At 33.4% G+C, this 121,896-nt stretch overlaps 3 protein-coding genes across 14 annotated transcripts; 1 reads left to right on the top strand and 2 right to left on the bottom strand.

The window, feature by feature from the left end:
- Window positions 1-789: 789 nt before the first annotated feature.
- On the bottom strand, window positions 790-44,778 carry LOC127875938 (BSD domain-containing protein 1-A-like). Of its 2 annotated transcripts, none has more exons than XM_052420696.1 (9): window positions 44,696-44,778; window positions 19,490-19,556; window positions 17,011-17,115; window positions 12,990-13,166; window positions 11,903-12,073; window positions 9,075-9,222; window positions 7,573-8,430; window positions 5,981-6,117; window positions 790-1,418 (listed from the first exon to the last, which is right to left on the bottom strand). In XM_052420696.1, the coding sequence occupies exons 1-9, from the start codon at window positions 44,755-44,757 to the stop codon at window positions 1,392-1,394; spliced, it is 1,752 nt and encodes a 583-aa protein (XP_052276656.1). In that variant the 5' UTR covers window positions 44,758-44,778; the 3' UTR covers window positions 790-1,391. The 2 variants fall into 2 exon arrangements, with proteins under 2 accessions (XP_052276656.1, XP_052276657.1); XM_052420697.1 differs by lacking the exon at window positions 44,696-44,778 and adding an exon at window positions 19,926-19,996.
- LOC127875942 (glutathione peroxidase 7-like) lies at window positions 22,298-25,551 on the bottom strand. Of its 2 annotated transcripts, none has more exons than XM_052420710.1 (4): window positions 25,316-25,551; window positions 24,387-24,536; window positions 23,661-23,775; window positions 22,298-23,008 (listed from the first exon to the last, which is right to left on the bottom strand). In XM_052420710.1, the coding sequence occupies exons 1-4, from the start codon at window positions 25,502-25,504 to the stop codon at window positions 22,827-22,829; spliced, it is 636 nt and encodes a 211-aa protein (XP_052276670.1). In that variant the 5' UTR covers window positions 25,505-25,551; the 3' UTR covers window positions 22,298-22,826. The 2 variants fall into 2 exon arrangements, with proteins under 2 accessions (XP_052276670.1, XP_052276671.1); XM_052420711.1 differs by lacking the exon at window positions 25,316-25,551 and adding an exon at window positions 25,279-25,311.
- Window positions 25,169-52,385, top strand: LOC127875940 (uncharacterized). 10 transcript variants are annotated; one of them, XM_052420700.1, is made up of 9 exons: window positions 28,989-29,058; window positions 32,063-32,133; window positions 32,238-32,351; window positions 32,811-32,882; window positions 33,150-33,359; window positions 33,586-33,819; window positions 34,564-34,807; window positions 35,086-35,277; window positions 35,938-36,640. In XM_052420700.1, the coding sequence occupies exons 3-9, from the start codon at window positions 32,286-32,288 to the stop codon at window positions 36,168-36,170; spliced, it is 1,251 nt and encodes a 416-aa protein (XP_052276660.1). In that variant the 5' UTR covers window positions 28,989-29,058; window positions 32,063-32,133; window positions 32,238-32,285; the 3' UTR covers window positions 36,171-36,640. The 10 variants fall into 10 exon arrangements, with proteins under 10 accessions (XP_052276661.1, XP_052276658.1, XP_052276660.1 ...); XM_052420699.1 differs by having other exon boundaries at window positions 28,999-29,058; window positions 32,077-32,133; XM_052420701.1 differs by lacking the exons at window positions 28,989-29,058; window positions 32,063-32,133 and adding an exon at window positions 25,169-25,193.
- The last annotated feature ends 69,511 nt before the right edge of the window (window positions 52,386-121,896 follow it).

The raw sequence follows: 121,896 nt of genomic DNA, 5'->3' as shown, positions 1-121,896 counted from the left end.
ACCGCGCGGTCACAAAATTGAACATTATATACGCTTATATCTTGCTTATTTTGTGAAAACTTATAAAATATTCTTGTCCTTAACTCTATGACCTAGGGCTACCATATTTTGTATGTACATGTAGTCAGATATAGTAGTCCTCTACAAAGTTTGCTCAAATTATGCCCCTGGAGTTAAATTTGACCCAGCCTAGGGGGTCACAAAAGTGTACATGTGCTTAAATAGGGCCTATATTTAAGTATTTGCACATGCAGAGAATATTTGTTTCAGCCTTTTTTCAGCAGTGGAGCGATACAGGGCCATTATGGCCCTCTTGTTATTACAATTTGGACAATAAACCTTACAAATCATGCAGACCTACCTTTGGATTTTATTTTGGGGTAAGTCAGGTTTAGGTGACCGATACAAAGTATGGAAAACACGATAAAACACAAAATTTGCTTAATCACTTCAGTTTGAAGGTCAAGGTCACTGTTACTTAAAATAGAACAATTGTTTCTACTATTAAAATCAATTGCGCTTGAATGGAAGTATTGTGCTGACATTTGGCGTGTAGAAAGCAGACACGCATACCCAGCTAGATTGTTCAACTACCGGTATGTGTGTATTAAAATTAAATTTATAATAGTTAAACAATAAAAACCAGTTGTGAGGAGTTCTTATATTTCTTGTTATTTGTAATTCAGACGTTATTTGTGATTTGGGTTTTTAATGCAAGACTTTGAGGTTGATTAGCAGATTAGATAATACATAATCATAAGTGAGGCTAACAAATAAAATTTCATCACAAAATAAAAGTACAGTTTATTAATATAATAGCTCATAAATATTTACGCATATAAACAACACATTGTAATAAACAACAACAAATCTTACTGATTGCTTTATAAGCCATCACCAAAATAAGCACAATGTATGAAATAAAAATAAAAAGTCCATTCCAACTATATTAATAAGCAATTACATATTTAATATAAGAAACAAGGCAATATGTTTTTAGAAAACAGTCACTTTGCTTCTGTCTATGGTATCAGTTATTTCTAAATGATGTTTTAGATTGGAAATGTGAAAACAGCCTCATAGTTGTAATCACGAAAATGCTAAACAATACATTCATTTTAAATACTATGAACTTAAAAATCAATGGTAACACCAGAACCTAACACAACATACATATTAAACTGTTGTCACATGTATAAAAGTTCAAGGACATAACATTGGAATAAGACCCTCACTACATTTTGTAAGTTATAGGGAATGTCTGTCACAGATGAAATCAAATTGTGCAGGATGAAGCTCAACAAATATCTGCATTCGAGTGAAGTTGAACAAAAGCGGCAAGCATTCTAAACTGTGTTAGGTAGTTGGGTCCAGTCAGAGTGGTTGATTTTTTAATCCCAATTTTCCCAGTCCCCATCCTGCAAAACAAAAAAGGAAATATAAGAAGAGAATCAACAATATTAAAGCAAGATTACATGATTTTTATGTGTGTTGAATTAAAATAAATTGATAAAAATATGTTACAATAACACAATATAGGCAAAAAAAAAATAAACTGAATACGAATTTCATAAAATGCAGCAAAGTAAAATTAGCGCCCCGAGCTGATTGAGACAAAGATATTTAGTAAATATTTTCCTACAACAACCAAAGCATTCGTCTTTTAGTAGCTCACCTGATTGCTCAGGTGAGCTTTTGTGACCGGTCTTTTTCCGTCGTCTGTCCGTCCGTATGTTCACATTTGTTCGTAAACACAATAGAACCCAGATTTCTTGCCCTATCTTCATAAAACTTGGTCAGAACTTTGTCCCAATGAAATCTCGGTCGAGTTTGAAACTGGGTTGTGTCGGGTTAAAAACTAGGTCAAAAACAACAAAAAACCCTGTAAATGCTGTAGAAGTCACATTTCATGTCCAATCTTTATGTAACTTTGTCAAAATGTTTGTCTTAATGATATCTTGATTGAGTTCAAAAGTGGTTTAGGTCCGTTGAAAAACATGGCCGCCAGTGGGCGGGGTATTTTTCCTTATTTGGCTATTGAGAAACTTTGTAAACACTCTAGAGGCAACATTTCTTGTCCGGTCTTCATGAAACTTGGTCAGATGATTTGTCCCAATAATATCTTGGTCGAGTTCGAAACTGGGTCATGCTGGGTCACAAACTCGGTCACTAGGTAAAAAAACAACAAAAAACCTTGTAAACACTGTAGAAGTCACATTTCATGCCTAATTTTCATGTAACTTTTTCAAAATGTTTGTCTTAATGATATCTTGGTTGAGTTCAAAAGTGGTTCTGGTCCGTTGAAAAACAATGCTGCCAGTGGGTGGGGCATTTTTCCTTATTTTGCTATATGTATTGAGAAACCTTGTAAACACTCTAGAGGCCTCATTTTTTGTCCGATCTTCATGAAACTTGGTCAGATACTTTGTCTCAATGATATCTTGGTTGAGTTCGAAACTGGGTCATGCCGGGTAAAAAACTAGGTCACTAGGTCAAAAAAAGAAAAACCTTATAAACACTGTAGAAGTCACATTTTATGCCCAATATTCATGTAACTTTGTCAAAATGTTAGTCTTAATGATATCTTGGTTGAGTTCAAAAGTGGTTCCGGTCTGTTGAAAAACATGGCCGCCAGTGGGCGGGCAGTTTTGCTTATTTGGCTTTTGAGAAACCTTGTAAACCCTCTAGAGGCCACATTTCTTTTCCGAAGTTCCTGAAACTTAGTAAGAAGATTTGTCCCAATGATACCTCGATCGAGTTCGAAACTGGGTCATGCTGGGTCGAAAACTAGGTCACTAGGTCAAAAAAAAAGAAAAACCTTGTAAACACTGTAGAAGTCGCATTTCATGCCCAATCTTCATGTAACTTTGTCAACATGGTTGTCTTGGTTGAGTTCAAAAGTGGTTCCGCTCGGTTGAAAAACATGGTCGCCAGTGGGCGGGGTAGTTTTTCTTATTTGGCTATAGAGAAACCTTGTAAACGCTCTAGAGGGCACATTTCTTGTCCAATCTTCATGAAACTTGGTCAGAATATTTGTCCCAATGAAACCTTGTCAATACACTAGAGGCCATAGTTTTGGTCCCAAAATGATGATACTTGACCAGGATGTTTTTCTTGGTGATATCTATGCAAAGTTTGACATTGGATCATGTGGGGTCAAAATCTTGGTCAGGAGGTCCAAATCCTAAAAAAAACCTTGTAAACATATGTAGAATTAACTTTACTTGCAATTGTTTGCATGCAAAAAACCCATGCAAATATATAGACAGTACTCAATCATATGCTCACACTGCAAAAGTAAACAGAAGAGAAGCAATCTAATTATTTCTAATATGCTCTAGAGTACTTAATTTTCAACTAAGCAATGAACAAGGCCTTGTAAAAAAAGGTGAGCGATCTAGGGACATCTTGGCCCTCTTGTTAGGATCAGAGTATGTGTTCATGTGTCGTATGAATAGATATTGATGCAGGAATTTAAAATGAACTGTTAACCTAAATTTAGATTTGCATCGTACAATCATGATATACATGCTGGTCAATTAGACTACAGTCATTTTTGATTTCAGAATTAAATATCTGGCTTATTTCGCATTTTTTTGACACATGTTCTTCTTAATTTTTATTTTCATGTATATTGAAATATATGTATAATAAGTTTTTTTAAAACATTTTATATAAATTCATAAATATTTGACAAACTCGTATAATCTCGCTTTAAAGTAGTACTGTTGTATCAGATGAACATTTTTTAAATAAAAACAGTAGTTTTGTTCTTTAAATGTGATCATTTTGAGTTGTCACACATCACACTTTCTTCAATAATTGTGGGTATTTCTTAACCATAATGCAAAATTAGCCTACTAACATTCCAGCCATTAGCACAAAGGTTCAGAATACAAATGTTTCAATACATAAAGAGATAATATTGTTGATTACCATTTTATGTATTTTACTTCGAGCTTAATGTTCAATACTTACACATGCATTTAACTAAATATATTTTGATAAAATGTTATGAAGTTTAAACAGCAGTGTATTGCATCCTAATAAACATGTAGCACCTGTCTTCTCAACCTTACAATCATTGATAGATGTTGGGGCTGAGCATTTATTCTTTGTGGAAAATTGTACTGTAAGATAAATTTGCTCTAAGATGTGAGGGTGGTATGTTTTTTTCCTTCTATTCCTCAAAGTACAACTCTGAAACCCTCCTTCAAATAACAACTTTGAAAACAATAGATGTGTTTGTCAGAAACATAATGCCCCTTCTGCGCTGCTTTGATTAATTTTTTTATCATTTGGCAGGTACAGATAATTATCTCCCTTTACAGCTTATTACTTCCCTTGGATTTGTTTTTTTTACCTTTGACCTTGAAGGATGACATTGACAATGACCTTTCACCACTCAAAATGTGCAGCTCTATGAGATACACATGCATGCCAAATATCAAGTTGCTATCTGCAATATTGCAAAAGTTATGACCAAGGTAAAAGTGTAGTGACAGACACACACACTTACACACACATACAATGACAGACAGACTGGCCAAAAACAATATACCCCCAATCATTCGATTCGGGGGGGGGGGGGGGGGGCCCAAGTTGCTAACCGGTGATACAAAGGAAATGACCTGTTCCAGCTGACATGCTTTTCAACAGACCGGAATCATTTTTGAACTAAGCCAAGATATCACAAAAAATGTTCTGAGCAAGTTCAATAAAGACTGGACTATAAATGTGACTTCAGTGGAAACAAGATTTTACTTAGATATATAAGGAAAAACGCCCCCTCCTTAGCAGCCATGTTTTTCTACAAACTGGAACCATTTCCAAACTCATCCAAAGTATGATTAGAACAAATGTTCTTACCAAGTTTCATGAAGATTGGATGTGATTTCTAGAGTGTTTACAAGGTTTTACAATAGCCATATAAGTAAAAATACCACACCCTTTGATGGCCATGTTTTTAGAACAACCAGAACAATTTTTGAACTCATCCAAAATATCATAGAGACAAATATTTTGACTAAGTTTCCTGAAGATTGGACAATAAATGTGGCTTTTTTAGTTTTAACAAGGTTTTACCATAACCATATAAGGAAAAATATTCTGCTATGTGACGTCAATTTTTTCAACCAACTGGAATCATTTTCAAAGTCGTCTAAGATATAATTCGGACACATCTTCTGACCAAGTTTCATGAAGATCCGACAATAAATGTTGCCTCTGGAGTGTTAACAAGGTTTTACTATAGCCATATAAGAAAAATGTCCTGCCCCCTGGGGGCCATGCTTTTCAACAGACCGGAACCATTTTCATAGTGGTCCAAGATATCATTTGGACAAATGTTCTTACCAAGTTTAATTAAGATCGGACAATAGATGTGGCCTCTAGAATGTTAACAAGGTTTTACTATAGCCATATAAAAAAACAAGACGATTGCCAAGCAATAAATGTCCCCTTCCGGCTTACCATTGTTAGAAATTTCACCATGGTCAGATTTTTTTATATATATTTGTTGCCATAGCAACCAGAATTTTTGAAGTAGGAACAAAATGAAATGAAGTGCATAATCTCCTTATTTCCATCTATCCATGTTTTAAGTTTCATGAAAAAATATGAAGAAATTTTAAAGTTATCACAGGATCCAGAAAAGTCTGACTGACTGACAGACAGACAGAGCGAAAACCAGAAGTCCCCTGCGGTGAAACCGGTAGGGGACAAAAAATGCCATGTCCCCTGGCGGCCATCTTTTTCAACCAACTGGAACCATTTTCATACTTGTAAGATATCATTGGGACAAATCTTCTGACCAAGTTTCATGATGATCGAACAATACATGTGGCCTCTAGAGTGTTAACAAGGCAAATGTTGACGCCGCACGATGGACAATAGGTGATCACAAAAACTCACCATTGAGCACTATGCTCAGGTGACCTAAACAGCAAGTGTGCAAGTGCTTCTGTCCCCACAATCTTACCACATTCCCTCCAGTGAGCGTGTTATACTCAGCGGCAGACATGTTGAGTTTGCTTGCCAATTCTTGGGCTGCCTTCAAGTCCTCGGCAGTGACCTCGACATCATCAAAGTCCTTCTCCCAGTCATCAGAGCTCGACCCTGCAAGATGTGAAAGACAGAATAGACAAATAGAATATGAGTTGTGAAGTTATATACAGTAAAAACCCTTTAAACCAGACCATAATACATTTCTGGTTTGAGGGAACGTAATTTATCAGAGTGCCCAATCAGTGTAGTATAGTGAACAATTGCAACATACGTAAGCGCAAGTTCAAGTAACAGTTTTTTTGACATAGCAATGTTAAATAATATAGTCTGCAAGCCTAAGGCACAACAGCAACCCAAAAAGGGATGGGTGATGTGGGCGTCCCCTTTTGTATGTTGATTAAAAAACCCATCTTTACACTTAATCAAAATCAACACTTCTTTAATTTTGTGCTACAAAACACATGTAGACCAAATGATGTGTCTGACCAAAGTATGATAAAAATAGATCGGACTATAAGGCTTTATGTTGCTTTGCAATGTGATCATTTTCAACACAACACAGACTTTTGACACTATGAAAAAAAAAACATACAGATTTTGATAAACATGTAAGAATTGGAGGGTATTCAGAATGCAGGGGATTGGTTGTAGGGAGATTTAAATGATAATAAAGCGAAATAAAAAAGTTTCAAGATATTTTTTTAGATTGCATTCACTTTACAGGTTTTCCACTGTATATTTGTATTACGCTCAATCCTTCATGATGGCAATGTATGTATTTCAGAATAATTTAAAAGTTGTTTTTTTAATTGTCAAGCTCTATTATCAGCAATGTTATTAATATGCTGCCAAAGGGAGGCACATAGTAATTACATTATAAGGGCAGTTTTAACCCCATGGTTATAACTGGAACAAATTTGTACAGGACAACAATACGATGTTACATACCAACTATTACATCTCTGGGTATTGTGGTTTCAGAGCAATTTTCAAAATAATTTATTGAACTATATTAACCTTGTTGCCCCCAGGTATTGGTCGGTTTTTACCACAGAGGAATAATTAAAGAAAACGTTTGTAGAGCACAACTACAGAACACTGTTACTTTGTATTTCAAATTATAACATTCGCGAACCTTGTGTTTTAAGAAGTTTTCAGAAGTCTGTTAATAGTGATTATTAATAGCATGATAAGCATGATAATGTTATACATGTAGCATGTCTAGCTAAAAAAGGGAAATAACTTTTAAATTTGTAACATAGGATAATATAATAAAATTTCTTTTTGTTAGAAATCTATAGATTATAATAAATTTATTAATAATTATTTCATTGATTTTTTTCTATATTAAAGAATTGCACATTCAATGACCGATTATGTGGACCTTGCATTGATTTAGAATTTAAGGTACAATACTTGTGCAAAACACCAGAATGTTACAATATCGTACAAAAGCTTAATTTTTATTATATCACAATATTTTATTGTAGAAAATAATACCACAATAAATTAATATACTGATATATAGTGACAAACACATTTAAATGAAAGCTTTGAAGTGTATACCTTTAGTGCCGCTGGAGTCAGATGTAGGGGAAATCCTGTCTCCAACTACAACAATATCTTCTTTCACTTTCATTGGCAACCCTCCACTTGATTCCATGGTTTTCTCAGATTCTACATTCACATCACAAAGAGTTTCTTTCATTTCACCTAAAGCTTGATTTATGGTGGAAGAAACATCTGCATATATTTTTTCCATCTCAATTTTATCTGGTTCGGTCGCCTGTGTTACTGCTGGCACTTTATTTGCACTAAAATGTTCTTCACATACAATGACAGATTTATCACAACCAGTTGTTTCAATTACAGTTTTACGATCATTGCCACCCTGTGTTTCTTCCATCAATGTATGCTGTGCAACCATAGGGGTTTCTTCTGAGATTGCTTTGTCTGCAATATTTGCAACCTCAACAACATCTGCAGTATCCACATTCTGTTGTTTAGCAGATTCATATTCAATGTTATCACAAGACACATCTGCAGGGTTTTTCTCCAGTGCATTGTCAGTATTTACCCCATTTTCAACTGATAATGTCGACAGGGGTGTGGAATTTACATATGAATGTTCATGCTTCTTCTCACATGTCTTCTCATTCTGTTTCACTACTCCATCAGTAGTCTCTGTCACTGCTCCATCAGTAGTCTCTGTCACTGCTCCATCAGTGGTCTCTGTCACTGCTCCATCAGTATTCTCTGTCACTGCTCCATCAGTAGTCTCTGTCACTGCTCCATCAGAAGTCTCTGTCACTGCTCCAACAGTAGCCTCTGTTTGCTGTTTCAGACACGTGTTCAGGTCTTCAGTGTTCACTTTAGTCTCCCTGTGCTTATTGCCTGCATTTTCCTCGTCTCCACTCCACTCCTCTATGTAACACAAGAAATACATACAATAATACCATGACTTTTGAATATTGACACAATTTGTAGGGTTTTAAACCATACTTTTGATTATGGGACCACATTGAAAACAGTTTAAATAAATAACTGAATAATACATTTAAAGCAGTTTTAATAGTGTTCAGACAACAGAAAGTCCTTGTGTATTAAATGATATACATTTTCACGTTAAATTTGCATGCTTAATGCTTAAAAAACGTAAGAAAATGATTTTGGTATTTTAAATACCTTAGAACACAACATTATCAAATGAAGTACCATTTTAAATATATATTGTGATAATCCATATCATTATGGTCGATAAAACAGAAACCTCAATGATCCATGTACAATACATAAAGAATCACATTAGTTGAAATTTTGACCCTGATAATATTGCTGTCTAGATAAAAGTTAGTACCACACAAAGCACATATAATATAGATCTATAATCATTCCCCATATAAGCTACACTTTTGGAAAATAGGGCTTAATGCTAGTGCATAAAGTGTTCTCCCAGATTAGCCAGTGCAATCCACACAGGCGTATCAGGCAGGGCAATCTTCTGCCTAAAGATGCATTAAGCCCTATTTTCCCAGAGCAAGGCTCATATATATTCCATATGTACAAACCCTCGTCCCAGTTGATGGAGTCCTCTTTCACCTGAGCCTGCTCAGCTCTCTTCATGAGGGCCTGCTTCCTGGCCTCATCCAACTTCAGTTGGTGAACCCTATAGAAGTACCTCCACCAGAAATCCTGATGAGACACCTCAGATGGTACCTGAAACACAGAGCCATCAATTACCAGTAGAAGTACCTCCGCCAGAAATCCTGATGGGACTTCTCAGATGGTACCTAAAACACAGAGCCATCAATTACCAGTAGAAGTACCTCCGCCAGAAATCCTGATGGAACTTCTCAGATGGTACCTAAAACACAGAGCCATCAATTACCAGAAGAAGTACCTCCGACAGAAATCCTGATAGGACACCTCAGATGGTACATGAAACACAGAGCCATCAAATACCAGTAGAAGTACCTCCAACAGAAATCCTGATGGGACTATACAGATGGTACCTTAAACACACAGGCATCAATTACCAGCAGAAGAACTAGTAACTCTGCCAGAAGTCCTGGTGTATTGAGCTGCCAGAAGTCCTGGTGTATTGAGAACATTTATAAGCTTACAAACAATATAGAGTCTGATTTATAAGATTTTTGCATAGATTCCTCTTCAGGGTGGAGTCAGAGTCAAAATTCAAAACGAAATGTGAACACCAAGTTGAACACAATGGTCCACCTCATGTCAAAGTTGAGTCGGATTAAGGACTAAGATATTATTATTACACTAGGCCCTGGTGAGATAAGTACCTTGGACACAGACCCTGGCATAATTAACCACGCTTTCGAGTATTAGACATTGGCAAGGCAATTTTGTCATGTCCATACTATTTACAAGTCTAGAGGTATTTGATAAAACGTTTTGCAAACATTTATAAATAATATAAAGTTATTGACAAGTGGGCCATTAAATATGATAAGATATTCTACTGATGAATCAAATTATATTCTTTGAAAACAAGTCAAAAGGTAACATGTGGTCTTTCTGATGTGGCTCTTTCTTTTTGCGGGCAATAAGTAAATAATTGTTAAACAATCTTAATGAAAAAGATGAACAACTTGCAGTTTCACACACAATTAACACCACAAAAATAACATAAATGGCAATAAAAGTAATACTTTTCGTTAATAAAACATCACATACACTTGCTATTGTTTCATAAATGTTTCTCTCCACACATCAAATTCACTGCTCATATAACATGTAGAACCAGCTTATTTTAAGAGCAAACATATAATGCAGGGAAAACTGGCTTTTAGTGATTATTAAATATATTGTTCATTGTCATACAATGCCTCCACCAATTAAATTGTGCTTATTTTTACATCTCTAAATAATACAAAATAAATTATATATTATTTTATAACTTAAAGTTGTAATTTTCTTTTTTCGTGAAAAACACATACTTTCACTGCCTTCAAGAAAAAGTAATTAATTAAACTTTTCTAAGATCTGAAATCTTACTAATGGGGATAATACATTATTTTTTTAAAGTCATTTATATAATGGTTTAAACCAGTGTACATTTTTACATATATACCCTCATTCTTTTATACAGAAAATCAATTACCAACATTTTCTACCATACAAGTAACATTTCAAACACATTCCTTCACATTTGCAAAACTTTTTTGTGTCTTTTTATCTGTTCTAACATTTTAGATCCTATTTGCATAGTTTTGACAGCTGATTAATTTTCTTATTTACTTCGGCTTTATTGTAGGATGAAGTGAATATTTAATTTATGAACGCAACATAAAATGATACACCTCATTACACATTATGGTTCAATATGACATTGTTGAATAGACAGTTTTCCTGGTTAATTAGCATGTTTCTCCATCACTATGCAAAGATTGCATTAATTGGTTAAACTTGTAAAGAGAGAAGTTATTCGATATTTGATCAAAGTATATCAGGTAAATGAGGACACACTTATTCAAATATACTTAATTGCCTCAAAGGCTTTTCTAAACACTTTGCTATTCAATATCTTGTTTATCATACATGTCTGTTCATCTCCATAGCCAGCTTTATTCATGTTAAAACTTGAAAATGTAAAAAAACACTCATATTGGAGATTGTATAGTAATTTTTGCACCCCCATCTAGATTTCAACATTTTAGCTAAAACAACGAGTTTTCCAAACTCAAAGACCCTGGGCCCATTCCCAAAATGGTGAAAACCCCCACTGCATTAATTAATTGATATTAATTGATATATTTGCTATTTATCACAGGGTTTAAAAAAAACAAATGTGGACCAACTCCCATGTATCCGTGGTAATTACAGGTATTTTCATCACAAATTAAATGCATTTAAAACCAATTGATTTTGAACTCTGATTATACTTAATACTCCGCACACAGTGATTAATTAATGTTTTTGCAACAGTTGCCTACTATTGTCCTTAAAATGCTTCTTAAATGGCTGACATAGCAACTGTGAATTGTAGGGATTATGGATTCAAAGCCTCCTGCTGTTTTATATTCCTGCATTTTACAAATATTAATGACAAGAGTATTACGTGATCCACAGTAAGCATATGCTGAGATAATACAGGAATTTTTCATAACAAGTGATGTATACATAGATCTGTAATTACCATATATATACAAATGGATTTGTAATTACCAGACACATATAAAGGGATCTGTTATAACCAGAGATTTATCGAGGGATCTTATATTACCAGAGATATATGCAGTGATCTGTCATGACCATAGATCTGTAATTACCAGATACCTATATAAGTTCTATAGTTAATAGAGGCCTATAAAGGTTGCTGTCATAACCAGAAATATGTCATTACCCCACATATACAGAAATGTGTAATTACCAGGGATGTATACAGGGATCTGACTTCTACCATGGACACCAGCAGGTCTGATATTTCCCCCTTGTGTGCCTCGATGTCGAAGGTTTTCAACCAATCAGCATACAGCTCTGCTGACCCTGCTGGCTCATTCAAATATGTGCCTGTGTCTACCTGCACTGCCCTCAGTCGTATCTGAAAACAGCCATAAATATTAAAACTTACTGAATATATACTGTATTATTTACAAAAGCTAACAATTGGGAGATGGATTAAACCCCCACAGACAGAGACAAAAACTTTGAGCAATCAAAACTTCAATCCAAACTTTTCCTACTTTGTTTACACTGCTTATTGTACTTATTCATATTGTACTGTTCATATATAATCAATTAACATTTGTACAAGCCAACCACACTAAATATGTATGAAAACTGGCACCTTAAGTGGAAAAACCAGTTCAAGTCATCATAAAATTTTATCCTTGCAAAAGCCAGTCAAATAACCGTTTTAATGAATATCTACCAAAACAATATTGTTCTCTAGCTAACTAGAAATGCCAGATAGACAAGTCCAAACCATTATTGAATTGACTGTAATTAAAAAATTTAAGAAATATAATTGCCATAGAATCACATTTAATTGATCAAAGTTACGCAATTGGCATGTCTCTTTTATGGTTTCAAGTAATTACTAGTAACAGACAAGTACAATATTAATGCATTAAAACATTATTTTCAAAATCAAAAGTATTTTTAAAGTTCCAAAGACATGAATTCAGTAAGTACAATGTATTTTAAAGTTAAACCAAGAGACCAACTACCTATAGAATACAGGGCATACATCAGCAACTTTTTAAATATAAATAGCCAGCAGTCTATAAAAATTTTATGTACAGACAACTCTTGTTATTTACTAATATTGTAACCCAGTAAGAAAAATGTGCAGCCTAAATGAAGATAGAATCCGTGACCTCCACATTTACGGCAAACATTCAGCTGCTCATATAGCAAGGCAGTAGAAGTGTCCCTAATAAAGTACCCTATTACAGTGATAGAGTATTTTGAATGCAAGTAATTATACTCAATTGACACATTTCAACCTGCCCCACCTTGGAGCGGTCAAAGATCCCGTGTGCAGGTTGCTGTGGGTTACCCCTGGCTGGGGGCGATGTGTCCTCAGGGTCAATAGTGAGGGCCTTTGTGATCCCGTCCATCAGTGAGAAGAACCCCTTCTTGACCCTTTCGCCTGTGGACGGTTGTGTCTCCTGGTCAGACTGAGTGTTCTTCTGAATATGTTCAGAAAATGTATTTGCAGCTGTGATTATCCCTTGCCGGGTAGATACGCAATATGATTTGTTTGTAGACCAATAGAAAACCAAATTAAATTTAAGACCTTTTTTACCAGATTCTAGTTTCATATGCTTTATTTCCAACAAAGGTACTGATGAGCAGCAAACAGCATAAAACCTGAACAGATTCAAATTATTTGCAGGCTGTTCTGGTTTTATGCTGGTTGCTGGTTACAATAAGCCATTTTCACTTTGTTTTTTAGTGGATAAGGGTTTACGGGATAATGTCATTGTTTTTTCAAGTTGAAAAATATCTCAAATGGAATTAAGTGATAGAATCACATCAAAACATTTTTAAACTGGCACTCTGTTTTGGTTTCCATGCTGCTATAGAGATGACTGAAATTTATTAAACAAAGTTTAGTGTAAAAAAACTTATTTTTTTGGCTGCCACATAATTGTATCGATTATTGCGTTTATTATGCAAATTTGACCCTGAGCTTGTCATATGTTTTAATTTTGCTCAAACACTAATTGTTTCAAACCGATTCATACCCATGCAAATGCAATCATTAATGTTCAAACATGTTCAAAAATCTTCAAACATAATAAATTTAGATACTAGAGATATGCTGTTTGTCAAGATAATAATAAAAATAATTATTATTAATTCTATCAAACCAGTTTCATTATTTCCTAAGTAAACCAGGATTACAGATTCTCAAAGTATTGTTCAATAAAATTCGGACAAAAAGCATCATTTTCATCCAATTTGAGAATGTAATATCTTTTATAAAAATATTTCAAAATGATGTTTAACAATAACAAAGCTTGAAGCTGAACATGAACAGAACTTTAATTGTTTATTATTTAGATTACTTTTCAGTTTTGCAAATTGAAAAAGCTTAAAAAGAAGCGCCAGGACTGTCAAGCTTTTCTGGTTGTAACTGTGTGTGTGTTTACAGAATATTTCGTTTAGGGATTTGAAAATTGCCAATACAATAAAAAACAAGAGGGCCATGATGGCCCTGAATCGTTCACCTGACTCATTAAGATCAGATGAAAACTATGACCTCTATTGTCTACACAATGTTTTTCTATGATTTGACCTAGTGACCTAGTTCCTGACTCTAGATAACCCAAATACAATCCCAATCCAGATTTCATCAAGATAAACATTCTGACCAAAGTTCATAAATATTGGATGAAAACTGTGACCTCTATTGTCAACACAAGGTTTTTCTATTTATTTGACCTAGATTTTTACCCCAGATGACCCAAATACAATCCCACCCAGATTTCATCAAGAATTCTGACCAAATTTCATAAAGGTTGGATGAAAACTGTGATCTCTAATGTCTACACAAGGTTTTTCTATTATTTGACCTAGTGACCTAGTTTTTGACCCCAGATGACCCAAATAAAATCCCAACCAAGATTTCATCAAGATAAACATTCTGACCAAATTTCATAAAGATTAGATGAAAACTGTGACCTCTATTGTCTACAGAAGGTTGTTCTATTATTTGACCTAGTGACCTTGTTTTTGACCCCAGATGACCCAAATACAATCCCAAACCGGATTTCATCAAGATAAACATTTTGACCAAATTTCATCAAGATTGGATGCAAACTGTGACCTCTACTGTCTACACAAACAAATTGTTGACGGACGGACGCACGGACACACGCAGGCACGCACAACGGACGCCGGACATCACACGATCACATAAGCTCACCGTGTCACTTCATGACAGGTGACCTAAAAATATGTGTCGGAGATAAACATGAACAGTTGTGGTAAAAATCCCATAGAAACAAGGGCTGTTTGTAAAACATGCATGCCCCCCTATATGGGCTATAAGTTGTAGTAGCAGCCATTGTGTGAATACGTTTTTTGTCACTGTGAATGGTGGTGGTGGTGGTGGTGTAGTAGTAGTAGTAGTGGTATGTAGTATTAGTAGTAGTAATAGTAGTAGTTGTAGTAGTAGTAGTAGTAGTAGTAATATTAGTAGAAGTAGTAGTAGTAGTAGTAGTAGTAGTAGTAGTAGTAGTAGTAGTAGAAGTAGTTGTCGTAGTAGTAGTAGTAGTAGTAGTAGTAGTAGTAGTAGTAGTAGTAGTAGTTGTAGTAGTAGAAGTAGTAGTAGTAGTAGTAGTAGAAGTAGTAGTAGTAGTAGTAGTAGTAGTAGAAGTAGCAGTAGTAGTAGTAGCAGTAGTAGTAGTAGAGTTAGTGGTAGTAGTAGTAGAAGTAGTAGTAGTAGTGGTAAAAGTAGTAGTAGTAGTGGTAAAAGTAGTAGTAGTAGTGGTAAAAGTAGTAGTAGTAGAAGTGGTGGTGGTGGTGGTGGTAGTGGTGGTGGTGGATGTGGTGGTGGCGGACGCGGGACATCACACAATCACATAAGCTCAACGTGTCACTTCATGACAGGTGACCTAAAAATATGTGTCGGAGATAAACATGAACAGTTGTGGTTAAAATCCCATAGAAACAAGGGCTGTTTGTAAAACATGCATGCCCCCCTATATGGGCTATAAGTTGTAGTAGCAGCCCTTGTGTGAATACGTTTTTTGTCACTATGAATGGTGGTGGTGGTGGTGGTGGTAGTGGTGTAGTAGTAGTAGTAGTAGTAGTAGTAGTAGTAATAGTAGTAGTAGTAGTAGTAATAGTAGTAGTAGTAGTAGTAGTAGTAGTAGTAGTAGTAGTAGTAATAGTAGTTGTAGTAGTAGTAGTAGTAGTAGTAGTAGTAGTAGTAGTAGTAGTAGTAGTAGTAGTAGAAGTAGTAGTAGTAGTAGAAGTAGTAGTAGTAGTAGAAGTAGTAGAAGTAGTAGTAGTAGTAGTTGTTGTAGTAGTAGTAGTAGAAGTAGTAGTAGTAGAAGTAGTAGTAGTAGTAGTAGTAGTAGTAGTAGTAGTAGTAGTAATAGTAGTAGTAGTAGTAGTAGTAGTAGTAGCAGTAGCAGTAGCAGCATTACAAGACCAATACGTAAGAATGATCAAATGGGAAAAGGTAACCTAGCACTGGCAGTAAATATGGGGCTCATTGACAGGTCAGATTCGGAATCTCTGCTGTAAAATGAGATTTTGAATGAATTAAAGGGAGGCAAATCTGTAATAAAAAGAACATGCATAAACCGTAGTTGTTTCCCTTGTTTGAACCATGCTAAATCCTTACAAGTTTGGAAAGAATGGGATGAAAAATTTGGACTTTATTGCATAAACACCATTTTCTCAATTCAAGGGGAGGTAATTCTGTACTTCATGGACCAATAATGCTCATTTTTTGTAGGGTTCGTGTCCTCATTGATATAAAGACACTGTGCAAATTTGGAAAGGATCGGACAAAAAATGTGGACGATTTTTGAAAGTTTTCACAAAATAGGCAAAAACGAATAAACATGCAAAGTTCAACGAGCTCCTGCGGCCATGTTTTTTGACGAATCAAATTTCTTTGAACAACTTTTTCAGGGGAGCCTTCAAAGGTCATCCCTGTGAAATTTTTTGAAAATCTGATGAGCGGTTTCTGACAAGATTTTTGAAGGTTTTTACCATATACGGTCATGGCGGCCATCTTGGTTATGTGATCAAATTTTTTTTAACAATTCTTTTGTCCCATGACCTAGGGATGCTCCACATGAAATTAAGTTGAAATTGGATCAATGGTTAAGTAGAAGAAGATGTTTACAAATTGTTTACAGACAGACAGACGGCCGGACGCCGGACGCAGAGTGATCACAATAGCTCACCCTGAGGCTCAGGTGAGCTAAAAATGATTAAGAATGGTACCTTTTTCCTGTAACATAGCAGAAACAAACAGTCTTAACACCACAATTAACTACATGCATCTACCTGTATGGTTTCCTTAGTCTTCTCTACAACCTTTTTGGTGTCTGACTGCATGGTGGAAGTGAACTCCTGGAGGTCAGCGCTGACCATCTCCAGGGCTCGCTCAGTCTGCAACCATCAACCAAGATAATCTGGTCAATATATGGTTCTTTTTATGGGGCATATATATATATATATATATATATATATATATATATATATATATATATATATATATATATATATATATATATATATATATATATATATATATATATATATATATACACCAATGTTGTTGTTTGACAGCCTTTTAGCTGCCTTTATCCCTTAAAACAGTTGGACAAAAATAATGAAAAAAATGCAAATGTGACATCAATTTTGATATTATGAAAAGAAAAAAGGTTTATGTCACTTGAAACTAGTTCATTGTTGTATTGGAAAATCAATGAGAGGCTGAGCACACACTTTGAATGAGCAAAAGCAATCAATTTGTGAGTAAAATAATGCATATGTTGAGGCTGTCACAAGAAAAGCTGGATGGATAATGTAAAAAAGTGAACATCCCTTTCCATTTATGAATTACTCTCAGCAGCACACAACAGACCTGACTGGAGGATGATTTCTGTATCGTCCTCCCTCATTTCCCCTCAAGGCCAAACCGGTCAGGATTGATAATGATGATGAATGCAGACGTAAGTATGTTACATAATAGCAATATGTGCAAACTACGCTTGTCTATTATGGTAGGTGGATTGTTATTAATAAAAACTGTAAATCAATTAAGCATTTTAACTATCTGTTGCTACATTTTATGCTCCATTCATCGTTTTATCTGTGACAAGTTTGAGATGTTTATCTGTGAACGTTCATTTGTACATGTAGAAGACATTTATTTAATATATCCTGCTGAAATTTAATTTGCAAAGTAGCAGGCAAACAGTGATAAGTAAATCAGATAAATAAAATACCAGTATAGCAATTTTTCTTATTTTGCCAGGTTTTTGGAAAATAATATATTTGCATTCAATTAATGGGGAAGAGTAAACATCAATATTTACTTGAATAGATAAACCAAATGCTCCATAGCTGCTTATTGACTCTTTACCCTGCACTTTATCACCATCAATATAAACATGTAGGGCAGAAGTCTTTCACCATTTCTGTTTCAAAATCAGTACAACTTTTTCAGATTCTAGTCAGTTACATTTCAGTCAATTTGTAAGGAATACTGATAATCCCATGTTTGTTTTTAAAGTATATTTTTAATATGGTAATTCAGGGCTCTTTTTTATAGATTTGGGGAAAGGGCCAGGCCTGTCATTTTGAGGAAACAATTATCAACAATTATATTGCTCTGACTAGACTAAAAAATTGAAAAAATGTTTTCACATATTTCTGTATCATTTTAATGTACAAAACCAAACAATAGCTGATTTGTATGCAAATCATTATATTCAGGGCTCAGCGATAGTAAGTGTACACTAATTGATACACGCACACTTTCCACGCGGTTGACGTGACGCTGTTCATGCAGCATGATTTTTGCGCCATTTTATCGAGACAAAATATCAACACAAAATAAATTAGCACATTTGAAGCTAGAATTCGTAAACATCGAGTTACCATAAAAAATCTTAAGTATGTAGGTATGTTTCGGATTACAAATTGTATCATATGAGAATTCAACAAAAAGTTAACAGTTGTGTATTACAAGTTCAATAATTATTTGTGTTGAATTTCGACAATATTATGCTTGGAATGCACAATTTGCACGGGGAGTACATCTGGTTGCCATCATCAGATAAAAACAAACAAACTTGAAAACGATTTAATCGTGGGGGTACACACCGTTTGGTCCAATTATTGTGGTACATGTACATGTAGATAACACAAAGCAAACAAACTGCAAAAGAACCACACACTTATGGAAATTACGTCACGCGTCGTCTGCATGATTTTACTACAGGTATTGACTGCCTAAAGGTGCTATCGCTTATCCAAAGTGTTCGCTCTCCTTGGCCAATATCGATTTGTTCAACACTATGACACTCAGCCTTTAGCAGGCTTTTATTGGATAAGTATATACATGTAAATGACAGACGATAGTTAATCGGCTCTCAACATTTTTGGCTAGGTCGATATCTCTTTTATCTTTAAAAAATACTCCTGAATATGGAGAGCATGAATTTTCTCACACACACGCTGAAAAAGTGCTTGATTTTTGGAAAAATAGTGCCAATCACATGGTCTAGAATAGACACTGAATTCATTTGTTACTTAAGACAAATTGTGAATGTTTGTGTTTATGAAATTCTTTAGCACTTTTAAACTCAGTATATGCCATAATTTGCTTTTAAATTCTAACGACCCCAGGTAGTCTAAAACAAATATTATGGAAAGCACTGGGGATTACATAAGGCCCTTGCTATAGAAAAAAGCCCTGTAATTTGAATAAATATTTACTCCAACAGTCCCAATCAAGAGCCTTAGTTGCTAGTACCTGATGTTTGGCAGCTGCAAGCCATCCTCCCCACCAGCTGCCTCCCTCCGCCCCGCCAGGCTGAGAACTGAACACAAGCACACATAAATATCCTCACCATTCTGTATGTCAGTCAATGGTAAAGAAAAAAATAGGCACAGAGCGAAATTATAACGTGCCTTATCAAAATACCATACAAGATATACACTTTAGTAACACGATTCCTGTAAATTTTAGCTTGAAAAGTTTGTAAACATACTAAAGGTTAGCAATAACGGTGATATGTAACCCATGTATTATTAAACTAGAAATGTCAGTCAAAGATCAACAACGTTAAAAATCTTAAACCTAATGGTAGCATACGATAAATTTATAACATATATGAGTGAATAAAGCTAATACAGTTGTAAATTAAGCTAGAACAACTGGAAAATGGTGATTTGGAAGAATGACGTACTTTCCACGATCCGCCATTTTGTTTGTTTTGACATATGACTGGTTCCCAATTCATTCTAAAACCGGGAGTAGCTGAATAAAAGGGACCAAGACTGTTTCGGTAAATTGCTGTTGTGGGTACACAATTTGTACACACCGGTCTTACTGAATAACGTAGTAACATCACCATCTATGTATAGAGATAGAGATAAAGAAAATGAAGAGCTTGATTCAGAGACTGAGGGCCTTCTTCAAGAACTCATCTAAGGTATGTATAGAATGGTTGTGGGTAAGATATGTACCAATACCTTTTCCACCAGACCATACATAAATAATTAATTTGTGTGTGTGTACTTTCTCATTACTCATTGATTCCCCATACTTTCGGAGGATAGGAGGATATTTGTTTCAGTACATTTTTTTCGGCGTAGCTGTTAAACGTCACTTTTGACTTTACCTGACCTTTGTAAGTGTCCAATAAAATTCAAAAAAAAAATTCCCGCGGCTAGACGCGAATGAATACACTTCATTTATTCCATTGGCTGATTTGAGCATACCACCAGAACATTGGAAACATGACCGCGTCTTTGTAACACTGTTTTACTGCGTGTTCAGCATGAAACAATTTTATCTCTAATGAAAAGGCTTGATAGATAGACCTGTTTTACACTCTACTCTTGCCATCAATACAGTTTGTGCGTGCACCTTTTATTTTCAGAGGATTGCCAGCGTCAGAACGTTTGTACTTAAAGGCTATGTTCTCATATTTAGTTATAACTTCCATATTCCTTTCTGTGTACTAGTATATTTAAGTTCATAGAAGTATCGTTTTCATTATCCTGATATTCGCTTTGGCCAAACCATTTTAAATTGTTTTCGAAATTAAACATTTAACATGTAAATGTATAACGTTTAAAACAAGCCGTCGTTCCAGCAGTGGAAGTGTGGCCTCACTTTTATGCATGGTATCAGGGTCAGTTCGCGGCCAGTAAAATAATCGTTATATAATATAGACGCTATCGCGTGAACTAGTTGAACTGGAATTTTCAAATCAAATCAAATTATCAAATAATTTTTTTTTAAGTCGGTACATGTGTAACAAAGAAACATTAGCTATGAATAGCTATTAACCGACATTCTTTAGACAAGAAATATGTTTAATGAAGATATTCAGCGATATAATTATGGTATGTCAATAATAGATACTTAATGCGTTTTCAACAATAGCATGATACATATTATTTTTGATTAATTTAACAATAATTATTCCACCATATTGACTAATGTATTAAGCATGAGCGCGATTATTATCGATACTGTTAATAATCAAATCAAATAGCAAAATCCCGACAAACCACTCAAACAGGTTTGTTCGAAGAACGCGCGTATAAATATTTAAAATATGTACGGATACTTCGCGTGTTGCCGGTTGACTCATATGTTTTAATTTCACTTCTATTCTTCTTTTGGTTTTCTGTTTTGTATCTTTATGTTTATGACCAGCAATATGTAATAATGTAAAATAAGCCGCGAAAACTCAGCGTAACATCCCGTACTGCAGATGACGCAGCTAAGAACTACACAGAAAGACATTCGCTATCTTTGATCTCATTCATTGAACTTTTTACCTTTCACCAACTCAAACCACAATCAACGCCGTATATCTTTTTTTTTAAATATAGTTCTTGTTCATAATTGAGCTATGAATAAATTGTATATGCGCTAATATGAGAGATACATAACAGGTAGGTGGGACTCATTACAATAAAGCAGACTCATTTCTCGTGTTTTTACATTAATCAATTTACTAGTAACATTGTAATTACATGAAAGTGCATTCTACTTAATTTTTTTAAAACTCGAATTGTTATGCTTACAGTTATTTTGTTGCATATTCAACTACATGTTTTTTGAAATTACAATTCAAGTGTGAGGTTTGAAGATCCTTTATACCAGGTAACACCATCCTCCAAATGCGCATCATCTATCGTTTAAGTACAGTGTTCCCAGTTGTTTTAATTTTTGGGTGTGTGTTGTGTATCGTGTCTATCGCATATGTTTTGTGTCACTCTGTAATTTTTTTTCTTGCCGTAAATAAAGTACCAACTACTATGATAAGATTTATCTCATGCTGATGCAGCATAAGTTAAAATTGGAATCCCAGGCGATACGTGTTTACGTGTACATGTCTAGTTCGAAATGATGAATTCTGCATGAGTTTTTAGTAAGATAAGTTTCCCATTTTCGAAATTTTATATGGTTTTAACTTTACTATCAAAATGCAGTTGGGTAGCCTTTATAACAAATGCTATAATTACGGTTTCAAACCTCACGTTGTAGCAGACGTTCCACTTTGTTTATATTTTGCTTGAATAAAACAAGAAACAAAGACAGGGGCTTTCTCAATATTTGTTTAACTAGCGACACGAATGGTGTACATCAAACATGTATGTCCATCTCATTATTACGTTAAAAACACAATAATGTCAATACACGTTTATACAATCTATCATCTGAGTTAATTGAGCTCTTATTGAACTGTCTTCAATATTGTCATGAACAAAGTAAAATACAACAATGATATACATAAATTAACACATTTGAGAAACTAGATATACGCATCAGGAATCCAAAATATTTCCTATCACCCATCATAGCATCAGGAATCCAAAATATTTCCTATCACCCATCATAATCTCATTTTGTTGCAAATATTGGACAAAATTGTACAAAATGCATGCACATAAAGCACAGTAAACACACACAAGAAAATATGACGTAAATGTATAACAAACTAGATAAAAAAAACATTGCATAGAAAAGGTTTATGCACGCAAAGCGTTTTGGCACATTTCATTTTTTAAATAAACATTTCACAAATATCAATAACGTTAGCTTAGTTATTCTGAACAGAGTGAGTGAGTTACAACTCGGTACGTCTCCTCATATTTTGAGGTTTCTGGAAGCCTATACGGCCCACGGCTTCCTTGATCTCGTGAAATATGTCTTCTACAGGCGTCTTGGGACCCCAGGCATTAACGACAAGCCCATCTTCGTCAACCAGGTACTTCCAGAAGTTCCAGTTAGGTGTAACACCAAACGAAGCTAAATGAAAAAAAATGCACAAGTATTTTTTTGATTTAATAAAATAAGAATTCGCACATAGAGTAGTTGAGCGTGTGTAGTTTATGCAAGATATGTTCGACATTTCATGTTGCTTCATTTCATAATGTATGTACATTGTATTAGTAACAAGTTCAGTTTTGCATAAGTGTGAAAGTAAGGTACGGTACATTACGATTCAGAATTATGTATTTGTCTTGATATTGAGATATATCAAAACATTTAATTTACGTAGTGCAGAAAGTTGTACTCAACAAATGTAACAAAATAATTCAGTTGTATATGAGTACCTCTAAGTAAATAAACATAGTGCGATGCACAAATAGTTAAGTAAATAAAACTAAAATGGAAGCAAGTATTTGAACTGGTGTTCACGTGACCCAGAATCAAAATATTTATATTGTCAATATAAATGTTCAATATTTAATCAAGATTGAGTACAAAAATGTCGCCTATAGAGTAGTAACAAGAGTTTTTATAAATGCTACATAATGTCAAGATAAACACAATGACCCAGATTCAATATCGGCCTAGATTTTTTGTTGACGACGCACGTTGTCTGACAAAGACTAAGCACATTAGCTAAGCACGGACATTTCGTGATTAGGCAAGCTAAAGAGTAAAGCTGTCGTACAAGATAGGAACTTCCATGCCTCATGCGCTGTTTCACCGATAACATCCACTTTTGCAAACACCGGGAAATGCACACGGTATACTTCCGATACAAATTGTTGAATCTCTTCATTAGTCTGAAATGATAGCATGCAACAAATAGCCATATATTTGTATAACTTAGAAATGAATATTTTTTAAACAGCGAGTCAGAATCTTACCTCACTGTTTACATTTAAGGACTGCATATATATTATAATTGTTCAAGTAACTGATAAAGCCTTCTTAAAAGTTGGGAGTGTATTATCACATGCATTTAAAAAATATGAAAGCAGTAGTGTTAACATATTAGTATTTTAGTTGAATTCTTCTAAGTTACAAGAACATTGAATGCCACAAGCAATCTTATAAACGAGAATTGCATGAGTTTAGGCCAACGCATCCGGAGGATATTGTGAAAAAAAATTACTGTGACAAGAACCTGTGGACTTGACATTTGATATGTTCCTCACAAATATTAGGCGTCTCCTTAAGAAAGCAATACACCAAATGTGCATGGTAGCAGGTCTTCTCTATTTATAGTGCGGAAACGAAAGGTCTTTGTAACGACCAACTGACCTACCTACAGACCGACCTACCCAGGTGCAAGCTTCATACCCCCGCTTTTTGGTCGAAAGGCTTAATAACTACATAAAAACATAATTATACAGTGCACAACACTTTTACATATTGCAACCCAAACCGATACCCCTGGTTCCTGATTTCCAAACTGGTTACAGGGGAATGCAAGGATTTCGAACTTTTTTTCGGGTCCCATGACATTTTTGAGCCGTATCAAACTTCTGTAGTGGTCGTCTGTATAACCACACTCCGAAGCGACGTTTACAACTAGGACAACCTAAAAATACCACCATATGAGTGAGATCGAATTAAATGGCAATAAAATCACCGCAGTTCAGAGTCACTTTCCCATTTTTCAAAGGGCCATTCTTTATAAATAATTTACTGTAGATTCAATTAAATTAAACTTATCAGTGATGCCACGTTGGAAGGCATTGATCACTGTCTGAAAAAATGGATAATAATACGTTCTAAAAGACATATGAGAATATACATTTCACGAAAGAACAATACATATTTTAAAAATTATTACCCGTAACTAAATAAGAAAATCGATATCGAATAGGAACAGATTCATTATTTTTTTAGATATAAATTATTTGAAAAGTTCATTTTTAACTGCCTTTATTTCATTATATATTATAATTTCAAAGTAATATAAGGACACATTTTTACTAATTCAAACAGTAAAATAACTATTATACAAATTTAATAATAAGTAAGGACATAATATTTATATTTAATATTGATCAAGATCCGTCTTTACATGTCGAAGAATCTCCACTTATGCTCCGGTCGCCAAGTATATAATAAAAACATTATATAAAATGATTCCAAACAGTGCACGCTGGCATTAGGACAGGTTTTAATATGACCGGTTCGACTTAGTCCATCTCAACCAGCTGACGACAGACACTCGATCAATTAACAAAAGGTTATCTAAAATTAGTCTTTCATGATGTTTTACAAAATCTAACATTTAAAAATGTTGTTTATTTTTAAACATTAACAATAATTACGTGATAACATCTGAGCATGTTTGTGATGGTTGATTACCTTTCCTCTGAACTGATCGAGGGCAATTATTTCACCTGCTGCGTTATTTACAGAAAATGCATAAAAGTTTACAATTTTCCGAGGCTGCAAGTTATCTGATTTTTCTTGCAAATCAGAGGATTTGCAAAAACTTATCTCGCTCCAGAATACAAAAACCAGAAGTACACACGTTTTTATCGGGGATGCCATCTTTGTTTACGTTTTTGACTCCAAGAATTCTCTACACGGACACAATTCAAAATGGTCCAACATATAAAATTTGCTGAACGACTATCCTACTACAGCATAGTAATAGTAACTGTACGGTAAAGTGGCAACAGTGACTCAGTGACATGAACATTCTTTAAGTGTAAATAGTTTTTGTTCTCATCATTCACGCATTCCTTGAAAATAGATGACTAAGTGGTGCTAAACTTAGTTACGTTACAGATATTTTATTTTACTAAACATGTCTCCTTCATTTCATGGTTTGGTTTGAGATTGTGGAAATAAAATCTTAACATTCAAGTTGAGTTGTATATTATTGTTTTTTATTCCATCACTCACTCCCTTCCTCCCTCAACACTTTGATGAGATCCTGTATACTATTGTATATTGGTATTACATCTACATAAATATGCACATCGTTTGATCCTAAGACCGAAGTACATACATTTTTTTACTGGCCTAATATCTATATCAATGAAAACAAGTTATTGAAGACAATTCATATTATTGTTCGACCTGAGTAAAACTGATATTTTTCAGCATAACTTTGCGTAAATTGTTCAATCAAAAAGATGCTCAATACGTTTACCATCGTATTCCAATAACATTTGACAATGTAAACATACTGTTTTTTATTACATGTATTTTCAAAATATATTCAAGTCGCCCACAAAGTTGTGCGGTTAGCGCGCAAACCATCAGAGCTGTAACTGTGAACACATACGGGGAACTATGGAGCCTCTCGTTGTTTTGAGTTGTTTGAATTGTTGACCTCTGTATTACAAGAGCGAGAACTTGAACACCAGATGCGAGGGCACGACATTTCGATCAAAGAACGCGAGATCATTATAAATTAAGAAATTTCGTTTGCGAAATCGTGTTATTAATTTTTGCGATCTCAAACCATAATCTATACCCTCGGATGGTAATTTTGCATACTCGTCCTTGTATATCCAATTTTCAAACAATGCGAGCAAACGATCATGCGCTAATAAGCTCGGACATCTTGCATAGTGTTTTTCTTTCAATTTTGCATCGTTATATCACAACCACGCATCGCGATTTCTCACTCTCAACCATTGGATTACAAGGGCGAGAACACCAGAAAACGATGTGATGTTATAAAAATACGTTGCAAAACAACAAGTTAAAGATTGCGAAATGGATATCTCGATACCGCAGTGAGTTTGCGTGATTTCGCCTTAGCATAGGTCAAGAGGTCTAGTTTGACAGAAACACTGAAAGTAAACAATGCCACTGGTGGTTTTAGAATGCAATATGTGTAACTATTCTTAACGTTCTCTTATTTTGTTATCATGTTATTATTTGCTATGCACAATTAAAAAAGGTTACACCAGAGCGGGCATTTGGCCTCTATATGATGTCTACAAAAATGGTTCGTAAACGTGAAACTATTGTTTGTAGTAATTACATATTAATAAGATATAACATATTTGCTTGAAAAGCTCAAACGAAGAAACTATTGCATTGAAATAAACAGCAAAATAAGTTTTAGAAAGCAAAGGAATGTTAAGTAGCAAAACATAATAGTTTTGGCAAGAAATCACCATGCTATTTGATTTGTTCTAAATAAAGTTATCGAAATGACTTGTCTAAGCATATGCAACCGTAAGGAAAGATTGCGAAGTTTAACATAACGATCTCCGAAACTTGACCTATTCTTAGGCGAACACGTTAATGTATGATGCGAGAGCACGGGATAACGATGAGATAACGATATAAACGTCGCAAAATTATAGCGTGATTATGCGTCTTCGCATTGTGATCTACGCCCTACCCCCTCCCCCTGTAAAATTGACTATATGTTCGACAAATTGTGTGTATGCCAGAGTTTATTAACAGGTCGTCGCCGAGTCTTTACGTCTACCATGTGCTGACCTGCCCCTTTTTGCTTGAGGGTTTTATTATCAGCGTAGGGTGTACTACACACGCCTGATGTCTTTTTGAAAGATATTTCTTGTTTAAATAAATCGTTGATAAAAATTTGCAAAAACAACGGAAATTTTCGCCATTTGTTTGGCAGTCAATATAAGTGTGTATTGCTATCATTTTTTTCTTTCTTGTGTGTGTCACTAGAAAACTTATAGGTGTCTCTTTTTGTCCCAAGCAATTACTGTTTTGATTGGGTTCATGGGGGATTTTGCCGTCGGCTGTTTATTTATGTTTAACTAACGAACTATTATATCCACGAATAGGAAAATTTTAGCGAAAGTGACTCACTTTATAAAAATATGCCCTCATATAACTTTCGGCATACCGATGTAACTAATCTACCGCATGACAGCGATTTTTAATCGATTTTCGGCAAATTTGGGGGTGGGGGGTGCGGTCGCCGTTTCTGCCCCTTACTAAATTAGAAAATGGATGCATCTTCGCTGTGTTACCATTAATTTTCTGTCGAACGAAGGGTTTTACTTGTTATTGATTTTGTTTTGTGGTTGATACACTATTGTGTTTGTAACTTTTATAAACGTCAACTCAAGTGAGTATTATCTGATGATATAAACAACGCAATACGTGTAACCACTGCGAATTTACAATACAAGTGCGACATCAGAAACAGGGTACCGAGTTAACAGTGTTGGAAGTTACTAGTATGGTCCATTTCACAATACAGATGGTGTTAGACATAGGTTGTTTCATACTAGAACAAATTTCAACCTCACACACTACTAGATATTTTGCATTATGGCTTATGTAACTTTTATCGTTGCAAATACACATGAAAACATAATGTTTTGGTTTGCACTTGAGTTGCAACGATAATTTACTTCTTTGCATTGTTTGATTACGATACGGGACTTCATTACTTCCGTGTAACCCATGCACGCGCAGATATGTACCGATCACGAGTGTTGACTAACCACGGAAAGGCTGAACTGTATGTTTGCTTCAGGTTTTCGAATTCAATTGTCATTGATCAGCGAAAAGCATCTAAAATCGGAGACGTTCGAAAAACATTGCGTCAGCCTTTTCTGCTATTCGAATATGTGACAATTAAGTCATCTGGTAATGCGAATAAGGCTACCGCACATATACGAAAAATCGATCTTAGCTTGAATGGGAATACAAATATTTAAGGAATGGGTCAGTGTTAACATGTAAGCTATATTTAAAAGTCTGAAACACGTCAACACTGCAAACACACGTAATAAACAAGAGCATACAGATTTAAATTTTAAGTTTAGTATAAAACGATACATATTTTTAAATCTTAGTGGTCGTTTTAAACTATTTTCCCGCTTGAAGTATATTATCAATTTGTTCGAATGTTTTCAGTGTCTCAATCGCCAGATGACAATTTACAAAATACCAAAAATGAGTAAGATAAATACCTATCCACCATTTATATTTTTATGTAACATGAAACAAACAAATGTTCATGCCTTAGTGGAAAACACCTGCGATTTCCTCACAAATATTGAACCCTACTGTTATCTTCAATTGATATGTTTATAAACAATGATTCATACGAAACATAATTAAACAATATTGCGGACGGCACCAATTAATTGGTGAGTCGTTGTTTTATGAGTTTTATTTATGACTTCTCTATTTATGAAAATATAATATTGTAAAACTTTTTTTTTAATTTTGTGCATAACTACATTTTTTGAAATAATATGAAATGCTACTGCTTGTATTTTTATGCACTTCAATCACAAGTACGATCTCCTCTAACCTCCATTGATGATATTTGTTTTGTTGTATATTCCTATTCCTGAGAAATAGAAAGAAAATGTAGTTAATTTGTTAAAACAAACCTTGAAAAGGCCTATTTAGGCGAAATATAGCAGAATAGGGTGAAACCTGTTCTGGGCTATTCCTTTTATATTACAAATGCATAGCTGTCATTAACATAACACATGTTAGACAAGCCATGCGGTCTGAAAATCAAGATTTTTTTCTTATGCATATTACTAATCAAGATTTACTTATTTCCAATGGAGAAATATCTATGCCTAACGAAGATTATTTTTTTCTGAAGGCATACAATTTCTTTAGGAAGAATTCGTGACTTTTGACCATTTTGGCCGAGTTAATCGTAATATTTCTAAAATATTTGGGTTCTTCTATTCCTATGAAAGATTTTTTCTCACTTCCAAAGTATGTAATATATAAGTACTTTTTGGGTAATTTTATCAGTAAGGAACATCAGATAAAAATGACTAACGTAAAAGCTGCAAGTGATATAAAGTTTGTTTAAGATTAAAAGAGAAATAAAATACAGAACCATAAAGGGGAAACCATCGCTTCATCCTTCCGTTTTTGCGTCGACCTTTCGTCAAACACCCGTTGCAAGGTCAACGTGCGAAGATCATGCAAAATAACTGCGTTCGACGCGCGTCGTTGTTCTAATAATTTGTTCGTTGAAAGACGATTACATCCACAAAGTGTTATCGCGTACGATGTGTGACGCCTTTACTTTACTATTAGTAAATCTTAAGATCCCGTTTGAAAGTCGCACGGATTCCAAAGGTAAAAATTTCTCGGGAAAGACGTATACATACATTGAATATGTTCGGAAATAAACGTCGACCAAGTCAGTTAAAACGATTGATTGCCTTTTACTGCATGAATATGCCCCAAATAGATACTCATTTGCATTCGATATGCTTCCAAGCAGCGTTTAAGATATCGCCATAAGGTCGATTTTGTATACTACCTTAAGGTATGGTCTACGAGGTTCGTAACGTAATGTGTTTTGATGTTATCAAAAGAGGGACTATTACGAAAATAAATAGCATGAAGGTAGCTTTCGCATAAAGACTCATGGATCACTTATCTGACAAAACTTACGTGTATGTCTTAAGCGTCAATTCAGTGTTACCAAGCTTTGCCTATTAAGTAATCTATTTTTGAATGGGCACGTTTTAACTTTTATTAAAATACCTTACGCCATTTCTGACAAATTAGTTCCCGAAAAACCTACAAAAATCGGGGCAATCAGACTAGCCTTCCTTTCATTCGAGAAGTCGAACTGAAAAGGCAACGCATTCGACCCGAATTATCATGAAGGAATAACCTCAGGTAGCTGTTTTGCACCTAAATTTCAAATGGGCTATTTAGAGATTACCATCACAGACGATGACAATGATTATGTGTTTTATTGTTGCTGTTTTTGTTGTTGTTGTTGATGATGATGTTGATGATGATGTCAAAAAAGAAAAGAATTTACTGGACACTAAGGGGCTATGAATATGTAGATACCATTGAAACTGTCCAAAACAAATTTTGTAGACGCCATTTGCTTGTTAGGAAAAACACAAATACAAGTATCCTAGGTGAATTTGACTGACTGCATTTATCTGTGACATACTTGGCTAATTGCATTACATATTGGTGTAAGCCGTTAACGATGTCCAATTAATATTTCCAATACAATTCTATAATATGTTAATATGTTAATTTCTTAAATAAATTTCTCAAATTAAATTTGAAATGTAAAAAATAAAACATGAGACGCTTAGTATTTCTCTTTAAGAAATTCCTTTAAGAGTTAAAGGAAGTTCACTTAATTTTAAATATATGAAAACAAATACACAGAGTAAAGAAATTTATTAAGTTTATGAAGCTGCCAGAATTTAACTTAAGTGAAATCTTATGTTTAAAGAAAAAATGGCGGACATAAGAAAAAATATTGCGCAATATTTCAACTTAAGTTATTGTTTAACTTAAGAAGCTACTGGAATACGGCCCCTGAATTGTAATTACATTGTGTTAGTTACAGTCTTGGAAGTCTTTTAATGTCGAATTCACACTCATGATGCAGACTGTATGCTTTTAAGCCCTAGCTATAAATAATGACCGAGACTAAAGACTAGGTGCTAATTGATTACAGTATTATAGAAGTAAGGAAGTAAGGTACTGTATGATTGGTGGATGCGAGATACATATGATTGGTCAGTGATGTGTGTGGGCGTGACTTGGTATTAGGGATGAAATGGTTTTGAAAGGGGAGAAAGTCAGTGAGATGTTAAGAAGAAACAGTAAGAGAGTCAGTTAGAAATAAGTTAGAAGTCAGAAAGTAAGTTGGAAATAAGTTAGAAACAAATCATACAAAAAATTAGTTTGGGAATGGATAGAGTTCGGAAAAGGCAGAGGATAGAAGAGAGAAAGGAGGGAAATATATGAGGATGTAATAATGTGAATAATGAGACATATAAATAAATAAAAGAGTAAATGCAGCAAGCGAGTTGTGTTGTGCTTCTGATGATAAGACACAGTTTCCCCCGGTCCGGTTACAATTCTTCTCTTTTTTGCCACCTGTAATGCACTAAATGTTGTTAAAAAGTCACCCATTTATTAAAATGATGATTATTGATATATTTGTTTCCTCCAAATGTATCTGTATATACAAAGTTTCCTTCCAAATCATGTCTTTGGGGGTAAAAACTGGCAACTACCCAATGTCCAGATGCTTTATGGAGACGTATGAAGCTGACTAACCCGAGTGGCAAGTATTAATATAACACTCGTAGGTTTGGATTTATATGTTCATTTTGTTTAAATTTTTAGTTCTGAGTTTTTAGAAAAGCCGTAAACCTGAGGTCTAGATTATTACAGAACTGAGCTGCAGTTTTCTTCTGGTGAGTGTTTACGGCTTTGTCCTTCGTCCATTTTAAGTTAAGGCTGAAATAGTTGACTTTTTCAGGCTACTATTGGTATACCATTGTATCTTCTCTCATTGAAGGTTGAATTTCTTAACATCAAGTGCGCATAAATAAATAGAAGATCCAGAATGGCCAGTGTTTCAGAAGTTTCAGACGAAGCAAATCGAGAACGGTGTCCATCGACGCCTCCAATGGTAGCCATCGTTATTTATTGCTGATTAAAAGATCAGACATTGATTTTATGGCATCATTCTTTAACACCAGTTTGTTTTGTGACATATTTATGTAAGATTTTTCTCCTTCAAGCTTTCCAGTTTCGTATCCTGGAGTTTGCTTTGAAGTTGGTTTTAAGAAGACTTCATGTCCGATAAGCTTATTTAATAGCACCTTGTATTATTAATGCAAATATCTGTTGGCAACCTGAGTTGGAAAGATAATAATCCTTTACATCTGTACAATTTTATAACCGCTGTCATCAGTTTGTACACTTTGAAATGAATAACCGCTTAAATCGACTAATCTTACTCTGGAAAAATGTGAGTTTGATTATTGACGGCAGTGTATCGCCTGAAAGCCTCACTTAGAAAAATCCAACAACCATAGACATTAACAAACGTACACAAATTGAAGTTACATTTGTGTCATAATTGCAGAGGATGCCCCGTTCCCGACAGTCGAGATCTGAAAGCGTTTCCAGCACCGCAAAATCGAATACAGAATTTGTGGTAATTGTATGAAATATACACGAAACTCTCTGATGAAACATATTATTATATATATGCTGTAAAAAAGCGATACCATTACCACTGCAGCATGTATTAATAATGATAGTTAGAGGTGTAGAATTAAAGTTAATGAACCGCTTTTTTGTTAACTGTTTAACATCGTATTGGACTATTTCATTTCCACAGTATGCACACTGTTTTATTGTATCATCTCGCAGAAAAGAACTGTCTAATTCTAATATGCCGTTTCTTGTTCTTTTGGTTAAGCGCGGCATACCCGCCAGGATGACGCTTCCCGCAATCTTACCGTCTACAACATCCTTTTCCCCGACCTCCCCAACATCCTCAGAGTACAACAAAGAATTAGACAAGAATCACAAATCGTTATTTGGGTTCGGCAGGAAAAAGAAGAGACTGATTCAGCAACTACGCACAGAGAACACAAAACTTCGGAATGACCTTGACGATGCTAGGCGTGTAAGTGTTTTACTAAAATACGACACACATACGACTAACATTATATCCTTTATTTTTTATTTGTTTCAGTAATGTGCATTTTTATCGTCGGACTTCATAGCATTCGAAAGAATAATGTTTAATCACCTAATTTTTTGAAGGCGCTTTACGTATTTGTTTATCATACTTATGACACGATTAAACAAATACAAATCTATTCACCTTTTACGAATATTTTTCAAACTAGGTTATACAAATCTTAACGGAGAGAACTCAGAAGTGTTTTAATGAAAACCCCCTCAAAGAGTTCACACATATTGGTGGTGATTTAGTACAGATCGACTGCAACAACACTTACAACATCAATGACTTCGAGAACATGATGGATGACATGGAATTACTGATGGAGAAACTTACTGGAGCATTTGAAGAATCAACACATGCACGGTGCGAGGCGGAAACAAAACTTAAAGATACACAGGTACCACGATTTATTATAGACAGTAATAAATATAATGGACTGTGATCAGTTTAATTGTTTAACTTTAATTGCCTTATTATTTTGTTTGTACATTGGCTTTGGTAAATCTAGCAAATAATGATTTTCACATAAATAATCATTTTAGCAGTTACCATTAGCCAATGTGTTGCTTTATATTAAAACGAGATTATACGATTTTGTCAAATTTTCATGAATTTATATAAAATGTGTAAAAAATTTATTATATATATATTTCAATATAAAATAAAATAAAAGTTCAGAAGAACATGTGTCGAAAAATGCGAAATAAGCCAGATATTTAATTCTGAAATCGAAAAAGGCTGTACTGTCAAATTCGCCAGCATGTATATCATGCATGTACGATGTGAATCTAAACTTAGTTTAACGGTTCATTTTAAATTCCTGCAAGGATAAATATTCATACGACACACGAACACCAACTCTGGTCCTAATAAAAAGACGAATGCCTCGGTTATTGTTGGACAATATGTTCGTCACAATCGGCTCGCGGCGCTAATTAGTCTTTGCTGCATTTTATGAAATTCCTATTTAATGTATAATTTGTCTTGCCTATTTCGTGTTATTGTAACATATTTTATCAATATATTACAATTTAACACATATAAAAAATCGTATAATCTCTATTTAAGCACATAATATGAAAACACAAAGTATTTCAACTACACTTTCATTTGTTGAACACTGTAACCCAAACAATTACAGTTACAACTACATGAGGTTACTACATCGCTAAAAGAGTGTACCAATCTTCTCAAGAACCTGGACTCAAAAACATCATCAAAGTTGAAAAACGTTCTGGCGCTTATTGCGGAACTTTGTAACGACAGATCTGACGAGGCAGTGTTGACCGATGGAATACGGGCACTGCAAGAACATATGAGAGGAAAACAACTGACAGTACCGAAACCTGCAATTCATGCTGTTCGGCGAATATTAAATAAATTTAGTATGTAACGATTCAAATAATAATTGTAAAACGCTTTACCACTATAAGAATACAATCTGAAAACACGACCGAGGGGGCATTAACTTATAAGGATTCTTGTCTTAAAACAATGTATACGTATGTTTGCGAATGCATTTTGATACTTCTGATGCTGCAAACTACGCCGAAAGTTCCTTGAAAAAAAAACATAATTTTCAACTCTATACATACCACTGACAGACTTATGAATATGCGCTTTCAATACTTAAATAAACCGGTATTTATGGCTTGCTTTTCAGATTTTGAAACGTCGTGCGATTTTGCCAACTTTCTGCTTGTGGATATAAAAGTCTGTACAGAAATTCGTGATCAATCGGGGTTAACGGAAGAATGTTTGGAGATACTAGGGCAGTGGATGCAGCAAATCACAGGGGATCCTGTAAAAACCATGTGCACACTTGTCAAGAAGTTTGAGGCGTTGAGGAGTGAAGGTAATGAAATGTTGTGGCTATTGAGATCAATTCGTTGTAGTTTTGTAAACCATAAATGTCTCATTAAATATCTGAACGGTTGCTGTATTTATATACTTTAAAGGAATCATCCATTTTATATCATTTTTGTTCCTCCACTTTCAGAGATTTAAAGATTTGTCGTTGTTCGTCTAATTTTTGTGTCGCTTGTTACTTGCGACGAAACATAGTTGCAAATATTGTGAACGTGCGCACTTTACTACTTTTTAAGTTTGTTTAAGGAGTTATGCCATTTCATATAGGATTTAACTTGTGTCGCGCTCAACTCAAACAGTATTTCTGCTTGATTGAAGTTAAGTTACAAACACATTTGGATGCATTTTATAATGTTATGAAGCATTTTCTTCAGACATTTGTGGAGTTTTTAGACACACGTGCAATGTTTGAGCATCAATGTCATACACTGCCTTATTCAAATACATTATAAGTTCGAAAACAAATTATATTTTTTAATATGCGACTAAATGTCATAAATACTTAAAAAGAGACTCATTCAAATGGTTTAAATTTACACGAAATATTATCGTAATATGTGCTTCAAATTGAGTATTAGGGGCTAGAAAATCGCAGTCTGTATAGGTAGGGAATCTTTTGAATGTCTGGTCATTGTTTTTATTTCAGCAACACTGAGGGAGTATACATACTACGTTCTGAATAAGCCTAGTGCGCATGAAAACAAAACTACAAAACGGCCAACCGTCGACCTAAGACCACTGAAAATTCCAGACCCGGAATCACAGTATATGCATTTCCTAGAGCTTGCTAATAAAGTCAATGAGACACACGAGCTCACAAAGGAAATTCATTCTTTGCTTCTCTTACGAAATACACCCGAGCTTTGTGAAACTCTGTGAATCTAGTGAATGTTGGGAGTAAACGACGTAGAAGAGCTGCAGATGTGTTAAATAGAGACACACTATATTGTGTTTAGTAGTCATCCATACGTTAAGTCCGAAAATATGTAAAATCTATTTTCACAATAACACAAAACATAGTTTTTACAATAATGCAGTTTTAAATTGAGAATTAAATTTATAGCGTATTTATATCATATAAAATTTATGATTACATATTGGATTCCAAAACATACTAAACAGTTTTTGGTCGCCAAGCCCATTGGGGCAGCGGGGAATCCGAAAAGATACAGAGTGCATCATTCTGTTATTTTACTCTGTATCAGACATAAGTTATATTGGCAATTACATGTTTTGTATCTTAAATTTCGTTTTTTTTCTCCCATTTACCGGAAATTTTATTATGTGTAGTATTAAACTGTACCGTCACAGCCACTGAATCTGTATGTCGGTAATGCTCTCGAACTTTATCATTATTGTTTCGCTCATCTATACATTACTTTTAGCTACTTTTTGTTGCTTTTCTGGTTTAATTGTGCTATAAATAATTAAATAGAATCAAACGCATATCAGTGCATTATATAAAACTACCTATAACGAAAGTTTACATAACGATGTACTGTTCTAAAAGCTTGGTCAGAAGATTTGTCCCATTAATATCTTGTTATCTCAGGTGAGCTACTTTGGGCCCTTCAGGCCCTCTTTATTGTTAAATTACACTTATTGGCATATCATCTGCTTTATCGCAATTAGATCATATGGAATCCATTGTTAAAGACTTATGCTATTAATCCGTTATCGCTTGTTTAACGGTCCACTGCCTTTACGATATACCCGGTTTTATGACACTTATCCGGCTGTAAAAACACGCACAGACGTTGAGGCAACGGAAAATAATAAGGTTTCTGAAATTGTCACCTAGATTATTAATTCTTTTTGAAGTAATACTTATATAAACATAAAGTGACAATTCTTAAGTTACAACGAAAAGGTTGACAATAGATCGAGTGCCATACATTTACTTCGGTCGCGTTCTTAAATAAGTATACTGAAATGTACATACACACTGTATGCGTATAAATAAATAGAAAATCAAATAATAAAAAAGTCAGCAAAATCGCACTACGACTTCATTATTAGACATTGCGTGTAATATATATCTATATTATTCGCGTTATTTTGAAAAACTTCGCAGTAAATATTCGCCGATTTGCCGTTTTGCAAGACGTTATTTCATTGGTCAGTTTGATTTAGCTCTTATCAAACTCTTTGGGTCAGACAAAGTATCACCGTAGTTACAAATATATCACCGCAGTGATAAATTCATTACCGCAGTGACAAAATTGTCACCGCGGTGACAATTTTGTCACCGCGGTGATATCTATTTTTAGCTGTTTGCGTATATGTACTTTTGACCCAAAGGATACGCTATAAGACTGACTTGCAAAACTGCCTCTACATTAGTTGCTCGCTAGCGCATACAACTAAAAACGATCATGCGCTATTTATCTCGGACATCATGCAAAGTCTTTTTCTCTCAATTTTACATCGTTATCTCGCAACCGCGTATCGCGATTTCTCACTCTCAACCACTCTCAACCATTGGATTACAAGGGCCAGAACACCAGAACACGATATGATAAAAACGTTTTAAAACAACAATTTAAATTAAAAATATCGCATAGGTCAAGAGGTCTAGTTTGACAGAAACACTGAGTGCCACTGGTGGTTTTAGAATGCAATATGTGTAACCATATGTGTAACTATTCTAAACATTCTCAGATTTCGTTATCATGATTTTGTTTGCTATGCATAATTAAGAAATGTTACGCCCAAATCGGGCATTTGGTCTCTATATGATGTCTACATAAATAGTTCGTAAACATGAAACTATTGTTTCTAGTAATAACATATTAATAAAATATAACATACTTGATTGAAAAGCTTAAATGACGAAACTATTGCATTGAAATAAACAGGTAAATAAGTTTTAGAAAGCAAATGAATTTTACGTAGCAAAACATAATAGTTTTCGCAAGAAATCACCACGATATTTGATTTATTAGCTCCACTGGCCAGAGGTCAGCGGGGCTTATGTCATGGTCCTGTGTCCGTCGTGCGTACGTGCGTCCGTGCGTCCGTCCGTGTGTTAATTTTTTCTTTAAACATCTTCTCCTAAACTACTGGTCCGATTCTAATGAAATTTCTCAGGAATGTTCCTGGGGTGAACCTCTTCCAAATTTGTTCAAATTATGCTCCTGGGGTAAAATTTGACCCTGCCCTGGGGGGTCAAAAATTGAAAATTTGCTTATATAAGGCCTATTTTGTGAAAACTTAAAAAATCTTCTCGTCCATAACCATTGGGCCTAGGGCTACCAAATTTGGTATGTAGTGACATCTCATAGTCCTCTACCAAGTTTCTTCAAATTATGCCCCTGGGGTCAAATTTGACCCTGCCCCGGGGGTCAAAAAATTGAAGTTTTGCTTAAATAAGGCCTATTTTGTGAAATCTTTTAAAATCTTCTTGTCCATAACCATTGGGCATAGGGCTACCAAATTCGGTATGTAGTGACATCTTATAGTCCTCTACCATGTTTCTTAAAATTATGCCCCTTGGGTAAAATTTGACCCTGCTCCGGGGGTCACAAAATTGAAAGTTTGCTTATATAAGGCCTATTTTGTGAAAACTTTAAAAATCTTCTTGTCCATAATCATTGGGCCTAGGGTTACCAAATTTGGTATGTAGTGACATCTTATAGTCTTCTACCGAGTTTCTTCAAATTATGCCCCTGGGGTCAAATTTGACCGTGCCCCGGGGGGTAAAAAAATTGAAAATTTGCTTATATAAGGCCTATTTTGTGAAAACTTTAGAAATCTTCTTGTCCATAACCATAGGGCCTGAGGCTACCAAATTTGGTATGTAGTGACATCTTATAGTCCTCTACCAAGTTTGTTCAAATTATGCCCCTGGGGTCAAATTTGACCCTGCCCTGGGGGGTCAAAATGTTGAAAATTTGCTTATATAAGGCCTATTTTGTAAAAACTTTAAAAATCTTCTCGTCCATAACATTGGGCCTAGGGCTACCAAATTCGGTATGTAGTGACATCTTATAGTCCTCTACCATGTTTCTTAAAATTATGCCCCTTGGGTCAAATTTGACCCTGCCCCGGGGGTCACAAAATTTCAAAGTTTGCTTATATTAGGCCTATTTTGTGAAAACTTTAAAAATCTTCTTGTCCATAATCATTGGGCCTAGGGTTACCAAATTTGGTATGTAGTGACATCTTATAGTCTTCTACCGAGTTTCTTCAAATTATGCCCCTGGGGTCAAATTTGACCCTGCCCCGGGGGGGTCAAAAAATTGAAAATTTGCTTATATAAGGTCTATTTTGTGAAAACTTTAGAAATCTTCTTGTCCATAACCATAGGGCCTGAGGCTACCAAATTTGGTATGTAGTGACATCTTATAGTCCTCTACCAAGTTTGTTCAAATTATGCCCCTGGGGTCAAATTTGACCCTGCCCCGGGGGGTCAAAAAATTGAAAATTTGCTTATATAAGGCCTATTTTGTGAAAACTTTAGAAATCTTCTTGTCCATAACCATAGGGCCTGAGGCTACCAAATTTGGTATGTAGTGACATCTTATAGTCCTCTACCAAGTTTGTTCAAATTATGCCCCTGGGGTCAAATTTCACCCTGCCCTGGGGGGTCAAAATGTTGAAAATTTGCTTATATAAGGCCTATTTTGTAAAAACTTTAAAAATCTTCTCGTCCATAACATTGGGCCTAGGGCTACCAAATTCGGTATGTAGTGACATCTTATAGTCCTCTACCATGTTTCTTAAAATTATGCCCCTTGGGTCAAATTTGACCCTGCCCCGGGGGTCACAAAATTGAAAGTTTGCTTATATAAGGCCTATTTTGTGAAAACTTTAAAAATCTTCTTGTCCATAATCATTGGGCCTAGGGTTACCAAATTTGGTATGTAGTGACATCTTATGGTCTTCTACCGAGTTTCTTCAAATTATGCCCCTGGGGTCAAATTTGACCCTGCCCCGGGGGGGTCAAAAAATTGAAAATTTGCTTATATAAGGCCTATTTTGTGAAAACTTTAGAAATCTTCTTGTCCATAACCATAGGGCCTGAGGCTACCAAATTTGGTATGTAGTGACATCTTATAGTCCTCTACCAAGTTTGTTCAAATTATGCCCCTGGGGTCAAGTTTCACCCTGCCCTGGGGGGGTCAAAATGTTGAAAATTTGCTTATATAAGGCCTATTTTGTAAAAACTTTAAAAATCTTCTCGTCCATAACATTGGGCCTAGGGCTACCAAATTTAGTATGTATTGACATCTTATAGTTCTCGACCAAGTTTCTACAAATTATGCCCCTGGGGTCAAATTTGACCCTGCCCCGAGGGGTCAAAAAATTGAAAATGTGCTTATATAAGGCCTGTTTTGTGCAAACTTTAAAAATCTTCTTGTCAAAACCGTATGGCATAGGGCTACCAAATTTGGTATGTAATGACATCAAATAGTCCTCTACCAAGTTTGTTCAAATTAAGTCCCTGGGATCAAATTTGACCGTTCCCCAGTGGTCACAAACTTGAACATATGCTTATATAGGGCCCATTTTGGGCAAACTTTAAAAATCTTCTTGTCCATTACTAATGGGCCTATTTCTACCAAATTCGGTATGTAGTGACATCTAATAGGTCGCTACTTAGTTTTTTCAAATTATGCCCCTGGGGACAAATTTGACCCTGCCCGGAGGTCACAAAAATGAACATATGCTTTAATAAGGCCTATTTTGTGCAAACTTTAAAAATCTTCTTGTTCATAATTATAGAGCCTATGGCTACTAAATTTGGTATGAAGTGATATCTAATAGTCCTCTACCAAATTTGTTCATGACTCGCAGATGACCCCCTATTGATTTTCAGGTCACTAGGTCAAAGGTCAAGGTCACGGTGACCCGAAATAGTAAAATGGTTTCCGGATGATAACTCAAGAACGCTTATGCCTAGGATCATGAAACTTCATAGGTACATTGATCATGACTCGCAGATGACCCCTATTGAATTTTAGGTCACTAGGTCAAAGGTCAAGGTCACAGTGCCAAATAACGTATTCACACAATGGCTGCCACTACAACTTACAGCCCATATGGAGGGAGGCATGTATGTTTTACAAACAGCCCTTGTTATATTGTGAGATGATTCTTTACAAAGAAAGATGCTACTATTGTATTTGTTATAAATGTGTAAAATGCTCTTAAGAAGGAACCAGAGATTATTAACCCTTTACCAAACACTGACAGGATTTTACAGGTTTGTAGCTGACGACTTTATAAATAATTGTGATAAAAGGAGAAATTGCTCAAGATGAGCATTTTCTCCTTTTATCACAATTATTTCTTCCCTATCTAATCATTTCCTTCAGATTCCATTACAATTTAATTGTCGTCTGCAACCTCTTTCAAATTGGGAATGTCCAAAATATGTCGTTTGGTAAAGGGTTAAGGCATTTTGATTCATATGGGTATTGTGAATCTGTTTCAAATCAAAAGCGTAGATTTGATTTTCAGAATCTAAAAATATGTGAAATAGAAAGAACGACAATATATTTTGGAGAGATAAATGTACCTACGTTATAAGCAAAAGACCTGTGCAACAATCCCGGGCTTTTTAGTCTGTTTAGTTAACACGGTAGTAACTTTTTTCATATATAAATGCTCACTCTTCCAACTTTAAGCGTCCAGTGGGACGAGGGATAGAAAGAGAAAGTCACATGCTTAAGTACATTTCAACCCATGCGCATTGCACGTTTTTTTTTCGCATAAAAAACAGTGGAGCGATACAGGGCCATCATGGCCCTCTTGTTTTAAATAAAGTTATCAAAATGACTTGTCTACGTGTATGCGACCGTAAGGAAAGATTGCGAAGCTTAACATAACGATCTCCAAAACTTGACAATTCTTAGGCAAACACGTTAACACATGATGCGAGAGCACGGGATAACGATGAGATAACGGTATTTATTTAGCAATATTGTAACGTGATAATGCGTTCTCGCATTGTGATCTACGACCCCGCCCCTGCTTAGGTTCGACCAATTGTGCCAAAGTAAATTTACAGGTCGTCGCCGAGTCTTCACATCTTCCATGTGCTTACCTGCCCCTTTCTTGCTTGAGGGTTTTATTACCAGCGTAGGGTGTACTATAATTAAACATACGCCGACTGTCTTTTTGAAAGATATTTCTTGTTTGAATAAATCATTGATAAAAATGTGCAATGCTTTAAACACGGAAATTTGCGCCACTCTATTGGCAGTCAATATAAGGGTGCATTGTTAACGTTTTTTCCAGTTTTTTTTGTGTGTCACTAGAAACTTCTCATAAATGTCTCTTTTTGTCTCAAGAAATTTTGATTTGGTGCATGGAACATTTTGCCGCTACTGTTAATGTACACATGTATGTTTAACTAACGAAATATTATATCCACGAAAGCGAAAGTGACTTACTGTAGAAAAATATGCCCACATATAACTTTTGGCATACCAATTTAATTTATCTACCGCATCACAGCGTTCTTAATCGATTTTCGGCAAATTTAGGGGGTGGGGGCGTTCGCCGTTCTAACTTTCTGTCGAAAAAAGGGTGTTACTTGTTATTGATTTCAGTCTCTCACACTTTTAGATATTTTTCATAATGCCTCATGTTACTTTTATCGTTGCAAATAATGTGAAAACAATATGTTCCGGTTTGCACTTGATTTGCAACGACAATTTACTTATGTGTATTGTTTGATAACGATTAAGGACTGCACAACTTCCGTGTAACCTAAGCACGCGGACATATATACAGATCACGAGTATTGACTAACCACACAAAGGCTTAACTGTATGTTTGTTTCAGGTTTTTGAATTCAATAGTCATCTATCAGCGAAAAGCATTAAACATCTGTTATTCGAATATATGAGAATTAAGTCAGATGGTAATGCGAATAAGGCTACCGCACATATACGAAAAATCGATCCTAGTTTGAATGGGAATATATATATATATATATATATATATATATATATATATATATATATATATATATATATATATATATATATCTCTTAGGAATGGGTCAGTGTTCAAATGTAAATGAGCTGCATTGAATAGTCTGAAACACGTCAAAGAAGTCAAATACACGTATAAATAAACAAGAGCATAAACGATAAATCAAGACATTTAAAATATTAAGTTTAGTATAAAACGATGCATATTTTAAATTCTTAGTGGTCGTTTTAAAATATTTTCCCGCTTGAAGTATATTATCAATTTGTTCGAATGTTGTTAGTGTCTTAATCGTCAGTTGACAATTTACACAATACCCAAAATAAGATAGATTAATACATATCCACCATAATGATTTTTATGTAACATGAAACAAACAAATGTTCAAGCCTTAGTGGAAAACACCTTTGATTTCCTTACATACGTTGAACCCTACTGTGATATTCAATTGATCTGTAAAGAAACAATGATACATACGAAACATAATTAAAACATATTGCAGATGGCATAAATTGGTGAGTCGTTGTTTTATTAATTTTATTACATCACTTATCTATTTATGAAATGATAATCGTGTAAATCTTTCTTAATTTTGTGCATAACTACAATTTTTGAAATATAATCAAAATGCTACTGCTTGTATTTTTTATGCACTTAATTCACAAGCTCATTACCCTATTACCTCCATTGATGATAATATATTTGTTGTACCGGATATATCCTTTTATATTACAAATGGTTAGCTGTCAGAAACACAGCCCGTGTAAGACAAGCAATTCGGTCTTACAATCAAGATTTCTTTCTTATGCATATTTCTAATCAAGATTTACTTATTTCCACGGGAGATCTATCTACGTCTTACGAAGATTATACTTTTTACTGAAGGCATGCAATTTATTTTGGAAGATTTCGTGACTTTTTACCATTTTGGCCGAGTTAATTGTAATATTTCTAAAATATTTGGATTCTTCAATTCGTAAGAAAGTTATTTCTCACTTCCAAAATTTGTTATTGTAAAATATAAGTACTTTTTGGGTAATTTTATCATTAAGAAACATCATATGAAAATTTAAAAGCTGCAAGTGATATTGCGTTTGTTTAAGCTTTAAAGAGAAATTAAATACAGTACCATAAAGAACAAACCATCGCTTTATCCTTTCGTTTTTGCGTCGACCTTTCATCACACACCCGTTGCAAGGTGAGCGTGCGAAGATCATGCAAAATAACTGCGTTTCGACGCTCGTCGTTGTTCTAATAATATGTTCGTTGAAAGACTATTACATTCACAAAGTGTTATTGCGGAAGATGTGTGACGCTTTTACTTTACGATTAGTAAATCATAAGATCCCGTTTGAAAGTCGCACGGATTTCAAATGAAAAAACGTCTCGGGAAAGACGTATACATGCCTTGAATATGTTCGGAAATAAGGTCGGCCAAGTCAGTAAAAACGATTACTTACCTTTTACTGCATGAATATGTCCCTAATAGATGAATATGTCCCAAATAGATATTCATTTGCATTCATATGCACTAGATCTGCTTCCAAGCAGCGTTTACGATATCGCAATGAGGTCGATTTTGTAAACATGTCTCGTGCAGCATTTATCTAACAAAACGAACGTAATTCTTAAGCGTCAATCCAGTGTTACCAAGCTTTGCATATTAAGTAATCTATTTTGAATGGGCATGTTTAAAGGTTTATTAAAATACCGTACGCCATTCCTGACAAATAAGTTTCCCGAAAAACCTATGAAAATTGGGGCGATCAGACTAGCCTGTCTTTTATTCGGAAAGTCGAACTGAAAAGGCAACGCATTCGATCCGAATTATCATGAAGGAATAACCTCAGCTAGCTGTGTTGCACCTAAATTTAAAATGGGCTATTTAGAGGTTCCCTCACAGACGATGGCGATGATTATGATGTTTTTGATGATGGTGATGATGATGATAATGATGATGATGATGATGATGATGTTTTCGAAAAAAGAATGTACTTTACACTAAGGGGCTATGAATATGTAGATAAAATTGAAACTGTTCAAAACTAATTTTGTAGATGCCATTGGCATGTCAGGAAAAACAAATACCTGTATCCTTGGTGAATATGGCCGACTTTCTTTATCTGTGACATACTGGGTAAATTGCATTAAAGGGGCCTTTTCACAGATTTTGGCATTTTTTAACTTATTCATTAAATGCTTTATATCGATAAATGTAAACATTGGATCGTAAAAGCTCCAGTAAAAAATCAAGAATAAAATTCAAAAAAGGAAAAGAACATTGCCCGGACCAGGTTTCGAACCAGTGACCCCTGGAGTCCTGCCAGAGTCCTGAAGTAAAAACGCTTTAGCCTACTGAGCTATTCCGCCGAGTACAGATACTTGTAGTATTTTAGACCTTATATAAGCAATCTTCGTAGTTTCACAAAATTTAACGACAAAAACAGAACTCTCCAAATTATTCAATCGTTTCGCGTTGCAACGCTTTATAATTTTTAGGTTTTAAAATCGTCAAAAGATGCATATAATGGCTATATTAGACCATGGTAAATGTTCAGTATTACTGTTTCCTCACAAATATCATAACTAAAACGAAAATTTGCGAATCTGAAACAACTTTTTTCAATTTTGTCAATTTACCAAAGCGTGAAAAGATCCCTTTAAATATTGGTGTTATTGTGTAAATGATGCCCAATAAACATTTCCAAAAACCATGCTATTATATGTTAATATCAAGATATAACGCTTGGCGTAATTAGTGAGCAACGAATGTAAAATTCTCACTATTACGATATGGTTTCTGGTGTACGTTTGGATCTCTCAGGATGTTGGCAACGTAGATTTGTTTGTATACAATTTTCTCTGTTAGCGTATAACTGATCGCGACACACAGAATCGACACAATGACATTAGCAATTCATCGAGATGTATCCATTATAAGAACTCTAAGTCTCTACTTCACACCGAAAGGTATTTGCGGTTGGAAATTGCGGTAACATATTAGACAGCCTTTGCCAAGTTAAGATGCTCAACCACAAAGTAGTAAAGTTGGTAAATAGTTTCATGTTTCATATAAATTGAGAATATGTTATTTTAGTTTTAACGAAAATAATATTTCTATTATTGATTATCAATATCATGCCTCTTTTTTAAAATGTATTCAATATGACGTTGTCCTTAGAGAATTTCTAATATAACTATAATATGGTTGGAAATACTGTACATGACATTTAATCTGATGAGCTTAACATATGAAGATACAATATTGAAATTATATACGTATACTACATGTGTATCATCTTATCAATACAATTTAACACGTTTATATATTTTATATGTTCGACTATGTGTTTGCAACTACAAAAATTGATAATTTTTTGTTTAAAAATCTGTATTTTGGGCCAAGGGCATTTTTTTACTTAACAAACTGAGTTTGGTTTAATTGAGTACCAGAAAGCGTTTCGTTTGACCATTTAAGTATTACACACTGTAACGAACTATTGAAGTTTATTATTGATGATTTGTGCTTAATCGATCTGGCGTGAAAGCGGTTTGCAAGTCGCTTAGAGGAGGACGAACTAGAAAGACACAAAAAAACGACGATTTTGGAAATGTAGGTTTTTTTACCATTTGTTGAGTGTTGGACAGGATAATGTCGGTCTTTTGTGTTTGCGTGTTTACGACCTTCAAAGCCATAATCACGCCAACACGAAATTACGACAAGTGCAAAAATGTGTAACCAACAGTACGACAAAAAGGGGCAGAGAAAGAGAGAGCTGATCATTAGACCGGCGAACGTGCAAATTACGCAATAGCAACAACACGATAGGTTCCATCTTCCAATTTTGTGGAAGGGGCGGTTGCACATATTAAATTCATGCCAATAAATTGCTGATACAATTTTAACAAATATCATCGTATAGTCTGATAACACTGCTCGAAGTGTGAATGCTTTGGACTGTTTACGGCATGTTTACACATTATATTTTATTATTTATTATTATTTGTTAAAAACAGTTTAAATCAACGCGACACAACCCCATCATAAGCAACCATTTTAAAACACTTCGTAGTAGGAAATATACAATTAACGCTGCCAAAAGGGTCAAACATCACGAATTCTTCATTAAGAAGATTTATTTCTTCCTCAAGAAGATTTAGTTGTTCCTAATTGGAAACTCGTGGGAAGCCATACGCTAGCATTACTAGTAGCCACACTCATATACCATGCGAGTTGACATGATTGCGTTATCCGCCAAGTCTACATCATTGTCTATTAACTTAGTATACGACGATATTCTTGCCTGTAAATAGAAGATTTTGTTTTTTTACTTGTCCACACATAGCGAAACAGGATGACTGGGATAACTTTATGATATAATATATTCCTATAAGATTAATCAATTAATATCTTCATTATGTTGATATTGATTGTCCCCTATTTGAAAGCTTTATTTTATGATATTACTACACAATTTACTCGACGATTAAAGTGATAAAATGGGCATCTAACACTTTATAGGTATCAATCGCAACCGTTGTTAATTTTTGGTTATTTCACTTCATATACACTTATATTTGTTAATGCATCATCAACATACTCAAACAATATCCCGGAAACAGAAAAAAATGCATTTGAATATCAACCGTTCTTTCGTTTGAGACCTGATCATGCATGTACAATGTGAACCTAAATTTAGTTTTAGTGCAGATTCGTTCATACGACACAAAGGCACAATTTTGTTGTGCGGAGTAATGTTAAATATCGAATATAAAATATTTTTTTTTAAACTGGTAGCAAGATGAGTTGCAGATAATTGGTCAGTAACCACATTTTAACTAACTCTCTCGACCTGTTTCAGCTCAATTCAACAGTGTTTTATGCCCATAATATCACTTTGAAATCACTGTTTATCTTTCAATTTTTTGTTTGAAATCTGTTTGTTGACCAATTTCTTCCATTTCATAAAAAGCCAAAACTTGAAGGGGTTTTAAAATCTGATATTTCAGCAAGAGTCCTGGCTTGACGGTAAACAATCAAAAAGAAATATTATATACCGGTATATTAGTTTATATAATGCCCTTGGGGGTAAAAACTGGCAACTACCCAATGTCCAGATGCTTTATGGAGATGTATGTAGCTGACTTACCAGAGTGGTTAGTATTAATATAAAACTCGTAGGTTTGGATCTCTTTTTTTAGTTTGTTCAAATTTTGAGTCTGTAGAAAAGAAGTCATAAACCTGTCTAAATTATTACAGAACTGAGCTGCAGTTTTCTTCAGGTGAGTGTTTACGGCTTTGTCCTTCGTCCGTTTTTAGTTCAGGCTGAAATAGTTTACTTTATCAGGCTACTATTGGTATACTATTGTATTTTCTCTCATTAAAGGTTGAATTTCTGAACGTCAAGTCCGCATAAATATCCAGACGATCCAGAATGGCCAGTGTTTCAGAAGTGTCAGACGAAGCAGGTCGGGAACGGCGGCCATCGACGCTTCCAATGGTAGCCATCGTTATCAATTGCTTATTAAAATATCAGATATTGATTTTATGGCATCAGTCTTTAAAACCAGTTTGTTTTGTGACATAATAATGTATGATTTTACTCCTTCAAGCTTTTCAGTGTTTTAGCCTGGAGTTTGCTTTGAAGTTGGTTTTAAGAAGAGTTCATGTTCGAATCGATGATTTAATAGCACCCTGTATTATTAATGCAAATATCTTTTGGCAACCCGAATTGGAAAGATAATAATCCTATACATGTGCACAATTTTATAACCGCTGTCATCAGTTTGTACACTTTGAAATGACTAAATGCTGAAATCGACTAATCTTACTCTGGAAAAATGGTTGTTTGATTATTGACGGCAGTGTATCGCCTGATAGCCTTACTTAGAAAAATCAAACAAGTATAGAAACTAACAAACGGTCACAAATGGAAGCTACATTTGTGTTGTAGAGTATCCCTCATTCCCGATAGTCGAGATCTAAAAGCTTTTCCAACACTCCAATATCGAATACAGAACTTGTGGTAATTGTATGAAATACACTCAAAACTATCTGATGAAACATATTCATATGCAAATGCTATAAAAAGCTATACCATTAACACTGCAACATGTAATAATACTATAATAATTAGAGGTGTAGAATTCAAGTTAATTAACCGCTTTTTTGTTAACTTTTAACATCGTTTTGGGCTTTTTCATTTGCACCTTCTGCACACTGTTTTATTGTATCATCTCGCAGAAATGAACTGTCTCATTCTAATACGCGGCTACTTGTTCTTTTGGTTGAGTGCGGCATATCCGCGACGATGACGCTTCCCACAATATTTCCGTCCCCCGGATCCTTTTCCCCGACCTTCCCAACATCCCCAGAGGACAAAAAAGAATCGGACAAGAATCACAAATCGTTCTTTGGGTTCGGCAGAAAAAAGAAGAGACTGATTCAACAATTACGTACAGAGAACAAAACACTTAGGAATAACCTTGACGATGCTAGGCGTGTAAGTTTAACAAAAAATACAAAATAAAATATATTCAACATTATTTTTTGTTGTGCCATTTTTTATTTGTTTTAGTATTGTGAATAGTTTTCTCGGACTTCACAGCATTTTAAAGAATAATGTTAAATCACCTAATTTTTTGAAGGCGCTGCACGTATTTGCTTATCATACTTAGGACACGATTAAAAAAATAAAAACAATCTATTTACCTTTAACGAAATTTTTATTAAAATAGGTGATACAATTCTTAACGGAGAGGACTCAGAAGTGTTTTAATGAAAACCCTCTCAAAGAGTTCACGCACATTGGTGGTGGTTTAGTGCAGATCGACTGCAACAACACTTACAACATCAATGACTTCGAGAACATGATGGATGACATGGAATCACTGATGGAGAAACTTACTAGAGCATTCGAAGAATCAACACATTCACGGTGCGAGGCGGAAACAAAACTTAAAGATACAAAGGTACCACGATTTATTATAGACAGCAATAAATAATAATTTATTGTACATTGGCTTTGGTAAATCTAGAAAATAATGATATTTACATAAATAATCATTTTAGCAGTTACCATTAGACAATGTGTTGCTTTATAATAAGCACTTAATAAGACAATACAAGGTATTTTAACCACACTATCGTTTATTGAACACTGTAACGCAAACAATTACAGTTACAACTACATGAGGTTACTACATCGCTAAAAGAGTGTACCAATCTTCTCAAGAACCTGGACTCAAAAACATCATCAAAGTTGAAAAACGTTCTGGAGCTTATTGAGGAGCTTTGTAACGACAGATCTGATGAGGCAGTGTTAACCGATGGAATACGGGCATTGCAAGAACATATGAGAGGAAAACAACTGACAGTGCCAAAACATGCAATTCATGCTGTTCGGCGAATATTAAATAAATTTAGTATGTAACGATTTAAATAAGAATTGTAAAAAGCTTTATCACAATACGAATACAATCTGAACACGTCCGAGGGGCGTAAACTAATGTGGATTTTTGTCTTTAAACAATCTATAAGTATGTTTGCGAATGCATTTTGGTACTTCTGATGGTAAAAACTAAGCAGACAGTTCCTTGAAACAAAACTTAATTATCAAACTCTATACATACCACTGAAGACTTATGAATATACTTTTTCAATACTTAAATAAACCGGTATGTATGGCTTGATTTTCAGATTTTGAAACGTCGTGCGATTTTGCCAACTTTCTGCTTGTGGATATAAAAGTCTGTACAGAAATTCGTGATCAATCGGGGTTAACGGAAGAATGTTTGGAGATACTAGGGCAGTGGATGCAGCAAATCACAGGGGATCCTGTAAAAACCATGTGCACACTTGTCAAGAAGTTTGAGGCGTTGAGGAGTGAAGGTATGGAAATGCGGTGGCTATTGAAATCAATTCGTTTAAGTTTTGTAAACCGTAAATGTCTCATTACATGTCTGAACGGTTGCTGTATTTATATACGTTAAAGGAATCATCCATTTTATATCATTTGTGTTCCTCCACTTTCAGAGATTTAAAGATTTGTCGTTGTTCGTCTGATTTTTGTGTCGCTTGTTACTTGCGACGAAATATATTTACAAACATTGTTAACGTGTGCACTTTTTTACTTTTTATGTTTGTTTTAGGACTTATGCCATTTCATATATGATTTAACTTGTGTCACGCTTAACTCAAAAAGTATTTCTGCTAGATTGAAGTTAAGTTATTAACACATTTGGATGCATTTTATAATATTTTGATGCATTGTCTTCCGACATTATGGAATTTTGAGACACATGTGATATGTTTGAGCATCAATGTCATACAATGCCTTATTCAAATACATTATAATTTCGAAAACAAATTTTATTTTTAATGTGCGACTAAATGTCATAAATACTTAAAAAGAGACTCATTCAAATGGTTTAAATTTACCCGAAAGATTATCGTAATATGTGCTTCAAATTAATTACTAGGGGCTAGAAAATCGCAGTCTGTCTATGTAGGGAATCTTTTGAATTGCTGGTCATTGTTTTTATTTCAGCAACACTGAGGGAGTATACATACTACGTTCTCAATAAGCCTAGTGCGCATGAAAACAAAACTACAAAACGGCCTACCGTCGACCTAAGACCACTGAAAATTCCAGACCCGGAATCACAGTATATGCATTTCCTAGAGCTTGCTAATAAAGCAAATGAGACACACGAGCTCATAAAGGAAATCCATTCTTTGCTTCTCTTACGAAATACACCCGAGCTATGTCAAACTCTGTGAATCTAGTGAATGTTGGGAGTAAACGACGTAGAAGAGCTGTAGATGTGTTTAATCGAGACACACTATATTGTGTTAAGTAGTCATACATACGTTAAGTCCGAAAATATGTAACAGCTATTATCACAATAACACAAAACAAAGTTTTTACAATAATAAAGTTTTAAATTGAGAATATAATTTATAGCGTATTTATATCTCATAGAAAATGTATGATTACATATTGAATTCAAAACATACTAAACAGTTGTTCGTCGCCAAGCCCATTGGGGCAGCGGGGAATACAAAAAAAATAACAGGATGCATCATTCTGTTATTTTACTCTGTATCAGACATAAGTAATATTGGTAATTAAATGTTGTTGTATCTTATATTTCGTTTTTCTGCTCCCATTTACTGGAAATTTTATTATGTGTAGTATTATACTGTATCGTCACAGCCACTGAACCTGTATGTCGGTAATGCTCTCGAACTTGATCATTATTCTTTCGCTCATCTATACATTACTTTTTAGGTACTTTTTTGCTTTTCTGGTTTAATTGTGTAATAAATAATAAATAGAATCAAACGCATATCAGTGCATTATATAAAACTACCTATAACGAAAGTTTACATAACGATGTACTATTCTAAAAACTATATACTTAAACTTAGGTCTATTGAATTGTGTTATCAATAAGCTGTCTTTTATGCAGACCTTAATTAAGTGTAAACACTTGATTTAAATTGGTTAACGAAAGTGATTGAATAATGAAAACTGTACTGATATGTAAAAAACAGTATAATACTAATTTAAGTGATATTATGGGCATCTATGAGTTGATAGGTGTCTATCGCAACCGTTGTTTATTGTTGGTGTTTTCACTTCAAATACATTTATATTTGTTAATGCAGCATCAACATATCAAAACAATATCCCGGAAAGATTCATGTAAAATATCGAATATAATATATATGTTTTTTACACAACTGGAAGCAAGATGAGTTGCAGATAATTGGTCAGTAACCATATTTGAACTAATTATTTTGACCTGTTAATTCTTTTAAGCTCAATTCAACTGTGAAAAAATGCACATAATATCACTTTAACTACATACATGCACTCTAAAGCATTTCAAACACAACACTTACATGCTTCATTATTTTATTATTTTCTATCAAGGTCTATTCCGTCAATATTCGGAATGCACACAATGTTAATGTGCATTGATCAATGATTTGATGAATTATCTTTAAACAAACAATAAAGCCAAAAAATCAAATGTCACAAACAAACTCACTCTTAAAATAGTCACTTTCAGTGACATTCTAAAAAAGTCACTTTCAGTGAAAGCATCCTTTCCATACTGCTCAAAATCATTCGTTAACTAATTTCTTTACGGCATATTATTTTACCCTGTTATCTCTTCGAGAACCCATAATATCAGCTTAATTTCGAAGGACATATATTCTCAGTAAAGATCCATTACGGTCGTTTCCTGACATCCATTATCAACTCGTGACCGACAAATTTAATAACATTTGGGAGGCGTATTTTTGGTCGCAGATTAATCGTTCGTGTGATGTTATACTTGTATAATATACATGTCGCACTCGCGGTTCTAGCTTGAACAACACCCCCCCCCCCCCCAAACACAAACTTTAATCACGTTTTATAATAAATATGTTTGGTCAAACATTTTGCCATAAACAATAATATTGAATGATAAATCACTGTGTTCGCACACTTTCTTTAAGTCGAATTCTCGCTGTTATTTCTCTTTTTGTCTTAGTTATCATACCATGAAAACTTTTATCCCCAATGGCGATCTTTGTAAAGGACCAAACCAATCCGATTGAGTTACCTAAATTTTCTCAATCAGCATACCTCGCTGATTATCATTGATAAAGGTAAAGGCAGCTTGGTTCCTGTCCTCTATCAAAGTTATTTAGAGGCTCGGGACAGGAATCAGACACGAAACTGCCACGTGGCACTTCAAACGCTGTGACGCTGGGAAAACCCCAAATGTAGTTATATTTAGATTTGATCTCCTTCCAGTTTCGCTGAATGGGTCTCATTACCCACGGGTACTACTTCCCCGAAGACCCCCTTTTTTGTTACCCAAAATTGTTCGTACCCATTTTTTTTTCGTACCAATTTTTTTTCGTACTAAAATTTTTGTTCGTACCCAAATTTTTGTACGCACCCAATTTTTTTCGTTCCCAAATTTTGTTATTTTCCAAATTTTGTTCCTTCCCAATTTGTTTTCGAACCCAATTTTCTTTCGTAGCCTAATATTTTTTCGTACCCAAATTTGTTTGTACCCACATTTTTTTCGTACCCATATTTTTTTGGCATTATTATTTCGTACCCAAAATATTCGCACCCATTTTTTTCGTACCCAAATTTTCGTACCCGCATACACAATTGTGGTGATGAAGATAAACTTAAATTTGATGCTTTAATATTCATCCCCTTCATAAGCATCGTCACACCAGTACTGTCGGTACTTTGATTTAAACATCAGTGACAATACAAACACATTACACATACTATTTAAAGGGGTCTTTTCACAGATTTTGGCATGTATTGAAGTTTGTCATTAAATTCTTTATATTGATAAATGTAAACATTGGATCTAAGAAGCTCCAGTTAAAAGCAAGAATATAATTAAAGAAAGGAAAAAGGTAACCCTCAACTAGGCTCGGACCACTGATCCCTGGAGTAAAAGTCTATCGCTTAGACCACTCGGCCATCCGTGCTCATACAATGAGTGATGTATTTTATACTCTATATAAGCAATACTCGTAGTATCACACAATATAACGACAACAGCAGATCTCTCCAAATTATTCAATCGTTTTGCGCTGCAACGCTATATAATTTTCAGGTTTTTAAATCGTCAAAAGATGCATGTAATGGATATGTTAGAGCATGTTCAGTATTACGGTTTCCTCACAAATATCATAACTACACCGAAAATGTCCGAATCCAAAACATTTTTATTGTAATTTTGTCAATTAACAAAAACGTGAAAAGGCCCCTTTATATACGTAAAATGCTTAAGTATTTACTTTGCAAGCCAATTATCAATTGTGCAGCCTTGTCTCATTATATTTCTTCAAAGGCGTTTAACTATTTCAAACTATTACATGGTGTGATCGAATATGCTACACATATAAACATTCCGATGGATTTTTTTTCAAAATAATCTCATTTAATCTAAGTTATTTTTCACATTGAATGGCTAGTTTCGCATGCTGAGGGTGGAGACATATTGCAATTTAATATTTATCTTTCAGGATTGTGCAGCATCTATCCCAGTTTTGTGTACGTGTATATTATGTTCGTTTTGAAACACAACTTTGGCAATATGTACTCTTCTTCTTTTGCATGCATGATTACTTGTTTATGTGTACCAGGTGGTGTGTTGTTATTTTCAAAGCACAGGCGTCAGTTAAAAGTATATCTTTGCTTCATACTTGTCCTTCAACACTTTAATTATGATAAATATGGCATAATATAAAAAAAGGTCCGTTTCAGCAAAACCTTTATTATTGATGTGTGTAGTTTTACGTTTTAGTGATCCATGCTAGGAAATAATTTCAAGGCTTAGGGAGAAGTTTGACGTGCGTTAAACTGGTTTAACACCGTTCTCCCAATGTTTTGCATTTACCGTTCTAAGGCTGCGACCCCAGCTAATGTACTTTGTGTTGTATTGCATAGTTAATTGGTCACTTGTCTTTAATAATTGTAACAAAAGACTTGTGGATGTTAACGATAATTTCTTTACTCATAATGTTACTGGAGAATCATAATTCTTATAAATCTTCAGTAAGTAAATAAAGTAAATATTTAGTATAAATGTATGGTAGATTTAGTTTAATACATGTGGTTAAGTCCTGCATATTGGAAAAGTGGTATAATTCTACTTTAGGTAAAGGTCACACCATTATATTTATTATATAGTTTGCAAATCGAAAGCGAGCATTATTATGCGAAAAGTATATAATACATATTTTATGTTTGTTTGGTTTATATGGGTGCATTTAAAATGGTTAATTCCATGATTTTGACAGTGGTCACCAAAATTGCCAAAAAAAAAACACCCTGAAATATTCAGTGTTGGGAGAATTTTACATTTAAGCAAACATAACGTGAAAGACTATAAGTTCAACATAAATATTTGTGACACATTTAGCTGCTTTTTTGTAGATAAAAGTGTTGTTAATGTTGTTTAACCAATTATTCAAGTGGATACCAATATTATTCTGTTTATGACATCTAGGAAATCATTATCTATAGAAAATTCACTCGAAACCATAGACAGCATATGCGATTAGAGGAATTGAATACAAACATCATTAAGAATCATCATGCATGTCATGTTCGCACCAGATGACATACTCGACCGCAGAAGAAAGCCGATGTCATATTATTCGATATAAGAGGCAAGAAGGAAAATCCGATTCCGTATAAAGCCATACGACATATGTATCATCACATTGAAATCAAGAAATACGCATTTGCGGAAAGATTTTCTGTGAAATATTAGGTTATATTTTGTGTAAATATAAGTAAAAATGGATTTAAATTCAAGTTCGACGATTGATGTCCTCTCTTTCATCGCTGAGAACAGGTCTAAGGCGTCATTAGATGACTTTGGATTTCCCTCGCGTGTCTACAATAACGTGACAGCCGTACTTCTGACATCTCTTTACGTACCCGTTTTTGTTATTTCAATTATTGGTAACATCTCTGCATGTGTCTCTTTGATCAGAACTGCCTACAGAAAGTATCCCATGAAGACTGCGTTTGTTTTAAACCTTGCGGTGGCGGATATGTCAGGTAAGATTGCAAACTGCAAATCATTAATAGTTTGTTTAAAAAACCCTGAATTTAATGCACAATTTGATTTATTTATATAAAATAACTGGAGTCGCAAAAGTTGATACAAACTGTGTGTTTATTGGAAAATGTGTAATGAATTTAAAAAAAACGCACATTTGTATGAATTTTCATTTTTCATATTTAAGTGTATGAATTTTACATTATATTGTAATATTAATATATTATTTTTTTGTTATATGGCGATTACCTTGATGTTACAAAAGGGGTCCTATGTATCTCTGATAACACAAGGGTGTGCCAGTATTTCACGCAATGCACGAGCCCCAAATCGGATAGGTGAAAACATTCATCAATTCAAATACCGTGGGGAACCTTTAGTTGAAAGAGTTTACCAAGTTTTAGCATGCTTTCTTATATCTCATGTACTTTTGAGGTATTACAATTTTCAGTTGTGGTCTATTGTTATTTACAACGACCTGACATTTGAACCCTTATACAAAGGGATCGAGCATAAACCTTACAATTCCTTTTTTATAATACCAAGTTTCTTCCAAGCGTGTTCAGAGGTCGTATGTTATAAATATGCGAAACGACTTGTCTTACGGACGGACGTGCAGACAGACGGACTGACAACGGTCATGACGGATGAACCTAGAGTCAAATTCAGTGAAAGCATAGGTGGACGTATGGTGCGATTTGAAGGCAACAACATACCACTCACACCGAAATTATAACATTTGTTATAAACGTGAATTTACTGATTTGCGCTTCAGTGTAGCGTCAACAATATTTAGGGATTTATTTCAGGAATATTACGAAAATTAAGTCAACTAAAGTAATTTTGAACCAAGCCTACTTCTGACCAGCTTTCTCTTTATGTAAATTGTTTTCAAAGAGACCGCCATATATGCCAATCCTACTTTAAAATACGTATCCGATAATTTCGCAGACGAATTAGTGTAGCTTGATTCCTGTTTTTTTGATGCACTGCTCCTGCTGTCTATTGTTCTATTATGAAATAGACAAAAGCTACCACTAATTATATTGTGAAACAAACTACGGCTCTCGCTAAATTTAACCCAGTACACTGTTTTCTGATGCCGAACTTCTATATTAAACGTCTAAGCAGTACAACAAATGAAAATAAATCAGAGTTTTCAACAAAATATTAACGAACAATAAATGTTACTTACTAATCAAATTATGCATTTATATGCCTTTCTTTTATAAGATTTTAATTGCCTCTATTTCGTCCATTCATTTCCTGCATATTTACGGTTGTCAATCACTAATCGTCCTGCCCGTGTTCTATAAATCCTGTATCTGGGTGTATGATCGGGTTATTGAATGGATCTGGGATTTGAAGTGGTTCCACTGGGGGTTATTATGAGGGTGTTCATCAGGCTGTAACACTAAGGCGTCGAATGGCTAAATATCGATGGTATTTTCGCGCGTTTCGTGCAACGCTGACCTGTTTCTGCGATACGTGCCACCATCGGCCGTTTGAACTATGAACGAGCGGTCACTGTGAACTTTCATGACCATACCAACTTTCCAGATTTTTCGAATGCTGTCTTTAACTGATAATGGCGCTAACGTTCGCGATGTTTTGTCTAAATTTAACTTTTGTTGTGCCTTAGACTTTTGCATTCGTGTATGTACCTGCTTGTCATCGATTAGTGCTGGTTACAGTGCTTTGTTTGTGATTCGTACAATTTATTTGGTTCTACCACCAAACTCTAAGAACTGCCAGACCAAAACAACGAATCGTTGGCAAGTGTCTTCGTAATGCTAAAGTGTTACCAATTGACTTATTGCACTAGTTAATTTTGCAGAGACTTTGGGATAACCAATGTGTGACCTCCGAATATCAGACCATCTTCCGAGCTTAATTCGTCACGGTGATTGAAATATTTCGCGATGTTTCAATCACATTTTCTCGCAGTTTCCGGCCAGCCATCGGTTACAGCCCGTTTTAATTTTATCATTTGCGGGTTGTTCGTGATTTCGATACGTACTATTTAGAGTCTACGATCCGTGACGGGAATTTGTTGATATACCGTGTGCACGTGACTATCAAGACGTTCAATTATTTCGGGACATGTGTCTGACAACGCGTGTCTTGACAAGCAGTCACTCACAGGGATTTTTTTGCCGGGTACATGCTGTACATAGACCTGGTATTTGGGCATTGCAAGAAGTATTCTTGATAGTCGCGGCGGTGCAGCAGCCAGTATTTTTTTTTCATTATTGAAGAAATCGGTTTGTGGTCGCAGTAAACGATTACCTCTCTACCGTACGTGAAGTGATGAAATCGTTTCAACCCAAAAAGAATTGCGAGAAATTCTTTCTCAATGACTGCGTACCCATTATCAGTTTCCGTTAATGATTTGATTGCATACACAATTTGTCTCTCGTCTTGCATAAGACAGCAGCCTAACCTATATTTACTCGCGCCTGTTTCCTGCATCAGGGGTTTGTAAGGGTCATAAAACCCGAGAACTGTCGACTGAGTGATGCTGTCTTTAACCTGTAACAGGGCTATTTTCTGTGGGGCATCCCCCCAAAATATGATTTATTTGAAATGTTTTATTATTTTCATACAATATATATTACACAAATATATAACGTATTTTAACAACATAATCATCATCAAGGAGGGGGATGTTGTATTCTGAAACAGACTATAGTTACCACTATTTATATTGTGAAACATACTACGGCTCCCGCTATCATTAATCCAATTTCCTGTTACCTGATGTATACCGCACTTCTGTATTAAACGTCTTAGCAGTAACACGTTGTCATTCACATAAGTAAATGCTCATTAGAGTTAACGTTTATATAAGTCACATAAACACAAGTGTCATAAACATAAAACAGCTATGTAGTTTACTGTAAGCAAATGGGGCTGTATCACAAATAATACTATTAATTTTTGCAGACATATGTTTTTTTAATGCATGTATGCTTGTCAATAAAGTGGCGTCAGGTATTTTGTGGAAAATATTATTAATAATTGCAGACTTAAATTATTAACGATACATTAACTTATCATATCACTAGTTTTCCAAGAAGTATAGTTTGATAGTTTCATAAAGATAATAATTCAGTTTGGTGGTTAGCTGATTTATGGATAGTATTAAACAGAGATCAGTCTTACAGTAGGGAATCAAGTGGTTTTGTTTTGAAATGAACAAATATGTGAAAGAAAAGTGGACATTTCCAATTGATGAACCTCCGTTACGCTATACTTCACAACAATTCCAAGCCATATGTAATTGGATACGTTTACATATGTAGGAGACAAGACAAAGCTTTTTTTATTATCGTTTATGCGAAGCTGCATACAATGTTTAAAAATGAAACCAATAGAATTGTACCCCAACCTTTGAAAAACACCTTCATAGTTATCCAATATATTGTACTTTGAAAACTACGTCTATTTTAAGTATTTGATATGCGTAACCAACGTGCAATATTAAATTGATATACGTCTGTATGTGTGTAACCCAATATGATTAGCAATACAAGAAACTCTAGCGAAGCTTTGTATGACAACATTAATTATAGTTTAAAACTCCTCAACTGATTACTGGACCAGGTGTGAGTTCGATGTGCAAATCAACCGGTGTAATGCCCCTTAATTCTTTGAATTATTCGTACCAAGGTTTTTTCTCCAATCTTTTTTTTAAAACCATTTATTCGCCAATATGCATTATACAGTTGAATACAAACATCGCTGGAATACTAGGAAATTAAATTGCAGAACGATCAGTCATGTTACAATAATGTATTCCAATGCTATTAAAATACAAAACAAAAATACTAATACTTATGAAGGTAAATTAGTATTACAACGTAGTTCGGCCAATTCCCTCGAACTTTTATAACTATTGGCTAAATGCGTGTTTTGTCTAACTGCAGAGGCTATTTTGCAGCTACTTAGGAGACCATGAATTTTAGGGGTTACCGGGGTTACCATTCTACGTCTACAGTTATAAATAAAGCGTTTTACTTCGAGACATAAAACGTTATACTTTTCAGATTCGTTACCAACTGATCGCAGTATAAATGTTTTACAATCAAAACCACATTTTTATGCCCCCCACACCACTATAGTGGGGGACATATTTTTTTTGCCCTGTTTGTTTGTTTGTTTGCGTCAACTTTAACATTTGCAATAACTTTTGCAATATTTAAGATAGCAACTTGATATTTGGCATGCATGTATATCTCATGGAGCTGCATATTTTGAATGGTGAAAGGTCAAAGTCATCATTCAAGGTCAAAGGTCAAGTATATAGCTTCAAAGCGGCGTAAAAGGGGACATAGTGTTACTGACAAACAGATATCTTGTTATCAATGTTCTTAATAGCAGATATGATGTGATGTGATGTAAAGACATTTGTATGACATTGCAACTCCAAAATAAATGGATAAGAATCTCTGGTTCTGTTTTACAGACAGTACATTTGTATGAGTCACATAGTTTCATTATGTTTAACAAATAATTTGTGGCTAGTATGTTGTGAGTCAGTCTCACTTGGAACCATTGGTTGTATAAATATTTTGTGATTTTAAATACCCATGTATGAAGACTTGTCCATTCTGAGCTTTCGATACTGAAAAGGCTGTTCCATTTTACTTGGCCTGTTGAAATTTCATTGTTGTGTATTAATATGTTATAAATATGTGAGTTTTTTGTTGTGCAATAATATAGTCTTAATATATCCCAGGATGATTGGGAAACAATAATCATTATTCATTGTTGAGATTTTATCAAGTTTAAAGTCTCTATAACGCACAAAATCAACGAAAATTTCGTAAAGTATTTCGTAAAATAAAATTAACACCTAAACAATCAGTGTTCCTTATAGCAATAGCCACAATTTCAACGCTAGATGTGGTATGGTTACATAGATTTTTGTAGATACAAAATGCTCGTTTTTATTTATTTGTGACCACAATAAATTCCATGTTAATTTTCTGCGAATATATCTAATGATACGACACACGAACACTAAAATGGTACCATGTTAAAACCATAAAAAAAACGAGCATTTTGTATCCACACACATCTATTTTACCAGACCCCATATGGCGTTGAAATTTCGATAATAGCCATAAGGAACAATGATTTTTAATTGTTAAGCTTTATTTTACGAAATATTGTACAAAACGTTCGTTGATTTTGAGTATTAATGTTACTTTAAGCAATTCTAAGTAATTTTTAATCGCCTGTAGTATTCCTTTAAATTGTAGAAATTGTAGAAAGTTCACGCTAGCGCCTAATTTTTGTTCGAATTCCGTTTTAGTTAAAATGTTCCATTGTAATTCATGACATCTTTGACAAATCGTATTCCTTTATTATACCAACTCGGAACATAAAAATGTCTTGAAGTTCTTGAAATTTCGTGATATTTTTTTATTGGAAAATGGTAGATAAAATCTGCGAAAGATTCTAATATGTCTTACCAAAAAGGATAAAACATCTGTCTTACACAAAACAGAAATTTATTTTTTTCCGAAGTTAACTATTTTTGCTAATTCAAGCATATTTTTAAGTGCAAATCTATAGCATGTACTACTATAACATGAAATAAGTCTGTTTAACCATAGAATTTTTATGTTTTTAACATACGAAAAGACATGAACCATTTCTAAACCTCAGTTGTCATAATCTTTAATAAGCACTTTACTTTTTTTTCTTTGATGACCTTGCCAAACAAATTCGTAACACATGCTATTTATTTTATGTAATATGTGTTGATTTGGGGTTGTTAATGTAGAAAATAAATTTGTTAGCAGCGGTTATAAGAGATTTGAGAACTGTTATTTTACCAATTGGCGTGAGCGCTCTTCTATTCCTTAATTTGATACAATTTGCAATACTTTGTATTTTATCATTGAAATTTAACGACACCATTTTTTCCAAGTCAACATGAAATTGTACGCCAAGTAGTTAATATTATTGTTTCCCCAGTCCAACTTCCATTTCGTTTTTATCGAACGGGTGCTATATTTTAAGGAATATTTTGTGTAATAGACAGTTCTCCTTTTATAAACCAATAGTTCAATGCTCTCACTACAAAATGACCCAGTTTCAGCCAGAAAACTTTGAAAAAATTAGAAGTAAATCCATCAGAACCGGGACTTTTGTCGTTTTTCATATTTTGTAATGTGTTAGAAACCTCTGAAAATAATAGAAGACCTTTCAACAATAAAGATTGTTCAGGACTTAATGTATTATTATTAGCATTCTCTAAAAACTTTTAATGTCACTGTCTATTATTTCTGCTGGATCAGTGTATAAGTACTTATAAAATAATTCTGCTTCTTTTAAAATTTTTGATTGGTCATAGAAATGCGTTTCTAAGAACGGTATTGTTTTATTAGTATAATTGTACTTTTTTAAATTGCAAAAGAAATGTGTTAGTTTTTCTCCATTTTCTTCCCTATCAGCTCTTGAACGAATAACAGTTCCTTCAGTTTTTTCTTCTGTTATTAATTGTAGTTCATGTTGGAGATGTATCAATAACATTTCATTATCCTTATTCAAATTATTTTCAATATCTTCAATTTGTTTAATTTACTCATGTTCTCTATTAATTTGGCATTTCTTTTTATGAGATGAATATGAAATCGTAGAGCCTCTGATTTCAATCAAAAGTGTTTCAAAGATAAGCTGGTCGTTAAAGGGATCTTTTCACGCTTTGGTAAATTGACAAAATTGAAAAAAGTTGTTTCAGATTCGCAAATTTTCGTTTTAGTTATGATATTTGTGAGGAAACAGTAATACTGGACATTTACCATAGTCTAATATAGCCATTATATGCATCTTTTGACGATTTTAAAACCTAAAAATTATAAAGCGTTGCAACGCGAAACGATTGAATAATTTGGAGAGTTCTGTTTTTGTCGTTAAATTTTGTGAAACTACGAAGATTGCTTATATAAGGTATAAAATACGTCAAGTATGTGTACTTGGCGGAATAGCTCAGTAGGCGAAAGCGTGTTTACTTCAGGACTCTGGCAGGACTCCAGGGGTCACTGGTTCGAAACCTGGTCCGGGCAATGTTCTTTTCCTTTTTTTTAATTATATTCTTGATTTTTTACTGGAGCTTTTACGATCCAATGTTTATTTATCGATATAAAGCATTTAATGAATAAGTTAAAAAATGCCAAAATCTGTGAAAAGGCCCCTTTAACTTGAAATTCTATATTTGCATTACACATTGACGAAATATTTTCGAAATTATACACTGGTAGAGCATATTGTATTTTAATTTGTTCTATTTTTAACAGTTATGCAAATAAGATAGTCTTTGTCTAAAATAAGAGAGCTGTTAAATTTCCAAAGCCCTTTATCTTGTGGAATATTTTCAAAGTCCAAAGCTAAATGGATAACTGAATGGTAAGAACGATAACCAATTCCAATTTTACAATGTCTGATTGGGGGTAAGAAATCACGTGAAACCAACAAAAAAATCAAGCCTTGCCCGTTGCAAAGGATTCACTCTAAATCTCTAACCTTGTTTTTTCTAAACATAGATCTGTGTGTTTTGTTCTGTATTGTATAAGCAACTGGTCACTTGCCCTAAATAAAGCAATGGCGGACCACTTTGAGTTTGAAGTCATCGAGAAAATCCCATTTGAAAATTGCCAAATTAAAGTATGCAGTTCACAAATTTATTATACATAGTAAGCGATTTGATACGTAACTATGCTACAGAACGAATCACATACTCCTCTTTCTCTCTCGCTCGAACTCAACAAGTCCTCGCAAACATCTTCTTTCTTTTCTGTCAACATATTAATTTTATTAAGCAAATATAATTCTATAAGTGGAGCTTTTTGTATAAACATATTGTTCACTTTGCATTACATAGCCAAGTATGTCCGTAAACATGTAACTTTGATATAGCAAGGTCGAAGAACCATATATGTCTTTCGTTCTGATCCTTTTCGAACATGAAAGTATGAGTATTGTCTATGTATAAATAATGTCAACTTGTTTGAAATACAATATGTTTAGACTAAATTAAAGTATACGAATCAAATGACCCTCAAATACATTCCTTGATGATTAATATCATATGATAAATTACTGATTTCAAAACCTTTGGCAAACGCGAGAAAAACAAATCCGAGAAAAACACCCATTTCAAAGCAGTATCGGAACACTTAACAGAAAATTTATTTAAAAGACATTATTCCATTATATAATTACTAATTAAACTCACGACTTCTAATACAGTTTGTTTGTATGTATGATGAACATGAATATGGTGGACAAGAAAATACAGAGCAAAGTATGAGTTTGGAGCTCCTGCAAACCAGTTAAAAGCCTCAGTGCTTCTGCAGTTACTCTAACCAAAGGGGTAACCTCAGTTTTCCTCATGCTGTGTGCGTCTTTTTAGTGATCTTATTGTGTCTTTTTGGTTTCAATTAGGGTCTTGCCATAAATAAAGGACCGTATTTTTTCTAAAGTTTCTCTCCTCCTTGTAAAGGTTCCGTTTCAAAGTATGTGTATTTGACACGAAACTATCAAATAACCGAGTTCTTTGAAATTGTTTTTCTGATTTAGTGATCAGCTGTCAACTCCACAGTCCGATGTGAGTGTTGAAATTGAATATTCTGTGTCTATGTTAATTTTGCAGATGCACGGATTGCATACAGACACAAATATGAAGAGGCGATCATTTGTGTCACATATTTGTATTTACAGAAAACTCAACATTTAATGCTTTGTGCTTAATTTATCTTCACGGCTGCTATCTTATGCTTTGCGCCGAATACTCATTCGACCAGTAGAAAACATGATGCAAGATCATCGCCTTAAAGCATATCTCATCGAGTTTCATGATGCTACACCATGTGTCTGTTCCTGTTGAATTGACGAACACACATTTTGGTTTCTAAATTGTAGTTAAACAAAAAGTTTTTTTTCCAAAATGGATGTGCTATATAACATGATATCAGGATTGTTGCGGGTGGGGGGGGGGTGGTCGCAAAAGACGTTTAGATGTTGCTTTTGTGTCAGTGAACGTTTTACGAGAGATAACCTACTGCGTTTACTTTTAGTAATCGTTGCAATACCTTAAACGCGTTTTTGCTATTTAAAACTCATAATTGATAATCATAATAATTCGACATTATAAACAAAGATAAATATACGGTCTGCTGTTTTACATATAGTACATAATAAAATCTTTTAAATAAAATGCAACGTTGCAAATTAGGCAATACATGGTTATTGTCAACTGATTGATGCAACATTATTAATAAACAGGATGGTTGCAACCCATGCTATTATTTAAATTACTTGTTATCTTCGCATTTCAAAGGTAACTGACTTACCGATGTCAACGTCTTTACAAAGACAAGGTGATTCAAGCGCATAACTGTATATAATGATGTTACTTGATATAGTTAATAACCATCAGGCGAACTTCAAATATGAACGGTCATTACATAATGATAAGTGACAAACTGCCATCTTAGCGTGACTTGATATCATCTGGAAACATTTCTGGGTCTGTCTATGTCTTATTGGCGTATTGTGTGGTGGACAAACGATTGACTTTTATAATGGCATTGAAAGTGTGGTGGATTTATGTTTAGTATAATAAATATCAGGTGGCATAACTGCACAATTAAATGTAGGATGAAAACAACTTCGTCAACAATATTAGCATTTGTAGGAATGTGCAAATAATGATTTTGCTTAAATACATTGAAACCGTCATAACGTCACCAAACCACTTCCATCATCCGTAATATAAATATATATAATATGTTTATAAAAAAACATGGATTACAGTGGTCTATTAACGGGTCACTGAAGAATGTGTCTGGATTTGATAAAAAATTATTTCAGTCTGGACTTGTAAAATCTGACAGAAAAACAACAGAAGTTTCGCATTATTATCCCACGCTTGTTGAAAAGCGTGGCGATATTGTGGTTATCTCCGCCGTCCGTCTGTCTGTCCGTCCTGGCCACTATCTCCTCCTACACTATTAGCACTACAACCTTGAAACGTACACACATGGTGGCTATGAGCATATGTGCGACCCTGTACTATTTGGAATTTTTATCTGACCCTGGGTCAAAAGTCATGAGGGTTAGGGTGGGGCCGGGTCAGAGATTCTTTACTTATTTGTGTAGGTTATTTTACATTAACTTCTTCATTTCTACACCGATTCACTTCAAATTGATACTGAACCTCTCTTATGACAATACGGTCAATCTCAACTATGCATGGTCCCATTATCAACCCTGGGGCGCCCCGCCAACATAGACCACGCCCACTCAAAATTGATTTTTACTATAATTTCTTCATTTCTACACCGATTAAATTCTTATTGATACTGAACCTCTCTTATGACAATACGGTCAATCTCAACTATGCATGGTCCCATTATCAACCCTGGGGCGCCCCGCCAACATAGACCACGCCCACTCAAAATTGATTTTTACTATAATTTCTTCATTTCTACACCGATTAAATTCTTATTGATACTGAACTTCTCTAATCACAATACGGTCAATCTCAACTATGCATGGCCCCATTACCAACCCTGGGGGCCCCGCCCACATAGGCCACACCCACCCAAAGTTGCCTATTATAACTTCTTCAATTTTACACCGATTCACTTCTAATTGATACTGAACATCTCTTATGACAATACGGTCAATCTCAACTATGCATGGCCCCATTACCAACCCTGGGGCGCCCCTGTGTCAAACATACGGCGTGGGGATACGCGTCGGCCTCTGCCGCGCCATTTCTGGTTTCCATTAATTTGAAATCCATGTTGAGAAGACATATCCGACAATCAGCCGCAGGCATTTACTTACATGAATGCCCAATACGCTGATTACATATGCAATCCTCTGTACGTACATAGTTGCTTCAACAAGAAACAATAGACCGCGAACTAATCCTATTTATTTCCGCCTTTTCAAAGCTTCATTTGTATCCGAGAGGCACAAAACGTAATTGCTTTAGATTTAGATGCTAAGAGGATCAATATTTGGAGCAAACATTTTGTCTAGCGCTCAAGTCAATGCAGTTGAATATCAGTAAGAAATCTTCGACTTATCTTGAACGTTACCGTTTTGAATAAATTTGGCAACGTGCCATCTCACGCGTTTTGTGACTGAGTAAAAATTCACATACTAACATGAGTGCAAAAGCATTTTTGTCGTTGATTAAGTTGATAATTGAATAATTGTGTATTTGAAGTTTTCGTTAAACTGGATTACACATTTGTTTGAATGAAGGCATGAAAAACATTCATGTTTAGTAAAACTTTCATAAGATGGGAAGTTTTCATAAACAATTGTGAAACAGACAGGTACTTTAAGTGACTGTTCATATCGGTACTTTCCAATACATTGTATTCTGTAGTCAAAAAGGTAGTGAATAAGCGCATGATAACTGCTGTTATAACGCAGATAGAAGGCCCAAACCAGAACACAACTCAGTCAAATTGAAGTTCAATTGCGAATATATATGTTGTATTATGTTAGAATAAAACTAACGAAAAACTGATCGCTTTATGTCAAACATAACACACTCAGCCTAACGACCTTGCAGTTTTGTTACTTCGCCTTAGAATAGATAAATCAAAGATAAATCTCAAATTGTGTATTCTTGTGAAGATGACTCGAAAATAACGTTGATAACATGATTTATTAATCACTATCTATGAAATGTGTCCTTAAGATAGAAGTTATGTAACTCGATCTAGACAAACTATCAGGGGAGTTTGTTGACAACTCGTTTGAGTGACCCATCTTGCAAAAAAATTATAGACTTATGGCCTTACATGAAATCAATTTTAATAATAATGTTGGATGTTTCAACTAAAAAGTAAGACGAATAAATTTTGCTGGTTAACTATGTATTCGTCTTCCTCGTAACATTGAGTCGTATCAATGTAACAAAATCCTATCTTATCTAATGTCAATCTCAAATTAATCAGAATATATCACCATATCATAATTTAGAGTTTTCCGCTATATGTATAATGTATTCAAGCATATTGTTATATATGTAATTATGTTTTAGAGCATATTTTTACCAGATTACAAGCTCGGATTGGTTATCATATATACTATAATTGTTGTGGCGGATATCATGTAAGCTCGTGTTTTTTTATGTATGTTAACGGCAATTAATCAGATTTAACAGCAACGCATATACAGCGTTCTCAAGGGCAATTAGTGTCTTTCTGTGATATAATGTCGAGTTATACAAAATAATCCAAATTAAACTCATTTATTTTAAATGGTCGTTAATTTATTTACAATTTCTAGTCGCATCAACAAAAATAAATGATAAGGTTACAATACATCTTATGATTTCGACCAAATTAGTCTATGTCATAATTAAACGTATGTGAAAGAAAATCCAATGCGGTCATTAGACTGAACGTACATTTTACAACGATAATCGAAGGCGTAGGCATCGCATTAAACCACATATATTTTGATGATTGTCGTACATTATTTAAAGCATGCAGTAATAATTCATTAAAGATTTTACTGTGAACAATTAAAACAGTGTTTAGCATATAATGTTTATGTAAAACTAAACGAAAATTAAAATAAAACTAAGGTGTGTGAATACATAACAGTAAATCATACCGATTAACCCAATAGGCCTAACGGTATATTGCATGTACCGAAGTTAATGCCTTTTTAAGTTTCATTTTTAATGTTCACTCAAGCGAGGAAACGAGTTTGGAGGCAACGCGCATGCATCCAATCATTACATACCTATGCAATTTGTTTACAATTAGTGACTTGTCAATTAATTAACCTTTGAAAAATGTATCTTTCAGACGTTCTTTTACAACGCGAAACAGTCAATTCATCTGATATATCATTTAGCGCTTTATATTCTTGTTTGACATACTGTTTGATAATACGCTTTTTACTTGAAAATTCAACCAGTTTATTATTTCTACTAATATCCAATGTTGGCAATAAAGGTGTACTGTTTCGTAACAATATATGTTTGCAAAGACGAAATGACGCTGTTATTTGTAATTTTTTATAGAGAAAAATGACTCTGTATTATATAATTATTTCGAACGATCGTTGTATTCCTTTCTTCAACAAGACATCTTTAATTATTTTCTACTGCATAAATAAATAGATTAAGAACACGTTGTTTTAAGTTTAGTTAGTTCCGCTTTATCAATAGTTGAACATACTTATGAATTCTGAAATGATCGGATTATTCGCTACGCTTAAGGCAAATAAACGCTAATAACAAGCTAACCTTAAACTGTTCATGTCAACATCGCAACGTATTGTGTAAAGTTTCTACTTAAAGAAACATATCAAATTCATAAACAATTCAAAGCAGTGTCGTGAATATATAACTAAGTGCCACCTTAAAGGGGCCTTTTCACAGATTTAGGCATGTTTTGAAGTTTGTCATTAAATGCTTTATATTGATAAATGTAAACATTGGATTTAAAAATCTCCAATAAAAAATTAAGAATAACATTTGTAAAAGAAAAAAAAAGGTAACCCTCAGCAGGGCTCGAACCTCTGACCCCTGGAGTCTTGGAGTAAAAAGCCTTTCACTTAGTCCACTCTACCATTCTTCCCGATACAATGACTGATGTATGTTATACTTTGTAATATGATTATAGGTGCTACCTAATTTACGGGCAAAAGCTTTTTAAGTTTTTTTGATAACCATGTATTTTAAATAAATATATTGACATGATTGTGTTCAAAATATTATAATTGTTACAATAATTATGTCATGCATCCACAAAAAAAATCAATCTTAAAACGAGTTACATGTTCCTAGCTTAAAGATCTAGCATCTTATTATTTTTTTTTGTTTTCTAGCCGCAGGAATTTAAAGCTAGTTCGGTGGCTGTGGTATAGTGGATGGGGTGTCTCCTAACTGACTTTATCACTGGGAGGTCTCTGTATTGATCCCTTAAGTGGGAGCATTCTTTAGATAACCCTAAAGACATACTATGGCGTACCATTTAGGTTGAAGTCAAGAAGACCTACAAGGTAAAAAGAGAAATGTACGTCGAAGTACAATAATTGTACGTCGACATACAAATATAAAATACACTTCGAAGTATATATTTGTACGTCGAAGTACAAATTGTACTTCGACATCTTGTTTGTACTTCGACGTACACATTTTCTGAACAGCCAATCAAAACACTTGTCTCTTGAGCCGCTTTTCCTTCAGATTTATACATAATAAATGTTTAAAATCTCTTTTTTAATTGAGGACAAAATGAATAAAAATATCAGAATGGCAAAAAAACACATAGAAGTTTCAAGTATTTTATGCATTGATTATATACAAATTTGAAGAAGATTTAATTGTTACCTTTTTAAAAATTATGCAGCATATTGTGAGTATTTATTGATCATGCGGGGCAGAGTATCACGACCGTCCAGCGCATTACTGTGTAGGAAATTCCCAACGGTAATCAAACAGTTACCAAACGATAACGGGATAATTATGTTTAATAACCTCCCCGGTTGGTCGTTTTTTGTGATAACCATAATTTGCACAAGTCAGAGGTTAACTCCGCGACGCACAATATCTATGAGTTAGCGGTCGATAGTCGCATAATTTGGTATACATTATTATAATAATAATGTTTAATAAATACGCACAATATCTAATAGTAAGCGGTCGATAGTCGCATCATTTGATATAAATAATAATAATAATAATAATGTTCAATGTCAAATACCTCTTAAAGCAACAGATGTAAGGTGTCTTCTGATTGGCTAACCTTCAAGGGTCGGTGAAAATTGTACGTCGAAGTACATTTCTCGTTCTACCTAGTAGGTCTTGTAGACTTTCAACGTCATGGTATGTCATATAGACACTAAGTACTGGTCCTACCAAGGAAACAGTTTGTTTCATCAAATGTCTCAATTCAAATTAACAGCTTGCTAAAGCAGTTTCATTTAGCATATAGTACAATGATTTAACATTATCAAAATCATGTGATGTGTCAAATCAATTTTGATTGACAAATTTGACAGGATTGTAACAGCATACCAACATACTTGTTTTGCAATTATAATATTTAATAAATACAGGTATCTTGCAGGTTTCTTATTTTCTTTCGCAAACTATTGTTGAATAGTTTAAATTATGTCGCCACTAAAAAGCTAGCCATTTTGTGGCAATTCTTAAATCACAGTTTAAACTGCATACACTTAGCTCTATAGTTACAATTTGAATGCAAATATTAGAATGGATCATGTTATATCATCCATATGTTTTTATTTAAACATTCAAATAACACATAACACAGTACATATATAAAAAGGTATGTGGTATTGTGTGGAGATACAAAACACTTCACATCATTTATTTGCACATAAAATAATAGTAACAAAATAAGTAATACTAAAGCACTGTCATCAACCTACAGTTGAATATTTACGTATTTGGAAATTACAAAGTGATGTTATTTTATTCCCTTTTACAAAATTAACAATGCAATAACACATTTATCATGGATTTACAAGTAACAACCAATTTATTAATTACACAATAGAATAGAAATCATATTAAATGCATTATGCATTTACTTAACAAGCTATTTGCTACTGTTAAGAATTACATTAATGTTTAGAATTACATTATCTTACTAAAAATGATGACAACAGGTACTAAGTGCTTTTACATTCTTGTGGTAAGTTTTGTATTACTAGTTTGACATTTATTGGCAGACACTTGTCGATATACAGACTAAATATGGATGGGAACTTTCATATTTTTTTCAGCATAATTGCCTTCACATTGTTAATTTAACAACCCTTTGACATTGTTTGCACATCTGATCTTATTATGCCATAGCTGAATTTTGTTTATAGATAGACAGATATAGACTTTTCAAAGTTCTATAAAAGTTCACACATGTCCCATCCACGTAAACCAACAGAACCAATAAAGATCACCACAGAAAATAACTGTGTGTATAGCTTGGAAATTTTGATAGTTCAGGAATCCCTCCTTTGTTGATTTCTGTAAACCAAAACGGTCAGTTTTGATGGATAGAATGGCTTGTGTGATGCCCAGCTCTTGCCTTGGCAGAACAGCTTCTAAAAACGGAAAACCAACAAATATCTTAAAATTTGGTCAATAATGCAGACAATTTATAAATGTCTTGTTGTTTTTTTTTTGTTTATTTCAAATCTGGAAGATTTTTTACGTAAGATTGTGGTACGAAATTCCAACGGTATTGGATTTTGTGGTTTTAGGCCTAAACTTATTAAAGTGATATGTAACCTTTCGGGATATCGGTAAAGTGCGAGCAGACGAGGCGTAAATACGTTAAAAATTAAAGCTAAAAGACTAAAATGTTAGATCTGAATATCTTTAAATTTTGTGAATACATGTGTTTCTGATGGGTAACAACGACAACTTACCAGAATATTGCTCATGATCACACGTAAAACTTCTTTCTGAGAGCGAATGAAAAATGCGTCACGAATTCTGACAAATAAACAGTAGGGTGTCGTTATTGAAATACCGCGAGAATACTGGAAGATTAGAGATGCCAACTATAATGTTTATAACAAATAATGTTTTAACAAGCGTTTGTGATTTGTCAGGATAATAATAACAATAAGATATCGAAAAGATCAAAGCAAATAAATTCGAAACAAATCTGAGATTCGGCAATATATTTAAGACGGGTTATGTTGACGTAAATTGTGTTTGGTAAAGATTGTCACTATATGTAGTGAACCAATCTTCGGCTTATACCCACTGAAGATGAGTATTCAGGGGAGAAAATTGAGTAATGACTTAATTCTGGAACGGTTGAGAATTAAAAAAAATAATGCGATAATATTTAGTGCGATTCGCTACGCAATTATGATGTAATTGATATAATTTTTCCTGGGGTATGTATTTACATGTGATTTAGCATATGTCAAAGTGTTTTTGATTTGTTCAAGGTCATAAATAGCATCGCGAAAATATATGTCGCGTGGCAATTTTTTTTGAGACGCATCCATATGTGGTATTCTTATGTAATTTTATGTCTAAATTTCCATATGTATGAACGGTCAATGCCCGCTTCGCGGGCTTTTGCTCGTATAAGCAATCCTCGTAGTTTCACAAAATATAACGACATCAACACAACTTTCAAAATTATTAATTCGTTTCGCGTTGCAACGTTTTATAATTTTCAGGTTTTTAAATCGTCAAAAGATGCATTTAATGGCTATTTTAGAGCATGGTGAATGTTCAGTATTACTGTTTCCTCACACATATCATAACTCAAACGAAAATTTGCGAATGTGAAACAACTTCTTTTCAATTTTGTCAATTTACCGTAACGTGAAAATGCCCCTTTAAAGGCAATGTGTAAAAGCTTACTTAAGTCTCACTCAATATATTTATTTGTTTGTAAGGCTAAAAAATCACGTAATGTCTATACTGTTTCATTATTTCACTACTTTATGTTAATGTGTAGATAATTGTTATATAAGACACTAGACAGGCATTCGGGAGATTACGCCCGTAGGAAAACGCCAATTTCATGTCAAATGAGCGGTAAAACGGAAAATATATTATCAGTAACAATGCAATTACACGCCACGGTGTGATACAATTAACTTTCTTTCGATGCAATCAAAGTAAAATCAAATATGTAATTAACCGTGTATCTACAGCATTGAAAGAATTGTGTTGTGGTGCGACATGTATTAATTAGTGGCTATAGCAGAGGTAATAACGTTTTGATCTAAAGGAAGTATATATTGCGACGTCCGTTCCGAAACAGGTATTGTTCGCATTTTATACCCTTTAATACTTTTATTTAAATAAGTAATGCCGCTCACTTTCCAGACATAGCAGCAAGAAAGTTATTAGCACTTATTTCGTAGTCATATTCGCTAAGTGTTAAATGTATCTGAAATGCTACCCATGCTATAGCTTGTTACTTTAAATATTTGATAATATGCTGTGAATGAAGAAACAATTTAAAGTAATAAAACATAATGACTTTTTTCTTGATATATACTTTACTTACAAAGGCAAAGTCATAAGCGTTTGTTTCGTAGTAAGATTTATCCCATTTTCACCGCGACATTGACGGTATAACACGTTGCGGAATATACTTGCTTGTATTCAACACTGTGGAATATACCTGTCGCGTGCACGGACTACTATTTAAATGACGTCATGCGATATGCGCTAAAATTAGGTCGATATTGTTTGGTTCATTGATCGAATTTTAAGGTCACCCATTAGAAGAAAATGTGCATATTTTGCAGAAAAATATATATATGACATATTCACCAAAAGAAATGTTGAAATAAAATATAAAATTACACGATTTTTGTTTTGTTATTTTTTGATTTATATTTACTTTACCACTGAATGATTTTTCATAAGAAACAAAGTCGACAAAACTTAAGCTACACAATTATTCGACCTTCCACCTTTAAATCTAGTCATATGTCATAATTTTTCGCCATCCGTATAATGAATGGCGTCATAAAAGGACATACTTATTGCGTCATTTTCCCAATTTTTTTTGACGATTTATTATAAACGCGACTTATTTCACATGTTTTCTACATGTACTGTATGTCGACATATCTGAATTGTCAATTGATCACATTTTCCTTATTTCGTGTAATGTGCATTGTTTATAACCAAAGCATATACTTTTGAAATTTAACTTAAATATTAAGAATGTACAACAAGCCATACACATATCGCACAGTTCATGAATAATCTGCTATGTTTGCTTTCCTATTTAATTCACGTTAGGCATAGAGCTGTGTAAAGTATAAGATGGTAAAAATAGCACCACACTGGAATTGGGAACGTCCCATTTTGCACACGGGTATTTTCTACTCATTTATCTGTTGTGTACTGGAATGTTTTCCATTCTTTGTGTATTTATATATTAGATTATTTTCTCGTACAAAAAGGGCATTTACCATAGATAAATAAAACATTGTGCAAGTTTAAACATAATTATGTTTGTATGCAGAAATCTGCAAATGCAACCGAGTTTACCAACGGTTATTATTAGATAAACTGCTCCGGTTCATTTGAACAGCAGTAATGTAGAGTACATGACGTAGCGTGTGACGAAGAAGAAGTTTATCGCGTTCATAAACTCATTTGAATAAAGTGATAGAATGGCATAAGGGTCTTTATTTAACTATGCTAAAATAATTATTAAAGACCCTAGATGCAAAATCGTCAATTATTGAGTTAAATGGATTATAAGATGGATTTTAAAGGATAATTAAAGGTAAGATACTAGTTCTTAAATGTTTTGATTTTTGTTTGTACTTTTGTCGTTCTCTGTTCTCGAGGAAATGATTTTAACATGTGCGCCATTGATGCATCGGATCACACACGGCACACGAAAGCGCTCGCCAAGGCTCGCGCTTCCGGCGTTCTAAGCCTCGCAACATAAACTTCTCTGTATTTAACGCTAACCTAGTATTCTCTATGATTTCGCCCCAGTGGTGCAAAAAGGTACCATGTGTCTTCTTATTTCAATGTCACATGGTACCTTTAAGCACCTATGGGGCGATTTATTGTATATGCATGTCAATATATATATATATATATATATATATATATATATATATATATATACAAATTCAACAGGTTCAAAAAAGTGTAAATGATTGCTCTCACGACCTTTCATTGGATATAGTTCTTTCACAACTATTGGGGTAAGGCTTCGTAGTCTTGATTCAGTACCATTATTCTCTTGATTTGACATGCGGTGTTCTGTAACACATAGAAGCTGTGTTTTTGATGGTTCCAACAACGCCTCCGTTTCTAGATAATCTGTCGGTATTTAAAAGTATTTGATGGCATTCTAGGGATCTCTTCAAACTCTTAACCGCATGCAGTACCTGTTATATTTATTGTGTCGCTTAATCGTTGCATTTCTTTTTTGGTTGGTTGGTGAAAAACACATACAGATTTGATTTTGTTTGGAATGAGATTTGAAAGATAAGTGTTCATGATGATATACATTAGTCTTTAACGTTTTGGGTTTATCCTCAATCGGAGAACTTTTCCTTAATCGTTCTCCAGGCATCCTCGCAGTAGATGATGAACCCTGCCTTGCTTGGTCTCGTTGGCGGTACCTATAATGTTGAACATGACTCTTCTTCTTTGCCATCGTCTAAAATAATTAAATGCTGATCTTCAATCAGTTAAACAACTACTCCTTCATCTCGTACAGGGACATGTTGATTGTATGTATTGTACCACATATGTTTTGCTGCAATAAACTCGTACATTTAATTGCGTTGTTGTTTCCAAACAATAAGTAATTTTACCGTTCCACTGTGATGACAACTTGACAATAATCATTTTAAAGGGATCTTTTCACGCTTTGGTAAATTGACAAAATTGAAAAAAGTTGTTTCAGATTCGCAAATTTTCGTTTTAGTTATGATATAAGTGAGGATACAGTAATACTGAACATTTACCATGCTCTAATATAGCCATTATTTGCATCTTTTGACGATTTTAAAACCTAAAAATTATAAAGCGTTGCAACGCGAAACGATTGAATAATTTGGAGAGTTCTGTTTTTGTCGTTAAATGTTGTGCAACTACGAAGATTGCTTATATAAGGTATAAAATACGTCAAGTAAGTGTACACGGCGGAATAGCTCAGTAGGCTAAAGCGTTTTTACTTCAGGACTCTTGCAGGACTCCAGGGGTCGCCGGTTCGAAACCTGCTCCGGGCGATGTTCTTTTCCTTTTTTAAATTTTATTCTTGATTTTTTACTGGAGCTTTTACGATCCAATGTTTTCATTTATCAATATAAAGCATTTAATGAATAAGTTAAACAATGCCAAAATCTGTGAAAAGGCCCCTTTAATGGCAACTGAAAGTGTAAAGTAGTTGAAAACAAAGATTTGTATGAGAAGAAAGATTTCTGTTTACCAAAATTCATGGAAAACAAGGTATCAGGCCAACGATGTTATAAATTATTTACATGCATTGCTTTAATTTGATTTAACTAACCACAGATCGTTTCGTTTTAATGTACACATGACGAAAAAGCATGTATTGGTAAATTAACTATATCATACCTTATTAATTCTCTTCCTAACGAAGCCACTACTTATTTGTTAAAATACTGCTCCGTGTAAAACCCATTCGTACCAAGAGCTTTTTGTAAAAATTATAGACTTAGACTGTACCTAATGAACGTATAAGCATTACCTTTTGAATGTTCAGTCTTTAAATAACATTCTGAAGGACTGAATTATCAGTTATTAATAAGCAAGTTATTAAGGCCTCATTAATTGGAACTTTGTGAAGGTTTTTGATGATTAATTAAGTGAAATCTTTATAAGGGAACGCATCGCATCGAATAATGAAATTTATATGAAAATATAATGCATGCATAGAATAAATTGTATTTGTGTAAAATAAAACGTGTATGTGTAATGTTCCTTAATGAATAACAATCACAAACAATGTGTAACTAATTCATACTTACATCCCTTGCTGTTATGATTTTTGCGGAAGCAATTTGATCGGTCACAAGTTTTACTGTAAAAAGGATAAAAAGCTGAAAGGCGTGCATCCTTTTTAAATGAATGGGAGAGGCATTCAACAGTTATGTTTGGATTATGTTAATAAGGGCTGCTAGTTTTGTTATAGTAAATATGTATCTAGTCTAAATACTTCTATCACGTGTAATTTCACACCAGAACAACATTCAACGAGCTAACTTTTTTCTCGGCTGAACTCGGAATCCCTTTGTGATCATCTAGAAAGCGGGAACCATTTAGATCGTGAAACCTTTAAGTTTTTACTACTTAAAAACAATTTACACACATCTGTTTTTACCAAACATAGAGAGAAACAATAGAATAATACACGTATTTGGATTTCAAACAGAAATATTTCTGTGTTTGTATGCAGGAGAGTGATTAAATAAGTGAAACCCAGCAAAGCTCACAAATTACATGATAAAAGGCTCCCGCTAAGAAATTTTGCGGAGTTTAAAGTCGAGATATACAGCGAATATAACTTCGAAATTAACGCTTATCACTTACTTGCTGCTATGGCTGGAAAGTGAGAAGAATTTAATAATTAAATGAAAGTAGTAAAAAATAACACAGCGAAAATTGCCTGTTTCGACACGGACGTCGCCATCTTGACATCCTTTAGATCATCACGTGATTACCCCCTCTGTAAAAATGCATCATCATTATGTCATGGTCTAAAGAGACCAGTTTGAGGAAGCAGTTTACTTGATTCAGTTCGGACACAATATTGTTATCAATAACAAAGCGCGGGATAATATAATATATCACGACCATATACATTTGTCTTCGAAATATGCAACTTGAGACCATATGTGTACATATTTATATTTAAACAAGCCTTCAACTGGTTTCTGACAGAACAGTAGGAAAAAAGTAGGTTTTCTGAAAAAAAGTAAGAAAAGTAGGAAGAATATCAATTAAAAAAGTAGGATTAATAGGGAGGATAACCACATTTTAAGGATCTGTGTAAACCAACTCTTACTTTTACAGATGATTGTTCTCATCCTTCGAAGAACGCACGTATAAATATTAAAAATATGTACATATACTTCGCGTGTGGCCGGTTGACTCATATGTTTTAATTTCACTTCCATTTTTTTTTGTTTTTCTGTATTGTATTTATAGGTTTATGACCAGCAATATGTAATAATGTAAAATAAGCCGCGTAACTCCGCGTAACATCCCGTACTGCATGTGATGCAGTTAAGAACTGCATAGAAAAAGACATTTGCTATCTTTGATCTCATTCATTGAACTCTTTACCTTTCACCAAATCTAAACACAATCAACGCCGTATATCTTTTTTTTTTTTAAAGATATTGCTTGTTTGAAATAATGCCACTTCCTTATGAGACCGTTATCTAGTCCCTTCTAAATGCCGGGAAATAATTCTCCCAATTTGTTAATTCATAAAACTTATGTTTTTAAATGTGTCTGAATATAGAAAAAGATTCGCCTAATCATGTATTCGTTCAGTTATTTTAGTATGATTGCTATACTGGCAAGCTCTATTTATGAAATGTCAGATCACTTAGTGGTGCAACCAAAGGTTCTCCACAAAAGAAGAGGCGGAGTCATTATACAAATTACAATTGTAGCATTACATGAATGCTGATTCGAAAAATCGACACAAGTTTAAATAAGCAAAAGTGACTTGGCATTTACAAAAGTGCGATAGCTTAAAAAACACAAACATGTCAGAAGTGCGATTACAAAAGGCAAGAACGTAGTTGGTATATACTATCCCTTTTATATTTACCTTGTTTTATGTGAACGTTGTTTAAATGATAACTCTTAAGATAATATTTTGAGTGCAATTTTACATGACTAAAGTAGTGATCATTTAAATGTTAATACTGCTAACACATGACAGGAACGATTCTATAAACAGATCTGCAGTTTGCGGATTGAATTATTCCATTTCATTGAAATACGCGCACGAGGTGTGTGTGTGTTGGGCAATCTGTATTGACACAAAGTCTTAAAGTCATACCGGTCAGGCATTTCCACAAAAATGTGAACCAATGTAAATCGTGCATTTTATTAGCTCATTTGGTAATTACCGTTTTCTAAAAAGTGACATTATGCGCATCTAACAGTATATGCTATGTTTATAGGTGTCTATCGCAACCGTTGTTTACTTTTGGTGTGTTCACTTCATATACACTTATATTTGTAAATGCTGCATTAACATACTAAAACAATATCACGGAAAGAGAAAAATAATGCATTTGAATATCAACCGTACATTCGTTTCGTACCGAAAGTATGATTTCTATACGTTTACGTCTATTTCGACAAACACAATGATTTTTTAAGTTTTGAAACGCAAAAAAACGGATTTCTACCTTGTAACCACCAGATATATTCTAACTGGCATTGATAAAATAAAATCTATATCCTAGTAAGCAAGTAATTATTATTTTTCAAACGGTACCGCTTTTAAAACCGAAAGTAGGATTTCTAGACGTATAGGTCAATTTCGACGAACGCGTTTTTTTTTAGTTTTAAAGCGCAAAAAAGACGGATTACTATCTTGCAAGCACCAGATATATTCAAATTGGCATAGATAAAATATGTTTCTTATTTATAGTTAAATTAATTATGCCAAATAAGTTGTGTTGCTTTTCGTTTGACAACTGACGACGGAAATGATTCGTTTTCCTGCAACGATATCTATTCATACGAAACACGAACACTAACTCATATCCTAATAAAAATACAGTTCCGCTCGGCTTTTAGGACTGTACAGTCATGTAAAATATCGAATATAAATAAGTATATTTTATAAACAACTGGTAGGAAAAGGAGTTGATGATAATTGGTCAGTAACCACATTTTAACTAACAGTTTTGACCTGTTAATTCTTTTCAGCTCAATTCAACGGTGAAAGCTGCCCATAATGTCACTTAAATGTTATAATTGAGACTTGATTTGAACTTTATAACTTAATCAGTATTTACCAGTTCTTGAATTAGTGATGATGTGTGTGCAGTTTATCTAAATAGTATAACAAACATGCCGTTTTAAACATAAATAATGCGCATTTGAACATTTTATCCTCGGTAAATGTATTTCATAGCGATAAATTATAATATTCAATCACCAAAACATTTAGGGTAAAACTCTTTGGCTATTTAATACATGATATCTTTATACAAAATGGATATTTCAGGTATCTTGAATCAAACACATATATGTTTATATCAAGTACGTATGTGATATTTCTTTTCTGTTTAAACGGTATAAAAGAAATAAATAATTGATTTTAAAGCATTATTGACCTTAAGTATTTAATAAATTATGAAAACAAAATGTCAGATCTAAAGTGCGTTACAGCTATCAATTTGAAAGTACTTTCATGATGTTTTATAAAATATTAGCTTATCTTTAGTCCTGCAACTACAAGACGTTGCTCCAAGGAGTAGTGCCGCTCGCTGTTTATGTTGTTTCCATGAATAAAATGACTGTAATCTATATAATGGAATTTTATATTGAATTTTATAATGCTGGAAATCGAAAGGTATACCACTAATCGCATAGAAAACGCCATACACTGAATGCATAGTTTTCGTTCAAATATGCAATAAAGTATGTGTTTCGTTAGCTGCAAAATATAGTATTTGAATTCAATAAACATCGATAAAAGGACATTGTTACATTTAAAGTAACATAAATACGCAAAATTAACGAATACTTCGCAAACTATTTCGTTAAATAAATTAAGCCCTTGAAAATATTCTTGTTCTTTATAGCAATAGCCAACATGTCAACGATAGATGTGGTATGTTAACATAGATCCAAAGAGATAGATAATGCTCGTTTTTATTTTGTGTGGCTCAATGAATTCCATTTAAATGTATCTATTCATACAACACCCGATCGCTAACTTGGTACATGAACATGTGTTAAATATATACTCTCACAACAAAAACATAAAATAGCATTTTGTATATTGTTAGGTTTATGTTACCAGACCACATCTAGTGTGGAAAGTTTGGCGATTGCTATAAGGAAAATTGTTTTTTTTTATGAATTTACTTTATGTTTCGAAATATTGTTCGAAAAATTCGTTTATTTTATGTATTAAGTCTACAGGCTTTTAAATGTAGTTTTAAACGGTTATTTTAGTACTCCGTAACTATGCTTTGATGAAACGCAAGCGTATTACACATGTTAATTGTCATCAGATTTGAATTAAATGTAAAATGTCATATTATGCATGGTAGTATTATTCTAAGCGAGAAATAACTGTGTATCACTGCAGCGTTTGAACATAATGAACACTTCAGTATCAAATGTCTAGTTAATTAATCACTTGGAAGAAATGGGGTATATTGCTTCTCATTTGTCCGGCAGTCGGCGGGTATTTGGTGATCCGTATGTAGATCTTTATTGTCCGCTTAATATCTAAATAACGCTATGAAATACTGCCATGCAAAATTGTATGGTGGTTACTTTTGGATGTAAGAAAGACGTTTATTATTTTTGTGGTCGACTGGTCGAAAGTAAATGTCACTGGCTTGTAACAGGAAATTCGATTTCGCTTAATATCACAGGGGCATACGTGTTTTACAATCAACACTGGCGACATACTGAATTGTATTTTAGTCGCCATGTTAACAACACCACACTAATTTACAGTATAAACAAACACAATTTAAAGTTTCAATAGCAAACAATTACTTGAATTTATTTGATTAATTTGTGTAACCTAGTTAATTAAGGTTCGGATGTTGATCAATTAACGAACAATCTGAATCTTCATGTGATGCTTATATTAGTTTACTAGATTACTGTGTTTACACATGTTAAATCGTTTTTATATGTGTTTGTAAGTTGTTTATACAATGTGCTAGTATAAATAGTAAATCGTTCATAACAAATAAACGAAATCTATTATTTACACAATGGCTAACGGTTTTGTCATAACATGCATTACGAAATAGTAGTATAAAATACTATAACGAATTAATATATTAGACTGTTTACATATGTTTAGATTATGCATTGTTGTGATTCCGTGTCGTTGTTAATATTGCACAGTTTGTGGTAATCAAATATGTTTTCTTAATTAATCAACATATTTAAAACACATTTCATTTGAATATAACAATAAGTTTTTGGACACATAAGGTCGTTCGATAAATTCGCTACTGTTGTTAGAGCACTCATTATTATCAACAATATTAACATAAATACCTCTGAAAATATTAACATTTTTAGACAAGTGATTATCAGTGTAATACTTTTTTAACAATAGAAACATTTGGTTAGGTGATTGTTCATCACCATTTAACGGCATTCACCGAAATAACAGCTGCCTATTTAAAAAAGTATATAATGATTATAAGTAGATAACATAAAGTTAGCATTTAACTCCAAAGGTCGTGTTACGAAATCGCCCTTAACAAATATGCTTTGTAACGTGTAGAAAAGATGCAAATATTAATGTGGCATTAATAGTCATCCATGCTGATTTGCGAGATTATGAAGGACATATTGATTTGTTGTAATGTATGTTAATACTTAGTATGTGCATGTATAAAATATTCAACGAACTCATAGTTCCCGTACTATGCACATTGTCGGGAACTTTTCAGTTGATGCATATTGTTGTTAACGGCGTATTAAAGCCGAAGAAACATTATCAGCATACACATTCTCAATTACATCCTTTTTTATATTGTATTTAAAGTAACATAAATAATAAAAATCAACGAATATTTCGCAAACGTTTTCGCACACGTTATCGAAGTATCACCATGACTAGCGTGGTGATGCAATCTGATGATTCGATGTTGATATATGTTAATTACATACATATCATTGGAATACTTAATTAGTAAAGATCAAACATACATTTTTAATTGTCTGACACTGCTCTACCACAACATACCTTACAACTGTCATTAATACCGCAATCAAATTATAAATGACAATGGTGTAATGTTTTTTTGTTTCGTTTTTAAATAAATTTAAAGATACAAAATGTTAGGTTAAAAACTCGCATGAATTAACAGATGAAATTATATGTCTAGGAAACATTGTTTTCTTAAATAATTAAAAGTAATTTTTTTATTGTTGATTACTTTAGAATGTTATATATAAGACCAGTAGTTAGATCTAAGTTTGTTTGTCAAATAGGCATTGATATTCTGTCGAGTTTATCAATTTTGACATCCTAACAGAATGAAGTTACTTGATCAATACTTTTGTTTCATGGTGTATTTTGAGATTCATTAAATTCAGAATTATATTAAAAATGGATGAGGTTCAAAATCAAAGTCAGAACTTGAAAAAGTGTTTTTGTGTGTAAATATCCACCATTCAACCATTATATTCATTCTTATTCTGAAAATGTTCCATCAATTGAGTCATTAAATAACTACTTTTAATGGTGTCAACGAAAGGCCCGATTATATGTGAGCCCTTGTGTCGGGTAAATGTAAATACTATATCCGGGACCGTCATTTCGTCCCACACACTATATCAGGAAATAAACAGATATATTTCATTTGATAAGCATGGAAACTGGACGCGTGCACTTTTAGCATTTAATGTCATAAGAAAAATAAAACATGCAAAATGAGTTGAGACAGTACATTCGAGAATATCAATGAACAACTGAAGTTAGTGCCTGTAATTGTTTTTATGATGTAATATTGTTGTTTTTATGATGCAATGTTGTTACATGTACCAGAGAGTCATTATCTTATTTATCTCAGCAAAGAACATAATTATTTTTGTGAAGTGTTATTTCGTGTAATTTACCAAATGATTCGATGTCAAGAGCTATGTTCGTCTGATGATTGGCACATAAGTGAAGTTATAAATCGCGTGTTTGATCATTATTAAAATATTTAGTATTTTTCACGCTATAGTATTGGTATGCTTTATGTTTTAATTGTTTTCTGGATTGTACGCAATAACACAGATTATAGAAAAGAGTTCATACAATAAGGAGTTTTTTTTTTAAAGATTTCATTCCCTTTTATGTTTGGAAAAAAAATGTTAATATGTAATAAATGCTATGCAGCATTACAGCAAAGCACTTCATATTAAAATGTATTCTTATTCTGAATATCATATTCGAGAATGTCATGTGGTAAAATTTCAAATGGAGAGGAATCACCCAGAATAATTATCTCAGCCTTGAAAATACAAGCCCTCATTTTAACGGAGGTGTGTGATATCATTAACACGAGGATAATCTGTTGAATGACGTGACCATGTTATTTCCATCAACAGCAGGCACTTATGTTGCGGATAAATATCATCCCATAACACTTGCAGAAGTTAGGATTCTTAGAAAAGGAGATGCGAAACTACTTTTTTGACGACAATTTTGTAATAACAGCATGCCTGTTCCCGAACGAAATATGTAATTACTATACGATACAGATATAGTACGCATTGAACTAGGAATGCCATGCCACGAAATTACCCATAATAATAGACCGTTTTATCTTGATGAGAAATTTAAATAGAAATGGAACATGCTTAAACTTACACATGCAAGTTTGAGATTATGCTGAAATTATCGTTCCAAAAAAAGATGATTCTCGTTGGATATGATGTTTATTCTTAGTACATGTATATGCAAGCGCGTTCCAAAAGGTACAATCGGGTCATAACTCCGGCAGTTAGCGTTTTGACCGCAACCATTTCAGTTTGTGCAAAATGCAAAGTATCAATGCAATCTGCTAGTCTTTATTTAAAGCAAGTGACCCATTTCCTTTACAAGACACGGTCATTTAAATAACAACACAAATAACACAAACTAATTAAAACTATGATCGCCTTGCTGGGGCGGTCAGTATATTCGGTACATAAAACATTTTAAAGGCATATCTTAACTGAGGCTGTACGTCGCATGAAGCATATAAAATAGACTTTTCGCAAATACTGTGTCGTCATCAAACGCATGTTTTGACTTTCGAAATTGAGTATATCGAATTCATCATGGAATGGTATCGGTGGAACATAATATAAGATTGCTGATATATTTGACATACTTTTCGTTAAAGTGAATAGTTAATTGCTGTTATTCAAACGTATTCAATTTACGGTATTTGTAATTACAATATGATGTTTCAGTAAATGTCACTTAAACAGGAATAAATCACCTGAATAATCGAAGGTGCGCTCAACTCTTGTCCATTCGTCCCGTTTTTTTTTATAGATTTAACAGTAAACGAACTTGATGAATTCAACTAAGACAAGTATTAACAAAATTAATGCAAATGCTTATTTGTTTTTTCTTTAAAAATGTGTCCATGTGTTGAATAACTAGTCCATTGTAATAGAAAAAGGCCATTGTAGAGATAATATTATATATAACTTCTGCAGATAAATATGAATTTTCTCTTAACTTGTATTAATTCAATAAACCGAATACATAATTCTCATTTGATGGACATTTGATTGCAATTAGAACGGTTCGATTATTGAGATTAACTAATCAAGATACATTCTGCCAAATGTATAGAGCATCTTTGTTATATACCCAGAGCAAATAAGCTATGAGAATTATGAAGGGTGGAGAACATAATTGGAAGGTTTAACTAAAGAGTTAACTTTGAGAATCTGGCCCATACAACTTGCGTATCAATTGCTTGTTCAAATGATAAAATAGCTGTAAGAACACGTTCAATATAGAAAATAGTTCAGCTTTGTGTAACGCTGGCTGTGGTTACATGCTTCAATACAGATTCTTGAAATGCAACCTTTTAATTGACGAACCCTCGCAATTAACTATCGGGTATTGTAAATTGCTATGAAAATGCACACATGAATAGGAATGTCGCATCTCGAGAAACACAAACATGAAAATTATTTTAGGGGGTGGAACGATTGCCAATACTATAGAAGAAAATGTATACAATATGACATCAAACGCAATCTCATGATTTAAGCCTGGGTCACAGCTCTGGAAAGGTCAACGCGAAGGATTGGGGATTTAACAGGTTAAAGACGTATTAACCTAACAACAAGGCCAGAAATATTCACAAAACATACATTTATATGTGAACAATAAAATCACAAAAGCGTAATTGAAATTAAAAAGCAATAAAAGAAATAATACTTCAATTTTAATACACTTTCATGCCTAAATTATTTATATACACTAGAGTAAAAAATAACAGAGGCACTTTTTAAAGACTTTTTGAACACTTTTAATTTTAGTTGTATACAATAGCTTGCTGAAAATAAACGATCCGAACACAAATGACGATGTTTCATGAGAATCATTTCTTCCTACACACACCTATAATAAACTACTTGTAAACGAACTTATTTAATTTATCATTTACTATCATATGTTTTATAAAAACACTGGCATAAATAAGTATCTAAATATGAACATACTCTATTCACTTTAGTAATTCTATTTTCTTTATTTTAGGACCATGTGCGTTCAATAGTTCTCCAAAGTACTGGTCCACTCTGAGTCCAAACATTGTGTACTGATGCGAATATTGATTGAAAGCCAGACACAATAAGTAATCAAACCTTGGTTGTGGCATTCACTGTCCTAATTAAGTTTGTACTCTTTTGCAAGTTAACATTTTACGCCGTGATAAGACAGACGTTTTACCTGTTTTATATTTCCTTGGAAAAAATGAATCGCATCCGTCATTTTATGGTTATTTAGGTAATTGGGCTATAAACCAAGATATTGGAAACCTTTAATTATTACTAATTAATACTTATTAATAATACAAGAAAATTTGGGTCAATAATTTTCTTTATATTTCTAACACGCTTATAACTAAAATATGTTACCAAAATCTTTACTTTTATGTTGTACCGGTGAACAATGTCAAATACATTTGTAATGCTTAACATATGCATCAAGGTCTACAAATATTCACAAATTTGTTTATACACTTTATTTTATTTGAAGTTAATATTGATATAACGAAAATGCTTTGAACACGTTCATTAAACAATACATCCAAAAGGAAAAAAGACCAAGTGGACAATGAAAGCATACCGTGTTTATAACGTAAATAGTCATGGATATACAGAGTTATAAAACGTTTAAAGAAAGCCCAAAAACACTCACAAGCAAAGAATATTTCGTACAATATTTCGAAAAAAATTACCACATACAAATGCAATGTTCCTCTTCGTAATAACCCAAATCTCAAGCAACCTTTTATTTTCACTTGTTAGTAATTTAATAAATGTGATTATGTGAGGTCGGTTTCTGTAATGCAAATATATATACTATGATCTTAATTCTGAATACATTCTCACACTAAAACGAAATTAAAATCCCCCCTTTATGTTTGACACATATATCATTTGATTCGCCTATAGAAACGAAGGGGGGGGGGTGCCATCTCCAACTTTCTCTAGTCGGCATTAGGCTAAAATTGAGAAAGTTGACACATAATTGCCCAGTTAACAATAAAATATGTTAACATTACATGAAAAAACTGAATTTTGACAATCATGAAAGAAACAGTTTAAGCATATTGCTACATACATTCTGGGCATAACACGAAAACATGCTTATAATAAGCATATGTACAAAAGCGAACTATTTTCATTTACATATTTCGTTCTTCTATGGATATTTGTTTCTTCATTCTACATTTCACTTATGTTTCCATGACCATAGTTTCTGACATTTGAACGAAATGCGAGAAACTTCATAAAAATTTCTTTTGTTTCCATTCTTCTAGTTTATTCTAGCTTTATAATTTCATATCATTTAACTAGATGTTTGCATTCATTTTCCATATTATATATCTCTCTATGACCGTTCCAATAAATCATCACTTATATTACCGTTAAGCTTTATTGTGAACGTCTACTTTTATATGAATTCACCATTTTATTTACATTGTGCAAAACATCTTTAAAATTTGAATAACATATTTTGAAATAAATCTTTACATTATTATGTTAATTTATCAATTGATGCAACAGCAATGCACAGCTTAGGTTGCTTAGAGAAAAACAACTGTTTGTTGTTAACCTATGTTTATAGTCATTCCTCAGAAAGCTAAGATGTTCCATATGGTTTGCATCAAATCATTGAGTTGTTAAAAGATCTCAATTGAAATTGAATGTTAATGTTTTTCATACGCGTCTTGACCATGTGTAAGATTATAGGGCCATTCAAATGTTTTTCATTATGTCTAGTGTTTTGTGTGTGCTGGGTATGTTCGATTGGCAGTTTGTACCTATATGTTTGTTTTTTTTAATTTGAGGGACTTGGACTTTAGACTTTACTCTTGATTGTTTAGCAAAATCAATAATGGGACACAATTATTCATCCTTAAATGTTGAGTATAATTCTATATAAGCTGCTGCTTTCTGTGTGTTGTTTTCTGAACATGATGCGTATTTATAAAACGAAAATACGTAAATATTTTTTTCTTGGACATGCTTTTTACAAGTGTTATGTGTTGAATTGTTCGGTAAATACTTCGTTAACACATGCTGCAGATTTAACCACTTTGGAATAAAAATACATAACAAAAGAAACACACACCAATGTTCTAAGATTATGTGGGAGGCTTATTTGTGTTGATATTTCTTGTATTTCAATAATTTACAGAATAATCACCCACTTACTGGACATCCTCCAAAATGCCTTTTGTTTGACTGTTAGACATCACTTAAAGCGTCAATCAAAATGCATTGAACTTTCTAAACTCTATTGAAAGTACGCTTACCTTTAAAGGCTTTCAAACTTTTGCAAATTATCAGTATTAACACAAGGTACTTGCCTCTGTCACTTTATGACTTCACATCAGAAAATAACGACTGTAAGCGGACATAATTAACAAGTAATATGCACGTTTTACTTGTAAATAGTGATACGTTAAATATCAGAACATTTGTACTAATAATATAATTTTGTTAAGAAATTTCAAAATCAATTTAATCAACATACATTAAAGAAATGTTTAATTATTTTTTCTGGCATATGGTGATTAGTCGAATTGATCGATACGACGTTTGTTTGCAAGGCTGATTTACAAAACACCTGGACCCCGTTTCATCAAAGATCGTACGGCAATCTTAATTTGCGACTATATTTTAAAAACTAAAATATTAAAGCTGTTCATCGATATGCACTTACAATATAAATCGTGGTTGTGATATAAAATTGTATATTTGAAGTTCGTATCGTATTCTAAATTTATCGTGCGATGTTTGATCAAACGCCCCCAGGACTCGTAACTTACTTTGTAACATGTTCTCTACCTTTTGGCTATTTCATCGAACGGCAGATAATTGATATTCTTACCACTACGATAATAACACATGTTGATTAAAACTTAATATTTGTTTTACTTTTGATTATAAAACAGTGCCTTTTGCAACCGAAATAAATAGGTTCATGATGCTAAATTTAAAAGTATATAAAGTATCGTAACTAATTTCCAACTCAATGAAACACTTGCTATTAAAGAGTTTTAGAAATTGTGTTTATTTCTGCAGACCTATTGTGAAAAAAAATAATTTAATAAAACATTCGTACCACAATAAAGGTGTAAAGTTTGTTTAAAACATGTTTAAGAGTTTTTTTTATAAAAGGTCAAACAGGAACTCATAATGAGGGACACGGCAAGTTCGGCACATTTATAGAGTTAATGTTATATGTAGACTTAATTTGATATGTGTACGGGTTTGCCATTTTTAATTGAACAAAGGTTCTGATTTATATCTCGTAGTTTTGAAAGTACGCTGGACATGTGCAAAGAGTCATGGACGTAAAGAAGTAAAGAATACGTATATCAGGTTGTTTAAAATTCAGCGCTTTTATTTAATCTTCGCTTTTTAAGATCACTTGTTAAGATATCTATTTGCTAAATATCTGCCTTAATAACGTTATCGGTTATGACTTATATACTATTACCTGCTAAACTCTCTTGCTTTGGCCTATTCTGGAGCAGGTATCAGTTTTCAACATAAATAAATAAGGCAGCAACATAAGTCGACATTAATATTTGACCGTTTAACAAAAGCGTATTTCAGTCGATTAAATTTTACACTTCATCAATAAATAATATATTGTGTGTTCTTGCAAGTGGACAGAACAAATAAAATCATTAACACGGCCGTATTTGATCTGATTTAAAATGAACACTCATTTAGTTTTTAAGCAATTCAATTTTGAAATGGACACGCATATCATTTTATAAGCAATGCCAGTTTGATACGCGTGCTCAAGAGAATGTCAAACTTAGAACGATCTTTTTTAAACGAATCTAAAGTATGACAACTGTAGTATAACATAAAACCTATAATTGAAGCAATCTAATGGGGTTTTAGTTCAAATGTGCAGGCTTCTTTCACTTTTGTATCAGATGCTTTGCATAAACATCAACATTTATTGTCAAAGGCATTTACACACGCTCTTGCATATTTTAGATGTTTGAACTACGTACAATATAAGGCATAGCCAATAAGGTCATATTGTTTGATAACACCAACACAAAACGGATATAAATAAAATTACGGTAAGAGCCAAAACATGACGTGTTTCACCATTAAGCATTATCTGTAAGCAATAAATACGTTTCACAATGTGCGATCGTGATTATATACATCAAAAAGGTCTACATTAAACCATAATATTTCTAAAAACAAAACTCACAACTATTTAAAAAACAAATATAACTCTTTATTTCTGATTATAATCTAACAACTTTTTTCGTGAAATCTTAGTATATCATGGTAAAAAACACTCCTTTTGTTCCATTATTTCGCCAAAATGGGCTTTATCAAGGTTTACAAATAAATAAATTAATTACTTTATTAATTATTAAATTAAATTATTACAAATAAATTAATAAATAAATAAATAATACATAAAGCCCATTTGGGCGAAATATCGGAATAAAAAGAGTGGTTTTTACCATGAAAATATATTATCTTTATCACTACTAGATATGGTAATGATATTGAAGTTGTTTAACAAATTTTAACTATTTAGGCACGGTGTTGAATTAAACTGGAAGTTTTTAATTAAACCAAGAACATCTGGTTGGTAAAGCCCTTAAAGAATTGAATACATTATTGATAAAATGTCATGACTTTGATATAAAACCAAAAATAGTCTGCCAGTTGTTTGACTCCTTTGTGGGTTCTATATAAAATTATGCTTCAGAAGTGTGGGGTTTCACAAAGTCAGATGATATTGAACGCATATATTTAAAATTTTGCAAACGATTGCTTCAAGTTAAAATAAATACATGTAATGTTTCTGTTTATGGAGAATAATTAAGACACCCATTGTTTGTAAACTGGTATGTTAAAATTATAAGGTTTTGGTTTAATTTTTTTTTAATGAAAATATTATTATGCAAATTGTTTACAAACACGCTTGAACGATTGTAATAAAGGTTATAAAAATTGGGGCACAGATGCCAAGAAGGTGTTAAATAATTATGGATTTGGTTATGTATTTAAAAATCCAAAATTTGTGCAACTTATAGTTTTGTTAGAGAGTTCAAATGCAGACTTGATGACAATTTTAAACAAGAATGGTATGGTAAAATGAATAACAGTTCTGTATTAGATAGGTATAAATGTATAAATTCTCTTCGGAATACGAAGAATATTTAGACTTACTTCCTAGACGTCTGCGTTTATTGTTTGTAAGATTAAGAGTCTTTGCACATCCACTGAGAATCCAAACTGACAGATATGCTAAGAACAGCATTCCACGAAATAAGCGTTATAGTTTGTGTCGTAATTCCGTTGATTTAGATGACGAATACCGTTAAATATGTATATGCCACTATTATATAGATTAAAGGAAAATATATATTTAGTCGTAAATCTGTGTATAAATTCCACAAGTTATTAGTTTCAAGTGATAGATAAGTAATTTCCGAAGTATGTAAATATATCAAAGAAGCTTGAGTTATAAAAAGTACTATACTAAATAATACTGTTTGATAGATTTCATCACCCCTCGATTACGCGATATTGACATATTGTTTTATTTGAATTTGTATTTTGTAATTGACTTCTATGTTACATAATGTTATGTTATTACTCGTACTCACGTGACAGAAAATAATGTGTTTATTTGAGTGAAAGACGATGTACTGTTGTATAAGTCGAAATAAACTGTCTGTCTGTCTGTCTGTCTGTCTGTCTGTCTGTCTGTCTGTCTGTCTGTCTGTCTGTCTGTCTGTCTGTCTGTCTGTCTGTCTGTCTGTCTGTCTGTCTGTCTGTCTGTCTGTCTGTCTGTCTGTCTGTCTGTCTGTCTGTCTGTCTGTCTGTCTGTCTGTCTTTAATTATGATAGTGTGTTCAATTTGGTCAAATTATTTACAAATAAAAATCTTACCGGTCAGAACAGAGAAGAATATTGATAAAACGTAAGCAGTACAACTATACAACATGAATATAAATATATTTTACTGTAAAATAATAAAACAGTTACTTAGATTTTTTTCTATATTTATTGCTTTGAAAGGAATAGAGCTACTATTTGAAAAAGCATGGGAAAATCAAAGAGAGTAATTATTTATTAAATACTGTTCTTTGAAGACAACGTTTCAGTTAAAAGTATAAGTATATAATTATTGCTATCTGTACAACAAATCGAAATATATCGATACAATAAGAACGAAATGTATTGTGCATACCACCAGTTGTTTCTTTATACATGTTAAATACAAATCGGCAATATTAATTAACTGATGCAAACTAGAAAAACGCAATGTTGGGATAATATAAATGATCTGTACTTCTATTTACACTTTAGCAGAATGGAGCAAAACTCATGTTAAATAACTTTACACTTAGCCAGAAAAAAGCTTATTCAATAAATATTTTTAAATATTCAGAAATTAAAGTTAATTAGGGAAATGCAAGTATATGTCTTCATTCATATAATAGTTATTTGATTAATGTGTTTGCTGCCTTTGTGTCTGTACCTTACCGATCCATGTATGCTAGTGTCATGTCAGCCGTAATAAAACACCTCGTACACAAGAAAAGTCTAGCTGTCTAGGTTGAGCAATGCAAACATTTTGAAAATATGTTTAAATCATATGATTATTTGCCAATATTCAATTTTGAGGAAATTGACTTATGATACATGTGTTTTTTGTTTGTTAAATTGTTTCTCGTATATTAGATCTTCACCGAATGAGAAAAGAAATATATCCCAAAAACTGAACAATAATAACATGTTCTACTTGGATTTTCTCTCAATATGCGTTGGCTACCGCAAAGATCCGTATTACTTTGTAATTCTTCAGTTTTCTGTCGTTTACTCGGTACAGGTGTAAGATCTCAAAATAAGTTTGGACATCACAAAAAGGCAACATAAATCTTTTTAATTCCACGAGGATACAAAGACAATTTGGTATCTCATTTGATATTCATTAACACTTTAACATTGAAGCTTTTGTGTCTACAGAATATTTTCTCTTCATTTTTAGACAGTAATTGTGTTCTTAAGAGTGTATGTTTTCTTGTAAAACATTGAGACTTTATCTATCTTTCATTACTGGAGATGTGAATAAATGTATTATTATGGCACATAATCAGTAGTTATTCCTTCATAGAAACACTGCGCTCTCGAATGGACTACGACTGTCCGGTTTGTGTAAGGCGCACATGATATTGCATATTAAATGTATATCGAACACCATGAAATAATGACATAAACTGTACATCGCATCGAACAACGTGTTAACTGCATTCCACAAACGTTATCTTTGATTTTTAAGAAGCCCTTAGATGCGGTCATTTAGTCCGAAGTGTCGAATCGTTTCAATGATACGTTCGCACGTCTGGGGAGCTTTTTTCCTGATGAGTAGGCAAATGGAAGTAATTTCTTTAATGTCCTCTTGCTAAGTCATGATTAATTGTCAGAGGTCAGTTAATCGAAGTCAACGTATCACATTAGACACATTACATACACGGTAATCAGCACGTATTGGTAGCAACTTATTTTAATACTTGCTACTCAATAATGTTTGAATTGCGTGAGCAACATAAATAAACATGTTAAAAGGCATTTAAAAATGGCATAACTTTTGACATCAAGAGTTTTATTTATGAGACCAACATATTCCATGTAAAATGTGTAATTGGTTGAATAAAGTACACAACCGTATCAATCTGCACGATCAGGAGAAGGGGCTTGTTGAAGCACGGGATACTATTCATGGTGATTGGAAAATTGCTAAAGCCACACACCAAACATCACACATAATGATGCAATAAGAGGACAGAGGTAAGTGCACGTGTTTTAAATATACTAACAAAGTATGATTGGTAGATTCTGCAGTTCGTACTTTATTTATTGTCTTGATTATTCGTTAAACACAAGTTAAGGAACCTAAAGCAAACATATCCTGAATGTGTCAATAATAGATGGGCGTCGATTAAAGCAACTAAATAGAGTTTATTATTCAAGGCGTTTGGAGTAAATGTAACATACAGTGACAATACTTAAACTAAGGTTTCTCAGCCCAATATTCAAACCGGTAGTCCATCTTCATTCTGGTCAGATCTACACTGTGCGCTTTGAAGTCACGCAAGGTTTCGTTTTGTCATTAAAGTACAGCGTGGCTCCGCACATGATTTTGCGAAAATATACATAAGGTTCGAATAACTGTGTCGTTGACACTCTGTAAAAACAAATAAGATTTATGTCCCTTGACATTTTACCAGAATGTTATACATTTCTACTATGTGTGCGCATGTTTAGTTTACGTATAAGACTTTTCAAATCCCGCTTGCCCCAGTAAGGTCTCTTCGGGATTTTGGAACCCCATCACGCATGCGTAAGTAACAGTTAAATTTCAACGACCTCATGTGAAGTTCGAGCAATAAAGACTCCTTCAATACTTATTTCAAGAAAAATCGTAACTCCTATCTATTCTCTATTAAAGAAAAAGATCACATTGTTTTAATAATAATAAATATGTAAATTGAAACTCATTTTAATCATGCACACTTATTTTGCGATTAAGGTTTCAAAACAATTGATACCAAGAACGAAATTCGAACGCGGTTAACTTAAGTAATAACTATAGATGCCAAACACACAAACAAGTACGTCACATTTGAAATATTCACATCAAAAGTGCTTAATTTATCATCAAATTTTTTTCTTTACAAAGATTTGTGTTATTAGACTTTATACAATTAGAATTAAAACTGGGCATTTAAGTTGCATTTTATTCCTACATAACAGTTGTAACCATATTCTTCAATTCTTGACTAAAGTCATAAGATTGGTTGATGAATAGTTTCCACGGTTTTGGTTAACGAACTTTGAAAGATTTCATTTAGTTATTTTGCCTTGAAAACATTACAATACAATGGTAAACAAACAAACACAACGTTATTAAATGTATATTTATATACGTCCACATTCGTCGTTCAGGATTTTAGTTGTCTTAAGTTTTCACTTCTTTATATTCATCTTGAACACCACTTTTATTATTAGTCGGTATAATTTCCTTTCAATGTACAAGTGTTTGATGTGTATGTTAATCTACTTGAATCTATATACGCAAATCATTTCACGTTGACCATAACATTATAAACTACATGAATTGAAAAAGAAAAACGTATGAAACGTGTATGTAGTAAATAATTATAAATGAAACAGTGCAAAAAATATTTTTTAATAAGTTGGGTTTGCTTCAATTACTACATATTAACATTTATTTCACATATGACTTCTGTTGTCTATTTGCTAAAGGAAAAATCGAAAAATAACAACGTGTATTTTTGAAGCAGCATCAGCTTGTGATAAACACATACAGTAATTTGTCACATTCATATTGGTAGTTATAGCCAATATTGCACATTGGATCACTGCCGCATTCAGCTTTTTAGCTTGTATCGATTTGTCATATTCATAATACATCATGCACCTGCACATTGATCACTGTCCTTGATTATTGCACGTATAGTGAAACAAACACGACGTTATTATAGGTATATTCATATATTTCCACATTCAGCGTTCAGGATTTTATTTGTCTTCCTAAAATAACCCAATGGGTTTTCAAGACACATCTGTGTGATACATCTTGCAACGTGAACACAGTTTTTAAGTTGTATGTTTATTTGACATTCACACTTATTTCAACATATGCTTTATTTATATTATTTCGCATTATTACTTAAAGTATTAAGTTTATAAATATACTGCTTTTCTCAAATTGACGGTTAATACTTAGACTATACGATATATCGTTATGTATCGATACTTTTCTTATTTTTGTTTGGCAATTTTCTTCACCATTTTTATTAAATCAATTGGCACTATAATAAGATATATTTAGACGAGCATAGGAACAACTGTGCGTATAAATTACGTGTCTTATCGGTTCGACATTTCAACACTTCGCCCAGAAAACAGCAAGAAAGTGTGCGTTTATTTATACTTTATTACAATTTTGTGTAAGATAACGAATGTGCGAAAAGTCAATTATTGTTTTGCACACAATAGTTCAAAACAACAAATGTGTTTATATATTAATCGATTTCGTTAAACATTGACTTTAAATGCATCATATAAAGTGTATAGATGGATTTATTTTGATGAAAATGGTGCATTCATAATTATACCTGTACTGTTGCTATATTTCATTTAAGTTTGTTGAATGAACAACATGCTTTGAGACAATGTTTATTATATACTATCTACATTGAATTAATCTGCACAACATACATTCCTACACCGTTGTTTTAGACACAATTTCGCCGATATATTTAAAAACATTGCACAACTAAACTTAACATTAAAAACAACTATAGAAATAAAACCTACAAACGAAATATGATTTAAAATTGTTGACATCCTACAAAAAATATAATCGCTTTTGTAATAAATATCACATTTAAAAAAAATACGTGTTCTGTTAAACACTTATCGTTTTGTACGTGTGTCCATAGAATGATTGTCAACCTTATCCTGGTTAAAATGTCAATTGTGTAATGAAATATAAACATTTAAATTGTTGAATACAAATTTTGTGTATGTCATTTTTAAAAAGTTACTTTTCTTACAATACAGTATGTTGCTGTCATGCAAAGATCACGACTAACCTAATTCCGTTTAAATCAATGTATGACTTAAGTTGTTAAAATCCATGATGTTTCCAAAAGACATATTTTCAGATTAAAGCCATTAAAATGTTTATCGGTTCGATACGATATATACTTTTACAGTGTCAATGCATTAAATTTAAGCTTATTTTTTATTGAACATATTTTTGCCATTGATTCCTATTTAATCGACATGGTCTCCTTTATTGAAAAAGAACGATATTTGGCATACATACAATACTGGTTTTCCAAATTAGGACCACTTTGTAGTATTTATGTCTATAATTGCAAAATATTAAATACGGATCTTCATATTCTTAAATAAAAATAGATAATTATCTTGTTCTGTTGAGTCCTGTCATATGACTAACTTTATTGATTCAATTTCTTTGCGATAACTTAAGAGATTTACACGATGCATGTATGTGCAAACCATGATCAACTTGTCCATCTCAGATGATACTGAAATCTCAAGGAAAATGGCGGATTTTAATAATGTGTATTCAATCGTAACACATACAAAATATAGTGTTATACTTCGCGGCATTTCTTATTTCGTTTCATTTTAATATAAATATAATATTTCATCCACTGGAATTACAATGTATAATTGGTTCAGACTCATTTATCTATATCTATCATTACCCAATAAAACTGATTTAGGTAAATGCATATGACATCCCATCGGCCTTAAACAGCTCATACCCTGTAGGATGACTATCGATAAATGCAATGGCATGGCATCATCAGAGGTTAAGCTACCTTTTTATTTTCTAACGTAGACAAGATATAGCATATTTTTCATTTGTGATTATTCTTCGAAATCGTTTACGCTGAATTTTGCTAAGAAAACACGAAGTTTTTCAATAAACGTATGGGAAAATCATAGATTATACTGTTCACACTCTTGTAAAGAGTAATAATAAACGGATTTATATTAGTGGGTAAATTGGTTAAAGACGAGATTTGTGTGGCTGCTTTTTAAATTGAAAATGTGTCACCGCAACCGATTTACGTTGTGAAAGATCTCAAATCACTGATATTAAATTAGGAATAACGTATTTCTTGAAATACAAGTTGAGATAATATGATGATACGGTCTATATTTTGATACTGTCAACAAACTGACTGAATAAACTTATAATGGCGTATTTTCCGCACAACAGCTCTATACGTCATGCGAACATATCTTTCAACAGTTCATTAGTGAAAGACATTTTGAACGATCATTTTTTTACAATTAAGCAAGAACACACTGGATTAGTTGTTCTATATACGGTAATATTTCTTGTCGGATTGATTGGGAACGTCTTGCTGAGTTACATCATTATCACACGAAGGCGATTTCGAAACATAACACACGTGTTCTTGTGTAATCTTGCTATAGCCGACCTTTCAGGTACGTAATACAATTTACGTGCGTTTTTCGATTAAACAATTAAAAAATGGACATATTAATTTAACAAAAGATTTCAATAAACATTGGTTTGTATTGTTCTTAGTCGTAAAATGTAGTTTGACCGTACACTGTTGGTGTTAGACTGAATTCCAATTTTCTGATATATACCGAAATGATTAATGTATATGGGAAACACACTATGTATACAAAAGTGTATCCTCAGCATGAAATGAAATCGTCCATAAACATTGACATATTTCAAATTTGTATTAAGGCTTAATTCAATGGCTCAAAGCACATTCTTCTAGGCTGCTATTTTGTTTCTCCACTACCAAAATAACATAAATATAAAATGAATGGAAAGCGATACAATAGAAATACCTATCGTGTTTGCTTGAAAAGTATTTCTTGAAGATTATCATAGCAATGGTTAGACGACGATGGGTGTGTTTTAAGCGATGTTCTTATGATTATTATCAGAATCATAAAAATGGTTATATAATGTTTGTAGTTTGTTTTTTAAAGAATACGTCTGCACTTAAAAGGACTGTCAACCACGAATGACAAAAAAAGAAAAGTTCTAAAATACCGTATTTTTTTTACAATTATTAGTTTAAATTGATTAAAATTTCACGACTGGTCTATTACATTACTTGAACAATGTTCGTATTTTCAGTATATTCGATAATAAAATTTCGAGATGTGAAATCAAAAGTACATCGCAAAAATAGGTGACATAACGATATACACACTATAAATAACGCAAGTAGATTGATCATTTTATATATAAAATATACACTATTCACTACGCATGCACAATTTGCATTCCTGGGTTTACCACGTGACAATGATGATCAATATACTGGCATTATTTATAGTTAACTGGCAAGTTACCTGGTAGACATACCCAGTAAAATGTATAACCGAATATACTGAAAATATCAAAACTTAACAACTTTTTTCAAGTAATGTAATATACCAGTCGTGATATTTTAATCAATATAAACTAACGATTGTAAAAGAATACAGTATTTTACAACTTTTCTTTTCTTCGTCGTCGTGGTTGACAGTCCCTTTAAAAAACAGAATATAACTTGAATGCAAAGTTCAGACTGGTTGTAAATAACATATTCCAGTATATTAAATGAGTCCAGTCATTACGTAACACAACCTGTCTACAAGGAAACAGGGCCCGTGTAATATTAACTAAACATTTTAGTTCATTTTCGTAATAAGTGTTAAGAAGGTTATTCTAGTTATTCATATTGGATAATTATTTATATGCGTAACATAACGTTCCATGTTAACTCGTTTTGACCACTTTTCACTTTGACATTGCACCTGCAATTTAAACCTATGCGTTGCTGTGTTTTGCCTATTACTAAAAATGTAGAAGTAGTCACGTAAATTTAAGAATCGACTCAAATTATTTAGTGATAATTTGTTCGAATGGTTGGTTTGTATTACCTTTTTTTGCAAATTAATACATGGTCTTAGTAATTGTTTACAAATTATGTGTTATAATCATTATCACGTGGGATTTCTTGCCGATTGTTTCTAGCATTTTTATTTGCATTGATTTCAACAAATTCCATTACGTTTTTTCTATTCGCAACTTATTCTCTTTAAGTAGGAGATCCTGTTTGCGAAATTATATTTGGCATCCTATTGATTTTAAGCCTACCTTTATGGTCTAATAACACTTTCATAAGTTGAACAATTGCATGAAACATATCACTACTAAAAAATACCGTTTCTGTTCTATTATGCTATACACTAGATGTTCGTTTTATGTGTATTAAATTCTGCAGTGGTCAATTAATACTACTCAAAGTACTTCTTTATAACGACCAAGACATATTTAACATATAAGTCGTTTTTCTAAACATTGTAGATTGTTGTTATATATTTCTCGACCTTAAATACCTATCATACAGCCAATTTTAATAATTATGTTTATGTATAAATGTAGTACAAAGTATATCGATTGAAAACTACATTTGGGCAAATATGTGTTTATTTTTTATAAGTTAAAGCATCTTTTTGAATTATTACGTCTATATATTTTTGATAAATGCAAAAACTGTATCGACAATAAGCACATCAGCTTTTTGTCGATACAGGTTTTACAGTTGATTATCGTAAGTATGATATATACCATTGGTTCTGCAAATACCGTTCCAACGTACACGACCGGCTGGATATAGATTATACATAATGCCATTTTCAACTGTTATTCATTTAGTTTACAGATACGATGCACGTTAAGTCCTAACATAATTTGAATTAATGTTATTACCTTTTCATTCATGAACATTGTATAAAGGTTTTCCATACAAGTTATTAGATCTTGCAAACTCTTTAATTAATTAACAATTCAGATCGTAGTATTGAACAACTATTGCTTTTGTTTGTTTGTCACTGTTATTTGGGGTTTTCGTCAATATTATTTATTGGAATAACGTAAGGAAATTGTTTATAAAAACCTATTTGACAATTTAGAAGAATACTTTGAAATTCTCCTAGTACACCTTAAAATACGTCAACCGAAAAGCTCTTATAAAATATGCATGGACTGAAATAATTCAAATATGCTTTGTTCATAACATAAATACTTTTTAAAACTTACCAAAACGAAAATCAATACCAGTTTTATTACCACCTATCCTCCTTTGAGATGTACGTAAATGAGCAGGGATATTCTTGAAAATGCATCACGTAAAATTAAGGTGTAATTCATTAAATCGAGATACGTATTCACCAAGAGGTACACACACCTGTACAGTTTTTAAATATACCACTAGTATACAGATTTTTTTTCCAAGATTTAAAGCTGTGCGTGCGTACGTTTAACTGACGATTAATTTAGTCTGATGACAATGCCTGGTAAGTTGACAATAACATTTTGTGGACAAAATGACGATTCACATTAATTTCCTGTCTGGATAACGCGTGTCAGGAAACGTTTAACCAACGCAAATCACCAGAGGCTTTGAACTAAATGAACAAATGAAGGAACATTACATCTGCAGTCATTTATGTAATCAAATATATGTCTCGCCTGATTGTATTGATATCACGATTTGGAATGATTACTGCCATTGTACTTCTGGCATTTGAGCGTGTTGCCTTCAGCATGGGTTTTCAATTGAGTGCATATGTACCGTATCGTGTTCTATATATGTTAAAAGCAAGTATATTTTAATTCTACTTGAAGTAACAAAAATGTATTGGTTCTGTGAGGGGCAACCAAACGTTAGCGGTCCATCGCTTCGGTAACGGTTGGTTTATTTTGCCTGTATTTATTCTGCCCTACTTTCGCGAAATAAAGATAACTGCCATGTCGTGATAGAAATATATTATAAAAATCAACGATCGCCGATTGCAGAAATATTGTCAAATTAAGATTTGCGTGTATTTCTGCCATAGTTGGTTTTGTTTTAGATACGTTCACTTCCATCCGCATGACGAGTTGTTTATAAATCATATGGTCATGACTATTTTAACCTAGTAATCAAATTTGATTGCAATGTATTCAAACATGTAATTATAATATAACAATTTATTTATTTTCAAAGAGATTGTTTATTAATATGTATTGGTATGTTGCTTGAATGAACGTTACAAATGGATGGTTATTGTGCAATTGTCCTATCAAAAGCCAAGTGTAGATGTTTGCAAACTATTTAATATCCCACGTGGATTGTTCTTCATTTGCAAATGTTATGTTTGAGAAAGACTTTGTCGGTAAATGTAATGAATCAATAATAATCAGCGACGATATCATATTTGTTTAAGGCAGATATGCAATATTAAAGATTGGATTATGTAGACAACATCGGAAGAATGTTATTGTGCCAAACTATGTTTTGGCATATTTGTTATTGTATGCTTTTCTACGCGATATGGTAACAAAACAGCTCTATATAATACTGTGATTATTGTATCAGTTTATACAAAATCAGTTTAAAGTTAACACAAAATGTTTTGGATAATTTAATATAATATGCGGACTTTTTAAAAGTCTTTATCGAAAACTTATATTGAATTGATGATAGTATATCACACCGCTGGTCATCTACAAGTTTCTTAATGATCAGTTTAGTAGTAACGGTTATGTAACGTAATTATTGATTACAGCGAAAAGCGAATGTATTTATCAGTAAGGGCATTAGAAAAGTGGATAACCACATGTTAGGGGCCATTAATATTATATAACATACTTAAAGATTCGTTTTGTAAAACCGTACAGATAGACCCGGCACTAACTCATAGTAATATTCACATGTACATTTGATCCTCGTTTTGGGAAAAAAGCAGGCTGAATGCATGTGCGTAATGTGTCCTCTCAGACATGCCTTTGCAGTCCGCGCATGCTAATCAGAATAGACACTGTCCGGCTAAACTGGATTTTCGTTAAGAAAATAATATTTTTTTTTAAACAATAATTTAAAAAACTATAAAAGCGCATGTTTGCTTCCCTTATTAGTTTGATCTTATTGCACATTTAGCCTGGTTTTCTAAAGAAATTATCATATTGAATAGACTAGATACATAATGTATTTCTGGTAACTCGAAATCATTTCAACAAAAGAGAAAATTAATGTTATACATATGTCTGCAGATGTTCTGTACTGGTCATTGCACTAGTCCCGGTTAATGTGTGGAAAAATCCCTGTACTACACGCAATGTTAATAGAAAACATTAATAAGAACCATTCATAAAGCTGTACAAAGTTCCTTTTAGTAGTTATATTTTCATAGATCGAATAATCCATAACTTGTGCACTAATTTATGTAGTCGTGTAGGGGCCACAGATAGATATACGCGTATCTGTATATTAATTATTTAGATGATTTCCTTTGTTAAAAGCTTTTGTTGTCCCTATATAAAACAATAAAGTTGACATTTGCAGTGAAATAAACGCCCGACTGTAATTTGAAAGAAAAGTTCGTTATGTAACAGGTGAGTATATGTGTACGTATGTATAAGAAAACATGAACATATTTGATTTATCGATACATCCGAAAGCCTATATTTATAAATAAATGTTTATGTGGCATGATAAAAAGATGGAAACAACTCTTATAAATGCTTATTAAACTAAACGGAAATATAATCAAAACTATTAAGTTGAAACTTTGGTTTAAGGTAGCGCACCCATAATGGGCACCTTTCCAAATATAATATAATGTATTATTTTCTTAATTAGCGGCATTTTATTGAACTACATGCACATTTTTAGGTAGGCTTACCGTGCTTTAAAAAATATATACAGATGTTTTCAAAACCACCCAATACGTTCGGCTTTTGTCCACTTAATTTGCACCCCTGGGGTAAATGGAAGTTCTTTAATTCATCAAAATTTTAAAATATTGGCATGCAGTTGGTGTGTACAGATGCAGTAAAGATGTTTAAAGTTTAATCAAGATGAAATAAGTATTCTTTTACTGACATTTATAACGTTTTATCTATGGAAGAGCGCCATGAAATGGAATTGGTTTCAGCCAAGTAGAAATTGGGTTTGTTGAAATCAAAGTGTCATAAAATTCAAAATAGTTTCATTTAAGTAATATTTTGAACTTATTTTTTATAGACACACTATATACAGCAAAATACAAAGAAATAGACAGATTTACCGTTTACTTTTTTTTAGATGAAAATAAAAATGCAACATGCATGATTCGTATTTTCAGCAGTAAATCACACAATTTAGCCATAACGTTGTTTTAATTTTAAAAATTGAAAAATGTGCATAAAAATTGCAACATATTTAACAATAAACATAGTTTATATGCAATGTAAATTCAAATTACGTAAGAAAAGAACGAAAACGCGTCGCAAAAATGAATGCCTAGTCGGCATGATTCGAACCTTCAAGGGAAACTCCCAAAAGATTTCAAGTCAATAGCCTTAACCACTCGGCAACGTCACCTTTAAACATGCTCTTCAATCTTCGAAGAAATCGCGGGAAATCATTATGGGTGCGCAACCTTAAACACTATTTATTTAGTTCAATATAAATTACATATAAGCAATACAATACAAACATACATAATATTTTCGAACAATATACAAGGCAGGAAGAAAAGCAGTATTGCGTAATATAAATGCTGTAGGATACAATTTTGACAGAATTGAGAAAAACGCTCAAGGCTTATGCTATGTCTCGTGTAACAACAACTTATAAAAATTACAAAATTACGAAAAATGTAGTTGAGTGATTGGTATATGAATACCGTTTAGAATGGAAAAGAATATATACGTTGTAATACAAATCATATAACAGAGTAGTATAGATAGCAAACAAAGCTAATAAGTTGAGAAGGGTAAGCAGTATAAGAGTAGAGTTCGAATAAGAGAAGTTGCGATAAGAAAAGAAGTAGTTGCGGGGTAGGGCATCGTTAGCAGAAATGGTTTGTTCCTGAGATGGAGTTGGATTAGAATCTATGACTATCCCGGATGAAAGACTGAAAATTAATGAATTTACTTCGTATGATCCGTCTTTAACATCAAAAAGAAGTAGTTGCAAATTTATGGGTTGAAAACTGGACATATTGTCAAAAAGGATAACTCTTTTAATAATATAAATGGGGCAATTGAAGAAAAAATGATATGTATCTTCAATCTCACCACATTGACAATATGGACCTATTGACTATTTTTTGCGCTACAAATGTTCATTTAAGCTAATTCAATGCTAAACGTGCATGTAGAATATTAGACTGCCTGCTCTCCATCATAGTAATACTGGGGAATTATTTTTTATCTTTGTTTAGATTTGCTTTAAAAACCGAGAGAGAAGCAGCTGTTCTTACAGATTCCGGCAGATTGTTCCATAAGTTTATAGTTGATGGTAGGAAATATCATGAAAAAAAGTTTTGATTTATATTGAATGCTGCGAATATTGTTAGAATTGCGAAGTGAAAAGCTGATCTTTCTCCAACGCAAGAGGGGATCAGTGTACACAAATAGGGGGTGATATTGAATTATACATTTGATAGAAATTGGTTAGTTTATGTTTTGTTCTCCTATTTTGTAGTGGTTCGATGGCCGTTTCATTATATAGATTCTGCAAAAATGCTAAACGTGTTCCCCCGCTGATTTTTCTTGCTGCGTCCTGTTGAAGTTTCAAGTTCCTTTTCAAGTTCAATTTCATCTTGTGTAGTAATGTTGTCCCTAACTACATCAGCATATTTGAGAATTTGTCTGATAAATGTTGTGTATATCAATAGAAGGGACTTTCAATCGAGGGTAAACTTAAACGTTTGCATTAAATTAAATATCTGCCATGCTTTCTTTTTGATTGATTTAATATGGTCGTGCCAGGAACATGAATCAGAAAAATTTAAGCCGAGATGTTTATGAGACGAAACCTCAGTGATTTTGGCAGTCGTTGAGAAAAAGAGGGGGATGGATTGGGGTTGACTTTTCTAGACATTACTAAGGATTCGGTTTTTGATGGATTGAAGGTAACCAACCACTTATCAGCCCAAGAATGGATTTTTGCAAAATCAGACTTAAGATAGTTAGCTGCATCAATCGGGTTGTCGACGATTATATATAGCGCAGTATCGTCTGCAAATAAGCGAATTGGACAGTGAATATCTCGTACAATGTCTTTAATGTATATAGGAAAGAGGAGGGGCTCTAATATAGACCCTTGAGGAACACCAGAATTTATGGGTACTGGGTCAGATTGGCAGCTCTCATGTAGGTAGTCTTTTAACCAAGATATAAGATTTCCAGAGATACCACTTAGTCGGAGCTTGTGAATAAGTCCTTCGTGCCGTACTGTATCGAATGCCTTAGAAATGTCACAAAATACGGCTCCAATCTCTTTACCTTCGTCAACAGCGTCAATAAAGGTGTGATATACCGAGACTTATTGGTTGACAGTGGAATCTTTTGGTATGAAACCTGATTGAAATGGGGTTATAAAATCGGTAGCCCTTTAATGGTTGCCGACTTACTTTACCCATCCTATCATACGCTGTTTAGACGCGATAGACGTAACGATCCCCATGGAGGCATTCTAGTATACATAAAATCTGATCTCTTTGCCATTTAGCGACTTGATCTACAAAAAGACGATATATAATGTTGAATTACGTATAAAGGGAATGCGTATTTTATTTGGATCATTCTGTAGACCACCTGACTCCTGTCCTTATATACTAGAATGCATAAACGATTCGATCACAGGTGATTTCAACCTCGACATGAATAAACCACAGTGTAGGATCGAAATAGACTCCCTTCTCTTACAGTACAAACTCACACAGTTTATTAACGCACCTACTAATTTCACTGAAACCTTCTAATTCTGTTCTTGACCTTCTTATGTTAACATCCTCATTGACAGTCCTAAAATGTGGCGTCGGAGAACCTTTCCTTGACCAACAATTTCGGTTTCATTGTCCAGTCTACTGCGTCATAAACTTCAACAGAAAAGTTGGGACAAATTTTAAACATAAAATATGGAAATACAAAGATGGGGACTATACTAAACTAAGGCAACTTGTGCAGAACTTTGATTGGAACAATTGCTGCGATAATAATATTGTCATATATACCTCAAATTTCACACGTCAACTTATTGGTTTTTGCGAAGCTAATATTCCATCTAAAATAGTTACAATTAAGAACAGCTGATCCTCCATGGCTGCATAATAATATTCGAAAAGAAACCGACGCCGCAAAATAGCATACAAAAAGGCCGATGCTACCAATTCAGACCATCATTGGTACATTTATCGCCAACAACGTAATATTGTCAATTATCTTGTAAAATCAGCAAAAAAAATCACTTTGATAATTTTGCTAAACAAATACGTGAAAATCATCACTCCTCATCCGACTTCTGGAAAATAATATTAAAAAATCACAAATAAAAGCACCCCACATAACGAGTTGCCTCCCTTAATTTACATTGGCTTAATATATGAGTCACCTCTTGACAAAGCAAATATCCTCAATTCCTTGTTCCAATCTCAATCTACTTTAACTATACACAGTACGCATATGCACAACTTACATTCCCAAGAGCCAGATGGTCAAATGAATCAGATAAATGACGTGCTAAAGCAAAATTAATTATTATTTAATTGGTTTTACACTGTTCAATATGTCATTTACTATCACAGAATCATTAAATATGCAAACAAATCTGGTTGAAGTTTTGTTTATAAGTGTATCATCTTATTTGGATATGTTAAAATGTGCTCCCATGGATTCGTTGTGAGTTTGAAAATGGCATGAAGACACATTTATTAATAATAATTTTAGGATGTAGTTCTCTACATATATAATAATGAATATACCTGCACTTATGTGTTATTGCAATTATGGGTGAAATCAATGATTTATTTTAAGGTTAAGCAATATTTTTGTCGGACAAACAAAACGACTTTGTCTTTTTAAATCAGTTTAGTAAATAAATATAGTATTTAAAAAGCTGCGTTTCAAATTAATTTCCCTGAGATAACTTATAATGTCTTATAAATTATTATGACACTTTATAAGCAAGATTAAGTTTGATGAAGACATGATTTTCTTTTATACCAAATGATAAAATATGACATTACTGCAGTGCAGTGAAATAACAGCAGTGAAAATAAACCAATTGTTATTTTCACCGGTAAAAATAATACATTTTTGGAGCTACTTTTTCCATTTTAAGATAATCATGTCAAGATTTACTAAAGATGTATGTATATTTTTTATGATCACGAGTGAATTAAACACGACATTCCATCGAATCCAACAAATTTTCTTTTTGTTGTATGCTTTTTTTCACCGTTTATTTACATTGTAAAATAGTTTAACCGGAGAATCGCGCTGGTAAAGTGACGTCATTTTGTGTATTGAAATGTATTGAGGCACGCCACGGGAGAAAGGTTAACTTTTCAGCGAAAGGGAAACAGCTGTTAATTATTTTCTTGAAAAAGGGGAATAGTTAAAAACCAGAAAATGTGTTCATGTCAGTGTAAGCTCGTTTGTTATTTCATTTGTGATCATAAAAAATGATATTTTCACTCGTTGCTGCGCCACTCGTGAATAAATATTTTCTATGATCACTCGTGAAATTATAAAACGATCTTACACTGACATGAAAAAATATCCTCTATATCCTCACGGTGCCTAAACCACGTTACTTTTTAAGATCTGTGTTGTGAGAATAAAGCGCGACCCAGATAACATTTTTAAGGATGTATTTATAAATATTTCATCCTTTCTAATGGGATAAAGTGGAACGCCCGCTCATTCGTGAGAGTTTTCTATAGGTTTCATGATTTTTTTTTTAAACAAATAAGTATTTTTCAGTAAAGCGCAGCTGCGCGTTTGAACGGTTAGAAAAAATGTCGGATCAGTGTGGGGACCTCATATTACAAACGCGCGGTTGCACTGTACTGAAAAAGTTCTTATTTGTTTCAAACTTGCTATAAATCGGCTATGCATAAACAATAACAAACATTATTAGAGTATTTAAGAATTTGAAACTACAAATTGTTCTTAAAATAAATCTGTTTGACATATTTCGGGTAAATACATATTCGGCTTTTGGAAATCGGACCAATGAGAGCAGTATAAAAGGTGTGATCCCGAATTATATAATTATATATCCATTATGTTGTACTGGACTCACTGCAAAAGTAATGTATTTAATCAATCATTGTATTTTGTATATTTTATCATTTCTGATTTAATAATATGCGTGAGAAAACATGTATATGCATATGATACGTGTTTACTAGATTGTTGTGACTTACTAGATTGTGACATATAAGCAGAGCATAAATGTTCGAGCGCAATTTCCGTGAACTCGTCTGCCGATTGATTCATTTTCTAATCACATATGCGCACACATGTTACATATAATCGATAAAATACAGCTTAACACCCATTGCTTTATATTTGAAATTTTCAGACAAGTATTTCTTATGAAATAGAAAACGCCACTGAGGGGCAAAATAGCTACCAATCATTTTTGTTAGGATTTAATTTATTTCTTATTGAAAATTTATTATATTTTCAATTAATTTATTGGTTATTTGTTTGTGCAATACACTATTTAATGGTGTTATTTTTTATGAACACAAAATAATTATGGTAACTAAAGTCGCATTGCGGAAAATTATTTTTCGACTATTTATTAGCGAACCAAATTGTCAGCTATTCCTGATATGTTACGAAACAATAAATGCTTAATAAAATACTATTTCAAAAATTGAATACTTTATGTGTTTACCATTCTATCGACAAACGCCTGAACTATAATCAGGTATGAAAGCTATATATTTTTAAAATTCATTAAATACTGACATATTTGCTTTGTTTTAATTATGTATTGTGTGCTTTGAAGTTGTGTAAACAAAAATGACTCAATTGCGAAGATCGGACCCCGCAGGTTAAAACCCAAAACGTATTGGTATTGGCAAACGAGTTTTACATAAGCTATTATAACACAGTTTGGACATTTGAGTTCGATGTAAAGTTTTAGTGTTTGCTGTTTACCAGTAGCGAACGGTCTTGGGTGTGTTGTATTGATATCGTTTCTCTTAGAATAGACACTTCGCCTACACTGTAATGATAATACATTTGCGTATAATATCACACATTTATTGTTGTTAACCGTCTAATTACTATAAAAAAACTATAATGTGAAAAGTGATAATAAAATACACCCACACAGTCTTTAGCACACAACAACAGTTGAATAAAATATACAAATACGTGAGGAAATATTGCCCGTGAACAAAGCGTTGTCTGATTAACACCACAAGCATACTTGTTGTAAACTCATGTCTTCAAAGCAGATGGACGAGACCTTGACTTAATATCATTGATTGTTATAGATACAGATAAACTATATTAACACGCGAGGTTCGATAAAAGCACTTATTTAATGTTGACAAAGCATTAATAATCAGGAAGTGGAAATGTGTGTCCTTCAACTATATCTACCGAAAGGGGCTATATTTAAGAAAGAAAAAAAAACAACACAAACAAACAAGTTGTGGGTGCAAACAAAGCTGACACATTTAAATCCTTTCAAAATCTTAAGTTGAGTGCAACTGTCATTGGTAAATGAAATAGGCTTTTTCTTCACATGCGAATAAGTGTTTTTCCCCCACATTTGTAGAGAGATAGATAACACCTGTATTTTTGTCTGGAATATAGTTGCCATGTGATGGTTTGCAGTCTACCTTTATCACAAAATCTGTATTTGATGTTTTCGCACAATTATTAACATCAATCCAACATGAAATTTCATAAATGGCACAAACTCGAGGAATGTTAAGCCAACGAACAGTACGTTCCTCAGAGTTTGGAATGCGTTTAATGGGCCTACGTTTGGTAAAGCTGGCAATGTTTGATAAAAGGACAATACTATGATTGCAAGTTAAGCACGCGGTCTTCGGTTAAAGACCATTGATCGCTGTCATAATCATGAACAAGGGGCAATACACATTCACGGAGAGTATCCCCAGTTATATCTGTTGTAACACTGCATTTCGCTTACATGAAATGGGCCGTGCTCTTTAAAAAGGGGGTTTCATGCATGTGTGTAAAAAGCCATCCCAGATTAGTCTGTGAAGTCGACACAGACTAATCAGGGACGACACTTTCCGCTTATATGATACTTTTGGTTTACAGAGAGGAGAGTCTCTTCTTAACAAAAATCGAGTTTAGGCGGACAGTATCGTCCTTGATTAGCCTTGTGGACTGCACCTGCTTATCTGGGACGACACGTTACGCACAGGCATTAAACCCTCTTTTCACAAAGCACGGCTAAAATATATGTACCTGTACATGTATATGAATTTGTTCTGTTAATACACCTAAAATATTTCGAAACAATTTGGAGTTTTTAATTATATTATCAAAATGAGATAAAATAAACTATAAAGAATAAGACTTCTCTTGGGATCGTAACCGCGGATGTCTTATGAACAAAACTTGTGCGCTTTGAAAAAAGTTGTGCATTTATTGCTTTGTGGGTAAAACACATTTGTTAAATTATCGATTGAAATTGTTCCAAACTTTCGAGCATGTTTTGCCGCTTTCGATTTATCATTATCAACGAATAAACAAGTAAAGAAAATATTTTTTCTTAGCCAAGAGTGTTATTTCACTTATTTAATATAATATATACATACGTTAAATTTGATTATATTGAAATGTAATTTAAAATCATTATTTTTCCAAACATTGACATAGTTCTATATGGCCGTTCTATTTGGCCTTGCATATGCATTTTTGTGAACAATTTAAAACACAACTGTACATGAAAAAGCTTCCGACGAGCAGCATCTCATTTAACTAAGATTCTTAAGTTCCAAACATACACAACACCATATCAATGTTCTGCACAGAACGACACGAAATGCTTAATTTAAAGTATCCATATTTAACAACGTTATGTCGCAATACAGTGTTAAAGGGCTTTGGTTGATGCCAGACCTTAACAACTGTATAGGATTGGGAAAACGAGTTACCTCGCACTTGAGGAAAATGTATTTCAAATTATGTACATTATTAAAGAAGTCGGCTTGATGAAATTAATCGAAATTAGTGTATCCATTACATGCTTTTTTATTCTTAACGGTTGGCCGATTAGTAAACATGACAATTGTTCTAAGAATGATGCAATTCAATGAAAACACGCATTTTAAAACTGGGATCTATTGAGCAGTAAAAGCAAATTATTGGTGTTTTAAACAGAGGTCTTCACAACTTATGTCAGGGTATTTAAACACTCATACAATAAAACCTCAAACCAAATAACAATGAAGGAGAATACATTTCAATGGTTAGCATTTTAATACCGTTTGGGTGGATGCAAACAAACAGCAACACAATTGCAACTTGTTGAGGAACAATGATTTTAAACTTATTACGCATCAAATTCTTTATCTCGTTTTTTATTTAAATGTTTAGTGACACAGCATAATATACTTTTATAATCAGATCATTACCATGTGTTTACGGAAAGTAATGATTTAAAAGTGAAACAAATTGTGTGTTTTTTTCAAATATTTACTAAAGCATATTATTCAGTGTTTAAAATAAAGTATAATATTATTACATGCTCGATACACTAATTGCGGTCATAATGTCAAAGCACTGTATTCTAATATCAAAAACAATTGCGCGTGTGTGAATGTGTCCACTGTACATTTTCCTTACTGATTTTTTAAGTCGAAGCAATTTAAAATAAAGTGGCATTCAAACATAATTGTAATATAACAATATAGCTCTGTTTGACCAAACTTATTAAATTGAAACAATATCTAATACAACATCTGAATAGTGTTGTATTGACGGGAAATAATAAAATATAAATATTTGTCCATCAAAAAGCTTTGGTTGTTTTTGTTAAACTGAACATTAATAATACGGTAATAATTGTATAGCGCGAACCACATACAGGGATAACCAATTTATACATATAACATCGCAAATTTTGTTTGCAACATATACACATGAATGGTATGGTGCGTCTATTATAGGCTTTTCAAATTCGAATACGATTACGACAAAAGGCACACTAGAGCAAATTCAATCCAATAAAACGTTGCACATGTACAGTTGTTCGCAAAAAGTATCACATTATCCTGATGTTTTACATTTTTTGTATTAAATTGAGCAATAGATCGTTTCGTTATATAAAAAGTAACCCATAGGCGATTTGTTACAGGCCTTAATTGAACTAGAGTGAAATATCACAAACACTGTTTCCCTTGAAAACGTCTCTGGTTTTTCATTTGTCTGTGTGGCCAAACACGTTTCTTCATATAATTCTGATTTATCGCTAGGATGTCCATTAAAACACATATTTAACAACCGGATTTCCAGTGACGGTCAACCACGCTAATTAGACGTTAAGCATATGTAAGATGTCAAATGTGATATATTGTAGTGAAGTTGTGTAGGCGGTCTGTCATATATCATAATTTCTCTGAGAAGTACGAACAACGCAGTAAAATATATATTGTGAATATTTATATGACTAAATGAAATTTGGGCCGCGTTATGTTGTTGTTTTATCAGCATTAAATACACACGTGTAAAAAATTCAAAGACAGACAACCCCAAGACACAATTCTACAATATAATTATGCAGGTATAAACTCGAGTCAAATTTGTGGGTTGCATTTCATATGTGTACTTTTGTATTTATGTGTTTGTTTTGGTAAGCATGCTATTTCATAATAAAAGTTATTCAGTATTTCACATTTTAGCTAGAGTAATATTAAATTTATACATGTCTTAGTTATCTGACAAAACATGCCCCTCATTTAATATTGTATATAACTATATGTGCACGTTGATAGAACATATAGCGCTATAATATATTGTTTAATTAAATGCAGCTGCGTTTTGCAAGTAATAAAAGAGTATACAACTGGTCCAGATTTTGGTTGCTTACGCTGAATATGTGTCACATATATGTCAAAATGGAAACGAAGGATCAACAGACGAATCGAAGTTAGGATAACACCGATTAGACGGATCATCTAATAGAGTTTTCAATTTTTGTATCATTTACAGTACTGATGGATTAACGGTGGCACAGTATATTTTGCTGTTTACAGACAAGAGATCGAATCCCGGCGAGGGAAAAATCTTTAAAGTTTTTTGGCGAAACTTAGCTCTGTTAAAAGACAGGCCTTTACTATAGGCCTGATGGTTAAATGCGTTGAAACTTAGTTCACGCGAGGTGCGTTTAGAAATTGTTTTTGTTGAAAAAAGTTGATCTTCGGGAAATCAGTTGTGCCAGAACTGCCAGTAGTTATGAAATATTGTTCTGTTAACGGTGTTATAAATCCTTGTCAGAAATATTTAGCTCCGATAATTGTACGATTGCACTCATGCAGAAATGTTTAAGCAACGCATTAGATGTACAGTTAATCAGAAATGTATCTATCGATTTGTCGTATCACTATTGTATCAATCTGGACTTATACTTAATCATCGGACAATACATGATGGAGTGACGTGTGGAATAGTTAGACATACACTTTGTACACGCTTTTAAACGATTACCATAGTTGTATACTTTCTTAATCTATCACTTGTTTTAGTTGCTATAAGTTTAAAATATTAATTGTTTTGTGTGAAAAAACGTAGTTGATTTGGGTTGGAACACGTTTGTAACATTCCTGTTTATCGAAAGATGGCCATATAAAAAGGTGTGTCCTTTCAAAGTCTATCAATTGTATTATTTGTTATAAGTTTAAAACATTAACTAAGTTGATTTGGGTGGGAACACGTTTGTCACATTAATGTATATTGATATGATTATTACAAATCTTCACTTTCCCATCAACGGTTTGTCATGGTATTTTTCATTTATCTTTACAATAATTTGATTTTTGAAATTAAAACATTAGATCACACTCGATACATAATCGAGTACGTGGAGAAATATCTGGGAGAAATATCTGCTGCGATATAATTAATCTAAACTTCGTGCACACCACATTTTCCACGAAATGATTGAGTATATACAAGAATACTAACATGGACGTTACTAAGGCTATTTCTATTTCTCGAAGAAATATGAAGTGGTTGTATTGATAATTGATGAAGGAAAAATGCTGCGAATATCGAAATCGTTAATGTACTATTGGTTCAATGGTTTCTGGAAACACATCGATATGCTTGTTTATCAATATAAGCCCTACTAGCTGTTCAGCTTGTTACTCGTTATGTTGCTAAACATTGTATATTGGCATGCAATGTCGTATCGTTTGTTCTCCCACAGACATTGATGGATGCTTAGAGAATTGATTGATCCTAAGCGCGCACACTAATATCATACATTACATGTAATCGTGCTTGTACAAATGAGTTCGTATCAGATATTATCAGATATTCATACGCGATTTGATTCCAGAGTTATATTTAATTGGTGTTGTAGGTAAAACTTGCGATAACATTTAACGTAACCCTTAAATCGCGTTATTAATTAGCCGTCAAATGGAAAAACGAGTTTATTTTCAGTTAATTTAATTCAAAATTTATCGTTTTATTTAGTTGAAACGATGTATCGTTTATTTAACATACACATATAATACTTTTGCATAAAACGTGTATAACATATTAATTATAATAAACATTCAAATTAAGAGCTTATAATATGTTTTATTTATGAATAGGTGAAAGCAAAATGCACAATATTTTGCATTAAAAACCCCATCTACGTGTGCAAACAAGAAACATGGCGATGCAAAGAAAACAAATTCGTTAACGTTTTGGTCACGAATTTACTTTAAAAAAAAACCTAAGAGATAATTCAATTTAACGTAACATGCACATGCTCTTTTAACGTTGGTTTGAAAATTGTCCTCGTGTGATTAGGCACATCTGGATGTCTACTTTAAATGCCGTAAAACATTCACATATTTAACGCGAGCATTTTGTAAACACATGACATACATAATACTGTTGATTTACTCTAATGGATTTTTTACGGACCTTACCATTCCATTTAAATAAAAAAGGATTACGACAGGGACAATATATATACTATTACTTCAAATTTAGCTTAGTACACATCTAACGTTAAACTTTATGAATTTTAAGATTGCTTTGTTATCTATCCAGCAATGTTTTACCTCTGCGATAATAGGGAGGCAACTCAAATGCGACTTTTATCATCGTCGTACTGGTTTAACTTTCTTTAGAATATTACGCAACGGCTCAACAACAGTCAATTTTAGCATACCGCCGCTTTGATATCTGCTTGATATAACATTTCCTGATATATTTTATATCACGGCCAACAGGAAGTTCATATATCAGTCAATGTGTGGAGTTACGTGGGGTTTGCATAAAGTCAACAATTTCTATCAACATAAATCAGGTTTAACAAAACAAACAATTTGATACCAAGAACGTACATATTTTTTCTAGTTTAAGTCATTAATCACAGAAGCGTTTATTTAAAAAAATCAACACAGCCCGCACTAAAGAAGTTAAATGACGTCATGAATGGGGCAATAAATTTTAAATACCGATATAGTCATTGCACTCGTAAATGGGGAAAAGAAAGTCAAGACAAATGATATACGTATGCTTATCCTCAACTATTTATACAAACGATTAAATACGCTTATGTCATTTTTGACACCATCATCAAAATGTCAATTTCAATACACATCTCCAAAATGGCGTCTCCAAACTATTTGGTGAAGTGTGTTCTTCGATTAAATTTAGTCGCTGCAGTCCAACCCTGATCTCAAATTCAAGACGTTTATAATGAAAGCGGTTGTACTCTTCGCATTCATTGTGAAAACAACTTTTTTTCTCTATACGATGTTTATAATAAGCGATTATTCGTTTCGTCTTTTCGTACGCCGTTGCTACATGTATGTCATCGGGTTAAAGCCGGATCAGCAAAATCAGCAGGGATCCGTACATTTTAAATATATAAAATGGATAGTTTTGCAGATTTTTAGGAAAATGTGATATGATAAACAGAACAAACAGGTTACTGTTCCATCGTTTTGTTATATATCAGGCTCGGCATGAATAAAATAACGGCTCGGCAAGCCTCGCCGTTATATTATTCTAAGCCTCGCCTGATATATTACAAAACGATGGGACAGTAACCTGTTATTCTCTATATATCATGCCTGTCATCACACATTGCGGGTTCCTATTTAGATGCATAATGATGATCTGAAATTTTAACTCTTGGATTCTATGTCTTGACAGTTTGTCATAAAGCAAATATTATGCTGTTATTCGTATTTATGCATTTTATCGCGTCGTGTAGAGACTTGCTTTTGGTTTGCCTAGATGGGAGATACATGTAACGAGTAACGACATTCTTCTTTAACAGACTCCATTCGTAAGTCAAATTATACCAATGAGAAACAAATGTTTACTGTTATGTGGTCTTATCAAATTAATATTACCATAGTTTCACCAGATATGAGGACAAAATACATACTCGCATGGGTTACTCATGGATTACTGTCAAGCTTATGTGAATCTAGAGTAAATTAAAAGCAAATCTATATAAAGTATAAAGTAAGTTCCAAATGAAACTATCGAAGCGATATTGATTAGTTTAGCTATTTGGTTTGATTTGATATGCTATGGATTAAATGTTTATTTACATTAGGATTATTACTTTTGAGATATGGATGAGGTTCTGCGTCACTTGACAATTGTTTGAACTCCAAACGCTAAAATATGGTGGCGAAAAAACCTGTAGCATCGTTTATGTTAACGGTAAAGTCTGTTTACTGGAACTACTACGAATGTCTGTGCATCTGTATGCCCGTCTGTATGTCCGTCTGTGTGTCCGTCTGTTTTTCCGTCTTTGTATCCGTCTTTATGTCCGTCTGTATTTCGTCTGTAGTGAGTGTCCGTCTGTAAGTTCGTCTGTACGTCCGTCTGATTGTCCGTCTGAGTATCCGTCTGTATTTCCGTCTATATGTCGGTATGTATGTCCGTCTGTATGACCGTCTGTGTGTCCGTCTGTATGTCCGTTTGTATGTCCGTCTGTATGTCCGTCTGTAGGTCCTTCTGTCGGTCCGTCTGTATTTCCGTCTGTGTGTCCATCTGTGTGTCCGTTTTTTATGGCCGTCTGTGTGTTAAAATAAAATAAATGATGCTAAATAATTCCTATATTAAACTTTGTAGTTTTACAGACAGAGTAAGACGTATTGCTTTGTTGATAAATAATGAATACAACAGCATTCTTTCTTTAAGTTTGTGATTAGTGTATATGAGAGATTAATCGCTTTTATTAGTCCCCTACAAATTTCATTGACATGTGCTATAGGTTGAATCTCCTTCCGTCATCTTTAACTGCCCATTTGTCAGTCTGTCTGTGCATCCTCCCATCAGTTCGAAAAATGTTTCCTTGCAATTTCTCAAACGTTCATAAAGATACTTGTAGGAAACAGAACTATATGTTAATAAGAAATTATTAGGAAAATATTTATACAAAATGCGTTGCAAGTTTCCTATTTGTATGTCTGTAAAAGACTTGCTTTTAAGCATGTTTCTTGTGACCTAATTTAAGTCGGCTCATTTTAATGGCAACTATCCACAGTCGGGTGATTCCTTTGAGTATGTGCAGGCCACCGTATCTAAGTATTTTGTACCGAACAGAAATAACAAATCGTTGAAATAAGCGAATTCGCATCTTGTTGCTAGGATTTAAAGTCAAGTCATAAAGAATTGAATAAGATTATAAGAGATTATATTTTTATTTGTTTGAAATCATCGTTCCTCAAAAAGTGGGTGTTTTGTTGCAATTGTAAGTATTAAACCATTGAGAAATGAACTTGTATTAAAAAAAAGGAATTTATATTTGCCATTATTGATTTTAAATGTGGATTTCAATATAAAGCTGATGTTGTTATTTACACATGCGCGTAATTAAGTCCTTGTGATTAAAGCTGAAAGCGAGATTTATCGACCAATTAAACCCGTTTAAACCCGATTTTCATCGAAGTGACCTTTCCAAGGTGGTGACCACAGTTTCAATTATGTTATGTATAATGCTGTGTTGTATTAATGCTCCTGTATTGTATGTTTTGTTGGTTGTTAGTCCAAAACGACTGTTGGAGTGAAACAAACAACTATCCAATTATACTTTTTTAGTTTAAAGAGTGTTTCACGCTTTGAAGAGCCAACATGCTTTTATTTGCATCACCTTCTAATTTAAAAGTTTAGATTTTTATGCTGATGAGGAATAAGTGTTACACATTTAAACACTTCTTCGTCAAGTATATATTGCAACACTTATATCGTAAGCCAAAAGTTCTTCGCATTATGTACGACATAGTTTTTTTTATTAAGTTTGTATCTGTTTTTTGAAAACTATTGTCGCAAAGGCATGTTTCAGTTGTCTTCACTCGAAAAAGGAAAGCTAAAGTTCACCAAGTAATGTTAGTGGTAACTGTGCTTACTGAAACACGGAGCTTATTCAAAGATATACAAACATGTACGTGTATTCCAAAACATATTGAGTAATCCTAGACCACACCAGTTAAACGTTGATACAAGAAAGACAAGAAGTACATCGATTACTTAACGGCACCTTAAAAATCTGATGTACAAAGCACATTTTGCCGAATTACTGTCCATCTGTAAAAAGGTCGTTATGGCGCAGTGGATATTGTGTCTGCCTAGCTACCGGGAGGTCATGGGTTCGATCCCCAATGACACCAAGTGCTTGTTCTAGTACCAGGAAGCGGACTTGAGAGTGTCTGAAAGAAGCCTTAGGCTTTCGATTTAATCGAGCTAAATACGTATGTTTAAACTAATCAATAAAAAATACGTTTGTCTTCTCAGTTATCCTGTTATATGGTGAATAAGAGATCATAAAACACAGATAAGAGATCAATTATACTCGATAGTATTTATATAGACCATGAATAAAATGTACGTTGTTTATATACTTAGTATAATACATAACGAACAATAACGTAATGGAATGGAACACAGCAAAGTTAAACAATTGTTTAATTGCTAAAATGTGTTTCAAATAATGTAAGAATCGCAATATCTCTATGCATAGGTTAACAAACATATTTCTGATTTTGATGCATGTCATCAAGCAACTGTTGCTTAAACATAAGAACTCAATTGTTGACTTATGGTTTACTGCTTGCGCATCAGAACGCCATTGTTAACATGCGATAAACGTCGTATGCATGAGAAATCCATTGTTGACCGATGATGTATCGTTTGTGCATCAGAAATGTATTGTTGACATGTGGCTTACTGCAAACGCATTAGAACTCCCCTCGCAACATGTGGTTTGATGTAAACGCATTAGAACTCTCTTTTTGACATGTGATTTGATATAAACGCATCAGAACGCTATCGTTGACGTGTGGTTTACTGCATACGCATCAAAACTCCATGCCATGATTGACTCATACTTATCGACAAAAAAGAATTACGAATATATGTCTTGTATATCGTTTAAAACCAATCTGACAAATACATATACATTTA

This window comes from Dreissena polymorpha, chromosome 4 (genome assembly GCF_020536995.1).
Source record: "Dreissena polymorpha isolate Duluth1 chromosome 4, UMN_Dpol_1.0, whole genome shotgun sequence".
Lineage (NCBI taxonomy): Eukaryota > Metazoa > Mollusca > Bivalvia > Myida > Dreissenidae > Dreissena > Dreissena polymorpha.
This window is presented reverse-complemented; position numbering and strand designations above follow the sequence as displayed.

What these genes read in the sequence shown, in the direction of transcription:
- LOC127875942 (XM_052420710.1), bottom strand. Translation starts at nt 25,504, where the DNA reads ATGGCATCCCCGATAAAAACGTGTGTACTTCTGGTTTTTGTATTCTGG. An exon ending in TCGATCAGTTCAGAGGAAAG is followed by an intron (nt 24,537 to 25,315) that starts GTAATCAACCAT and finishes TGGTATTTTTAG; the next exon opens with GTTGTCCTAGTTGTAAACGT. An exon ending in GGCATGGAAGTTCCTATCTT is followed by an intron (nt 23,009 to 23,660) that starts GTACGACAGCTT and finishes TTTTTCATTTAG; the next exon opens with CTTCGTTTGGTGTTACACCT.
- LOC127875940 (XM_052420703.1), top strand. Translation starts at nt 32,286, where the DNA reads ATGGCCAGTGTTTCAGAAGTTTCAGACGAAGCAAATCGAGAACGGTGT. An exon ending in AATCGAATACAGAATTTGTG is followed by an intron (nt 32,883 to 33,149) that starts GTAATTGTATGA and finishes CTTTTGGTTAAG; the next exon opens with CGCGGCATACCCGCCAGGAT. An exon ending in ACCTTGACGATGCTAGGCGT is followed by an intron (nt 33,360 to 33,585) that starts GTAAGTGTTTTA and finishes TTTTCAAACTAG; the next exon opens with GTTATACAAATCTTAACGGA.
- LOC127875938 (XM_052420696.1), bottom strand. Translation starts at nt 44,757, where the DNA reads ATGCAAATGAATATCTATTTGGGACATATTCATCTATTAGGGACATAT. An exon ending in AGACTAAGGAAACCATACAG is followed by an intron (nt 13,167 to 17,010) that starts GTAGATGCATGT and finishes GAACATATTCAG; the next exon opens with AAGAACACTCAGTCTGACCA. An exon ending in GGATCTTTGACCGCTCCAAG is followed by an intron (nt 12,074 to 12,989) that starts GTGGGGCAGGTT and finishes GGCTGTTTTCAG; the next exon opens with ATACGACTGAGGGCAGTGCA.